This window comes from Pocillopora verrucosa, chromosome 10 (assembly GCF_036669915.1).
Source record: "Pocillopora verrucosa isolate sample1 chromosome 10, ASM3666991v2, whole genome shotgun sequence".
In the NCBI taxonomy this organism is placed as follows: domain Eukaryota; kingdom Metazoa; phylum Cnidaria; class Anthozoa; order Scleractinia; family Pocilloporidae; genus Pocillopora; species Pocillopora verrucosa.
The window spans coordinates 1,182,277-1,302,167 of record NC_089321.1 but is presented as its reverse complement, the minus strand read 5'-3'; the positions used below and the strand labels follow the sequence as shown (position 1 = coordinate 1,302,167).

General features: G+C 38.4%; 8 protein-coding genes and 1 long non-coding RNA gene across 14 annotated transcripts; 7 read left to right on the top strand and 2 right to left on the bottom strand.

Moving 5' to 3' along the window:
* Window positions 1-3,180: 3,180 nt before the first annotated feature.
* Window positions 3,181-18,651, bottom strand: LOC131781070 (serine-rich adhesin for platelets). The gene is made up of 8 exons (XM_059097717.2): window positions 18,493-18,651; window positions 12,048-17,186; window positions 10,112-10,330; window positions 8,910-9,002; window positions 7,635-7,715; window positions 6,443-7,048; window positions 5,070-5,927; window positions 3,181-4,482 (listed from the first exon to the last, which is right to left on the bottom strand). The coding sequence occupies exons 2-8, from the start codon at window positions 16,786-16,788 to the stop codon at window positions 4,307-4,309; spliced, it is 6,774 nt and encodes a 2,257-aa protein (XP_058953700.2). The 5' UTR covers window positions 16,789-17,186; window positions 18,493-18,651; the 3' UTR covers window positions 3,181-4,306.
* A 4,418-nt stretch (window positions 18,652-23,069) lies between these two features.
* LOC131781067 (uncharacterized) lies at window positions 23,070-40,853 on the top strand. 4 transcript variants are annotated; one of them, XM_059097713.2, is made up of 11 exons: window positions 23,070-23,121; window positions 26,069-26,176; window positions 35,019-35,150; window positions 36,004-36,100; window positions 36,209-36,264; window positions 36,365-36,421; window positions 37,162-37,249; window positions 37,540-37,567; window positions 37,976-38,074; window positions 38,412-38,495; window positions 39,309-40,853. In XM_059097713.2, exons 3-11 carry the CDS (start codon window positions 35,042-35,044, stop codon window positions 40,152-40,154), a joined length of 1,464 nt encoding a protein of 487 aa, XP_058953696.2. In that variant the 5' UTR covers window positions 23,070-23,121; window positions 26,069-26,176; window positions 35,019-35,041; the 3' UTR covers window positions 40,155-40,853. The 4 variants fall into 4 exon arrangements, with proteins under 4 accessions (XP_058953696.2, XP_066029272.1, XP_058953697.2 ...); XM_066173175.1 differs by lacking the exon at window positions 26,069-26,176 and having other exon boundaries at window positions 23,084-23,121; XM_059097714.2 differs by lacking the exons at window positions 23,070-23,121; window positions 26,069-26,176 and adding an exon at window positions 31,572-31,626.
* Window positions 40,854-41,000: 147 nt separating this feature from the next.
* Window positions 41,001-50,649, bottom strand: LOC131781068 (sorcin-like). Of its 2 annotated transcripts, none has more exons than XM_059097715.2 (10): window positions 50,522-50,649; window positions 47,916-48,002; window positions 47,406-47,475; window positions 46,805-46,826; window positions 45,722-45,743; window positions 44,844-44,912; window positions 43,455-43,533; window positions 43,052-43,165; window positions 42,294-42,352; window positions 41,001-41,470 (listed from the first exon to the last, which is right to left on the bottom strand). In XM_059097715.2, exons 1-10 carry the CDS (start codon window positions 50,612-50,614, stop codon window positions 41,444-41,446), a joined length of 642 nt encoding a protein of 213 aa, XP_058953698.1. In that variant the 5' UTR covers window positions 50,615-50,649; the 3' UTR covers window positions 41,001-41,443. The 2 variants fall into 2 exon arrangements, with proteins under 2 accessions (XP_058953698.1, XP_058953699.1); XM_059097716.2 differs by having other exon boundaries at window positions 50,472-50,592.
* A 236-nt stretch (window positions 50,650-50,885) lies between these two features.
* Window positions 50,886-59,654, top strand: LOC131781074 (methyltransferase-like protein 27). Its single transcript, XM_059097725.2, has 4 exons — window positions 50,886-51,002; window positions 56,516-56,641; window positions 57,573-57,945; window positions 58,773-59,654. The coding sequence occupies exons 2-4, from the start codon at window positions 56,525-56,527 to the stop codon at window positions 58,967-58,969; spliced, it is 687 nt and encodes a 228-aa protein (XP_058953708.1). The 5' UTR covers window positions 50,886-51,002; window positions 56,516-56,524; the 3' UTR covers window positions 58,970-59,654.
* A 1,881-nt stretch (window positions 59,655-61,535) lies between these two features.
* LOC131781082 (uncharacterized skeletal organic matrix protein 2) lies at window positions 61,536-66,643 on the top strand. Of its 2 annotated transcripts, none has more exons than XM_059097738.2 (3): window positions 61,536-61,703; window positions 64,709-64,888; window positions 65,732-66,643. In XM_059097738.2, the coding sequence occupies exons 1-3, from the start codon at window positions 61,601-61,603 to the stop codon at window positions 65,977-65,979; spliced, it is 531 nt and encodes a 176-aa protein (XP_058953721.2). In that variant the 5' UTR covers window positions 61,536-61,600; the 3' UTR covers window positions 65,980-66,643. The 2 variants fall into 2 exon arrangements, with proteins under 2 accessions (XP_058953721.2, XP_058953720.2); XM_059097737.2 differs by having other exon boundaries at window positions 64,706-64,888.
* A 6,075-nt stretch (window positions 66,644-72,718) lies between these two features.
* On the top strand, window positions 72,719-75,720 carry LOC131781055 (uncharacterized). The gene is made up of 3 exons (XM_066173459.1): window positions 72,719-72,834; window positions 74,152-74,514; window positions 74,826-75,720. Exons 1-3 carry the CDS (start codon window positions 72,817-72,819, stop codon window positions 75,189-75,191), a joined length of 747 nt encoding a protein of 248 aa, XP_066029556.1. The 5' UTR covers window positions 72,719-72,816; the 3' UTR covers window positions 75,192-75,720.
* A 5,218-nt stretch (window positions 75,721-80,938) lies between these two features.
* On the top strand, window positions 80,939-84,739 carry LOC131781056 (uncharacterized). The gene is made up of 3 exons (XM_059097699.2): window positions 80,939-80,993; window positions 83,712-84,069; window positions 84,376-84,739. Exons 1-3 carry the CDS (start codon window positions 80,939-80,941, stop codon window positions 84,737-84,739), a joined length of 777 nt encoding a protein of 258 aa, XP_058953682.2.
* An 11,252-nt stretch (window positions 84,740-95,991) lies between these two features.
* LOC131781058 (uncharacterized) lies at window positions 95,992-101,765 on the top strand. Its single transcript, XM_059097700.2, has 4 exons — window positions 95,992-96,081; window positions 96,390-96,752; window positions 100,711-101,073; window positions 101,385-101,765. The coding sequence occupies exons 1-4, from the start codon at window positions 95,992-95,994 to the stop codon at window positions 101,748-101,750; spliced, it is 1,182 nt and encodes a 393-aa protein (XP_058953683.1). The 3' UTR covers window positions 101,751-101,765.
* Window positions 101,766-107,091: 5,326 nt separating this feature from the next.
* Window positions 107,092-110,100, top strand: LOC131781069 (uncharacterized). Its single transcript, XR_009339923.2, has 3 exons — window positions 107,092-107,205; window positions 107,566-107,646; window positions 109,103-110,100. It is a non-coding gene; the product is annotated as an uncharacterized lncRNA (long non-coding RNA).
* The last annotated feature ends 9,791 nt before the right edge of the window (window positions 110,101-119,891 follow it).

Sequence of the window (119,891 nt, the reverse complement as noted above, 5' to 3'; positions counted from 1 at the left end):
ATAAAAGCTACCTGAATGTCATATTTTTAATGGACAATTTCCCAACGAATCACATAAACTTTCCCTTAATTAATAGAAAATATCAATATTTACATTGTTATATGGAAGAACTTTCGAGGGATGAAGGATTTCCTAACAAGAACGAGGATGACGTACAAAAATGAATGGTCAAATACTTGCAATTTAAATGCACGCTGTAGGCATGTCTGGAGTGGTATTGTGTGTGTAGGCAAACTCGTCATACAAACGACGAACTTTTTTCCCCATGTACTTGGCAAGTGTTCAGTTTAATATATAGAACGTGCAAAGAGTGTGGGTGCAAATAATTCACGTGTAAATAATGCAAGTGCAAATAAGGAAATCCATTTGCGATGGATCCTGAGGCCAGTGCACTGACAGACGCTAATGAGATTTTGTCTTGAACGCTTAATCTCTGTCTAGCAGCAAACGATTTCTACTCTGATTCTATGTGACGAACTTCAGGAGTTTTTTTTTTTTAGCAAAAGCCTCGCGCAGCCTTAAAGAAAGGAACTTACCTCGACTCGACGTGCAGTTTTAGCCGAAACTTTAACTTCAAATCTGGTTTTTTTTTCTCCTGTAGGCATTTCTATTTGGACTCCCCAGTTTCAGATTGTAAGAATTGGAGCTGCAGTGAAACCCCGCCTCCCGAAACCTCGGTAGTATACGATCGTCTCGCTATTACGGCTACCTTTTTTTCGGCCCGGCAAAACGGCTATGAGTTTTCTTATAAAAACTCTCGTAAATGCGGTCACCCGTTAATATGACCACTCGCGCTAAATATAGAAAACCAGTACACTTAAAATCATGATTTGTGCCGGTTGAATAGCCGATTGTAAAAGCGCTCTATTATTGAGCGAGTTTTCAAGTGTTTTCTCTTTCACAATTACACATACGGGTTGCTTATTAAAGCGAACAGTTGTTCAGGAAGTGCGAATGTGATACATTTTTCATGACAGGTATAAGGCATGGAATTTGACCCTACCCCGTTATTTCGGCCAGTTTGTTTTGGTAATCGTACTCTAACGGGGTTCCACTGTATCGATTTATCATTAAATAAGGAATAATTTTTCTTTGTCAACTTGATAGGTTAATCGGCAATTAAAAGCTGGTATGCGATGGAACCACTATTATTAATTCATAAATCTTAAGAAATATTTTGATAATAAAGATTGGACAATGAAACACGTATACTCAAGACCAAGAAGTTTTATTTTTTAGGTCCATATTAACAACCACATCTATGGGCCGTTCACTCTAACTACTCAACCCCTTACAATCTAACATCAGTATGCATATTCTCCATACTGTTCTCTATAAATTTCTTAGGGTGCTAACAAAGAGAACTTGCTTAAAGAATGAAAAGTCTCTTTAGTTGATGATCATCCCCTTTATTCTCATTACCTTAACGTTTGATTCAGTGGTGATACTGTAAGTAGAAATTAGATACTAGTCACTCTGAATGGTTAACAAAAGAAATATCTTTCACTCTCAAGGACATTAAAAATTTCAAAAAGAATCCTTTCGACTCTTTGAGGAGGCAAAAGTCGAGAGTTTTGGGAAAACACACAACTGAACATTGCGAGTTCTTTTTTCTTCTGTCATAAAATGTCTTTACTAGGATTTTTACAATACTTCGTGAAAGTTTGGCTCGCGTAGTCGCGCATAAAAGGCATTCTGATAACAAGCAATGCCTCAGGTGTAGTGGATGATCTGTCAGTTTCAGTCAAGGGTTTTCAAGTATAAAAATTCGACGTATACAACCCGTAGCAATCTCCTTCATTCTCTCCTTTCATAAAATCTAGGATAGTTTTGTTCAACAATTATAACTGAAACATTGTCGAGTAATTTTTTTTTAGAGCAATTTTCAGTGTCAAAAGTTATCTAGGATAGCTTTGCTTTATTTCGCTCCGTGTTTGGTCCAGAAAACTCACGCCACTTTCTAGACAAATCGAAATAAAAACTAACCATTCGCGATTTGGTCACTTAGATTTTCCCGCACTTCAGGCAGTTTCCTTGTTTTGAATTAGAGCTCCTCGCGATTAATATCTTTTTTTTTTTTTTTTCGATTGGCTGTTGCAATTGGGGTGGTTTTGGTTTTACAGACTCAATCAGACTAAGCTCTAAACCGCGGCCGGAATAAATCCTTTGGGTGGAAAGTTGACAGCAGGAGATGCACGATTTTACTACTTGTTGAAACCAGCTGAGAAAGTTTCATACCGTTACTTGTTCCCCGTTGATGAATGGTATCACCAGATGTTTGCGGAGAGTTTACCGTGATTTCAAGACTAAATAGAAACCATCGAATATTTCAGCTCGCACACGATTGCTCGCGTCTCTCATCTAACATACTGATGTTAGGGTGGAAAGAGTTAATTGGAGAATTGACCGCCTCGGTCCAGTAAAATGGACGCTCAAAATCCAAACTAGAAATGGCAGACTCAAAAAAAAAAAAAAAAAGTACAAGCCAAACACAACCACAAGACAATCAAATCCTTTGGTAATCTTCAAAACGGAAGCCAATCATCTTCAATAAACCTCACATTTAGTTTTCTCTCTTCCTTTGCAAAAAAAAAAAACAAAAGTTACGTTTACCAGGGTAATATTCTTGTACTCAACTCTCAACTATTCCAACGGAACACCGGGAGATTTGTTTCGTATCCAAGAGGAGGAGCATATTTCCCCCCACCCACCCACTCACATCCCCGAGTACGTGAAATTCGAATGGCTTTCGTTGATCATGAAAATTCCGAAAGCTTCGCAATCATAGTACAACACACGAAAATTAGAGTACGGTGAGTCGAACACCCCACTAAGAGCATCTAAACGTCAAACGATGCAAGAAGGTTTAACTATTATAACACGATGGAAGAGGACTGAGATGATGTATTGCTTAAAACTAACATTCTCCTAATTGAGATAGCACTTGCTAAAGAGCACAGATACTCCTTCACCCCAAAAAAGTAGCGGCTCATTCTTACACTTTTTCATGCTGCATACTCAAGTTTCTTTGGAGGGGCTTTGTTCGTGTACTCTCTTTCACGTTCGAGCTGATTCAAGTGAAGTATCTTATAAGGGCAAATAATTTCAATGCTACTATGAAAAAAAACCGAATGAAAAATAAACAAGAACACAAAATTTGGTATATTGTGGGGTTAAAAGCGAGGGTAGGATCTGCAAATACAACATTGCTAATGGGAACAATTTTCAATTGGGTATCGAAAGTAATCAAGTAAACTTTTTCTGATTGCCTTGGCTATTTTTTTGTTTTAACTGTTTCGGTTAATGGTCTGGGAAACTCGCACCCCCCTCTCCACCAATCTGATGCCACCCTAAAACCAGTCATTGGCGCTTTCCCGCGCTTCAGGTACAATCCTCAAATAACATGTCAACATTCTAGCGACGTGATTTCAAATATATTTCAACAACAGTAAACATATAAAACGACTCCTCTAATCATAATGTACCACAGTTCACAAACAACAAATCCATCATCAAAACCTCTAAAGCGATCCAGTCGTCCAATATCGTCCTAGGAAAGCGAAAAGTAAAGTATTCCTGGAGAAGCAAAGTGTGTGATGGTTTTCTTTGTATCCAATTATCAACGAACGTTATGCAAGGAAAAAATTACGTCAACATGACGTCATTACTTTCTACATGATGTTGCCTAGCAACAAATCTCTTCCATCTCTCTGACCTCTAGCTCGGTTGTTCGAAGTTCGGTTAGCGCTAACCCAGAGTCAAATGTTAAGCCGGGTTCCTTCATTCATTTTAAAAAAAACCCATTTTCAGATATTTCCCTTTATTCTCATTAGGGTATCCAGTCACCAAATTGTAGACAAAAGGGAAAGTACTAAATTTTCTTTCACAGCTTTCAGATCTGAAAGCAGATTTCACATTAACCCTGGGTTACCTTCAGCCAGCTTTGAACAACCCGGCCCTGCAGGAGAGTAAGGGGTTCAGTTCATAGCAGCGAGGCTCCTGATGGAGGCACAGCAAGGAATTTAGCTACAGACCGCCACCAAGGTAACAACAAACAGTACAGCACAGAGCCACGGTTAAGTTTGAGTTTCAATAGATATTCACACGCCGCGGTTTTACTTTTGATCTGAAAGCTACAACCACTCGATACTTATCAAACGAATATACTGCAGCTTGCTAATGTAGAGGTGCACGATAAAAGGCACACTATACAGCATAATAAACAAAAAAAAATGCATATATTAGAGCATCGATGCTCTCAAGTCGCACTCGCAGAGCCCAGCATGACCAAGTATTCCCTTTCGTTTCAATGTTTTTTCCCTTTGGATTTAGCTGGAGAAGTGTGAGATACTTTCGCGGGGATTCCACGGTCAGACACAAATGTTACTTGAAGTGACGATCTCGTATTTGTTCGTGTAGGAACCCTTCGGCGCTTTCTTAAGGGACTCGCTTCATCTGCGTCTGAATCGTCTTTGGAGGCACCTTAATAGAAAATTAAAAAAAAATGTTCAAGCGAGAACTACGATAACAACACGCAAAGTAGATGAGTAACTCGACCATGACGTACGACACATAAATCCCTTAACACTCGTATTCCAATATGGAAACACCTCCCTAGGACGGACAAAACAAATTATTTTTCGTTTTCTGTTGCAGCTTGCGTTGTTTCCGCCCCATTGCAAGTTCACTCCTTACAAGTTCGTTTCCTGGTCGTGATTGGATGAACTGATTAGCGTTGAGTTACAATGTGGCGAAACCTCCTGACAACTGATGTTAAAAAAATATATATTACAGGTACCACCACCAATAGTTCGACCCACTAAACACGTGTTAGAATTTTCTGCAATAACGGCTTACATGAGACATAAAAGCCTAAGGCTGTTAGACAGAGAACACAGCCAATTATGTATCATAGCGAGCGTGACGATATCCTGACAGAGAAGACAGTCTTATTACAAGATGTACAAGAACTTTTGCCGTTCGCGTAGAGGTGGTTCTACAGCTCTCTAATTGGCTGCACCCGCTTTTTATCACACGACACCTTGTTACTATAAGCACAGTAAACAAACCTGATGAAAACGGTGACGAGGTTTTTCTCAAGCTGTAGTCATGACTAGAACCCTCGCTGGTTTCACCCTCGCCATCTGTATCTGATACATCCCTTGATGAGCTTCCCGAAGCTGACTTTGTAGGCGCGGTAGTTCTCCTTGGAGACTGCCGCCGGGTAGTTGAATAGCTGAGGTCGTCGTCCTGAAGATGCGGCTTCCCCTGAAGAAAGCTTGGTACCTGACTGTCTGCAGATCGACCCACGGCACTTGTGGTAGTGGTGTCCCCGAGTGACGCACCAACTGGCGTGTTACCACCAGATTGTGCTGGCATGTCTCCGAAGCTGCTGATAATTTCCGACAGGTCAAGAGATGGCATTTCATTTGCATCACTACCAGTTCCATCTCGGTTCATGTCTTTCAAAAAGTCATCTAGTGTTGTATCACTGGGAAGCATACTCGACCCTAACGGATCGAAATCTGTACTACAGGCGAGCCGGCGATTTCCATCTACGTCATTCTCGGTCAAGGGTATTGCCGATGCCGCACCTTGAGAAGAGGAATCCTTATTCCCAGCGCTCTTTTTGTTGCCGCGGAATTTTTCGGCGGAAGAATCTCGGACCGCGTCTCTTCCTGAGCTAGACTTACACAAAAGTTTAGCTTGGGAGGTTGATTCGTTTGACCCTGACACACTGGTGAACAAACGTTCTTTCGCAGGCGAATTAAGAGCTGACGTGTTATTAACAACCGAGGTTAAATCTTCCACTGACTTACTGGCATCAGAGCTTGCTGCTGATGTCGTGTTACTTTTCCCTTCTTGTGTGCTCATAATTGGTCCTTTTACTGAGCGGATGGCAGAAGTAGGAAAACTTGACTGATCACCTAATGGCATAAACAAACAAAATATTCAATATAAATGGAGAATAGTAAACAGAATAGAGAATAGACGCTGAGATCTTGTAAATTAAATGGTTAAGACACAAACACACACAAAAAAAAACATACAGACTGACAGTGCTCATATGGAGAATTTTGATGCAGAATAAATTTTTCATACTACCTTACCACTTAAAGGAATTTGAACTGCAAACAGAGGTTATATTTAGACTTGAATATCTACGTGTTTCTTTTCTGTTGCATGATATTTTCTTTTTACACAATCAATGCAATAAGAAGCACAAGGGTAATGGAAATATGCAAAGTTATCAACTAAAGGGCGTTGTATCCTGGTTAAAAACATAAGAGATATATTATATCAAATTCTCTCATAATTTACCAGAAAATGAACAGGGGCTTAAAGGGAGAATTGAAAATCATCACTCAGGAGTAGAGAGGATTCACGGTTGTAACTTTAGAGAATATACAATTTGACAGCTAAAAAACTAAAAAGGAGATACCTGTTGAACTTGCGGCTGTTGATGCTGATGTTGATGGAGACTTCGCACCACTTGACTGTGCTACCATGGTAATCACCATTTTCCGGCGCACAGTCTGTGATTGGTTGGCAATTGTCTTTGGCACTCTGTCTGCAGGAAGAAGCAGTAGTGGCTTCTTGCCTCCAGTACTCTCCAACTGCTCAGATGAAGTCAATGCCTGGATTGTTGGACTGCTGTTTGGGATGGATGATGGAACCAAGACAAGGACTTGTGACCCTTGTTGTTTTTGTTTACTTGTTTGTTTGGTTTGTTTTCCTTTTTTCTTGTCACTGCTGCGGGTTTTAACACCTCCTCTGTTCGCTTCTTGAATGAACTTCTCTATCAGTTTAGGGGAGATTTTCTCAATTGGAACTAAGAACAATGGAGAGCCTTTTGTGACAGGGAAGGGCACTGATGGTTCTCCTTTCTTTCCAGTGGGGTTAGTGTAGATGGTTGCTTTTGGAGGGATAAGAGATGAAGGACTTGTTGTGGTAGAAGGTGCTGGTTGGTCTGTAAAGTTTGAAGCAGTAGGGGTTGACTGTGCAGCACTGAAGCGACTGGAAAGTTTCTCAACAGCCCCAGAACTCCCTAAAGTGAACCAAATCACATTTTTGTTAAAGCGCATCTGTGATTTCACCAAAAATCCTTATTGCTCGAAATATCTTGAAGATTTCATAAGAGCATCATAGCCATCAAAATCTGTATAATTTTTTTTTTCACAGAAATTTTACAAACAAAATTGGTTAACACAAGTAAGGTGGCAACAGAAATGAATTCATCATAAACCAAACAATATTCTAAATCAATATTTAAGAAATTTTTTCAAGAAAATATTAAGTAATATTTCTAACAATAATTTGATAGAGAAATTGTTTCTGCTTTATGATACAGGTATTAATTTGTCATTTAATTGATATTTGATTCTTTCCTTCAACACTTAAACTTCCAAGATCTGATTGTTAATTTTCCCACCTAAATCTACATGTAGCTGCTACATGTTTCCTTGTATATGAGTTATGAGAATTTGGTGTTAGATCATGATAACAACCTCCACTGATAATTTGAGTATTACCTGTTTTTTGGATGATGTATGTATAATATAGGGAGAAGTTTCATGTAAATCACTTCTAAAAGTTCAAAGGTTAACAGTTTTACAAACTGTGTACATAGGTACCTGTTGCCTGTGGATCTTTGGATTTATCATCTTGCTTTTGTTCTTGATCAACACTCATAGGTTCAGCACCTTTTGTATCAGCTTCAATGATTGGGAAAAAAAATTAGCAGAAGGAAATAGAAAACTTTATCATAAAGTCCTGACTGATTGTCCAGGGTAAGAAGATTCTCCTGACAGGAACAAAACAAAACAAAAAACAAAACTTTTCTTGCCCTGATCAAACCACACTTGGGCCTAATTTCTGAGTGTGAATTGGCAAGCATGTGAGCTTGTATTTCATTGCTTTCAAGTGAGATTTGATTTTTCATTCTGAATACAGTTCCTAACTGAAATTTTCTAGTACAAGTACATACACACCAAAGCTAAATCTTTGCATGATTATGTGCTGGCCTTTTACTTAATTGCTATAAACAGTAGATATTTTTTCCATTGGGTATTTTAACCCTTTGTACCCTAACATTAGTGTGTAAATTCTCTGTACTGTTCTTCATAGAATACAAACTTGGGTAAGGGTGCATGTTTCATTTTCCACTTGATAGAACTTTCAAGACAGGACTCTGAGGTTGTGCAGGACTTTGAAGATGGGGAGGGGGTATTGATAACTCTGACATTATAAATCATACCTTTTCTTAAAGGAATTAAAAAAAAACAAACAAGACAGCCTTTGGTGAGATATATGACATGACTGTGTGCCGATTAGAAAACAAATGTCCTATAATCCCCCTGCCACAATATGATGCATATTACCCATGCTTATAATAATTCACAGATTAATAACAGACTGAGTTATTCTTTTAACCCTTTATCTCCCATGAGTGACCAAGACAGATTTTCTCCTTACAATATCAATACAACATCAACCAGATAAATGATGAGAATAAAGAAAACTATCAATGTGGGGATAATTGGTTGAGCCAATGCTAAATTCTCTGAATTAAAATTACAAATTTGATCTGGGAATTAAAGGGTTAAGAGGAAAATGAGATGGTTCTGAATTGTAATTCCCTTCCAACCCCTCCTGGCAAGCAGAGTAAGGGGCTTCGACAAAATAAAGATATAAGTAGTCCCATGGTACATGTATGTTTGTGAGAAACAAACAAAAATAACTCCAGATAATAGACTTAAACTACTTATGAAATCAAGACTCTGATGATACAATGAAACTTTATCAGTAATTACACTGTATATTCATAATCTTCTGAAGCTGTGCTCCTGAAAAATGTCTGGTGAGGTGCTAATTGGGATCATAGATAAGAAAAATACAGTACTCATTACCTTTCTTGTTGTCTTCAGATTCTTGCGAGGCTGAAGTTTCTTTTCCTAATGCACTTGATGAACTTGTGGAGCCTGCATTCTCTATGTCATATTCTACAGGCATGGATGAGGAAGTGCATGTGGAAAGAAGTGTTAAACCTTCAAACCCTTATGAGTGACTAGCATCTAATTTCTCATTACTATATCACCCCTGATTCACAACTTGAGGTCACAGGAATTAGGGAAATGATCACCAACTAAAGAGGCTCTTGATTGTCAAAGAAATTCTCCTTGTCATTACCTTAGGAAATGTATAGAGATCAGTCTGGAGAAATTACAAACTGATGTTGTGGTGTAAAGGGTTCAGCAAAGAGCAAACATGCTTAATAAAATGACCAAAAATAGATGAACAAATAAATGAAATTAGCATATCCACATCTGCTCAATAATCATTACCAAGGAATACAATAAGTGACATGACATCCTAATAGAACCAAAGAGGTACCTCAATAATTTGTATTTAACAAATTTTAAAACTTAAATTCTGTTCACTGTCTTAAAATTTTCTCACCATTTATTTCTCTGACTACAGTTTAGCCCCCACCCCTTCTGCCCCCCCCCCCCAATAAATAATCCCACTCCTAGGAATGTTCAATGAGCCATTTCTGCTTACAATTTAAATTGTTTCTCCAGCAATAATTAGATTTCTCATATCTATTTACATTTGGTTGGAAAATTATTGTTCAATTAAAAATACCCAAAGAGGTACATTGTATCTGAAAATCTACTGCAAACATTGTGAAAAAATGTTTAAAACCATTTGCGGAAAAAAGTCTATGTTATAGGACCTCAGACACAATGACTTGTAAACCAACCAAACTTCTAGGATTTTCAATGTACTGGGGATAGTTTTAGATAAATGCATAAGACACCAAATTCTCCCTAGCTATACAAATTCTCTGAACCCCTAGGAGTGACAAGCATCTAATTTCTCTCTGCAATATCACCCCTGAATCAAACATTACGGTCATGACAATAAAGGAAATGATCACCAACTAAAGAAGCTCTCGATTGTTAAAAAAATTCTCCTTGTCAGTACATTAGAAAATGCATAAAAAAGTATGGAGAATATACATACTGATGTTGGAGTGTTAAGGGTTAAGAGAAATTTGAAACCCATCACAGACAATTTACAAAATCACTAGCTATGAAACGTGGCTTACCTGGTGTTGCTGAATTATCTAATGCTTGTTTTTGTTTTTCCTTGGCTTTATTTTTCTGCATATTACCACCTTGCTTGACAGGCTTGGAACTGTCTTTTTCAACTGGTGTCATCATCCCTTCATTCAATTGCCTTGCTTCTTTTTGTACAGTCATTTCTGAGCTTGCCAGTGTTGGTTTTTTGTTACCCTTTTCACTTTGAGCTGCATCTGTTTTGGCATCTGAAGGACACAAACATGTATGTCATGATGAGTGCTAGAACCTTCAACCATGATCATGGTCACAGCCTGTAATTAACTCTTTAACTCCTTGAGTGACCAAGACAGAATTTCTCTTTGCAATATTAATACAATAACAGGTAAGCAAGGGATGAGAATAAAGAAAAATATCTATTAACCCTTTACCTCCTGTGAGTGACCAAGAGAGGATTTCTTCTTACAATATCAATACAATATCAAGCATGGAAGTGATGAGAATAAAGAAAATTATCAATTAGGGGATTATTGGTTGATCCAATACCAAAATTATTTCTCCAAATTGACATCATAAGAAAATTAATATAGGGCAGACAGTAAAGAGAATTACTAATGAGATCTTGGGAGTTTAAGGGATAAAGGATTGATAGTTGATCAAGACAAGTAATTATTTCAAGGCAGACATTAAGGAGAATTACTAATGAGATCTTGGGAATAAAAGAGTTAGCCTTTTAATCTCTAAAAGTGACCAGCATTAAATTTCTCCCCACAATATTATACCTGAATAACACATTAAGGTCAAGAGAGTAAAGAAAATGATCTCTCACTAAAGGAGCTCTTGATTGTTAAACAAATTCTTCTTGTCAGCACCTTTGGAAATGTTTAGAGCACAGTTTGGAGAATATGCATACTGATGTTAGGACGTACAGTGTTAAGCATAAAACTTTGAGATTTTCCTTTTGGTATTAAAATCAAAAGAAAAACAAATCAAATCAAATCAAATGAATTGAGCTCGTCAGATTTACTAAGTGTATTTGCTGACCACTTGTAAAAGTGAACAACTACATGTTTGCAGTGAAAAGCTGTCCAGAATAATTCTTCACAAACCAGTACATTTCTACCTTTTACACCTTGTTTTCCAAGCTTAATATCTCCACAAGTTAAAAATAAGGCCAAAACCCAGATAATCACAACACAGACACATGCACCATAGAAAGTTGTACACTGATATTTGTAAATACAACCTCAAACAACACATACTCCTATACACTCTGGCTAAAATCTCCTCTTAACCCTAGCATCAGTATCCATATTCTTCAAACTCTTCTCTGTAAATTTCCCTTGATACTGACCAGGAGAATTAGCTTAAGGATCACAGCTTCTTAGGTTTGCGAACATTTCCTTTATTCTCATAATTTTGGTGAATAATTCAGCAATATTACCATAAGGAGAAATTAGATGCAAGTCATTCTCATGTGATGTTAGTTTGGAGAATTTGGAATTGGATCAACCAATAGTTTATAATCTTCTTTATTCTCATAACTTGTCTGCTTGATAATGTACTGATAGTGTAAGGAGAAATTCTGTCTTGATCACAAGGGGGACTTAAAGGGTTAAGATTTACAAGGTTAAGATTTAGAAAGATAAGTAGAAACTTTTCAAAACAGTTTGATTTTCATTTCCTTTTTTTAACAAATTATGATAATGATTAAGACAAAGAAAAGGAAAAGCAACCTCTGAATGAAAAATTAAGATCATGAGGACAAAGGAGATGATCATCAACAATAGAAACTCTTGATTGTTGAACAAATTCTCCTTGTCACAACCCTAAGAAATGTTTAGGGAGTCACAAGGTGAATATTCAAACTGATGTTAAGCAGTAAAGGGTTAGGGGGGCTCTCTTTAATGCGACCCATAACTTAGTCATGTTTAGATTAATCACCTTTAGAAAAGTTAAAGTTACCTGAATTTTCCAGCCTTTGCCTCTTATTTCCATCAAGTAGGGTAGTGTTTGCTGATGATGCTCTCTTGAGGGACTCTTCTACCCTGTTAGCATGACTTTGTACAAATCCATGTAGCTCTTGCACTGATGATCCAAGTGTCTTTGCTCGAGATTCTATTCCTTCTGCATCATCAGGAACTTCATGCTCATCTTCTGGCCCTATAGTGAATACTGTCGTTGCCGAAGGCCCATTTGTGGTCCATGCTGGCCTCTTAACAATGGCCCAGGTGTCTTGTATCCTTTTGTATGTAGGGAAGATGTTTATTCCAAGTATTTTTGCCAGTTGTGGACCAATGTTATTTCTAAGAACTTGCACATACTTCTGCTGTGAGAGGTATAGTCGACTCAAAAGTTTTTTACCAAACACACCAAAGTCATCAATGTGTTTGTCCAACAGTGCTGGCATGACATAGGCTCGGAAGAAGCTTGGATGCGCATGGCAACACGCAATTATGACAGCATTTGCTGCTTCCTTAGGCTTGTGAAAAATGAAATGTTTCATGTCTTGATCAGAGTAATTCTCCTTTCTGGCAATCTTCTTGGCCTCATTTTCTTTGACTTTTTTAATTACTCTACCCCACTTAACTGCTAGTGGTAGATTGAAATTCATTAAGTTGCCTTCATCCAACTCATCTAAATCTTCCAAAATAAGGTCTTCTAATGTCTCTTTCAAAGTTTTTTCTTTTCTAATAGCAACAACCTTTTGGTCACTTCCAACTTCAATTTCTGAGGGAGAAGCCTCAGCTGCATTAGCATCACCAGAAGTAGTTTCCTGGGACTCCTTCTCAGTGCTGGCATCTGCTTTTGTATCAGCACTTTTCTCACTTGTCACCTCCACCACTTGCTTGTCACCTTTTTTTTCAAGTGGAATTTTAGCACTAGTTGTTGTTCCATCTTCAGAGACCTGGTCAACAACTGTGTTACATATATTTCCACCCTCATGCAATGTTTTCTTGCTACTGCCGGGGGTAACTATTTCCTTGTCTCCATCAAGACTCTCTATAGCTTTATACTGTACAGTTTGTTGCAGCTTGACATCTTCAGAGGCCACATTTGGTTTAACACCATCCATACCACTTTTTGCTGTTTCTTCTTGGCTAGTTTTTGGCTTTGGAGTATTTTCATTGGTTACACCATTGGTTTTATCCTCATTGTGAATCATAATTTGTTCTTCTGTAGATTGAGCCTTGGATGTGTTTCCTAATATTTCAGTGTTCACGGGAACAGTCTCCTTTGCTCCATCAGAATGTTCTGCAGTCATTTTGTCCCTTTGCGTACAACTGTTGTCTGTAAAATTACTAACCTGTGCCTCAAAAGTGTCAGAATCCATTCCTTTCATTACTCCAAGAGCTCTTTCAGTCTGCTCATTGTTGCTTTGCTCAGTATTCTGGCTCACTCCTCCTGAAGAAACAGGTGCTTTGCCACCCTCTCCCCTTGCAACATCAATTTTTTCAACAGTGTCTCTCTGAGATTCGTTTTTCTGCTCTTCTTTACTTGAATTTGTTGCATCATCTTGGGTGGTGTGATTAGTTTCTTCCTGATCTGCCATCAATACATCAGTGGACTCAATTTCTGAAGATATCCTACCCTCCCCAGTTACATGCTGTGGCAGGCACTCATCAGTCTCCATGGGAGAAGATGTGGAATTTTTCAAAGTTGACTTCTCAGTGTTGTCTCCAGCATCTTCTTGAGTTGGCTGCAAAGATTCAGGCCTCTGATGATCACTTAAACCTTGGTTTGCTACAGCCGACTGGGGAATTGAGTATGGCTTGTCCTCTTTTCTTCCATCTTCTCCACTTGGTATAACATCTTCCTGTTTTGTAGTCATTCCAGGTTGGGAGAACTTTTCAACATCACCAAAATCTTTGCCAGAATGTTCAGTGTTATTCTCTGCAGAAGAAGTATTTTTGTCTTCAGGTGCACCAGTGCCACTTGCAACAGAATTGAGCACTTCTTTTGTATTTAAGTCAGTTTTTTCAGCACCAGAGCTAACCACCTCCACTGGCTCAGATAGGGAGCTAGTCTTGGCTGCTTCATCTGCAGTTTTCTTTTCTGAGACATCTGGGAGTGAAGACATCTTATCTGCTGACTTCTTACCACTTGTAACAGCAGTAGGTACTTCCTCTTTATTTTCATCTCTTTCATTGCCAAGAGAGCAATTAAACTCTGGTGATTCAGGCTGTGATGCAGCTTTGGGAGCTTCAGTTGTGGTCTTCCCAGCTGAGGATTCAACTTCTAGGTCCATAGTTTTCTTTGTAGTTTGTGATGTAACTCCTCCTGAATTACCATCTGCAAGAAATTCTAAGGATGCACTTGTAGCTGATGATGACCTGTCTTTAGATACATCTTGCCCTGATGCACTTGCAGCAGTCTGACTTCCTTGTGCAAAACTAGTATCAGCTGTTTTTCTCTTTGCTGTTTTGTCAATGTTCAAACCACTGTCTTGTTTGCCAGTCCTACCACAAGATTTGCCTTGGGGCTGCAAAATCAAGTCTAGCAAACTTGCCTCCACTTCCTTTCTAAAGCGTTCAAACTCTGTAAACATTTTGAAAGCAGAGATACTGCCCAGACTAACACGAAGGGACTTTTGCTCCAGTAACTGGAAAAGTGAGACAATTTTGGCCAGACGAGGCAAGAGCAATTCCTTCAATTCATCATCATCAATGCGCTTGAATAATTCCCGTATTCTTGCTTTACGGTGCAAATCGTTAAGCTCCAAGGGTAAGAAGTTCTCGCATGCAACTGATGCCTTCTCTATGGGGATCCGAAGAGCATGATTGGGATTGAAATAGTAGTGTTTTCTAAGAGCTTGTTTGGAAGGAAATGTCTTCTGGCATGAAGGAAGCCCACAGGTATTATCATTTTCAAGACAGGTGCGACAGAATTGACAGCATCCACCTCCACAACCACCTTTCACAGCTTTCCTTGGTTGTGTTGTGTTCTTACTGTTGCTAGGTGTAAAAGGTGCTTTCTTGGTGCTTGGAGAATTTCCAGTAGATGTTACCACTTGAGCTTGTGAAATTGTATCTTGGGGAGATGGATTTGTATGAGTAGTAGAGATAGTAGGAGAAGGAACTGATGCTGGTGTGGATGCCACAGGTTTTGTCTTGCTGGTAGTGTTCAGAGGCCCAGAAGAAGCAACCATAGTAGGCTCTTGTAACATGGGTACCTCTGGCGAAGGTGGGGAGGACTCTGAACATGGCTCATCAATGAAAACAGGTTCTGGAACTGATGGTGAAATGTCAGATGTGAATTTTGATGTTGTAGAGGACAAAGACTGAGGACTGTTTAAAATCCTCTTTTCTTGTAGTGCTTTAACAAGGGCATCTCTAGCAGAATTCAAAGATGTTGATGATGAAGTATCAACACCAGAAGTTAGAGCGCCAGTTTGTGTGATGGGACCAACATTCTTAGATGTGACAGTTAGGGGTGAATAAGTGGGATTTATTCCACTCATAGCTGTACCTGAAGAGGTTTTTAACTGTTTAACACTACCTGTTGAAGTGTATGTATTTGGTGGCTTGGGTGCAACGACTTGCTGCCTTGACACTCTTGTGGGTGAAGCTGAAAGTGCGACCAATTTTGCCAAAGAATCCTGTATTGCTCCCTTCAGCTCCATAACACTAAATGGCTGAGGAGACTTAGCTACAGTTACTAGTGCTTCTTGGATTGCTTGTTGCAACAGACTGGCATCAACCCCTTTGGATTGGCTGACCACAGCAGCAAGAGCAGCCTGCAGAATTTGCTGAAATTCAGTTGTGTTGAATGGGGCAGTAGCAGGTAAAACAAATCTGATATTTAGAGGCTTCGAGGCTGCAGTAGCTGGTTTTGCACTTGGAACCTGAACTCCCTGAGTCAGCAGCTTAGTTAAGGGCACATTACGCATACTTTGTGCAGGAGAACCAGCACTGAATGGCCTTGTCACCATGGCACCTTGTGAGGGATAAGCACCACTAAGAGCCCTACTGCTTAACTGGACTGATTGAGGGGTAACTGGTTTTGAAGTTGACAAATTTAAAGTAGTTTTGGCAGCTGTTCCAGTTGATACAGTATGAGGACTGGTAGCTAGGGAACGTACATCAATAATCTGTGGTACAGAAGCACCTTGAGCTCCAGAACTGAGTGAGTTGTGTGGAGCAGGTGCTACAGAAAGTATATGAGTGGGCAGTGATATAGGGACCACAGGATTCTGAAAGCTAGGTGCCCTGTTTGTTGAAGACCTGGGTTTATTTACACTTGTATCTCGTGCAGATTTTAGTGAACTGATGACATTTTCTAAGGATTGCCTTGGTCGTACCGAATTAGGACGAACTGGTTCCACTGATTTCGACTGCGCGAGTGCAAGAGAAGTCGGTGATTTCAGCGCTCTGGCCTTCCTACGCGGCGCTTGTTCGAAATCACACTCGTCTAGAAGAGAACTCAGAGAATAAGAAACCTCACAATCCTCTTCCTCCTCTGGCTCTTTCTTTACCCTGATAATTCCCATGTTTCGAACCCGAAGATTGACGGTCTCTACTTTGCTCTTGCCTTTCGCTTTTGTATTTGCCGCGGGTAGATTCGCGCCGCGTTGATTCGCTCGATGAATGTTCCTAGCGTTTCTGCCCGAGTACGTCGACAACATTTCTCTTCGATGGGAAAATCGTCGACATTTATCGCGTATTCCAACAACATCGATCTCGGGAGAGCTGCAACGGTCATCCATTTGGTCACGAAATAAAAGTAACCTTTGTTTACAGCACCCTCGCGATCGAATTTCCCCAGTTCTCCAATCGTTTGTTTGCGTCGCAAGTCTTCACTACCTGCCAATGTCAGAGCAGATCGTTCAACATAATACGCGCTCGGTGACCAGAATAACTTTTAAGAACACAAAGTTGGAGCTTTTAAGCTTCTACAACGGGCAAAAACGTTCCATAAATCGGTCCTCAATGTATATTCACACCCTCGCCATCTTGTCGCTTTTTTGCCTACAAAAGAATTGTGGGTCCTCAGCGCGTGTTCCTACGTCACGAACGCTTTTTAGTGGGGGCTGCGCGTAGCGAGGTGTTTACATCGCAACGTTTAATAGTCTTTTTTCGACCAATGAACATCCAGTAATCTTATCTGTAATGGAGATAAATTGTATTGTAGACGAACGGTTGCATAGATGACATATTTACACAAACATGCGGAACGTTTATTGTTCGTATAGGGATAGATTTCAAATGGCATCAATCATGATTAAAATTATGGGAAGACTATTGTGATAATTTTATAGTCTATGATTATTACGGTTACTTTTAAACTCTTTATCGTGGCCAATTTACGTTATCAAATCAGTTGATAAAACTAAGCACCGCAGTTTCTTTAAAAACATACCCCCTTTATTCAATCGCTCTGACGAAGGGCTAACGCTTAAAACGTCAGCTTCTAAACTCTTTACGGTGGCCAAATTTACACTATCAGCTCAGCTGATATTACTTAATTACCCTATCGTGATTATCGTTTCAAAAACCCATCCTTTGAGAGGTTTCGTAGTTTGCAGATCGATTTGGAAAGCAAAATTGCATTCGATGGAACGTTTGCAGATCGATTTGGAAAGCAAAATTTTTATTTGCATTCGATGGAACGGAAGCATCTACAAATATATTTATAAAACGAGGCTTAAGACGAGAACCCCAACCGCCTTTAACCACCTAAATATACCAAGGGAAGCAAATCGAGCGAAGCAAAGTGACAAAGGCTCTCTACTGATCGACGCCACGTGCCGTTTACACAACGTGACTAACGCATGACTTAGAGCACGAAAATTCTACTTAATTGTCAAAAGTTATTGCATTTATTTCGTTATAAACCGCGTTGAAATTGTTCGTAAAATTTATGAACATCGAAAATCCTTTTGTCAGTCATAGCTTCGTTCAAATTCTACTCATCCCACGACTTGGCTGACCGAAACTTGAGCTAAGGAACCACGCCACATCTTATATCGTCACAAGTAAACAAATCATTCGCCTTGTCGATGAATTTTACTCATGTGATCACATTCCGTTTATCTGCTTTGGCGATTTACCTTTGAAGCGTAGCTGATTTTTTGCCCGTTCATTACACTGAAATGTTTTTTTTCAGATAGAATGGATCCTTCAGTGCATTTACGATGTAAACAGAGCATATTTGACCGCCTCGCTCGATCGCTCGCTCGCTCGCTGCGATCAGCTGATATATATGTGGGTCGTTGATAAACATTTTCGATCTTAGATCAGTGACAGCACGCTGGTCTGTCTCTTAATCAATCGATCGCAAGTTGCCAACAAAAGATCAAATTTTCGTTTGATCGCACACAGCACAGTCGGCAGGTAGAGGCTTACGGATATTTTCTATGACTTCAAGGCAGTTTTAAGTCACAATGTCTCAAAAGACGGTAAATACTTACTTCTTCGGTCGCACAAATAGTCGGTTGATAGGCTTTCTATTGACGAAATCACCTCCAAACGAGGCTTTCAAAAATTTTCGTGATTTTTTTTAACACTTCTTAGACTATCTTGGTCGAATACCACCTGTACTTCAACGAGAATGCCTTTACCAGCTTTTAGATTGAACAGATAGGATAGTTCCCTGATAAACAGATGCTTCAAAGCGAGGCTACTTGATAATTTTCCCAAAAGGCCGCTTTGTCCGCGTTAGTTTACAATCCTTAATCGTCTCTCAGAACACCCCCAGGAAACTTTCTAGTCTCTACACTAATCGAATCGAATATAGCAATATATTTTCCCGAGGGGCGAACCTGTAAATTTCTGAAGCTTATTTGGAGAAATTCCAAAAACTCAGGCTACTTTTCGCAACTCTTCGACCGGAAATCTTCAGAAATCGATCGTTACTTTCGGAAACTTTCCAAAACATTCAGAAGGAGTTCCAAAGTCTTCTGAATAAACCAAAGTTTTGACATGCAAGATTTGAAAGTTAAGCACCTTCCAGTTTGTTAAACAAACTTACCGTAAAAAATGAGGGAGGCAGATGAGGAGATAACAAACCATATCTAAGAGACTATAAAATACGTGAAAATTATATACGCGAACTGCGGATAAAGAAATGAATGTATAAACGATCTTCGGCATTATTTTCACTATTGCATAAGTAGTGTTCATTGCTGCGAGGATCGCTTCTAGATTCATTTTTTTATCCATAGTTCACTTATATGATTTTCATATATTTACAGTCATTTATTCACCTCCTCATGGGTTTATTGGGACCAACATAATGACCGGCTCCCAATTGGTTTGTTAGCTTAGTTGGTAAAACGCAGCACTGGTATCGCAGAGGTCATGGGTTCAAATCCCGTACAGCCTGAATGTTATTCAGGCCTTATTTTCACTACTGCTCAGATAAGTAGTGATCATAATTGCGAAGACCGCTTCTATATTCATATCTACGAGATCTAACGCTGAAGCCTGGCATAGAATTTATACATGCTTACCAGTAAAATTGTTTGTTATCCGTTTTAATGCTCTCAGAGAGTAGACAGAGCGTGGACTGAACCAACAGGTTTTGAATCCCCATTACCCCATTAACACCAAAGCTAAAACATGTCTTAAAGCTTTTTTGTTAAAAACAGTTGAAAATTGTTTTCGTAATCATGTGGAAGCTGCTTAAACCAATGTTTATCGATATAAAAGTTAGCGCATCGGAAATCAAAACTGAAGACTACTTGAAATCTATGGAAAACTCGATTTTTCAGTTCTCCGTTCAATCTGATTTTCATCCAGTTAAACCCGGTTTAGCCGCTGAACATGTTTTTCTGGTTTGAATGGAGTATAAGTCTCAATAGATATACCAGCTTTTTTCCGGTAAGTAAAATTTGTTGGTCTTTTTTTTTTTTTTTTCTATTTCAAAATTCATTAAATTCAGTGGAGTCAAACATACCAGCTTGTCAAACTGAGAGTTGCCTTTGAAATTAGATAAGCTGGTTCGTCATTGCTTTCGTAATTGTTACTGCACCTTTCCACCAACGGATTGGTGCTCGCACAAGCAGTGTGGCTTTTATTACCGAAAAATGATTTAAATTGAAGTTAAGATCATTGTGCCAGCCCAAGTGATTTTGTTGCAGGGCTCCTTCTACACACAGACAGAAAATATTCAAGCCCTCAAAACAATTCACGATTAAGTATCTTCTAAAGGTAAATTGAAACCTTATGCCGGGTAGTCCTTAAATCACTGAGATCGAGCGGTGTTGGTTGTCTGTTCGCAAGGTATAGTGTTTAGAGTTATTATATTGTGTTTAAAGTTTGTTTTCGTGTAAGGATCCGCCAGTTATTCGTCCATCTATCCATCCATCCTCTCCGAGAAAGCACCTCTAAAACCGATATGGAGTTTCCTTGGACTTGGGCCGCTTTAGTAAGCTTCTAATATGCATGAAGGCTGCCATAAGAATGCATGGAGATGATACTAAAACGACTTCCACAGCTTGCAGCATCCCTGATGGAGCTGCAACATGGCATAGTAAATAGGCTCACCTTGAATGTTCTAAAGACGGAATATATGTTGATAGGATCTAGGCAAATAATTAGCGACTCTTGCAGAAGTACTTGATCTATCCACAAATGGGATCTCTTTGAAAAAAGTTGGAAATAGAAAATGTATTGTCTTGGCAAAGCAATCGATGAGTCTCCGACGTGGGACACTCATGTAAGGAGTCTTTCTAATAAAGCATCATCTGGAACAGGGGTTATTATAAGGGTGAGCCTTTCGTTACTGCTACTTAACTGATTAGTGTCTATTAGGTGATTGTTGAACTATACTTGATTATTGCAGCGTCATACGTATGGGAAATAACATCAGAGACCACTTCAATGACAAACTTCAAACGGTACTAAATCGTGCGTGTCATCACAGCTGCCGACTAACGGTTATTTACCATGTTTACGAAGGAATTATTGTGCAAACTTGGCTGGTCCAATCTCAAGGCGAGGAGAGAGAAAGAAAAAACTCTCACGATGTTTAAAAGTATGAATGATGCGACCCTAGTCTATTTAAAAGATCTCTTTTCAAGTGATATCGAGAGATCGGTTTGATCTAAGAACGTCCGGTGTGAATCTAGCTTCACCGGTTGTTAAAATAGACTACTCGAACAGCTTTGCTTACATGGGGCTGAAGTTTCTAAAATGGAACCATCACTCTGGAATGTTGTTCTGGACACAAATTCACATCATCAGAGTCTAGTGAATTGTTGTTGTCTACAGTCAAGTTGTGTAAGTTTGGTTCAAACCATTCACGACAGTTGCACAGCAAACGAACAGAACAGAACGAACCTTAACATTTGATGAGGGATCGAGAAAGAGCAATCACGACCGACAACACACAGAGCTAATTCCTTAGTTGCTTCATGCCAAGGAAACAGGCTCAAATGAGCTACGAGCAAGCCGATATACCCTCGAGTATGACTAAACTTTTTCATCGATGAACAAGAAAAAAAGTATCCATGAATGTTAGACCTTTGAGCGATTTAAAGTTTATCGCATAGTTTGGTAGAGGGCATTGACTTAAAATATAAAAGTTCAGAATACAAGCTATTCTGATATTTCAGCTAAGGTGTCTTAAGTCGACACAGAGGTGCTGAGTACATCTACACACGCTTTCTAATTCCTTATTTAGTTAATTCGCTTCATTATCCGCTAGCATTCTATTTCACCCTGCTGATATGCACCCCCCTATCACAAGGGGTCCGCAATAGGGGCACTTATAAACCGTCAACCTTACTAATTCACAATTGCAACCACTCTGCACTAGTTGGACGCTTGCAGTCAAATAACAAGGGTTTTTAAATTATAATCCAGTCCATATTACAGAAAGAAGTAAATGATTGACCGAAGAAATAAAGAGGGAGAGAGTGCTGGCCATCAGAAACAATTACAATACAAAGTTAAGAGAGCCAGATTTAGAAAATCACATATGTCGACCCTTTCACTCCCAGGATGTTAACAGTTATTCTCCTGACTGTTTGCCATACAGTTCGTACGATGCTAGTTCGGAGAATTTGGTTTTGGATCGACTGATAATCCCCTAATTGAAGAATTTCCCTTATTCGCATTACTTATCTGCTTGATATTATATTGATATTGTAAGGAGAAATTCTGTCTTCGTCACTCGTGGGAGTTACGGGTTTGACGTGAGATCAATAGAAATATATTTATAATCGTCTTCTGCTAGTTTAGATAGCTTAAAATGTCGAGCGCTTGACATTCTTGGTCTGTAGGAAAAGTTTGCTTGGACGCCGAATTTGACCGCTGCCAATAGAAACGTCTTCTTCGGCAGTTCTGATCAGGATTTTTCTTGTATTGTCTTAAAATTTGGCAGGTTTGGTTTTGAAATCCCACGATTTATTGAAATCTGCACTAGCAAAGCTTTGGCAGTCAATTCGTGGTAATAGAGTCTCATAGTTTGCCAGCCCCTTCCATTTTGCTATCTAGTATGCGGCAACGATCTTCGTCGAGTTCACATTTGTGATATGGGATCGTTCACTTCTCGGCTTTCCAGAGTTACAATTTCTTCTTGACAAGATCCTAAATTAACTATTCAGCTGCCAACTGTTAAACTACTTTACCTCTGGTCGTTGGTTTACGGATACTGAATGATATTATTTAAACCTCATCTAGATCATAAACATATCGATAAGTCAGTCCGGGTAAGTGGAATAGGTTATGTGTAGGCACTGAGCTCGCCTTGGATGAATTGTTGCATTGCCAACAGAGAAACATGTTAAACTCCAGGGAAACTCCGCAAATACCTTCCATACTAATTTCCCTTTAGAAATAATTGTTGGAGCTTTTTGTTTACCCTCGGTTTTTTTTTTGATATTTCTCAGTGTTTGTCTGTTTTTCTTTTAAAGGGGATCAGGTTAAATAGACGTAATAATTCACACACTCGGTATACCTACATCGGCTCCCTTTGTTTTCTAGTTGATTGGCAGAAAATGTCACGTGGTCTGTAAATCAATACAACGTTACGCTCTGTCTCCTTTCCCTGAAGATCGAAACATCAGTCGGCGAGGTAACCTCGATAGAAAAAGGTAAAAATCTCTTGTTCCTGGCTTCATTTACTTCTGAAATTTTGACAGACGTTAGAAAAACAAATGCTTCTTCTATCTGCGTAAAAAAATCACTAGACGATTTCTTGCACGCGCTGAAAGTTGCCTTCGAGCTTATTAAAGAGCGCGCTTGATATCGCAACTCGGTTCCAAATCAGTTGCACCCGCTTGTTTTGTAACTCGCACAAGTCTTCAATTTTTCGCGTACAGTCTGGCAAAAATTTAAATTGTCGGGCATAATTTTGCCTCTGTTTGACCAGGAAACATTTTTAATTATTTGAAATGTTTTCATGTGGTATGTTTCGTTGACGGTAAAACTGAGTTGCCTCTGACAAGTCCTCACAACTAATTCTTTATGTTCGTCTGTGATCGCGTGCCCGTGGTCTGTAGCATTTGAGCTATTTAGCCTCAGCTGAATACCATAAGTAAAGTTCTTTAATTTCTTATTTGCTAAGACCTTATTTCCAGATATGATCCTATCTTGGCAATTCGGGTTTTACTCAGGAAACGTATCTAAGACAAGTCAGATCGGAACTTCAGGATTGCATTTTATTTTCTTTGAACGAAGATACAATGCTGCCGGACTCATAGAGACGGATACATGACGTTTTTGACTCAGTTCACTCACGATCTCTGAGAGAAGCCACTTTAAAGCAACGCAAACATTTAAATGGATTTGATACGTTCACAATGTCACGGAAATAAATATCTACATATGTGGCGAGTTCCTATTTCCGTCATCGAAATCTTCTAAACCGATAGTCACAGTTGACCATACGGAAACAGGTTTCTTACTCTTGAACCGGTGCATACGTAAGGAAAAGCTGAAGATGCAGAAAATGAAGATTTCTAACCACGAGAAGCTAGGGAAATATATTGATAATTATTCCAACGGCTCGAATTAATTGTTTCTTCGTTCACTGCGTCAACTTTGTGTAATTTAGGTTTCGCTCTCATAAATGTTTATGTTGTATCGAAATCGTTTGTAACCTTAGGCTTTACATGCGGCCTATGTCGTCAATTCTGATTACACCAGCTACTCATTGTTACAAGGTTTTCAAACTACCTTGCACGAGGCTCGTTCAAACGTCGAACATTTCACTCAAATTTGGAGGGAGCAAATTCAACATAAGTAGACACTTTTTTGAATCAGACCTTTGTATTTGGTTCGCCGTTCCGGGATTTTAAAAGGTTTAAGAATAGTATTTTCATCATACTTTATGCTTCAGGTCGGGATAATTAATAGTACGATGTACGTCTGAATAAAACCGTGTAAGAAGTTACTGACAAAGCCGCTGCAAAGTCGATTTCACGACCCAAGCTGGCAAGAAGAACAACCGATCTGTTCTAAATAGAAATAGCAGTTCTAAATTGATTTAGAAGTCGAACATTCCATGCAATGTTTGGTAGGTAATAGGTTGGAGAAATCAAAACTTTGGTTTCGGAGCTAGACTTGAATAGAAATTTAACTGAATGCTCTGGTCAGCAAGCACTTGTCTGCTAAGATTTACGAGTACCGTATCGCGGATGTACGTTTATTTTACATGATCCGCTCACAATTCGGTACTTTGCATACTATGGAAAGACTATTTCGTCCATGTAGGAAGTTACCTTAAAGGCTTTTGACCTGTGTGACTTATTAAGGAACACAGGAAATTTTGAAAAGGATGCAGTTTATTGAAGAGGAAAGCCAGATGAGGGGCAGTGAACAACGTTCTACAGTCTTTACAGTCAACCGAGAAAATTCCTGGGTTACGGTGACATTCAGCAGAATGGAAAGTATTGCAGCTGGGCACGTCTTACTTTTGCTCAGCTAAAGACAAAAGGCATTGTACGTTAAAATGAAATTGTCTTGTCTGATTTGCTCACTAGAAGGCCGTCAAAAACTGTTTAACTAAAAACGATCTGTTGCATAACTGCGTGGACCTCGCTATACTGTGAGAGAATTGCAATTAAATACGCAGTGCCGTACTTTTCGGGGCATTATATGTCATCAAGTCGTTACCTAGTGGAAATTTGCTTAATTATTTGTACTTTGATAACTTCAGTAGAGGGAAGGTGTTCCTCGTCCGCTCGTTCTCTATCAATAGTTCGGCCACCTGAACGCCACATCACTGCATGCATTGTTGTGATTAGAATCGTTTGAGTACATGTGATTTTGTCATGATTTTATTTCAAATTCCGGCTGCCGTCGCCATATTACTTACACTAATGGCTTAAAGAAGCATGCTTGAAAGAGTTGGAGAGTGACGCACAAAAGCCAATGTCTGTAGTCATAAGCATATAACTGACGTAGGTTATATGCATCTGGTGTCGAAAAATACCTCGGACTATATCACATAGACAAATTAATTACTGGATCAAAAGGTGGAATGAATAGCTGGTTATTTAACTCAAGAGGTAACCAAAGTTCTGCCGAACTACTATAGGAAGAGGACTGGTTACCTTTACTTGTTCAAAGTGTTCAAATGTGTTCACAATCTTCTTTTTTTTTATTCCACAAAGGCCAGAAAGTACGATTCAGTTAGGTTTTCGAGTGTAAAATATTTTTTAATGCAGGGGTTGAGGATAACGGTTTTTTTTTTTTTACCAGAGGTCTGATTTAATTTGGCTCACGGAGTCAGACTTAAAATAACGCATCAATCGCAAACGAATCTGTAGAACAAATTTGCCTTATCCATAAACAGTAATAAAATGGATGTATCAAGGCAACTCAGAGCTTTGAGTGGTATTAGATCAGAGCCTTTTGAGAAGAACTTAGAAAATCCCGCAAATGGAGAAAATGAGCACTACAGGACCATCTTTTTTGTGCCACAACTGAAAGGACTCATTTTTTTGTTACGAACGCGAAAGATACAGGTGAGTGCAATAATTCATACACTTCTTTATTCTATTTTCGTCAAGTAATTGGTTCCCTTTGTTCCAAAAGCGTTGACTGACACAACAGATCACGTGGTTTGTAAATCAACACAAAGCTACGCTCTGTCCTTTACAAGTACAAACTCATCAATCGGCCAAGATACTGCCATAGAAGAAGGTAAATTTGTCTGGTAATTGACTGCTTTTACTCCTTTGATTTAAACATACGTTAGACTAACGTATTTTCCGACTATGTGAGTTAAAATGGTAACAAAATAACGGCTTGCACGCGTTGAAAGTTGCGTTTGAATTTGTGTAAGGTCGTGTGGTTGATTTCGCAACTTGAGTTCAATCGATCACTAATCGAGTACCTGCCTGGTTTGCGACTCTCATGAATCATCTCGTATTTGCTAGCTGTCTTCTGAAAATTTCAATCATCAAGGTTAATTCGACGATCCTAAAGAAGAACATTTTTTGTAAACTGCGGGCTTTTCTCTTAACAGTAAAATGTGGTTTTGTGTCGTAAAGGATTTAGTCAAATGCTCAAATTCTCTGTCAAATGACAGAATATTTGCAAACTACACTCTTCTATTCGATTTACTGACACTTAAATTCACACAGTCTCCCTATTTTTTCCAGTAAACTAGATTACTTTGAATCATTTTGTGGTATTCAAAACAAGTTGGCTGCATTTTCACTGATTTAGTTGAGTTGATCGTCACCAATGTTGAATGTTCCATGCATACACGCTTTTGACACATGCTTGAAACAATTAGTTACTCGCGGCCACCAGCGGAAGCCAGTCAGAAGCAAAACGTACGTTTGAACGAGTTTGATAGGTACATGAGGTGAATTGAACTCGAAATACATATTTAGTTCTCATCTTCTTGAAAACAGCGCCTGAACTTAGAACATAAGTTTTTTTTTTTTTTTTTTTAATTTTTAATTTTTTTTACCAACATACCATGAACAACCTCGTAGGACAAGATGAAATAGTTTAGAAGCAAAAATGGATAGTTTAGATGACTGATTTCCTTTTTCCATAGAAAATTAAAGTAAAAGTTGACGAATTGAAGGACAATTGCAAATCAGTTGCTAAACGGAAGCGAGTTCGTGTCACCCCCTCAGTACAGTTTAGCCGACCGTAGTTATTCAGTATCCTCCGAATTTGTCTACCATGACAAGATTTCTTGCCGTTTCGATTTTAATCAAGACCTCAGCATTGATTGAGGAACATATTTTCCTTTACAGCTGGATAATTTGAAAGACCTAATTTACACTCTGCACTTGACATAGACTGTTTTGCATAACTTAATCTTCCTCGGTAAAGATGCGTTTCACCGTGAAAAATTCACAGCTTCTTTTCTCTCAAGTAATAAAATACATGGCGTGTCTGAAATGAAACGGTCCTGGTGTTTTTTCAATGAGTTCATCGAAGGTTCTGCCTGGAAAACTGTCAACCGATCTACTGCGATCTACTGCGTGACTAAAAACCCATTTAAAAAAATTGCAATAGATGAAGCGTTAAACTTTTCAAAAAATTACCTGTACTTTTAGGCAATTGCTATGATTGATAATGTCGCTTTAGAAATAGCAATTTTGTGATAACTTGACCCAAGAAAAATCTTACCCATGCCTTCTATAGTACTACGTTATCGTTTAGTCACCCGAAGCACACACCTTACAGGCATGTTGACGATCGATTAGACTCTTGTGTTCATGTGATGCAGTCATGATTTCTCTGTTCCGCAGTCCTATTTGACACAGCGCTGACACTCCTTTCGGTTACACGAGGCCTAATTGACCGAATTTGGAACAATTTCAACGCGCACAAAATTCTCCCGTGAATTTTAAAATACCGATATATAGTAATGAACCTTTAAAACTCTAGAAGTCTTAAATATATGTTCTTCATGTTAAGTTTTAAAGAAGGCGCAACCAAGCTATTACTGTACTTACCGAAAGATTTTTAAGTCTACCAAATTTAAGTGCGTTTTAATCTTAAATTAATGCGACAGTTTTCTTCATACAGGTTTGTGTCACAAAACTGATGAAAAAACTCTTCAGATTCTCCCAAACTTAGCATCAATACGACAGGAATTTCAATTGACATTTTAGCACTTAGCACAAGATTTTACATCAGATATGTAACCTGAAAACTGTCCTAGAATATTAGAGCAGTGACGATGAATGTGCTTTGACCGGAGTTAAACCGAAATCTCTCCCGTGGACAAACTCTGTTTGTTTCCCTGAGTACGTGCATTTCATTAAGTCATCAGTTACTGTCTGAGACTAAAATAACCCGGCTCTGAGATCTATTTTCGGATCAACTTAGTAGGGAACAGACCGGGAAACAGAGTGTTATCAATAGTTTATACTGCAAGATACAGGTCTTTTTTAACAAAAAATAGAAGGTTGAGTGTAAAAACGATCTTGTCGAATTTTAATTAGCTGTCGAGTGTTGATGACCCCTTTTAGATGAATTCAAATGAGTCTATCGTTCTGTTTTGCATAACCTTTGTGTCTAAAAATTATGTTTTTTTCGCGTAAAAAAAGAAAAGAAAAGCAACGAACAGCGAACAGTAGTGCCCATGTCAAAAGTTCTTTTACTGAAATTTTTTCACTTTTTAAATTAAGACCAAACGTATTCACTTGCGAGGGTCGTCAGATTTCCCGAGATCTGACGGCTGCGTGACAAATTCCCGGGCTGCAAAACGATCGTGTAATAATAGAAATTTTCGACAGTAAGCGCCAGCTCTTTACTTTGGTCTGGAAGAAATTAAACCAGCACGGATTCGAAATTTCGACTCATTGTTTGCCAGGTGCAAACTAAACTTGCTGCAACGTGATTGAGCTAAAGAACGTTAGATTAAGAAAGGAGGCAAAGAACCAGAGGAAATAACACTGGCTAGGAATGGAGAGGATAAAAGTGAATCGTAGATAACGAACACGAAAGGTTTTTTACGAACATTTTTGTGATTCTCAAACTTTGATGTTCCTGCTGTAAAACTATTAGTGTGGGAGAGAGGAATGCATTGCAGATTGGTTGGAAATTGACTTTTCTACATCAAAGAAAAATCATAGTTGGTGATCGATGAAAATTTTGCTGTTGACCCTCACAGTATTTATCGTCACCAACCACTGACATTGCAAACACAATTTGATTAGGTAACGCACTTGTAAATGTGTTAAGAGTATTAATATCTTGTGTTGAGTCGTCTTTAGAGCTATTGTGATGTTTTAGTCCCTTTCAGAACGAATCTCATAGATTACTGTCGACAAATTTCTCGATATGTCTTTTCAACGGCACAAATAGTCATGGATAAGACAAAAAGTGCTGTTACATTGCCCATTTAATTGTTCTAGAGCGTCGATGACTTCGAAATAATAGATTGTGAAGTCTGTCTTTTTGACTGACTCCAGAGATTGTTTTGATTTCTGTTGCTTGAAGTAACTGAAGTATTGCAAAAAAAGCCGGCTACCGGTAGTCTACCGCCTCTCATAAGGGCTCCTACTGGCATCTATTGAGCCTTCGAACAGGCTGTCGTGTTTGGGTTTCGCCGTAAGACCCCTTTTCGGGTACAGCCGCCTATTACATCATCAGCAGCCCCTTTTGGAAAATGTTATTGAGACCTTGCTCTTTCTAGAAAGGGGTCTAGTCCATTATATATTTGCCTCAGCTTTTCCTTATACTACCGGTATTTTTACTTTTTGTACTCTGGGGTCGAGAGAGACTCTGGTAAAGTTTGTTGGCAATATCTAGTCTCCAGCCTTCTTGCAAATAACTCTGCAAATTGGGTACTCTGCCACTAGTTTGAAGAGACTCTCTTGCCGTCTATCAAGCCCTATGGTGCAGCGCATGAAAACACCCAGTGTTCTGCTAACAAAACTTTGAAATGGTTCAAGCAAAGACCTTGTGTAAGTTTAAACTAAGAAGGTTAAATGTTGAACTCAGTTTAAACACGTAATTGTCATCGATATTTACACGAGTGAATAAACACGAATCAGTGTTACTGAGCTGTTTTAACAGATTACAAAGAGAAATATCGTGTCTCAATTTTCTTAGCTGCAGTCTGTTTCTAAATGAATCAATTTCGGACATATTTCTTATTGCCTCAGATTTAAAGCCTTTCATATGGCTTCTGTTGTGTACCCCGGTATTTTTAACAGATCATTAACGTCCTACTCATGACAAATATAAGTTCGGCTTTGTTTAAAAACTCGCTCTCAAATAGACTAATGGCCCTGCAGGAAGACTGAATATTCACCGAATTCCCATAGAATGCCTCATGCATATAAAAACTTAATTAAAGTGTTTGAGGTTTGTTTACTGAGGGATGTCATCCGATTCCAAAATTGTTTTGGTTTTTAAAAGGCAGAATTTTCTGAGGTTGTGTATTTTATAAAATTCCTAAGTCAGAAATGTTTCCTAGTGTCGCAAACCTGGCGATTATATGCTATACACAAGCTCAGAAAATTTGTCCTCTAAAAGACCAAAGATAGTTTTGGAATCGCTTGACATTTCGCAACAAATGTCTGATATTCATAGGAAGTTTGAAAGAAACTTTCAGCGGAAATTCTGCGAACATTTCAGACTGCCGGGCAGTTAAACATTGCGTTACGTTCAGTAATATTTCAAATTCATGACTTACAGTTAAAAACTCCCTCCTTCTTAGTAACCTAATCTTCAGTTCTGTTCCGAATACTGCTAACTTTCAAAGAGTTACAACTGCCAGGGAAGAGAGTTACGAGTAGCATAACTTTTAATGTGTTTAGTGTTAGAACATCAGAAACAATACTGTTTTAGGTTCAACTCCTGGTGAAAACTTGCGCTTGGAACTTGGGCTTTTTCTGTGGATTATGGCTGGGTGATGAACTGAACAACACTCGGTGACCTATCATGGACTGAGTCCGCCGAACATCTGCATCTCAGGCATTTGCATGGACGAATATCTGCCATCAAAACGTCGAGTAAATAAAACTCAAGGTGCAACCATCATTCTTGCGATGATTGAAAAGTAAGCCCTCTCACAATTTCACCATGTCCTTCCATTCTTGCAAGCCTCTGTTGTTTTACTTCGCTGGATGACAATAAGTAATCAAATATTCAAGAGTAAGCTGCATTTCATCTTTCAAGCGTATGATCCTCTACACTCGCTCGCAGCTTAGCTCTGAAGTTAATTTCAATTCTTTCGTGTTCTTTTGGCACTACTTGTGCGAAACGGTCATTGATAAGTGCACTTTATTACGAATGATCTTACCACAGAGCAACTTTAGTTGTTCAAACAATGAAATCTAGAAGAGAGCCTCGTTGTTGAAAAGTCCATAGATTCAGAGCAATGGCTTGCCGATAATAACGCTTCATAAATTTTACGAACAAAGTCTGTCTCAGTTTCTTTTCTTAAACTTCTGCGCGAATGACCCTTTTCTGCTCCAAACGCAAGCTACCTTATTCAAAACAAAAATTTTCACACGTCTTTAGTCTGCTTTCTTCAAGTAATCGGCTCCCTTTGTTCGGCGTTGACTGACACAACAGATCACGTGGTCTGTAAATCAATACAACGCTACGCTCTGTGTCCTTTACAGGAACGAATTCATCAATCGGCGAAGACACGGTCACAGAAAAAGGTAAATTTCTCTTGTAGTTGACCGCTTTTACTCCTTTACGTTATAGGTACGTTAGAAAAACATATTCTTCGACTATTTGTGTGAAAACGTTATCAGATAATTGTTTGATCGCGCTGAAAGTAGCGTTTGAGCTTGTGGTTGATCTCGCAACTTAAGTTCAATCGATCATCTAGTACCCGCTTGGTTTGCGACTCGCCTGAATCTTCACTTTTTCGCTTGTGATTTATCCAACATAACAATCATTGAGCCAAAGTTTGTTCCTTGTAGACAAAGTGTATTTCATATCTTTAAAATACGGGTTCCTGTCTTGACGGTAGAAATGTGGTTTTGTGTTTTAAGTGACTTGGTCGAACGCCCGACCATATATCAGGACTGTCAGTGTGGACATACAATTTTAATACTAGCTAGACTCTTCTGTTCAGTCTTCTGATACTTTCTTTATGTACCGGCCTTAATTTGCTATCTCGCTATATGACTTAGTAACAGGTTGGTGGTATGTGGGACAAGTTACCTTCGTTTTAACTGATTGAGTTCAGGTGAACGTACCCTCTGTTGACTGTTTTCATGCATACACGCTTTTTACACATGACTAAGACTTCAGTTTACTGGGGGAACTTATGGAAGCCAGTCAAAAGCGAAACAAACATTTGACTGGGTTTTGATATGCTTATGAAGTGAAATGAGCTCGAGGTATGTATCAAGTTCGAATTTCCGTGCAAGCTATGTCCAAAATACTTCACACGGAAGAAATCCTCAGCTGTTGGTTTCCTTACTAGCAGACCACGCTTATCAGCTGCGGGAATGAAAGTTTATTGAAAATGAAGTAACATGAGACTGTATAGATCGATTGGTCAGAAGTCAAAGCTGATAATAAAGGCGAATCGCTTTTTTTTCCTTGAGAAATAAAATATCTCGCCATTGATATATAGAGAGGTACTCTACAAATACAATTCATTCTATGAATTGCTGTTCTTCCCCGTACACGAGTGTAGTTGTTCAGTGGTCTCTCCTATCGCTAAGTGTTACTTTTTGCATTTGTTTGCCTTTCCTAATTTTATTTGAAACTTCAACATTCAGTGAAGCTCATATCCTCCTAACCAGCTTCATAAAAATTAAAAGGGACACATTTACGTGTGAGCATAAAATATATTGAGCAGTAATAGTTCTCCTTCAAAGGTGTCATCAGTCGCATTTCACGGCGCCTTGTCAAGCTTTGCAGCGTGAGAACGGTTTCCTCAGTGTTACGCAGACTGTCCACAGTCACCTTAGAAGTTTAGATCCCGTTTGAAAAGGATTCGTTTTGTCGAACATTTAGCCTTGTTATTTCAATAAAAGTACGATGACCTGTTTAATTCTGGAAGAGCGGACTGAAAAGGCCTTTTTCTGAAATATCGAAATATCAATTTGAGGTTACGAAACAGCTACACTAAACGGACTCCTGAAATCGCAGTAATAGCCTTGTTGGTGTGCGGAACAGAGAAGCATACCTGCAAGAAGACCTTAAGCTCATCAAATACGTTTATACAAAATTTACCCAAAGTTTATACAAAGCTCTATCATCTCACAACTTCTCAAGGACAGCTTTCACCGATCGACCGTGGCAAGGTAGTGCGTGACGTTCGCGATAATTACAAGAATATTGTCGTAGTGTTAAAACTTTCGCCCAGTATATTTCGCATTTTTTTTGCTGGTTTATTTGATTTAAAAAGAACAGCACACGGTTACTGTGCTACTTGTATTTTGATAGAGTCAGTCGAAGAAGAATGGTTCCGTGCCTGCTATGGTCCTTGTTATTTCAGTGCTCGGATACCCGAGCACTGAACGCAACTTGAATTCATAAAGATGATCACAAGTTTCTATCGCGTGCGTGTGTTTCAGTCATCTTCTATTTTTCTTTTTATTTTGTCGCTTCCTAGTTCGAAACACATAGCTAACCAGCCTTTTCAAGATTCTTTGAGTCCGAGGAGGCTCATCTGACCGCTTATTGGTGGTATTCCGTAATATTTCTGTGTGAGTTAGCAGACTCCATAATATATGATAATCAACCAATATACATGTACCGGTCGTCACTACATGTAAATGTGTTTTTAGTTACCATGGAAGAGAAAGACGAAATTAATTTTCGCCTGCCGATGAACACGTGAAGATGTTTTCCAATCGAATTTAAGGAATGTGCCGCATGATCTTTAGTTAGTTTTTAGTCTTATTTTGGACAAGAAAGCCAGCTTACTTCGAGTTCAATCGTCTAAAGTGTCTTCCCGAAATGTAGGTATGCTGGCATGACTTTGTAATGACATTTAACAATTGCGCACACTATTGTTGAAGCTACAATTGCTTCAAACTCTCTACAAATAACAGAGAAACATATTAAGACTGAGAAGAACTTAGGTATTTATACTATCAGGAAATCAATCTCCCCGTGGCGATGTATTTTTACTCAATTTGCATGCATCCTGCGACAAATTTAGGGCCAATTCGTTCTATATTTAGCATCAGCACGCAGGAATTAAAGTGCTTGTACATTTCTGTTGAAATTGACCACTTGGGGTTTAAGTGCTTGTAATGGTACGCTTGAGGCTAGGGAGGGTGAAGAAAGAAAAGGATTCCAACGTGCTTAGTATTTAAGTGTTTCATGATCAGGGTCTCATCTTACGGTTAACAGAACTACTTTGATTTCAAAGATCTAGCCGCCTCAACACTCTTTCCGTTTTGAATTTTTTTTTTTCGTTGATGAGGTCAAATGTTGATAAGATACAAAGCTGAATGAACGATGAAGCTTTTCTGTTCTCGTCTGAAAGAAAACAAAGATTTTAATCGGTTATCAAGGCCAAGAGAGTAAAAGAAAGATGACCAACTAAAGAAGTTCTTGATTTTTAAACAAATTCCCCTTGTCAGTACCTCAGTACCACAGGAGATGACTAGGGAAAAGTATGGGGAATGTGCACTGATATTAGGATGAGAAGGCTTAAAAAAAGAAGGCTGATTTTATTATACACGAGTGCGAGACGAGCGAGCTAATGACCTTGCAAGAATACTTTTGAGAGTAAACTACTGAACATACAGTTCAAGGAGAATCACTGGCAACCCGAGAAACTGTCTCGTTACGCTTTGACTCCGAAGACCGGACTAGTAATTCTCCCTTTTAGCGGCGTTGTATTTCGTTGTTTGTCACGTAGGAGAATTTAGAGTTAAATCAGCACAATACTCTATGGCTGATAACTTTGCCCACTCTTATTTCTCTCTCAGTATTAATATGAGAACTAAAAAGTTGATCACCCTTTGGGAGTGATAGGGTTCATTAAGGCCGGGAATTTACACCGACATTCTTAGAAGTGCCTCGTATATTTACAAATTTAACCAAAGTTGGTTGTTTTTTATTCTTCTTTCTCCAGCTTGTTCTTACGACTGAATCAAGATGTCTCTTCGTACGATGCAGCTTCAGGACTTAAACCCTCACATTATGTGCGTGTTATGCGGTGGATACTTAGTGGATGCTACAACCATTGTCGAGTGTCTGCATTCGTGTAAGTAGTGAGACGTTTTTACAACTTCTATTTTTAATGGATGTTACTGCTGAATGTGAGCGAGAGACTTTAGAAGAGCCAGCAGGCTTGTTCTGCTTCCTCGTTTGTGAAGGTTTTGGTTGTTTTGGTTTTCCTGATTTCCCCCCCATTGGCAGTCAATTTTCTCAGTATAGCCCTCTTCATACTCTGCGGTTGGCGACGACTGATTCCCCCTCAGTTCCCCCTGAAAACCATATGATCCCACAAAATCCTACCCTCTTCCCCTCCCAGGCAGTAAAAAATGACCTGTTCCTTCTATTTACTGAGAAAATGTGACCATCTAACACTTCGTTATTCGGACCAAAACAGTTGATCTGGGCAAGAATAATTAACCCTTAAATCCCCAGGAGTGACAAAGGGAGAACTTTTTCTTACAATATTAATTAGAAAAGTGATGAGAATAAAGCAGAATATAACTTGGGGGACTTAAAGTTGATCCGATACTAAATTCTCCCAAGTAATATCAAGTGATTTTATGGGAGACAGTAAGAAGAAATACGAATCAGATCTTGGGAGTTAAAGGGTTAAGTCACTTAGCTACAGCTTTGAATATCAAAACACTAAACAAACATTAAGAAAAGAAAAAACAGAGCAAAACGAAGAGAAATAAAAGATGAACAAAAAACAACAACAAAAAAACCAACCAAACAAATAAGTACACTCACAAACAAGACGATCCGAAGATTCATTGGAAAGAAAATGAAAAAAAAAACTTGAAATTGAAAATAATGTTATTAAGACATGTTCTTGACTTTTGAACTGTTATCAACTTAGTTGGATCGCTTAAGTTTTTTTTTTCTGTTTTTATCTCTAGTTTGTCGCAGCTGTATCGTTAAATATCTCCAGACATCATATCACTGTCCTGTTTGTGATGTTGAAGTCCACAAAACTAAACCGCTTCTTCATATTCGGTGAGCATAATGTAATTGCAGCCAGTCCTTTACAAAGCATGAGGCTAGTATCAAGGTACGTTGCCCTGACGCCTGGTAAATTAAGACATATCTGTGTTTTATTTTTAGACCTGATAGAACTTTACAAGACATCGTTTACAAGATCGTACCTGGTATTTATCATGGTAAGGAAAAAAAATACTCTTCTGCAGACGGTGTTTTATTTGTGATGTTTGGTTTTCCTCATGAACTTGAAACTTATTCATGAAATCGTTGTCTTTTCAGAGGAGGTTAATAGGCGTAAAGAGTTTGAAGCGAGTCAAACAGACAAGAATGAATCAGGTTTGTATTTTACAGTTCAGCCTTATGTTACTCTAGTAGGTTATCTGTGAATAGACAGTGCAGTGAGCACTAACCGTTGAAGGAAAACTTTTGTAAATGATAAAGTTTAAAAAAAGGTCCTTTTATGTGAACTTTATCGTGAATGTATCCAATTGTATTTCCGAGAAAAATGAAGCCAACTCACACACTATCCCTGCATTTACTTTGATATTATCGTAAATTTATTCTGTAGCGTTCCCCAAAATAACGTAGTAAGCTCACAGCCCTTCTATTCAGTTTTATGGAGAAGTTATTTTATTCCAATTAGATATTTGTTGTGCTTATTTCATGATTATTTCACCTTTCCCACTTTTTGGCCTTACCATATTCCCCAGAGCACCCAACGCCTTCACTCCCTATTATGACGTCTTTCTTCGCCTACCTCAAGTTGTTGGGCATTGTTTATTGCTCTATAACACCTCATTACCCATCCCTCTTTATGCGGCCGCATTACAGAAACTTTTCTGTCCCTGATGATGCTGTGGATCGGCGGAAGCTTAGAAGCCTATTGCTTATTGTTAGGATAGTGGTTAAGACCTCATTTGAAACCATCATACAACTTCTTAGAATAGTTTACACGTCTTGTACGGCCGTTTTCACGATCGTATAATTAGAATTACGAGCTGTTTTCGTGAACGATTAAGTACGATTTTGCTTAGGGTGTATCAGTAGTTGGAGATGTTGTTTTCTGTTTCTCACAGCTACTGACGAGACAGCAACGTCAAATGACCAAGAAAAAGAAAGTCTTCCTTTCGAAGATCCTGTCTGTATAACTCTTGAATATTTCAGGTACAAACCCAATTTGACTTCTTTTTGATCTGATGGAGAAGGGAGGGGTGATACCGCGGGGGTTTGTACTTGCATTCTCCCAGCATATTTTTCGAATCCAGAGACTTGCAAATCTCTACTTTTGTGCTTAAAATGGTTAGTGGAAGGGTGCTAGAGAGAGTTTCGTTGAAGGAAACCGATAAAGATTGAGAGCTAGCTCGTGTCGTTCCACTGCGTTACATATCTTACAAGGTGTTTGAAACGCAAGCTAAAATATTTTGTTTGATTCGATTTGATTTTATCTTTTCTAGGAAAACAAGGAACCGGATGGAAAAGGAGGTAAAGAAATGTTCTTTATTTTCTACTTCACGTTTTGAAGAATCATACGATGGCTTTCCGTCACCCAATATGATATAAGAAATCGATCGTCTCAATATACTTTGCATTTCCGTTATGATGACTTCCGCTCACGTAGTGGAAACGATAGTGAATTTAAACGACGAAAATGGTTTTCAGGACTATCTTCACCTTGACGATCAGACTATACGATCGGATTAATTCGCTACGCATACAATGTATGGTAACCTCGTTCTGTACGAACCCCCTTTTGAACATGTTCCTATTGAAAGAATTTGCCGTTCACTGGCTCCTCTTCATTTTGGAATTTCCTATATTTGGGTTATCGTAATTCATTTTTAAAACTGAGTGAGCTAGGGTGAAGAAAAATGTTTACATTTTGCTTCGCAGGTCTTCCCTACGCGTTATCTGCGTTGTTCTTCGGAAGTGACTGTAAAAGTTCTGAAGAAATTTCTGGTCATGAAGTTTGCTATTCCTGAAACACACATAGTAAGTAAAAGTGATGTTGACTTGATAATTGGCCTGTTAAAATCGTGACAACACCTTATTAGAAGTGTTGCGGCGTGACAGCACCGTAGTCACGAAACTGTAAAATGAACGATGAAAAAGCCATAACTAAAAATGTAGTCATCTTTTGACCATTTAAACATTGCCTTTTCCTTGAAGACTTGCTATGATAGGTGATGGTTTCTTGTCTTTTTTTTTTTGCTCAGATGATATTTTCACGATTTTTGACGTTTTCAACCAAAATCTTAGTCATTTTAGAGACCCTCACTAAAAATAATTTCACTTAATTCAGCATCTTCTTTACGGCTCCTTTTTTCAGACTGAGATCATTCGTTCCGATGAAATCTTAGATGGTCACCTGACAATGAAAGAAGTGTGCAGGATATATGGCCTGTATTCCAAGGTAAATAAAACCGGAAACGCACGTCGCCTAGAGGAAATATATGTAGAGAGTTAAGGCTCTGCGGGAAAAAAACCAAAGCTTCAAGCTACAAATAAGAAAAAAAGAAAACCAAACGTAGCGTAACATGTTTACATTGTGGGGGGGGGGGGGAGGGAGGGAGGAGGACCTTCCCCTTCCCTCCCCCCACTGTAAGGAAGCCTGTTCTCTTAAAATGGCTGTATTCTTCCGTCAGGCGTTACCTTTCCAAAAATATCTGTGTATCAACTCTTACACCCTAACATCAGTATGCATATTCTCCTTACTGTTCTTCATAAATTTTCTAAGATGCTCTCAAGGAGAATTTGTTTAACAATCAAAAACTTCTTCATTTGGTGTTTTTTTTCCTTTTATTCTCGTGACCGTAAGTTTTAGTGTGATTCAGACAGGGTGATTTTGTAAGGGGAAATTAGATGTTAGTCACTCTTAGGGGGTCAAGGTGTTAATAATATTGTTAAAATATCATGGCCTATCCCTCTCTGGGCCGGGTTGTTCAAAAATTGGTTAAGTTAACCCAGGATTAGTGTGAAATCTGAGGGCTTGTACAAAAAAATTTAGTATACTTCGCTTTATGTAGAATTTGATTATTTGATGCTCTAAATAAAGGAAGAGAGAAAATTATCTCGAAAAGGCTTTTCTACAAAGGAATAAAGAAATCCGGATTAAGATCCCACCTTGGGTTAGCGCTAACCGACCTTCGGAAGTCTTTTTAACGTTTGTAAAAAGAGAAAAGACGTTCTTTTTTATTTTAATTTTTTTTCTATTTTTCCTTTGTAGCCGTTTGTAGATCTACAGTTTGTTTTCCTCGAGAAAAATGATTCAGGGGCTGTGTCTGAGGAAAAGCCAAAGATTTTGGAAGTAAAACGAAAGAAAATTAAAAAACGGAAGGGAAACAAAGCTCTCCTGAAGAAATGCTTGGACTCCAACTCACCTGGCCAATTCAAAAAGAAATTCGGAAAGAAGAAAAAATCTTCTTCATATCAACCATGTGAGGTTGGAGGAAAAGTCAACATGGAGCCCAGTGAACCTCAGTCATTTGAAAACGAAAAGAAAGAGAACCTGGGACCCTCTTCCAATCTGCTGTGCTCAAATGTCAATAAAGGAGGATTGGAGTCTCCTCAAGGACTTGCTTGTGATGACGTTGAAAATCTTCGTGATCCTAATGTTAAGGAGTCTAGCCTTTGTTTTCAACCTCAAACCAACGGAAGTAGCGTTAGCGAAAGTAAGCTGATTGTTTACTCTCAAGGAAGCGGGAACTTTAATCAGAACGAAACATCTGCTGCAGACCAAAGTACTGTTAATAGACTTGAACATGATGTAACAGACACGTCGGTAAGTTCCGATATGAAAATCGCTGATAGTTCGTCGATTTTATCATCAAACTCTCAGTCAAGTGGAGAGCTTTTCCTGCCAACGACGAACACGGGTTCTGTGGATGAGCCTTCAGTCACTTTGGATGCGAATGATTTGGCGTTTGCGCAATTGGATGGAAACTTGAAAGGAAAAGAAGTGGAATCCTCTGTATTGAACCAAACTAATGACGATTTCATGAATCACCGTTCTACTGAGTTGGAGTCTCCTAACATGCTTCGTGGGCTTGGGTTAATGTTGGAAACCCTGTAGCATAAACTCGTGAAATTCCTTTTCATAAAGGAAGAAGAGTGGTTGTGTGGTACGACGTGGCAAGTGTGAAGTTGAATAAAACTGGATATTTCTCCTGAGATCATTACTGTGAAGTCAATACTTCTTGCAAAACGGGGCACTATTTCCAGCATTTCCTGCGATTTTTTGTTTTCACGTTCTGATTTTTGTTTTTCAAGAAATACCTATACGAGGATCGCAACTTCGAATTTTATTCCTTTGGATCCAGTTGTTTCAGGGGTGGAAGAAGTCTCCTTTGCAGCCGTTGTTTAGTATCGTCATGCAACGCGCTCTCTCCCGTTGAAGGGACGAGAGAGCGCGTTGCGTGACGAGAGCACGTTGTGTGACGAGATCAAACAACGGCTGCGAAGGAGACAAGCACGAGGCTCTGCACTAGATAACTGGGTAGCACTGGTTAGCCTTTCCCAGCCTTAGAATGACTTTTCTCTGAAAGACTAGTACCTCAAAATTTTAGTTTGCTTGCAGTTACGTTTCAAATTCGGTCTCATTTTCGAATGCGAACTCCGTGCAGAAGACCACTGTTAAGTAAACCCTCTTGTAACAGTCCTCTTGCTAACTTAAATTATCCAAAGTGGGTTATACGCGTTTGCTTACAGTTTCTCGTGTTTTCTGGTTATAGATAGATTTCGAACGCAATTCATTGTATTCGGCGGATACAGGAAAAATTTCATCGCGGAAAGAAGTGCACTAAAATAGCTAATTCTAACCATCACTACGCCACCTAACAATCTAGACAGTGACTCACAATGGAATCATGAATTTCCCATCATGGCAATTTCCTCGACCTTGTACGAGCGACTTTGTAGGTATCTTCGATTTAAAATTTATTGCAAGCCTACATTAGTGGTACATACCTAAAACATGTTCTAATACCTAATTATTATGGAGATTGCACAATTTCGTAGGTGCTAGAAAGTGCCCTGTAAAACGTTTACTGTAATTCTGGTTGAATTACTAATCTCGGTTACTATTTAAGAGAACAAACGCAGATCCTATGAACATGCAGGCACGAATGTACGCGCGCAATACACATGTCCAACAAAAGAACCTATCCTCTCCTTTGAAGATTTCTGGCCGATAATCGTAACTGTAGAACCTACACTTCTTTTGAGAAGAAGTATCTTCTGTTGTATCTTTTTCAAGTTTGACTGTTAATTCATAGAAAAAAAAGGGGCCTAACAAATTATTACATTATGCATTTAAAAAAAAAAATAACGGTAGAAGAGCTTGCAGGAACTTGTACATCGTCTTCAACAATACATGGATACTTGGATGAACTGAAAAGGAGGAACAGTATTTCAATCGAAATATGCCCTTACATAAACAAAAAAGCCCGTGCTCGGGCCACATGTTCCATCCTCAGGGCTTATCCCGATTTCTATAACATGAAGCGACTAAGAGTAGTAACCCCCCCCCCCCTGGATAGGTTATTACTCCATCGCAAGGTTACCCTCCAGCATTTGATCAGGCTTCCCTGACAATTCACCGGTACCTATTTATACTCTTGGGTGGAGAGACAATGAGAGTAAAGTGTTTTGCCCAAGAACACAACACAATGACCCAACCAGGGGCCCATTTCTCGAAGGTCCCGGTAACAAAAAGGGACCCGTGAAGCTGTTCCGGTTTCATTCAAGATGGGGGTTTCTAAAGTTTTAAAAATTATACAATAAAAATCATCTCAAAAACCAAAAACAAAATGGACTGGTTAGGATGACAGAGCCTGCCAATTAATCATAAAAATTACAATTTCACAGAAAAGAAGAATAAAGAATTTGAATGGTGATTTAAACTAAGGTTGTGATTGTTTGATTTAGACTACAACTTTGAATGTGATTGGTTGATTTAAACTACAACTTTGAATGTGATTGGCTTATTGCACTGTCCGATAACAAACTGTCCCATAACAACTAGGCAAGTGAATTAGTGGAAAAGTTTCTTTATACCAATCATAATCGAGGAAATTGTAATTTTTATCATCGGTCAGAAAAATGTGGTGTTATGTTCCGAGGGAAATAGTTATGGATATGATAGGGAGAAGTTATCTGTCGATCACTTTTGGGAGTTTGAGGGTTAGCGTTTCAAAACAAAAGAGCGACTCACGTCATCGTATTGAAAAGTTGCCATCCCGTTCTGAGCTGTATCGCGCCTTCTAAATTGATCTGCAGAACAAAAATGAAGAAAGTAACAACTGATTTCCAATCTTGAAAAGTCAAGCACTTTTAAGTAATTTCTACAACCCGCTGGTCATAGAAATAACAAATGAGGCCACCCCTCCAAGAGGCTTCTTGGAGCGTTCAAGATTAACGAAGAAACTTTAAGGGCCAATGGAGAAAATGGAGGATAAAACTAGGAAAAAAATTAGTACGGGTAATTGCATTCGAGGCAAGACATTGCTTCGGCTTCACAAAACAAGAAGTCTCTAGCCAGTAGAATAAGGGTTAATTATTTTCCGTTTTTCTAGCAAACGGAGGCAAGCGCGAGGCGGGAGCTAAGCGCAAGTCATGCGCGAGGGGGGGGGGGGGGGCGTGAATGAAGTTGCGCCCGCCCCGTTGCCGGAAAATGCAAAAAATATATATATATATATATATATATATATATATATATATATATATATATATACCTGTTTTGCCGGCTAACTAGTCTATAAACAGCCATAAATTTTACGACACACTTTCGCGCAAAACTGGAAGCAAGATCTGATTATCATTTTAAGGGAAATATTTTAAAGTTTCTTTCAAAATGAAATCACTGTAACGCATGAACACCAGCTGTGGTCAAACAAAGGAGAATATTAAGTCTAAAACTTGTTAGTAACCTGTGCGAACAAACAGATAAATTCGTTTGTCTGAGTACTGTACCTGTCAGAGCCCTCAACCTCACGCAGCAAGCAACAAAGTCGTCAAAGGTGATTCGATTGTTGGTTGAATACCGCTTGACGATGATGTTCAGCGCATTAGGACTTAACCGATAACCTACGAATTTAGAAGGAAACGGAATTTTTTATCAAGACAAATCAACACGAAGGGTTACAAGAAAGAAGGCTGGTAGGGTGGATTAGGGCAGAGTTAGATGACTCCCCATTACTAAATCAAACTAATGTCAGTGAATTTGACATTTTCCCTTTGAGAGGTTTGGTTTCAAGCAGCTGATACAGTCTAATTATAAGTTCTGGATGTGATATTGAAAAAAAAAAATCCAAAAACAACAACAACAGCAACAAAAACAACAACAAAAATATTAATAAAAAGCTAACGAAGTTACCAAAAGAGGTGAGTGCAGCATGCAGCTCGTGGGGTTCAACTGTTCCTGACCTGTCTCTGTCATGCTGCATAAAGGTCGTCTGTTGCACAGCATAAAAAGAATTAATTTGGGGCATTTGTTGAATTCAATTCAGTTCGAAAATTAAACAATTAGACAGTACATCTCCAAGTCACCCCAAATAAAATAAAAGTTCAAAATAACAAATCAATCTTTATGTACCCTTTTTAGTCTCTTTAACTTCCCTTCAAAATATTGGTGAATTATCCAGTTATCAGGAAACAAGGGCAAAAAATTGCACTGAGAGGAGGGTGCCCTTTTGAAATAGAACCAAAATATATTTACATGTTATGAACAAGTGGAGAGCAATGAAAAGGAAGCACTGGTGTTACTTATCACAAACAGGGGGTTTGGGGACCAGTTTGTATCCACATGGGACTAAATTCTGTGTCTAAGACAAAGAAAACTACATTGTACCTATAACCCCTGAGAGTGATTAGAATCTAATTTCTCCTTAACAAATCACCCCTGAATTGAACATCCAGGTCACAGGAATAAAGCAAATAATCACCAACTTAAGAAACTCTTGATTTTTATACAAATTCTACTTGTCAACACCTTAGGAAATTTATAGAGAACAGTATGGAGAATATGCATACTGATGTTGGGGTGTAAAGTGTTAGGCACCACTGTGTAGCACAGCTGTGCCCAAGTCGGTGAAGTACTTAGGGATCTGTTCTGCTTATACTTGGGGACCAAACATATTAAATGCAATACTGGGACTGAATTAAAATATGGCTCCAAATAGCAGAGTCTTTGTTACATCGATGTATCAGTGCATTGGCAGGCATGCAGAAACATGTGGACAAGTTTTCTCTGCTAGCTTAAGTTTCTTCATGTTACCTACTAGAGGAGCCACTAGCTACATTTTCCACTACCTTTTGTGTAAGGTGTCAGTTCCATATGCCTAGGCAGTCACCTTTTCCCATTTCTGTCCATGGAGGTCACATATATATATAATGATATTGGTGAACAGCTAACACCTACATCCCATGTCTAGAAGATATATACAGTTCAAAGAATGCCCCCTTTCCCCCCCCCCCACCCCTCCCTTCACTACACTTTTTTTTTTTTTAACTCTTTAACTCCCAGAGGAGATTAACATGTAACTTCTCCCTATCATATCCATACATTATCCAGCAAACAGGTTTGGAGAATACTCAAACTTATCAGTTGCTATTTTGATTTTACTCACAAATTCTTGTAACCAATTTACAAGGAAATGTGTAGCAGCTAGTGGGGAGAATTGACAAACAGATCTTGGGAGTTAAGGGGTTAAAAAAATAAGACTACATGTATGCTCACAGTTAAGATTGAACTTCTTTAACATACCTTCCACTGATGCAACACACCGCATAATTCCTTAAATTCACTGAAACCCATTTTGCCACTATAGTCACGCTACAGAGGAGTTAAGGTATATCAAAGAAAATTTTTATTTCATAATCAAACTGTAGGCAGGGCATAAAATTGCGCCTAATACAGGTACCAATGTGACTAAATTTTTCACTTAGGTGACCAAATCCCGAAAATTAGTCGCCAAATTGGTGACTAGAATGCTTCATCATAACCTTATAAAGATAAAGCTGCTGCAAACCTCCTTGTTAAGTTTGTTTCCAGTACGCAGCACATGCATCTAAATCAATGACTAGATGCCATCTTGGATTTAGGTGAGCTTGAACGTTGTATATCATCCATCCTTGAATTCAATTTGTAGCACATTAAAGATCTTTCTCTGAACTTAATTTTGGAAGGTCTATCTGAAACGCTGACAGCTAAAAAAAGGTTTTGTTTGTCTTTGAAAATGGTGACCAACTTTTTTTGAATTGGCTACCACTTTGAAGAATTTAGGAACCAAGTGGCTATCAGAAAAAAAAATTAATTTCACATCCTGGTAGGTTTGAATCATTGGTGCAAAAATGAATGAATGCAACAGCAATTAAGGTAGCCATACGGGCTTAAAGAAGGGGAACAAAATAAATTTCAACAACACACTATGACTCTCTGACTCACAGTCAAGCGAGCCAACAATTACACTGCTGTGTCTCTCCATAAATATCTTCAGAAATTCTAAAATTATTTTAACTTGCCTGAGGCCTAATTGCAGCCTCAAACATTTAGAATATAACAATGTTGGTACAAAGTTGGTTAAAGGTTTATTTGCTACATGAGTTGTACAGTATTTTAATCATCACAACGTTTAAGGATACATCCAACATGGTGATCATAATCCTAAAGAATAAAAAAATCAAAGTGTATCACTTATCAAGTATGAACTCTTCATAAGTTTATTAGTGCATAAATTAAACTTCTTGAAAGCAAGTTATAGCATGGGCTTGTTAAAGGAATCCAAAAGTACAATGGTGTGCACAAATTTACACCAAGTTTTTACATCTTCTTTTTGTGACTCCACTAACACTACCACTTAACCCTTTCACTCCCATGAGTGATCAAGACAGAATTTCTCCTTACAGTATCAATACAATATTTAGCAGACTAGTGACAAGGATAAAGGAAAATACCAGTTAGGAGATTGTTGATTGATCTAAGACTAAATTCCCTGAACTAACATCACGAGAAGGGTATATGGCAGGCAGTGAGGAGAATTACTCATGAGATCTTGGGAGTGAAGGGTTAAAACAAGTTGACTGCTTTTACAGGTTGACCTGCAAATGACTTGCATGATGTTTGTGGGTATTTTTTGTCCTAACTAACCAAAGAAGAAAGATAATCTGCAATGCATTGAGAGCATTGCAGAACACTGATGCCAGGAGATAAAAATGGAATAAATGTTACTTGAGAATTATTTAAAATCACGTTTGAGGGGTTCTGCTTTAACCCTTTAAATCCCAGAAGTGATTAACATAAAACTTCTCCCTATATCCATACATTATCCAGCAAAAGGGCAAATGAGAATACCCAAACTTGTCAGGTAGAAGTTGTTATCTTGATCCAATACCAAATTCTTCTAACTAATTTCCCAGGAATTGAGAAAAAGCTGGAGGGGAGAGTTAACAATCAAATCTTGGGAGTTGAAGGGTTAAGTGATCATTCAATACAGGTGGAAGACAACACAAACAGGTTGTTGTGACTTAGTCGAGGATGACCATGACCGCTTAATAGAAGTAGAAATTAAAGTACTTTAGAGGAAAGAAATTTCAGGACTTTGATTACCAATTGCTTAATATAAGGTGACCATTTAATACAGTGCTGCTTAATACAGGATCAACTGTAATACAAGAAGTTCAACTGCAAAACTTGAGAAGTTTAATATTCATGTACACTGTACTTACCTGCAAGTCTCCAAGCTGAAAGCTGGAAATGAAAGGGAACTAAAATGAGCTTATAATAGACTTCTAAACATCTGGTTCATTTGTCAACCAATGACTGGACAGTGTAATAAAAATTGCGAGGGTAGGTAATGCATGTATCAAGGTAAGGACATAAAATGCAACCGTGGGTATGTTCCAACACTAAATCCAATTTAGTCTCTGCAATTAGCTGAGATAATTTAATTCATAGTGATCTTAATCTAAATTATTATATTGGACAAGCTATTCCTATTTGCAGGTCAGCGATTGAAAGTAATACTGATAATCTGAAAATTGAATTTGAGTGTGTACACATGTCACTTGCTTGACTTGCTTTTTGCTTTGCCTTTTTTTCTTTACCTTTTTATAATGGTTTTATCATGATACCAAAGTAATTACCCTTTTTTTACAAGTCATCTGAACAAGGATAGAGAGCAGAGATAAAGAGCACACCAATATTCTACCCTGCTTGATTGTTTTATACCAAAGTGTGAATATGGTTTAATGAATGTAAAAAATTATGTCAATGCTCCCAAGTGCTCTTCTTGCAGAACTGAAACTTAATTCATGGAGAAATACCTACGGTGATAACTTCCAGACATTCCTGAACTTGTTAGACTGCTTTGTAGTTCTTTTGCATCAATCTGCTGATCCTTCAGAAAGACAGAATAAAATCAAATCAAAATTTAAAGAAAAAGAAGCGTTCTTCAACCCTGTACACCTAAAACCTCAGTATGCATATTCTCCATAATATTCTCTATAAATTTCCTAACATGCTGACAAGGAGAATTTGTTTAACAATCAGGCACTTTTTTAGTTGGTGATCATTTCCTTTCTTCTCAGGACCTTAATGTGTGATTCAGGGGTGATATTGTAAGGAGAAATTAGATGCTGGTCAATCTTAGGGGTTAAAGGAGTATAAAAGAGGGACGTGCTCTATCAAACACAGGTGCCACGAGTGAGTAATGCTAGTAGGTTTATCTTTTCATATCACCTTCATTATTGGATATTGAAATGATATTGCAGAGGCTACATGTTATTGAGCTCCAAGAGTCAAACCTTTAACTTTAAATTTGTCCATTTGGGTACTTACTGCCCCAGCGACGGCTGAAAAATATCCAAACAAAGGATCTTGCTGCTGCATTGCACCTGGATAGCCTCCTGGAAAGCCTGGGTAACCCTGCAAAAAGGAAAGAGAAGAATTCAAGATTTTGAGCAATAATCACCTTCTGTTACTTTTATTCACAATTAATAAAATAAGAAAATAGAATCATGTTTCCCCAATCTCTAAAGATCTAAGGTCGCTAACCAGCAGGGCAACAATTACATGTATACCACTGACATGCTATAACAGCCTTTAAATTTATATGTATGGCTGAATGTGTGCCAGAGTCCTTGTTCTCTAAATACATCCAAAGAGCTGATGACAGGTCTCGCACCCTGAGGAATGTCCAGATGCTTTAGATCTCCCTGTGCAGAAATCCCACAGGAAAAAGGAACATTTTATTTCAGAACTGTCACACTCTGGTATTCTTTAGACCTTCCACTCAAACCAAAACCCTCTTTGAAAGACTTCAAATGCTGCATAAAAAAACAATTGATTTCATCCTTTTTAGACAGCATTTAATTATACCATTAAAATGCTATAATACCCTTCATGTACATGTATGACTGAGCATGTCCCTAAGTCCCTGTTCTCTAAACACATCCAAAGAGCTAATGACAGTTATTGAACAAATAAGGAATGCCCAAATGCTTTGGACCTCCCTGTAGAGAAACCCCACAGGAAAGAGGAACATTTAATATTAGACCTGTCTAACTATGGAATTCTTCAGACCTTTTACTCAAGTCAAAACCCACTTTGAAAGAGTTCAAATGCTGCATAAAGAACCAATTGATCTCATCCTTTTTAGAAAGGATTTGATTATAACACTCACATGCTATAATGGCCTTTAACTGTACATGTACATGTGTCACTGGGCATGTGCCAGAGTCCCTGTTCTCTAAAATTAATACCTCCAAAGAGCTGACAACACTTCCTGAACAAATAAGGAATGCCCAGATGCCTTAGATCTCCCTACACAGAAGCCCCACCAGAAAAAGAACATTTTATTTTAGAGCTGTCAAACTCTGGTATTCTTTAGACCTTCCATTCATGCCAAAACCCACTTTGAAAGAGTTCAAACCCTGCATAAAGAACCAATCGATTTCATCTTTTTTAGACAGCACTTAATTGTACCATTGGCATGCTATAATGGCCTTTAAATGTGTATGTATGACTGGGTGCATGCCAGAGTCCTTGTTCTCTAAATACATCAAAGGAACTGATGACACTCAATCAAACAAATAAGGAATGCCTAGATGCTTAGATCTCCTTGTACAGAACCCCCACAGAAAAAAGAACATTTTGTTTTAGAGCTGTCAAACTCTGGTATTCTTTAGACCTTTCACTCAAGTCACTTTGAAATAGTTCCAATGTTGCATAAAGTAACAATTGATTTCATCCTATTTAGAGAGCATTTAATTTCTTATTTGACATTAAATTTTATATTTCATTTGTATGTATGTAAATTCTAATTGAAAAATGTACCTTCATTCTAAAAACCTTTTTGGAATGAATAAAGTATGTATATATTTGTATTATCTGCCAGTCAGAGTGGCTTTTAGACTGCCGTTGGGTCCTTTCAAAATTATCTGTGTATATTTTTGGGGAAGACACTTACAAAATGTAGAGTTCTCTAAATAATTTCTTGCATTTTTGGCTGAGTCTCATTGTCTTGAGATATCACTTGGGCCTATACTAAAATTTTTGTGACATCTGTTAAAAGATGAACCCCTCATTGTGGAAAAAATTAAACTTTGCACCCATGCTGTCATGAAAGTTGAACATTTCTTTCTTACCTTTTCATGTCTAATATGTATGAATGTAAAAAATTTATGTAAGCTTGTGGGAATGACATGTATTTTCTCATTAGAAGGGTATGGTGTGAAAGCTGTCTAATTGTTACATTATCTGATTACAAGCATGATACATGCACTGTCCTGTAATCGCTCGCAAAAGGGTTTTAATAACGAATTACATTTGATAATTGTGGTATAGTTTAAAAATGTCATGATTTGAAAACACAAATACATAATTTTAAGATATGCCATAATTTTTGAGGCACAATTTCCGTATAGCCACAAACTTCATTGTGTACATAGTTCGTTGATAGAGAAAACAATGACAAAAGCGACGGATTACCTTCGAGGCCGAGGCCTCGTTTAAAAATGTTATGGGGTTCAACAGAAACCGCTCCAAGATCTTTACTTAAACCTGCACTTTCCTATTAAAGTTAAATTGTAGTTTCGATTCCTCGTAATTACTCCGTAGGTAAGCTTACGTTTTCGACAACTTCATACTAATGAACCCACAGGTCACTAGTGAAAAAACTTCTGCATAAACATGTCATAAAATAAAGGTTTTTTTGAACGGTGATTTCAAGCACCAAAAATGCTCCAACGATTAGCTTAATTCCCAGTTCGAATAATTGTGTGTGATTCCAGAATGATTGACAATGGCGTCTGTAAACGGCTTTTTCTCACTGTTCGCTCATCATTGAAAATTTTTCAGAATTCCAAAGGGACAATCAACTCCCTCCTCACTTACCCCGCCATATCCACCTGGTGGTGGAGCACCATAGCCTGGATAAGCCATACCTTGTTTAAATGAATCTCTTGTGCTCTGAGGGATATCTTCGATCCAAACACTGCAAACAGCGTCAGCTGAGCAACCTGGCTTCTCGAGCCCATCCCACAAGGCAATTTTCCGTGTGGGCTGCGTTACTCGTGTCACGCACAATTAGGAAAGCAACCGGAAAAGAAGCTTGTGACAGTAGCCAGTATTTTTAAGCCTCTTTTTCTTCTCCTAAGTAATCTAATGGAAAAATTTAAAACAAAACCATCGAAAAACAGTCGCAGATCAGCCCGAAATAGTTTTCGCAAGGAATGTTACCATGACGATGTCGATCAGATAACGTGATCATATGAACCCGCTGACTATGTAAAATGAACCTGCTGACTATGTAAAATGAACCTGCTGACTATATGTTACACGTAACCTCATCGCTTTTGCACAACTAACAGCTCTTAGAACAGAGCCTGTATCCTCCAGAGGTGGAATCTTCTCCAGACACTTCAGGTTAGACCGATCATAATTTTGATAATAATCTCCTTACCTGCAGGTTTTAAAAAACCGAAACATGCATAAGATGACCGTAGAAAGCAGACGTATGCTTAAATGGCTGTGAATACATGGAAATCATATTTATGCTTGAACTGCGGATAGAGACATGAATATGAAAGCAATTTTTGCAGGAAAAAAAATATTTCAGGCCACGTTTTCACCACTGCTCATTTAGTGTTCATTACCGCAAGTAATACTGTTCACATTTACTGATTTTCATATATTCACAGTCATTTTCATTTATTCATCACTTCACGGGTTTACTTGGAACCAAAATTGTGACCAGCTCCTAGTTGGATTTTTAGCTCAGTTGGTAGAGCACAGCATCGGTATCGTAGAGGTCTTATGTTCTAATCCCGTACAGGATAGAACTGAATTTTTTTCAGTCCTTATTTTGCAGTGAAAAGAAGATCGCTTTCATATTCATGTCGTATGCTTATAACGGTTTCACAAAGATTGCACAATCTTTCACTCGAGGGTCGGTAAAATTTCCGAACAGCCCCATACTACATTGTGCATTCAGCTCTTGGATAGAGAAAACAATGACAAAAACAATACATTGCCATTGGGAAAACAGATTTGTTTTGCAATAGTATGGTGCTGTGTGGAAATTTTACCCTTGGTGTCTTCAAAAAAATAAATAAATAAAAAAATTAAAAAAATATATTTATACATATTATGAGCCTGTGTTGTTAACACAAACTATATATCAGTAATTATGACATGAAAATTAAGAAATCTAAAGATCATTTCAGGTCTTTTAGTTCTATAAGGTGGCGATGAAAATTAAGAAATCTAAGGATCATTTCAGGTCTTTTAGTTCTATAAGGTCGCAGGGAGAAAGTTCATGTATATTTCTTTGGCTTTTGTTAGTTGACTTTATCTGATAATAAACACAGTAAAAATCCACAATACATGTATTTTATTAAACGTTGTGGTGTGTAGTATTGATGTGTATTTTTACGAGCTGTGGCACATAAAATTATTTTATAAAATTTTAACAAGCTTGCAGGATGTGCTCAAGTAAAAATACTCAGATATGCATACAGAGATTTTGGCCAATAAAGTGCCAGAAATCATTAATTTTATTTTCCTTCTACAGAGTAAATAAACTTTTTTTTACAATTCATTTGCAAGTTTTGCAGTAGTAGATAGCATTACAGAAGGAATATGTAACGCATACGTAACGCAATGCACCACAAGAGAAATCAGAAGCTGCCTGTAAATTATGTACATAAAAATGTAGCTACTACTGTACAGAGTACAGCAGTCATCTATTAATTTAGTTACCTTTCGATGGAATTATAAAGTTGCAGAATGGTGAGATTCTGGGCATCTACCTGGGGCAGTTTTAGGGAACTTTGCAATAGTTAAGTTGACTAATAATACCCAGAATAAGCAGAAATCAAAATTTTTCTTTAGTGATTGTTATATGAAACATTGTGAGTTTATTTGCCTCTGATTCAAGTTAATAGGCTTTTCTACTTCAGTGAAATTAGATAAGAAGTGAGATAAGAAACAAGATGTTGATTATGTAACTGACATGAAACAACTTCATTGCCTCTCAAAGTTGTTAGGAAGCAATTATTTATTTTTTCACAGCAGTAGTAATCTGGTTTTATGAATCACTTTAAAAAAATTGTTGCAAATCTTTGACCACTGTCAGTAATACATGTGAATTTGCACCTGTTTTAAAAGCAAAATTTCCCATCATCAATTGGTGTACAGGAGATTGACATCAGCATGGAGACCATTGCAACTGTCATGTTGTTTTGTGTTGCAACATTATCTTGTTGCCCAACACTTAATGATGCATTAAAAATATGATACAGTCAACTTAATTGCAAAACCTGTTTAAACTTCTAAAAAATTGTTGAAATGCATTTTAATGCTGTCAGATTGGTCAATGAGTTTTAAGTGCCACCTTAAAACAATGCAGGAACAAGTGCTAATTTAATTCTATGTTAAAGATTTATGCTTTAGCTCAATGATAAAATCATAATGTCATACTTTGCAATTCCCTTTAACCCTTTACACCCTTACATCTGTATGCAGATTCTCCATACTGTTTTTTGTACATCTCCTGAGATGCTATCAAGGAGAATTCGTTTGACCATCAAGAGTGTCTTTAGTAGGTGATCAGTTCCCTTTATGCTTGTGACTTAAGTGTTTGATCCAGGAATGATGTTTTAAGGAGAAAGTAGATGTCGGTTATTCTGAGGGGTTAAAAGTTTAATAGGGGAATTATGATTGTGCAGTGGTGAGAGTCTCCAGCTTTCAATCTTGTAATGCATGTTACATTCCGTCTGCTGAGTTCTTGTGAGGGTCTTTGAATTTCTTGTATTTTTGGGTATCCTCCCTCATAGACAAACAACTCTCCAAATTTCGTTTCAACCTTCAAGTTGTGAACAAGAAGAGCCGCTTTATGAGAGTCCACTGCTTTTTAATCTCAGTAATTTGTATGATTATTCATTGTTTTTTATTAATGATTGATTTGCTTTATGTTGTTTAAAATATCTTTGTTTACTTCGGTTCCTTTGAATGGAACCAGAAATAATAAAACAAGAGACAGAAGGAGCTATGAGATATTTTTATGCAAGATTTTTACATTAATTGATTCAAAGAAATTTAGCTCAACATGAACAAAGTACCGTAATTTCCGTCCATTTACCCACACGGCAGATTACCTGCATTGGTCAATTTTAGCAATAAAGAGAAAAAAATTTCAACAGATTACCTGCACTGGCAGATAACCCGCACCCAAAAACAAAAGAAAATCGTCGACTCGCACAAAGTTCCTTCATTGTTTTTGTTGACATGGTATCCTTTAGCATACAATTAAACACAAGGAAAGGGCTTTTCTTATGTACGTTGAAAACCTCGAAATGAGCAACTCGCTAAAATGGGCTCTTTTCATCAAAGTAAGCGGTCAGATAACAAGCGATACACTGTGGAAGTAAGGTGAGGTATTTTTTTTAGAATTTGACGTATTTTTTTATTCCTTAGAGCGGTCGTAAATATGCCCATACAAACTCTTATAATTCCGCCCTGACTGTTATTGCGCAAGATGATCATCTCACAGCTGGAGCTTGGGCTGCCTGTGATATCTCGAGATCTATTAGTCGAAGAAATCTCTTGAAACGGGAAATTACTCTTTAACTCGAGGCAATGCCAGCTAAGAAATTTCACTAATGCGTCGAAAATTCTGTGGCGTCATTAATTATGCGGCGCCACGAAATGAACATGTCAGCACATTTTCCGTGTGAATTGCTCTGAAGCCAGCTTTTTCACAATTAAATTCTTTTATTTTCAAGTTCACTTCCCGTGTAAGTGAAAATTGTTTTTTGAAATTAAAAAGAAACAAGCTGTGAAATTGACAAGGCACGAAAGTAAGAGTACAAACAAGATAAAAGTTTTGTTATCGAGTTTTCCATGTTTTCGATTTGCATCGGCTTTCATCGAGAGCATTTAAGTCTCTTATTGTAACGAGCAATCTCCGCGAAATAAATGAGTTATTACAGAGTTTTTTTAAATAGTATCTGTAGTGGATCTTATCATCTCTGGTTTTTTCCTGCTAATAGTTTTAAAACTATACGGAAGCTTTAAAAATGATCGTATTACCCGCACCTTCCTATAACCCGCACTAACAACTGTTTGTGGAAAAATTAACAGATTACCCGTGGGTAATCGGCTGGAAATTACGGTACTTATCAAATTCTGTTCTTAAATCAGGTGGATTTTTTTCCTTTAAATTCATGTGATTACTGGTGGTATTTCCACTTATAACGTCATTCAAGTCAATTTTCATGTGGCTCCTATTTTATTTCTGATTTTCAATTAACCCTTTAACTCCCAGGTCAAATGTTTCATTCTCCTTACTGTCAACCATACAATTCTTATAATACTAGTTAAGAGAATTAAGTATTGGATCAAGTGATTATCCCCAAATTGATATTTTTCTTTATTCTCATCGCTTATCTGGTTGATATTGTATTGATATTGTGAGGAGAAATTATATCTCGGTCACTCATGGGAGTGAAAGGTTAACCCTGTAACTCCTGTGAGTGACCAGAAAATAAATTATTGTACAGTCTCAAGCAGACAAGTGTTGAGAATAAAGAAAAATGTCAATGAGGTTATTATTCGTTGATCTAATACTAATTCTCAGAGCTAACATCATAAGCATGGTATAACAGACGGTTGGGAGAATTACTAATGGGATCTGGGAGTAATGATAATAAGCATCTTTGTTTCCATTTTAACTCACAAATTATCCTAGTAATCCATGTTTTTCTTTATTTATCTTTTGTCCCAATTTTGTTTTTGTTTTGTGGTATTAATTGTTGTTACAAAAAAACCTAAGTGATACAGAGCTCTTTTTTTAAGCGGTTTCCACAGGCCCTCACCCATTTCATGTGGAACAGATTGTTTACATCTTATGGAGTAGTTCGTGTACACATATGTAGGGCAAAGTTTATTTTGCTATATAGTTCATGGTAAAATATCTCATCCCCTCAATTAATTACACCCTCTGGATGACCAAAAGTGTATCTGAAACAACGCCAGGTTTCTCAGCCAATCAGTTTTCATAATTTACCCCAAACGTGAGAAAGTCTAATTTCTTCTTTAACTTTGTTCAGCGTTGTTACCCATTTTTTTTGTAGTTCCTTGACTTCTTTTTCTCTAACTCACTAAAGACCACAAACGGTCCCTATTTTTCGGCGCAATTGAAAATAAAATCAGAAAAAAAAGTTGATGTGAGTGCGCGGCGCAGAGTTATGAGAGTGCCACGCGGTGCGCCAATATGGAGTTCACCATGAAGGAGGGGCTTGTCATAGCCTTAACTTAGTATTGTGCTTCAGTTCAGTTCTATCGGCATGGACAATCTTCACTGTTTATTCTTTTGTTTCTTCAAAAGGGTGCTCTTTGTTAGGTACCACTTCCTTCTTCCCTCTGAGTGCTCTCATGACTGTGGAGACATAATGTGTGTGGTAACTGGGGGCGGATCTTTTTAGAAAAGAACGCCTGCAATCGCTAAATGGCTCCGCGCTTAGTTCAAGATCCCATGGTCTTTATTTTGAGAAAAGGACTGAATTTCATTTGTCACTATTTATTGTTCAAAGCTACCTGAAGGGCGATGCTGGAAAACAATTTGATCGATAAAGAACAATTTCCAAATGAGTGTCGATAACACTAGCGCCACTTTCTCGACCAATCAGATTCAAAATTAAAACCGTTCGTGACTTGGTTGCTTGCACTTTCCCGCGCTTCAGGGAGTTGTGCTTGTTTTAGCTTTGAGATCTCAATGGCTATCCGTAATATTTCCCCTTGTTCTGATTGGCTGTTGCGATTGTTTTGGTTTCGCTCTTACGAAACACAATCGATAAGCTCATATAGCCTGATAAATATTTCAAAATGGAAGAAAGTACTCGTTCCTAACGATTTTTCTCCCGATTTTTCTGTAACAGTGTTCAATCATGGCCAAGGCAGAAGAAAATCATTTCTACTCAGAAAGACTTCTTACTTTGAATCCCAGATCTACTGATGAGTATGTCAAAACCATTTATGATGATTGGGCAGAGACTTATGACAAGGTACTGTGTCGCTTTCACGATTTGTTACCAACACAGCGGTCAAACGTGTGCGCCTGCGCAATTGTTGTAATGAGCAGGTAGCGTGCTCCCAGGCTGTAAGAATCAAGTAGCCTTACACGAGTTACAAACAACTACGCAAGCTTGAAAGTTACGGTTTTTTAAAGCGTATAACCTCGTGTAATGCTCAAAACAGAATTGTAAATCAACAGGACTGACCCATTCTTGGATAAGCTTTGTGTTCGAAGAGTCTTCAGTTTTCCTTTTCCCTCCTCATGTTTCCTTTTACAGATTTAAATGAACGAGTCAATTTTCTTTCGCTTATTTTGCGAGACAGCGGATGTTCATTATGTTTTCCTTTGAAATTTTGCGCTGGAAATTGGTGCGCGGCCGGCCAGAATTGACCCCCTTTGCGAATGACCGACGTTTGAACGCTGTGTTTGTGCAACTCCGTATAATTCGCGCCTTTGACCCTGCAACTGTACTATGCGAAAATGAAATTTGTGGCCACGGAATGAACAACTCCACGTCGTGTAGAAACAAAACAATTGACTTTAACTCCTCAACGGTGAAGTGGCGTAGGTTGAAACTAAAACAACAAACAATTGCAAAAGTTATACAATACATGATTTTAAAAAATAACAAACAACACGACGGATGGAGGACTATAAGACACCTAAATTGTTACGGCCACAGAAGAGAGCAATATTGCTGTTATGTATATATTGATAAATTATACGAGGTGGTGGCAATAAGTAGCAACGTTGGCTAGTTACCGGTTGAAAAGAATTAAATAATTAACTATGAACACGGGAAAAATCCAACATGAAAGAATGTCGCACTTAGAACTTACAGACCTGCTGGCTCAAGTTAAAACGGTCGCATCTCGTCTTCGTGTTGATTGCAGTCTATTTATAAATTCTATTGTGTTCAGGTCACAGGAGAAGCAGGATATATAGCCTACAAGACTTGCCCCCCTATCTTTGACCAATTCGTGCGTGAAAACCTTTGCAACGACCCATCAAAGCTTCGAATTCTCGATGCTGGTGCTGGCACTGGGATTGTGGGTAAGGTCCTTCAGAGTCTGGGATACACGAATATCGACGCCTTGGACATCTCGCAGAAGATGCTGGACGAAGCAAAGAAGTTGAACATCTATAAAGAGTTCATCTGTGCTCCACTGAGCGCCGAACCAATAGCGGAAATAGCAACGAACCAATACGATGCACTAATCTGTGTTGGTACACTTACTGTCGGTCATGTGAAACCCGTTGCTCTGGACGAGATTCTGCGAATTGTCAAATCAGGTGATGGAAATTAGATGTACTCTGATAACTGACAACTATTCACCGAAATGGAGGTGGTTAGTGGTTGATATTTACCCTGCTGCAAGTATATACTAAAACAGTGAGATAATGTAACACAGAAAGATGATTTTAACTCATTTATTCCTGCAACGATTACACAATTTTCGGGCGCAAATTCCGTGCGAGTTTCTAAGAGGTAAATAGCAAAGGATATTCAGAATTTGATTATTCAATCGGAGCGCGCATTCAAGGCCATCCACTGTTCTATTATGTACTAACAAAAAAGATTAGTATGTAATTAGTATAAGTATGATTAGTATGAGATTAGTTTTAGTAATTAGTATAACTTCTTAGCTAAAGTCACTTTGTGTGTTATCTCAAGGGAGAAATGGTTTAATGATTACCACAAATCCAGTCTGAAAGTATACTCTAGAGACCAATTAGGTTTTATGGTCATTTGAAAAAGTATATTTATTAAATTTATAAGTGATCTCTTTTGGAGGTTTTACATATTCTCCATATTGTCCTTAAAACATTTCCTAAGGTGCTGACAAGGAGTATTTGTTTAACAATCAAGAGCTTCTTAAGTTGGTGACTATTTAGTTTTTCTCGTGACCTTAAGTTATTGTGTGATTCAAGTGTGGTATTGTAAAAGAGAAATTAGATGCTAGTCACTCTTAGGGGAAAAGGGGTTTAGTTGCCTTTTGGGGTAAAGGCTGCTTCTAGGAATCAGGACATGAAAGGCCCGCTTTGGGGTTACTCCTTCCATTTACCAGGTGGCTAAAGATCGGTCTTACATTCATGATTATTATTCTTTGTTGTTTTAGGTGGGATTATTGGATTTACTCTTCGAAGAGATATTTACGAAGAAACCGGCCCCGAAAAGTGCGGTTATCATAAAAAAATGAGTGAGATGGAGACAAGCCAGAAATGGAAACTCCTTAAATGCGAGTTGATAGATTATCATCTGAACGTGGATGAACTGCGAGCTAAATGTTACTCTATAATGTATCAAGTTTTATGAGAAAAGTAACGATGAGTTATTACAGATAATTACGGGCAAATGGTCATTGTTTCGTGATTCAGGAAACGACATCGGGGACCTAAAGCAGTCAGGATGAAAACGCCGCGGAAGACGTCGATAAAAAAACGAATTTATCAGAAATATTTATCAGAAGTATTTTAGTCAGAATTTTGCAAATGATTTGATATGTTTAGCATCTCTTACGGTGCCACACCTCAACGTGAGCACAGAGATTGCGGGCAACGTTGAGTTCGAAATTGATACGCAAATAATTGCCGTCGGGGTTCCCGTTCTCAGACCACACAAATTTTAGTGATTTTAGTGATTTTTAGTAACTTTTGTCCCTTCCACGTTGCCGTCGCTGTTGAGGTTTGCTTAAGGTCCCTCCTGTGAATGTCACTGGGAAAGAAATGACTAAGCATATTAATAAAAAATGATTCTGGGAATGGAATGTGCTCTAACTTTCGGAGACTTTCGGAACTTTGGACCTCGCCCCCAGGGTCTCTCGTGGAAGAAAAGGAACATAGGGTAAATTATGGACTGGAACATTGAACCTTTGGACTATTTTTTGGACCAATTTTTGAACGATTTTTTTTGGACCATTTTTGGGACCATTTCTTTTTTTGACCATTTTTTCGGGAGAAGGCAGACCATAAGTACTTAAGGAGGGGTGGGATGTAGTCTATCAGTACTCAGGGAGGGCTGGTAGACAGACTGTTGTAACTGAGGGAGGGGTGGAGGACGAACTAATAGTACACAAGGAGGGGTGAGAGATTGATGTATTGATAACAGCTACTGATTAATGGAGTGTTCATTGAATCATACAAATTATTTTGGTGGTTTTTCGACTGACTATTTTATGTCAAAATGTTTGCGTTGGGCCGTAGCGTTTCTTTATTTTTTGTCATGCGTATGCCTGTTAAGTCGACTCGTGCCAGTGCTAAATGATACTCACGGGTAAGCATGAATCATCCAACAGTTGCCTCACGTTTCTCTATGTGTATACAGTAGATCATTCAATTTATCTACCTTCCTTTGGTCAATGATCTTTTCAGACGACAAAGATCATGGAATTTCCGGTCCTTAGCATAGTATTCACAGGCGTTATCGCAGTTTTCACATTTACACCTTTACTATAAAAACATTGTCGGTACAATCGTACAAAGCAATCGTTTTTCTTCTCAGATACACAGTTTTCCACTCTTAGATACAGTCAACTCGCGCCTAAAGTTGAATGTGATGTCGCGCATTTCACTTCGTGAATTGACGATTGAAACAGCACAGCTTCAGTGCTGAATCATTTTTTTAAATAACAAGTTTGCATTTCAGGGCTTAACATTTGGCGCAATTTTCCTTCCACATAGCCAATGCATTGATTCATTAAATCCACACAAGTGCAAAATACAGAATTACCTTCCTCGAAAATTACGGATTTCTAATTCACTAATTACAAATTTCCTTTTCGCAAATTGCCGATTTGAGTTAATCTCACAAATTACATTTTTTCATTCCGTTTGGTGTCATAAATTACAGTAAGCCCCTCAGAGACAATAACAAAGCGACTTCTATGTTTCGAAATGACTTGAAAAAACATGAAATCTCTTTCCAATTTCTGCAACAGTCAGAGTTAATTAGGGTCTGCTAACTGCAGACCAAATCAAAGAATTATGCAGAAAAAGGAAAACACCGAGCTGTACAAAAAATTAAAGAAACGCTACGACCCAACGCAAAAGTTTTGACATACAAATAGTCGGTCGAAAAACTGCTCAAAATAATTTGTATGATCCAGTAAAAACTCCACTAATCAGTAGCCGTTACTAATACATCAACCTCCCATCCTGCATCCCTCCTTGCGTACTGATAGTTCGTCCTCGACCCCTCCCTCGTTAACAACAGTCTGCCTATCAGCCTTCCCTGAGTTCTGATAGACTGCATCCCACCCTCCCCAAGTTCTAATGGTCAGCCTCCCCCCGATGAAATGGTCCCAAAAAATGGTCCCAAAAAATGGTCCAAAAATTGGTCCAAAAAAAGGTCCAAAAAATAGTCCAAAATATAGTCCAATGGTCCTGTCTATATTTTACCCTATGCGAAGAAAAAGAGAGGCCTTAGAAAGAGGTTTTAGTCAAAGTAATAAGTCGTAATGTCCATCATTATAAGGGCGTCATGAACTGAGGGGATGGGTATCGTATGAAATAACCAGTTGTAACAGGAGTATTTTTTTACGATAAAGGTGAAAGATGACGACTAAAGATGAAGCGAGAAAAATAAATGAAAGGATGAAGTTTTTCAGCGTGCTTTTTTATTTTTTTGTGCTCTTTTCTAACAAACTATTTCCCTCTCAAGCTGCATCTGACAATGTATTTTTCTTCATATCGAATATCATTGACAGTCACTGTCTAATTAGAGTCTTGGCTCTGATCTATGAAGACGCTTGATCAAAACCAACAGCGTCTAGTTCTCATGCACTAGCAAGCGTGGCCATTTTGCCGACGATTGGTCGATAATCCTGTCGCTGTTGACACTGTTCTTATCTCAAATCGGATAAAACTAAAAAATCCGGCGGTCAGCAAATGCCTGGCCACAGCCTTTTGAGTCACGCTAGCTCGCAGCAGTGATGAAGCAACGATACAGATGATCCACAACCTTCGCGGAGCGCCTCTAAACACGATTTATACAATGAAATCGGTATTCCTTATCGCTTCCCTTCTTCTGATCAATGCTTCTGTTTTGTCAGGTAAGCGATACCAACGCGGAAAGTGATTCTATAAACAAAAGTTGACTTGAAGGAAATCCCTTTATTGCAGATTGCGGTCTGCGAACTCTTATTTATATCGTGGAAGCCATTAAGGCCTTCACCCATTTTCAACACGATAATTTTCTAAGGTTCACATCTCCGTGTTAATCTTCTCACCACCTTTTCCTAGAATGTGTTCAAAACCCCAGCATAGTAAGGTCTTAAATGGGGCGTAAAATAGTTCTTATTTTTCTCTGTAATTAGATTTGCGCTTTGTAAGCGTGAGAGAAGACAATATTCCCTGTTAAATAACATTTGCGATTATCTGTGAAAAAGAAAACGTTTATCTTTTCAATTAGCGCATAGACCTCATTTAACCTTCAGTGCGCACATTTCAGTTAACTGATGCGTCATGCTGATCGCTAAAAGCTTTTTGACAAAAGAATATTTTACCTTTGTTTCTGCCACTGATATTTCAGAGAAAGCCGACGTCTGTGAGGTTATGCCTGACATTTAAGTGGCAGCTGTGTCTCTTTTGTCTACCTTTTACTTGATATGGCTCTTTACATTTCAGCATTTCTTGTTTTAATTTCTCAACATATATGCTCTTTTCTGATAATTAGTACGTCGCCGAAAAATTTTCGTTCATAGTTGGAATTTTTTTAAGGCTTTTTGCCGCCAAGATTCTTATTTATTTTGTATTAGCGAAAAGCACTTTACTGTAATTACATTTTCGGCAAATCAGCATTGAATCCGTCAGGCAAGAGTTCAAATATTTTTACAATACCTAGATTAACGTTTATTAGCGGCTTATAATTTTCATACTTCCGGTGTCTTGCGCGAGGCTGAGGTTAAATAATATGGAATGAAAAATAAATATCACTTCCCGGCTTTTTTTCGGCGAGTTTTTCACTAAGCATTCTGTCTGTGGCAAATTGACGAAATTACATGCGTGACACACGTTTGAATTATGACAGCTGCAAATGATAGTTTTAAAAACATTTTGTTGAAAAGCGAGGGTAAAATCGACTTACACTTAAGAAGGAAAAAGGAAAAGATAATGGGAGAGAACCGGCGACCTTTTGGTCTAAATCCATGATCCAATTAAACTCCGCAAAAACCATAACCTCTCTTAATGTATCAAGATCTGTACGCCGGTGTTGCGAAGGAATTTATCTAAGAGGAAACTAAAAATATGCTTTGATGCGATCCTATACTCACTAAACCTTTTCGGCACGTCATATGATATTCAAATTATCTTCTCTGGAGACTCGAAAAAATTCCATCTGCTGCATGATAACAAATCAACCACATACTTCAAGAGGCATCTCATTTATTTATTTTGTCGGGGTCCGTCATCCATGTGGTATAAGAAATCGCGACCCCTCATCGCACATTTCTACCGTTTTCCTCATTCAAGTTCTGTCTAGTATTTGTTTCAGTTCACAGTTAGAATCTCTTTTGATAAGTCCATCTTTCATGGTTCGGACAAATTTCCTACTCCACCTATTATCCTGAAAAAGATCTGGATCAGATGACCTAGTTGAATTTTCACAAGTGAGTGCCGAGTGTACATTTAACCTTCTCCTCTCGCGCGCAATTAATTACCACGTAATCAAATCCTGTCAAAGTAAACCAAAAAATGCCTTGATATTGGTTGGGATGCACTTAATCAAATTCTCTTTTCTGTATGTCTCTGAAAAAAATTTAAAATAGATTAAAATGGAAAAAAAAATCTCGGAGAGTTTCTTATACCCCATTCACACTAACAAAACATGTTTAGATAAACCAGATTAAACTATCCAAAAATCAACAACAACAACCCGGCTGAAAAATTGTATTGATTTTCCAGAGACTTTAAGTAATCTCAAACTTGCATTTTCAAAGAGCTAAATTGGAAGTTGTAAACATTATTTTAAACAGCCTCTAAAAAGACAAAAGTTTTCAACCGTGTTTTTTAAAAAAAAAGCTCTGACATGTCCAAAACATGTTTAAGCTTTGTTGTGAATGGAGTATTTTTTAAAAAACTCTTTGATGATCCCTAAACTGAACGAATTTTGAACGAATGTTTCGTTTGTACGTGTCGAAGTCATCTCGTCATCAAGGACCATAAGAGGCCTATTTATTGTCATAAAACCAACAATGTCTTTTACTTAGCAGATATGGCTTCCTCAAATTGGTTAAATCAATCATAAAAACTTGAATGCATGGTGGCCATTGTATACTTAGGGAGAAGTTTGCTCCGAAGGCCATGAAAATTTCATATTCCTCTCTCGAAAGTACGTATGCTATAAGGACACTGACTAAGTTTTTTCATTCCAAAGAGTAACTGAATCTATCGAAAATTTTCTAAAAAATGGAAAAAATTCCAAAAAAAATAACTTACGGAAGCCGCCATTTTGAATCATCCGTAGAAGCCCGGCTTCTTACCTGTGACGTAACAAAATTTCAAGCGTGCGGCCATGTCATGTTAGTTGTTTTTCGAAATGGCGGCTTTTATCGTCGAACCCCAAGATAATTTTAAAACAGTTTTCGAATGTGTAGGTTATACTTTGAAGTCAAATTCGAAATTAATTTTCAGGGCAATACAAACAGGACTAGGCACTACCTCAGACTCTCAAGATCTGCTGATCGTTAATTCTCCACTATACGAGCTCTTTGGTTTCAGAGAGTTAACATAATTAGGTGCTATATCAAGATTTTTGAAAATGATGCTATCTTTTGTCTATTCTCAACATCTATTTTCTGCATTGTTAAGGTAACGAGAAGTTATATGCTGCCGATAATCTACGGGGGCTAAATTGTCGATCATTCAACTGAATAACAATTAAAAACGTTACCATTTCTATTCTTATCTTTGTACTTGCTTCATCAAACCATTCTTTAATTGGATGCAATTGTCAAAATACAGCCAATGCCGATAAACTCTCAAAAAGGAGGTCCATACATGTAAAATTCCACAATTCCGTGGTTGATTTAATTATTTTTTGTTTCTCTTTTAGTAGCAGTTAACAAATGTTTCAACTGCGTCGAAAGCAACTGGAATAAGTGCGAAAAGAGTCAAACTAGAACACAGTGTACGACGTCTTTGTTGGGGAATACTCACTGTTACTCTGCTAATGGAAAATATGACAATGGCACAGCAGTTATGGATGTGGTGGCGAGGGGCTGTATCGACTGCTCAGGTAAATCATGTTAAGAAATGAGCCCACATCACTCCCTGAGAGGAGCGGGGATTTCTAAGGAAAAGTTTACTAAGGAAGTATCGTTATTTTCAACCTAATCTTACGATGGACAACGGTATCAGACTTTTTCATTTGCTTCACTGAAGAATTTTTTCAGGAGCCATCAGTATGTGGTAATTTCCCCGTTGTTAATTATTATCATAATTATCATTATTATTACGATAATTATAATTATCATTATCGTTGTCATCATCGTTATTATAATCATTGCTATTACTGTCATCATAATTTTTTTCATTAACAAATCAGCATATCAAGAACTATATCGATGATAATTTAACGTACCGTATTGGCTAGTGTCACCATTGGCAATTAGGGCGTGGTTAGCTAGGGTTTTGTTGCACCTCAATAGGAAACCTCATTTTCCTTTCAATCGCACATACTACCAAATATCACGGCCTTTTGTCACTGTTGTTTACTTTCTGTACCTTCTGAGGACTGAAACCTATGATGATTTGCACCGATGTATCGCGGAGAATTATGGAAAATATATGGAAAGGTCAAATCTGCGGATGAGACTGATTCACACAGCAGCCAGAGCTTATCAGCTAATTGCTCCCGCTCATGGACGGGATTTTAGTTTATATTTGGTTTCCCTGAAAATTCTCTGCACCTTAATCATGCCCCCTCCTGTAAAGATGCTTTGAGGGTAACAAGATGACAGTATCCAAGGTAACCTAGGAGAGGCTAGAACCCACACCTCTCGATGCGAAGTCGAGCTCGCTGACCTTTCCGTGCGTACGTGACCCTATATTGTATTTATTTGTCCTTTTTGTCCCGTAGACTCAAAAAAGGCTTGCGAGAAGTTAGAAATGATGATGAAATTTACCAGTTACAAGTTGCTGAGTTGTAATATTGTTTGCTGTTCAGAAGAAAAGTGTAACACGATGATGCCAGAACCTACAACTACCGCGGCGTTTGAAAGAGAAAGTCACTTGTCTCCTGTACCACTGTTTTCCGCAGCTTCCATGATGATTGAGAACGTTTTTCCTTTTGTCAAACTTGCTTTCTTAATACACATTCTGATCTAATAACCGGGAATTTCTTATCCGCTGTGGAGAGTCAAACTTTTTCACATTTTAGCAAGATGCTAAAGATGGAAGTGTATTCCCGAACACACTTGAGGACACGAGATACGTATAGTGTCTTGGCAAAAATATTTTATGAAATTTGTTTGCTATTGCTGTTTGGCGGAGGCAAAACAATAGCAACAAAAACAACATCAGCAATCTTTATTTGTAATATTCTTGCCTAAAAATTAGAGTTCTGACTGTGTGGGATAACCATAAAGGTTAACAGAGTCTGGTAGCCCAAAAAGTATTCAGATTTTGAATATCGCGTCGTGTGTAAGAATTTGGGATCAATATCAGTATCTGGGCAACTGCCCACCTACCCCTCCCCTAACTCAACAACAGTCAATTGACAACAAGTAAAGGTTAATGTTGGGTTAGGGGAGGGGTAGGTGGGCAGTTGCCTAGATACTGATATTGATCCAGAATTTGTATTATATCGTTAATTATTAAGGTAGAAAGAATATCAGTGGGTTGTTCACACCACATCTTGACGTCATCTGTGACCCATTACTGAACTGACGCATGGGAAAATGGCATGTATAATTTCGTGCGTGCAAGGTAGCTATGGATTATGAACCCAGATTATGAAAAGGGCTGATTTGTGATGCCCTGATATTTTCAGTGAAAGGAAGAAATCAAATAATAAGAGATACAGTTGCTCCTTAATCCCCTGAGCATTTAGACAGATACAATTATCCTCTCTAGCTTAAAGAATATGCACCTCGCTTCCCGACAGCGGACAATCACTCACTGACATTCAACCCCGACATAAGGAGCTTGTCGGTAACAGCGACGGAGCCAGGATCTTTTAAGTGAAAAGGGTGGGGGGGGGGGGGGGGCACACTTTGTTAAACAAAGGGTTCTCACCACATTGCCATATTGACCTCCATGCTTGAAAAAATTGGCTTAAAAAAGGAAGGGGGGGGGGGTTCACAGGCACCCACCAATATGAAAAATTACGATGCGACAAACTGCTGCAATTTGGATGTTGTCTTTATGATTTCACAAAAAGTCTTCGTGAAACTTATTTCATGACAACATGCGTTACCGTGTATGCCTAACCCCAACTTTAAAATGACGACTTTGAATTATCCATTTTTCCAACCAAGCGGTACAAAATTCCATCCATCTATCTCGATTTATAGATAGTTGAAATAAGGTATGCAAAAGGTTCATTTGTAAACTGAATTTATCATCAGCGTCATTACGAACATCATCGTCATCATCTTCATCTTCAACATCATGATCATCGAGTGAAAGACAAAACCCTGCGGACAGCAGAGGGTATGCATGTTAGGTGAACAATATAAACCACACAACGAGAATATCGACGCATGTCAAACGATTTTCTAAAATGAAAACATTCTATAATCCACCCATTCATTTCTATGCGATTTTTGAGCTTACTTTATGTCAAATGGCACGAAATCACAAGACGGTTATTACGCGGTAACCCCTGTTTGCGTCGACATTTGTCCTCCGATTATTTCTGACGATAGGAAACAAGGCGAGTGGAGAAAAGCCAGCTATAGAGTTTGACATTTCAACTTTATTATTGTGCATGGAAGGAAAGAAATCATTTCTTAGAGTCCAGTGATAGTGACATAAATTGAGCTGGTCGCAAGAGCTGTTCCGGAAAGTACAAAAATGTAAAAAAAAGAAAAAAATCTTGTCAACGTCTTTAAAGGTTTGAAGAGAGTAAAGAGTGAACTTTCAGTTCCACGCAAACATAAACTGTGCCATTTTATAGAACACAGAATTAATACTCAGTGCTTACTAACTTTGAAATAAATCAACCCACTAGGGGTAACTTAAGCATGGAGGAAAAAGAAAAAAAATAAATTATATACTTGAAAGCATGGACCAAGCAGAACTGACGACCATTTTGAAACCTCACAAATGAACAATGAACAACAAAATACTTGATGCTGTTGTTTCATAATGAGTACGATATTGTCTCGTCTGCCTGCGATGGATAGTAGCGGAAAATTTGTCTAATAAATGGTAAAGAGATAACCGTCTATTGACCTTTGTTGGGGCATTTTTGCATCATAACTGTGTCATTGATCCTAGGTCTTTGTTTGATATTGAGCCTTCGAGGTTATCTCAGACCTTTGAAAGTAAACTTAAAATAAAGCAAACAAGCGAAAAAGGGGTCACTTAAAGAATGAAAAAGGTTCGAGAAATCTGGAACCAACCGTAATTCATGACGTGACTGACGAAAACAGTTGCGGTTTCGCGGATCTTGGGACAGGTGTCAAGACCTCAAGTGATAAATAAATATAGATCATCTATTGCAACATCAACTCTTGCGATTTAGTTCCTTATCTTGAATTGTAGCTCCGATCTCGCTTTTAAAGTCAACATCTCACAGTGTGGATGGAGATCTCGCGTGAAAACTTGAGATAATAGGGTTGAACTCGAGAAGGTTGCTGGTTAGGAAAATCGTGCAACTTTCTAAACAGAGACTAACGAAGTAATTGATATATAGTGGAAGAGAAAGTGGCTCCTTGTAAAGTTCTTTTATTCTTCATGACAACAATTTTTTATCTAGTAGTCGTCCCTTCTGGAAACAGCTTGCATGCAGTTTCTTAACTTTTCAAGATATGAGCATGAGTCATTTTCATGATGATTATGTAACCCCATAACCTGACCTTATTTCAAATTGCTAACAATGAAAACACGCGAGGGTACATGTGAGTTGGAAAAAATGAAAAACAGAACCATGAAGCCACATTATTCAATCGTAGTTATCCCAATTCGTGGTCGGTAACACAGTCCAAACATCACTTTTGATTTATTTGATAGCTTCAATGTACAGCAATCAGTGTTTCTAGGCTTCAGCAAGCTATACCCTCTGTGGGGCAACCTTGGACAAACCTGTTTTGAATCGACATTTATTATAGTTACCTTAATCAGCAGCTACGAAGGAAACTTGAACTAGTATGGATCGAGTTATATTTATTTACAATGAAAGCTTTGATGTCACTCCCAATGCTGTCCTAGCTGTTATGAATATCATTATCACTTTCAAACGGAGGCTATCATAGCATGAGTAACATGGTTCTAGAGACTGAATAGAACTTTAATCTTATTAAAGCAGGCCGGGAGACTACATTTATAAATAGTTTTTGTAGCGAGATCGTAAAAAGTCGAAATATATGAAGCATTCACCGATGATTTACTCTAAAAATCTGTAAACGCTTTGACGTATAACAGAGTCAGAATCCGCCGGATAAAACTAACTCAACCGCAATGCATCCATCACCTACCTACCTAGAAGTCGCTTTCAAATCGAACACTTCGAATTTATACTGGAAAATACAGATTCAGTTTAAAGTGTTGAGGTTTGCGGCTCGTAAGGTCCATTTTGTTTGGCACACTGTATATGCAATGCAACAAAAGATCGAGGATATTAAATGCAGTCCTAGGGTCATGTCATGGTCGATGGAGACAGTCAAATAACAAATTTTGTTATTGACTTTTTTGTACGAGAACGATATTCTTGAAGATCAACGTCAATGTTCCCTTAGTCCGTTGTTACATTATCTGAAATTCTAGAGGATTTAGAAGATAAACCAGAAAAGAATATGAAAGCGACTGCTTTGTTAGATGCTCTGTTCATTTGTTCAGCTCCCTTTGAAATTCAAAATCCTTGACAGTGCATACCAGCCGATCTGGGGGATGTCAGCGTATCTGAAAGTTGTTTGTTTGGAATTACTATAATTGTTACTATAGGAACCTTTTCCATGGGTGACTATGCTATTTTTGTCGGGCAAGGTCAAGTTTAAAACATTTTTCTTGAGCTGTGCATTAGCCAACTCTCTGTTTCAATTAAGCTCCATGTAGAGAAATTTTATGTGATTCTTGTTAATCAAATGCTTCGTGTTCATGAGTGCTCGCTATTGAAAGTTTTTACTCATTGACAGTGCATACCAGAAGATTGACCTAGGTGGTGTTTGCCTATTTGAAAATTTTTTATTATGTAACCTTCGTCACAACTTCTTTTGTTAGATTAAAAGAGAAAAATTAGCTTTGCCTTGGAGTAAAGCCACCTCTACGGCACTGATTGGTCGCACAATTTCGAGTAAAAGTTAGTTTTTGCAGCTGTCCTCGAGCTAAATCTGTGGTTCACTTCAGCTCCACTTCAGGCCTTGTTGAGAAGCCGCCAAACTCATCCGTTACTCCGGAAATGTTGCACCGATTCAGACTCTAGAACATGTATGATACATCAATCATGATGCCAAATCTCTGTACTGATGACAACTGATGCAATATCCGATAGACAAATAAGCAGTGACCCTTTGACTTAATAACAATATTGGCGGATATCATGAAATAGCCAGCTGTGGTCAGTGATGTGAACTATAATGCCAAGTTGTCAAACTACAATTGAAGAACCTTCTTTGGTCTTCCAATATTGCTCAATGTTATCCATGGTCAATGATGCAAAGTTATATCACCAAGTTGTCCAACTGACAAGTAAGAAGAGAAACATAACACGTCAGCAAAAAGAAAATTAACTGTACTTAATCAAATTTAACTAAAGTTACGCTTGGGTGAAGACTTTCAACTATTTGGTTTTTTCAGTATACAAGTGAGCATGGAATTGGTGAATATGTTGTTCGTGACTTCTTGTATTGTTTTGAAAAGTAATTTCAGTCGTTCTGACCTTTGATGGTCTGACATATGCAACACCAGTATTCTGGGATACCTAAGACTTTCAAAACAACTTCACGGGATCCGGAGTCTTAAAAAAGACTGAAATTAGCGGGTTTACATGAATGAAAGATATTGCTTTTGGAACATGTCGTTGAATGACTCACCAACAAAGCGAAAGTCATAAAAACTTAATCAAACTTGAGTCAAGGAGTAGGCAATCGTCATCATGTGTTCAAAACAGGCCTGCGACGTGACGTAACTTGACACATTCGCAAGGGTGACAAGCATATACTTTTAACACACAAATAACACAAGGTAAGCTTCTAAACGACAAAAAATGTCATAGTTGTGGTTCAGCTTTTCTGGATAGTGTGAAACCGCTGACTGATATCTTTTCATTATCTTTTGATATCTTTTTGTTATCTTTCCACGTGAAAATGTATTGATTGTAAAGGAAAATTCCTGTTTAATCATTCCTGGGTTGAATCAACCTTCATCAAAACGAACAAATCCTATATCAGATGGAGCCACTAAGGTAAATCATCATCAAGTTTTCATAACAGGCTTGAGACGTTACGTAACCCGACACATTTGCCGCTAGGGTAACAAGAATATACGCTTAACACAAAAATAACACAAGGTGTTTCCTGCTGACATAATCTAGCTTTTGTTTTTGCCTGGTCTCACTTCATGCATCACCAGTCAGATTTCCTGTCGTCAATTGCAGAAGCTGTTCAAAAGTTGATCCGTAGCTTGTCGTGTTGGTCATGTTCAAGCCACGTGCAACATCTTCTCCGGGATGCATCATTACACGTGTTTCGTGGTGAGCAGTACTTACCTAAGGGAGTTTATATTGAAGTGATTGCGCCAAAAAGGACAAAAAAAAAAAAAAAAAGAAGACCTAAGGTAATTGAGATATTTGACTCTGTGGGACTGAGTAGGCAAAGAATTTGAATTTGTGACCACATGACCGCCGATGCTTGTCTACGAATAGCTACAGTTTTGAACCTTTCACAAAAATTAAACGTCCACTGAGAGCTTTATTAGCATTATATCAATTATTGATGTTCAATTTCGTGGTTTCTAACATTAACATTATCGCGGGACAATTGTGCACTGTTTCTTTGATTTCTAAATACCACATATAGAAACACCCTTTGAGATACTTTGTCTCTTACGCGGTTATGTAATTATCTTCGAATTTAAAATCTTCGCGACTAACAAATTTCGCGCATTTCGCGATTACGGAAAAAAAAAATGATGCGAAAATCAGGAATGCGAGATCAAGTGATGCGGAAAAGGCAGATTCTTTCCCGTGCAGTTCAAAGGTGTATCAAAATGTCTTACCCAAACTTACATTAAGTCCTAGCTCTTAACGGCAAAGCTGAATCCAGTTTTAGGTAACACAGGACGAAATCACATGTTTCCGTATTTCTGAAACGTGGCGGAAACATGCAACTCCATGTTTCCGTTATGTTTAACATGCACAAAAAGTGGTCCGGTTCCGTTGTATACGCAGCAACGGAAACGCGAGAAAACGTCACGAAACCGGTAACGGAAACCCAGGTTATCCGTCGTGTTTCCAGAACGGTTTAACATGTTTCTGCCACGTTTCCGTTTACGGATTCTTGCAATTTCGTCCTGTGTAATGATTGGATTTGAACACTTGTTAAAACTGGTGCGGGTACAGCGAAAAGTTCTCATTGAATTGGGTCGATGGGCTGGTGGTGCCTTATATGATGGTCAAATATATATCGATTCTTGTGACAAGTCAATCTTTTAATTTGTCAAAAAAAGAGTTTTAAATAATCAAGATTTGGACGGTCCTCCTATTGATACGAATAATCAGAAATTTAGATGACAAAATTGCAGGCGTTATAAAAACATTGGTAAGGCATTATCACGTTTTTTTAACTGAATGATGCATTGTGCCTTGTGTGGGAAAACCTGTTTGATCGAGAATAACCTGTTTTTATGCGTCAATCATCCATTGTTATTTGCCTTGCTTTTGCTTTTGAATTGATGCACCCAGCCCCAGCATAATCAGTTGAGCTAGTCAGTAACAGTGTGAACTACTACAGCTTACGAGTCTTTGAATTCTTTTTTACAAGAAAGTCTTCCTACGAGCTCTACATGGCTTCATCTAAGCTAGTAAGTGAATCAGTCCTGAGGTCAACCAAGGGGTTTGATTAAATAGTGTCTCAGATTTATTTTTGTTGAGGAGCTAGAGCTGTTTGTAGTATTGATGTTCAATCTGTGTGACACTCCCTAAATACTGTCTTTTCTACTTAGAATATTGCATTTTTTTAAACCCTTTTATCCTGAGGAAATATTATCAGTCGCTTCTGATGCTAAGTATCCTAAAAGAGAGTAACGAATCACGATGTTATTATTACTATTGTCGTCCATTGCATCGTTCTTGTAGGGTAGAAAAAAAAGCAGTAACTGATCACAATGAGAATGAGCTCCTTGGACGACTAACAAAGCAAAAAAAAAGCTAAGTTTATGAAAGCAATGTTTTCTCCTCGTTAATGAATCAAATTTTATCTCAACTGATGGAGTGCAAAATGAAGAAAACCTAAACATGCCGTTCCCTCGCAGGGCCTCAAGAAACAGTAGATTGAAATGTCGTGCTTGCTCTTGACTGTATTAAAAGTATTAGAAGTAGAATGTAAGATATGCCCCAGGTTAAGATGATGATAAAGTCATTCAACTTCTAGTCGTAGAACGTTGCAAGCCCACAGTTCTATCTGGCAAGACGTTGTCTTTATAACAATAAACTGTATCTTGATGTGTCGCCAGTTTCGTCTTTCGTCTTGCTCAGTCATCCGCCAAAAACTAATCATTGTTATGTAATCGATCGCTCTTACATAATACAGACACAACGTATTTATAAGATGAAATTACTATAGTTGATCGTTTTAGTTTTTCATTTTAATGAATAAACTGACTGTTGAAAAAACTGAGCCTAATCAGTTAAACTCAGAACTTTCTATTTCGAGCGATTAAAGTAGTATTTGAGCAACACAGCCCGCGTTAAAATTTTAGCTGTAGCGGTAGGCTGATCGATATGTCAAAGCAAAATCTGTACAGCCTTGTGGAAATGAATATACTTGAGCGAATTTGGAAAAAAGAAAAAACACCCGTTTACCTATGCAGTGACTTAAAAGTGAGATACCAAAGAAATGATGAAATCGTTGAGGACTCAGGAAATAAATGAGACGATGCACGCAACCACAAAACTCTCTCTTTCTGGCCACAAACGCAGTTCTCGGTCGCTTTGTAAGCATGATTTTGTAAGAGCTTTGGGTCAATCGTTTTCTCGCTAACCTCACAACTATATTGGTCTAACAGCTGCGACCTGCTAAATGTATGGCGGAAAATGGTAAATGTTTTGGATTCCGGCCGTCACAAATAAGGAATCGCCTCGTTGAGCCTCAGATTTCCGTTTTTGTTTAAACCTTTTAGAAGTCAGACGTCACCGTGGATTACATATCGAAGCACTGCCCAGCATTTTTCGGTGGTGGCTGCCCATATGCCAAGCTTGCCCAAGAAAAGAAAGGCGTCTGTGCCAAATGTCCTCCTTTCAACAATGGCTGCCCCTTCAAACAATGCAAGACCGTGGGTGAGCTTCAAGACATGATGGGTCAGATGCGTGATCAGTCCAAAGGTGAAGCTCAATGGATCGAGTTTTTGAAGGATGTCCACTTTCTTACTAAGGAAAAACACGTAGAGTATGGAACTGTCTCCCCTCAAAGCTCCTTCAAGGGTGGCTGCCCCTTTGCCAAAGATGCTGCAGGAAGGGAGATTTTGAAACCTGCATACACTGTGGTAAGTAATTTCGGTTTCGGAATGAAAATATAAAATGGAAACCATCGATAAAAAAGAGCTTTCTAACGTACAACTAAGGTGCGGGAATTTCTTTTCGTTCCCTAGTTTTTTCAAATAATGTCAAACAATTGTCACTGTCTAGTGTTTTTCCCACTTTCAGAACAAATCTCGAAACATGAATCATTCTAAAGAATCTATTACCTGAAGTGAAGAAAAAAGTGATAGCTCACGGCTGATTTATTTGAGCTGTTGTGTACCGGTTCCTTGTGAATATTCTCGTTTCTAGTTTAACTTTACACTTGAACCCGCAGTGTCCATATTCTTTGACGGTTGAGGAGATCCTTAAGAAGTGCCCAGTTTTTGGCAAAGGCGTGTGCCCTTATAAAGCTCTTGCTGATGAAATGAAAGGAATCGCCGGAAACTGCCCTGGTTTCAAAGACGGATGTCCATTCAAGAACCTGAAAACTATGGGTGAGTACGTGGGCAAATTGGCCGAAATGCGAGATAAGACAGCCACTCCTAAGGGTCGAGCTGCATTCGAGAAGCTGATGAAGAGGGTTCATGAGATCTCCAAGGAGGCTGAGAAGAAGGCTGGACCTTGGCCATTCCCTCCAGATACCTGCCCAATCTTTGCCCGTGATGCCCATGGAAAGTGCATCATGCCAAAATACAATTAGGCTTCCTCAGAGTGGAAGGAGAAGGATCTGACTGAGTCAACTAGCGTATATGTAGTTTTTTTGCAGAAATGACTTTAAGTTCCATTTTAGTGTCTTGTTTAAGAGTAGGTTTTTAAGTCAGTCAGTTTCCTCTCGATATTTTAACTTTTTTATATGTTGGGATCTTTATTGGTTGGGCAAGAAGCCTCGGTATATGATGAGATGATGAGATAGGTATGAAATTATCTATGGAGAGCTTCCGCTCATTCAGCCGGGCTGTAATGACCCTATTCCTTAGAGTAGTGGGTGTAGAACTGCCTGAGCAAGTGATGCTACTTTGTAGTATTTTGCTATATGTGCTCCTTGCTACTGATGTTTCGGTGTTGGGCTTTTTCCGGAGATTTTCTGGCCATAAATAACTCCCCTCCCTATTTTCAAAGTGTTTATCCTATGACGAGATTAACGTAGGGACTTTCAGGTCATTCTTTGGTCATAATTGCATCCGATCATGTGCTCAAGCGCAGCTTCAACGCTGTAACATTATTCAACCTTTTCGTAAAAAATAAAAATAAAGCTCTTATCTTCGGGGTTTCACGTTTAGTTTGCTGTGATTTAAAAGCGACAGCTTATTTCTGCATAGGGTTCTTAAAGGATAAGTAACGTGAAATTATATCAGTATGTTTTTGTGTGAGGACGGCCACTCGCCATCTAAATTGCAATGAAGTTCGCATATGTTATTGAATCATGTCCTTTATCTAAAGGTTACTGTCAACAAAATAGGGTGCCTTCCGGAAAAATCGTCCTATGTGCGTCACTTTTAAAGAAACCATTAAACCAACACCGCCAAGTTCAATTGATCAATTTTTATTCACACAAACATTAACTTGTACTTTGCAATATTATCTGCAGACTTTCAAATTGTGATTCAAACATTCACATAAGCCTTTTGAAATCCAATTAAAACATTTAATTACGCGCTCCAAACATAAAAATAGTCGGTTAAAACTTTCAGTTAAGCAGGTTAAACATTTTATTATAAACATCAAACCCTTGCAGTGACATTTAAATGGTAACTTGAAATTAGCGTTTTTAATTCAACCCTCACGTCCTTTAACGAAACTTCCATCTTGGTATTCAAATATATTAATCACACTTTCATGTCGGACGCTCATTATTCGATTCAAACATTCAATTCCGATATTCAATGTAAACATTCAACTCGAACATTCAAAGCAAACATGCAAGTCGAACATTTATAGTGAATTAACATTCAGTTCGAACATTCACTGCAAACATTCCATGCAAACATGAAATTCAGCAATATTCAGTTCAAATCATCATTCCAAATTGCCGGTTTCCTTTGCTTTTGGAGTGCTTAGGACGTGTGGCATTAATTATTCTGCGATTTTTACAGCACTTCAAAGATAAGTTTGAGAATGTTTATTGCTTCTTTTTTGTATTTTCAAGGGTTAGAATTTGTGCCTTAGAGTTTATAAATTTCTTTTTATCTATATGCCAGAGGGCTCGAGAACATGGCACAGAGTAAATTCGGCCGCGGCGGATCGAGTTAAGCCATCTTTGAAGAACCCCAGTGGGATCTAGTCTGAGTAAAGACTGCCCTGTCCATTCTCTTTTAAAAGTGAGACCTTGACTTTTATGATAATCTTTAAGTATTCTTAAGCCCAAACTGTATCACTGCAACGATATCGCCGAGGTCATGGGTTCAAATCCCGTGAAGGCCTAAATTTTTTCAGGCCTCATTTTCACTGCTTAAGTAGTGTACATTACTGCGAAGATCGCTTTCATATTCGTGTATTAATTTATTGCCGAACAAACCTATACTTAATGACCATTGCCAGTCTCCTTGCAATTATAAACCTCTTGCATTTTTAGAATATCACTGCAATTAACCCACGAAAGGCGACAGTTTAATAAACCGAACAGAAACTGGTCAGTGGTTAAGTAACAGAAAGCTTATCAGTCAGTTACATTACGTGGGTGTTTAGATAACTGCCGGATAGTCTCAATCCTGAAGTATTGCGATACGTTTTACACCCAATATCAAAATCTAAATTATCCGCTTTGCAATACATAGCTTTTAGTTCCAGCTCTGAGATTTGGGCATCAGAACACCTTGACACCATGGTCGTCAAAGACATTGAGTCTCACACTCACTTAGGCTTAACTTTGCAGAGTAATATGTCGTGGAGAAATCGTATAGTTAAGATGTATAAGAAAGCTTCTAAACGATTAAATATACTGAAATGTGTCAAAAACAATGTTGATAGATCCACGTTAACATTTTTGTACAAAAGGCTGATTAGACCAATCATGGGATACGGGGATGTTATCTGGAACAACTGTCATAATTGCGATTCAGCTTCCTGGATAATGCGACGTTGATCATTCAAATAACTCTGGCTAGAAAAAGCGCTCTTCATTTTGATAAGTACAGGTGGATTTCGTTCATGAGAAGTAGCTTCGAAGTTCATTATAAAGCACTATTTTTTAATAAGTGATTGCGGGCGAGGAGCTGGAGGGTCATTTAACAAAGACCATTTATCTAAAATCCACTTTACTTAAGTAATGAGATAACTAACCATTAACCGCCAGGAGTAAAAGCCAGAAGTATATCAATAGGGATCTAAGATAGAGCAAACTCAGAGTCTAATTCATTAAAATTCTCAAAATAAATCACATCAATAGCAGCACGTTTACGGAAATAAATCACTATGTACTGCTCAAATATACATGTTCTCTCTTTTGTTAAGCGTCAATACATTCACCGTTATAAGAGTGAGTATGCCAGTTGAAGTCTCTGATTTTCTGTTTACGTAGAAGACAAAAAAAAACAAAAAAAAAACATACAGATGCAACAACATGAGAGCCATTCGTTTCGGCCTGGACCAATTTGTATTCGGACCCTCTCAAAGAATGCCGTTTTCCACTTTCTAGAATAAAGTATTCCAATCGACAACGAAGCTCTAGATGCATCGATCGCTGATGCAAAGATCTTGCACGACAAGATTGATTTCTACTTTAAGTTCAAGCGTCCAATTTCCAGCGAGGACTTTTAAGCTCTCTATGCAACCACTAAACTCGGTGTGGATATACTTCAGAAAGTCTTGTGAATACTGCATGGAGTTTACTCCCTTCTCTAATTCGGGAAGAGGGGCGGTGCGATGAATGCGGGCGACCTTCATCTTAAACGACAACTAGCGGGCTGAATCTACGTCTGCTAGCGCTTAAGCAAGAGAGCGACAAACAATGATCCAGGTGGAATCAGCGACGATAAAGGCGAGAGTTAATCTGTGGTAATGGCATGGCCTGGAAACCCGCGTTTTTCGGTGGGTTTGCCTTGAGATGCACTTGGTGAAAAAAGAGCCACCATGCGATTCCCTTTGGCAGAAAAAAGAAAAACTACAATGTGAGCTCTTTCTCTTCACCAGATGAGGTCTGGTTTTTGTAAATACGCCCATAGGGAAACACAAGCTTTGCGGAGAGTCTCCTGACGATCATAGGCAAAAAGCTGGCCTTGCACATGCATACACTCACACCCCATTGCTTTCGAACTACATCGTTTAATGTTCTAAAAGCTGCAGGCTTAGAAAACTACCGAGCGAAGAGTGTAACAGGCCAAGCGAGGTAAAAATCTGTGAGTTGTACTAAAGGGGAAAACTAGCCGGAGAGCGCGCCACGCTTAGCGAAAGGCAATAAGGACTCTTAGCATGTTCTTCTGATCTCCACTTGAATCCATCTAATACAATTACACTCGCACCAAATTCATTTCACTCTCCTCCTTTTCCACTCCAACTCTAAATCATCTAGATCAGAGTCTTATCGAACACTCTCTCTGTGATTCTATCCGACTGCTTACTCTAAAGAACACATCTTTTTTCCGATAGGCATGAGAAGGCATGCTGGCTAACTGACCTTTAAAGATTAAAAATTGTTATTAGAGCACTAACCCAAACACTTTTACAAGAATCTCACAAATGAACAATGAACCAAAACAGACTTAATGCTGTTGTTTCATAATGAGTACGATATTCAGAGTTCCCCAATGTCTTGTCTGCCTGTGTTGGATAGTAGCTCCAACGAAAAATTTATCCAATAAATAGCAAGGAGATAACCGTCTATTGACCTCTGTTGAGACATTTTTGCATTATAACTGTGTCATTGATCATCGGTCTTTGTTTTACATTGAGCCCTCGAGGTGATCTCAAACTTTAAAACTTTTTATAAACTTAAAGTAAAGCAAACAAGTGAAAAAGGAGTCACTTGAAGAATGCAAAAGGTTCGAAAAATCTAAAACCGACGGTCATTCATAACGTGACTGACGAAATCAGTTGCGGTTTCGTGGATGTTGAGACGGATGTCAAGATTTCAAGTGATAGATGAATATAGATCATCTATTGCAACACCAACTGTTGCGTTTTAATTTCTAATTTTGAATTATAGCTCGGAATCTCGCGTTATAGCTCGGATCTCGCTTTAAAAGTCAATATCTCACAGCGTAAATGGAGATCTCGAGTAAAAACTCGAGAGAATAAGGTTGAACTCGAGAAGGTTTCTAGTTAGGAAAATCATGCAACTTTCTATGCAGAGACTAAAGAAGTAATTGATAAATAATGGAAGAGAGTGGCTCCTGATAAAGTTCTCTCATTCTTCATGATAACCATTTTTCATTTCAGTAGTCGTCCGTTCTGGAGGCAGCTTGCATGCAGTTTCTTAGCTTTTCAAGTTATGAGCACGAGGCATTTTCATGATGATTATGTAACCTTATGACCTGACCCTATTTCAAAATGCTAACAATGCAAACACGCGAGGGTACATGTGAGTTGACAAGAAATGAAAAACAGAACCATACAGGAAATTTTTCAATCGTAGTTACCTCAATTCGTGGTCAGTTACACAGTCGAAACATCACTTTTGATTTATTTGATAGCTTCAATGTACAGCACTCGGTTTTTCCAGGCTTCAGCAAGCTACACCCTATGTGGGGCAACATTGGACAAATCAGTTGCTACAATAGAACCTTGCACCAGTAAGGATCGAGTTGCTTATTTAAGATGAAAGCTTTTGCCACACCCAGAACGCTGTCATAGCTCTTAAATATCACATCATCACTTTCAAACCGAGGCTATCACGGCATGAGTTACATGGTTCTAGAGACTCGATAGAGCTATAATCTTATTAAAGCCGGCAGTCACATGACAAATTTTGTCAAGCGTTTTTTTTGTCTGAGAAAAAAATTCTTGAAGATCGATGTCGAAGTTACCTTAGTCCGTTGTGCATTATCTGAAATTCTCGAGGGTTAAGAAAATAAACCAAAAAAAATGGGCGATGTCGGCGCATCCGTGAAAGTTCTTTACTTTCATCTATTATCATAAAAACCCTTTTTGCAACTTCTAAGGTTTAATCAATCAAATTTCAACTATGCCATGTTTGTCGAGCAAGGTCAAGTTCAACACATTTTTTTTTGTTAAATTAAAACAGGGAAATTAGCTTCGCCTTGGATAGAGCCATCTCTACGACGCTGAGGTATTTTGGTTGTGCAATGACGAGTAAAACTTATTTTTTGCAGCTGTCCGTGAACCAGATCTGTGGTTCACTTCAGCTGCACTTCAGGCCCTGTGACCCTTTGATTTAATAACAATATTGGCGAATATCACGAAATAGCCAGCTGTGGTCAGTGATGTGAACTATAATGCCAAGTGGTCAAACTGCAATTATAGAAACCTTGTTTGGTCTTTCAATATTGTGCAATGTTATCCAATGCCAATGATGCAAAGTTATATCACCAAGTTGTCCGACCGAAAAGTAAGAAGAGAAACGGAACACTTCAGCAAAAAGAAAACTTAACTGAAGTTACGCTTTGAGTGAAGACTTTCAATTATTTGGTTCTCTAAGTATACAAGTGAGCGTGGAATTGATGAATATGTTGTTCGTGACTTCTTGTGTTGTTTTGAAAAGTAATTTTCATTCGTTCTGACCTTTGATGGTCTGAGATAGTCAAGACCTGTTGTATTCTGGGATACAAAGAGTTTTAAAAGAGCTTTCGGGATCTGGAGTCTTAAAGACTGAAATCAGAGGGTTTACGAAAAGCAAAGATATCAGTTTTGGAACATGTCGTTGACTGACTCACCAACAAAGTGAAAGTCGTAAAAACTTAATCAAACTTGAGTCAGGGAGTAGGCAATCATCATCATGTTTTCAAAAACAGACAGGTGTGCGACCTTACGTAACTTGACACATGTGCAAGGGTGACAAGAATATACTTTTAACACACAAATAACTCAAGGTACTCTTCTAAACCCCTGAAATATGCGATTAAACGATTAAAAAGTATCATAATTGTTGTTCAGCTTTTCTGGATAGTGTGAAACCGCTGTTTGATATCTTTTCATTATCTTTTGATATCTTTTCATTATCTTTTTATATCTTTTCATTATCCTTCCACTTGAAAATGTATGGATTGTAATCAGGAATGCGAGATCAGGTGATGCGGAAAAGGCAGATTCTTTCCCGTGCAGTTCAAAGGTGTATCAGAATGTATTACCCAAACTTACTTTAAGCCCTAGCTCGTAACGGCAAAGCTAAATACAGTTCTAGGTAAAGACTGATTTGAACACTTATTAAAACTGGTGCGGGGGCATTGAAAAGTTCAATTCTGTCTGAATTAGATCGATGAGCTGGTGGTGCCTTTTATGATGGTCGACAAATATATATATCTATTTTTATGTTGAGTCAATCATCTTGGTTTGCCAAAAAAGAGTTTTAAGTGAGCAAGATTTGGACGGTCCTCCTATTGATACGAATAATCAGAAACTTTAAAACAAATTTATAGGCGTTGTAAAAACATTGGTTAGGCTTATCACGTTTTTTTAAATGCATGATACATTGCGACGTGTGTGGGAAAACCTGTTTGATCGAGAATAACCTGTTTTGATGCGTCAATCATCCAACGTTATTTACCTCGATTTTACTTTTGAATTGTTACACCCAACCCCAGCATAATCAGTTGAGCCAGTCAGTAACAGTGTGAACTACTACAGCTTACGAGTCTCTGAAGTATTTTTGGGAGAAAGTCTTTCTGCAAGAAATTTTAGAGCTATACATGGCTTCATCTAAGCTAGTAAGTGACTCAGTCATGAGGTTAGACAAGGGTTTCAATTAAGTGCTGTCTCAAATTTTTCATTGAGGAGCTAAAGCTACAGAATTTGATTTTCAATCTGTGTGACTCTCCCTAATTACTGTCTTTTCTAATTATAATATTGAACTCTTTTATCCTGAGGAAATATTACCAGTGCTTGTCGCTTCTGGTGCTAAGTATCCTAAAAGAGAGTGACGAATGATGTTGTTATTATTATTGTCGTCCATTGCATGATCTTTGAAGGATAGGAAAAAAGTAGTAATCACATTGAGAGTGAGCTCTTTGGACGATTAACAAAGCGAAAAAAAGCTAAGTTCATGAAAGCAATGTTTTCTTCCCATGAATGAATCAAATTTTATCTCAATGGATAGAGTGCAAAATGGGGAAAACCTAAACTATTACGTTCTCTCGTGAGATCTCAAGAAACAGTACAAATGTCGAGCTTGTTTTTTTTGTATTAGAAGTAAAATGAAGAAAAAAATTATAGTTATTGGTATTGTAGTGGCTCGACAGTTCACTTTTTGTTTTCGTCTTCTCAAATTAAAGCCGTTGACGCTATGGTTGGTCTTTGCAACCTGTTTCAGTGGTATCTCAGCCCAGAAAACCTTTAAAAAATTGAATACGAACTTTCTTTTGCAAATCTTTGACTTTCAAGAACACATAAAAGGGGAACTAGCTAGGAGACAAAGGCACAGGCTTTATAGGAACCCATTGATAATCGAGAAGTTTCCTGGTACATTTCAACATGTCCGCTATTAAACCATAAAACTAAACAAACAGAAGATATGCCCCGGGTTAAGAAGATGATAAAGTCGTTCAAATTGTAGCCACAGAACATTGTAAGCCCATAGCTTCTGTTTGGCAAGACGTTGTCTTTATAACAATAAGCAATATCTTGATGTGTCGCCACTTTCGTCTTTCGTCTTGCTCAATTATCCGCACAAAGGGAATCATTTTTATGAAATTATGTAGTGCAGACACAACGTATTTATGAGATGAAATTACTGTAGTTAATCGTTTCAGTTTTTCATTTTTCTGAGTTAAACTTAGAACTTTCTATTTCGAGCGATCAAAGTAGTATTTGAGCAGCACACTCCGCGTTAAAATTTGGAAGTGGAAGCTGATCTAAAAGTCGGAGCAAATTTTGTTCTCTGCAGTCAACAAGATATCAACCCAGACAGCTTTTTGAGAATGAATGTACTTGACCGAATTTGGAAAGTACAAAAATACACCCATTTACCTATGCAGTGATTTCATGGGAGACACCACAGAAATGATGAAATCGTTGAGGACTCAGGAAATAAATGACTCTCAAAACTCTCTCTGTCTGACCACAAACACAGTTCTCGGTCGCTTTGTAAGCATGATTTTGTAAGTGCTTTAAGTAAATCGTTTTCTTGCTAACCTCACAACTATATTGGCATTTTTCGGTGGTGGCTGCCCATATACCAAGCTTGCTCAAGAAAAGAAAGGCGTCTGTGCCACATGCCCTCCTTTCAACAATGGCTGCCCCTTCAAACAATGCAAGACTGTGGGTGAGCTTCAAGACATGATGGGTCAGATGCGTGACCAGTCCAAAAGTGAAGCTCAATGGATCGAGTTTTTGAAGGATGTCCACTTTTTTACAAAGGAAAAACACGTAGAATATGGAACTGTCTCCCCTCAAAGCTCCTTCAAGGGTGGCTGCCCCTTTGCTAAAGACATTGCAGGAAAGGAGATTTTGAAACCTGCATACACTGTGGTAAGTAATTTCGGTTTCAGAGTGAAACTATAAAATGAAAACCATCGATAAAGAGCGTTCTAACGTATAGCTCAGGTGCGGGAATTTGTTTTCTTTCCCCAGTTTTTTAATTAATGCCAAACGATTGTCACTGTCTGGTGTTTTTCCCACTTTCAGAGCAAATCTCGAAACATGAATCATTCTAAAGAATCTATTACCTGAAGTGAAGAAAATGTGATTAGCTCACGACTGATTTATTTGAGCTGTTGTGTACAGTTCCCGGTAAATATTTTCGTTTCTAGTTTAACTTTACACTTAAACCTGCGGTGTCCATATTCTTTGACGGTTGAGGAGATCGTCAAGAAATGCCCAACTTTTGGCAAAGATGTGTGCCCATATAAATCTCTTGTTGATGAAACGAAAGGAATTACCGGAAACTGCCCTGGTTTCAAAGACGGATGTCCATTCAAGAACCTGAAAACTATGGGTGAGTACGTGGGCAAATTGGCCGAAATGCGAGATAAGACAGCCACTCCTAAGGGTCGAGCTGCATTCGAGAAGCTGATGAAGAGGGTTCATGAAATCTCCAGGGAGGCTGAGAAGAAGGCTGGACCTTGGCCATTCCCTCCAGATACCTGCCCAATCTTTGCTCGTGATGCACATGGAAAGTGCATCATGCCAAAATGCAATTAGGCTTCCTCAGAAAGGAAGAAGGATCTGACTGGGCCAACTGGCGTTTAAGTAGTTTATTCAGAAATGACTTTTAATTCCATTTTGGTGTGTTGTTTAAGGGTACGTTTTTATTCAGCCAGTTTCCTCCTAAAATTTTAACTTTTATATACAGATTGTGGTGTTGGGATATTGGGTATTTTGCAATATTAACTGTAAACTTTCAAATTGTGATTTAAACATTCATATAAGCCTTTAGAAATCCATTAGAACACTTAATCATGCGCTCCAAACGCACAAATAGTCAGTTAAAACTTTCAATGAATCAGGTTTAACATTTAATTATAAACATCAAACCCTCTAGTAACATTTGAATATTAACTTCAAATAAGCGGGTTTTTAATTCAACCTTCACATCCTTTAACGAAACTTTCATCTTGGGTATTCAAATATATTAATAACACTTTCATTTTGGACATTCTTATTCGATTCAAACATTCAATTCCGATATTCAATGTAAACATTCAATCCGAACATTTCATAAAAACATGCAATTCCAACATTCAATTCAAACATTCAATGTAAACATGCAAGTCGATCATTAGATATAAACAAAATTCAATTCGAACATTCAGTGCAAGCGTTCAATTGTAACATTAATTCAATCCTGATATTTAATGCGAACATTTTATTCGAACATTCACTGCAAACATTCAATTCGAACAGCTCGTGTTAACATGCAATTCAGCAATATTCAGTGCAAATATCATTCCATCTCTGTTCGCTCCGTGGCATTGGGCCAACATCCTGGGACTTCAGAAACCCGAAAGGAGTGGGAAACCAAATTGCGTTTCCTTTGCTTTTGGAGTGCTTTGTACGTGTGGCATTAATTATTCTGCAATTTTTACAACAATTCAAAGGTTAGTTTGAGAATGTTTATTGCTGTATGTTTTTTGCATTTTCAAGGTTTCGTACTTGTGCCTTAGAGTTTTTAAAATTTCTTTTCATCTATAAGCCAGTGAGCTTGAGGACATGGCACAGAGTAAATTCGGCGGCAGATCGAGTTAAGCCATCTTTGAAGAACCCCAGTAGGATCTACTCTGAGTAAAGACTGCCTCGTCCTTTCTCTTTGCAAAGTGAGACCTTGACTTTAAGGATGACCTTTGAGCATTCTTATACCCACACCAGGATATTGTCCTTGAATTTTAAGGACAACCTCATCCGGGGAATTATCATGGATATCTCTGTATTTAACTTCGAATAAGGTCAATAAGTTAAACACTTTAATCATCATTTCAGCCTCATAGCCTTGGGATATCGTGTACTTGCTGAACAATACCACAGTTGTACCATTGCCTATCTGTATTAATTTTTGACTTGTTGGCTTCTCAGCTAAGTGCACTCTCAGCACAGCACTGATATCGCAGAGGTCATGAGTTCAAATCCTGTACAGGCCTAAATGTTTTTTCAGGCCTCATTTTCACTACTGCTTAAGTAGTGTTCATTACTGCGAAGATCGCTATCATATTCATGTTTTAATTTTTTGCTGAACAAAAAAACTACTAAATGACCCTTGTCGGTCTCCTTGCCACTATTAACCTCTTGCATATTTAGGATATCACCGCAATTTATCCATGGAAGGCGACAGTTTAATAAACCGAACAGAAACTGGTTATTGGTTAAGTAACAGAAAGTTTATCTGTAAGCTAAATTCCGTGGGTGTTTTGATAAAATTATTTAATAAGCTAATAATATAAGTTGGCGGTGGATGCCTCACCTTTCTGTCAAAATAAAAATTCCCGATAAAGAGCAGTCATCTGACATTAATTAGTGTGAATTCAATTTTTCGTCCCCTCTTGGGGAGTGTATACCTGAGGGTTACTTTTAATCTCTTCTATACCCTCTTGGGTAGTGTATACCTGAGGGTTATTTTTATTGTCTTCTATACCCTCTGGGGCAGTGTATACCTCAGGGTTACTTTTAATCTCTTCTATGCCCTCTTGTGTAGTGTATATCTGAGGGTTATTTTTTTATCTCTTCTATATGCTCCTGGGCAGTGTACACCCAAGGGTTATTTTTTATCTCTTCTATACCCTCTTGGGCAGTGTATACTTGAGGGCTACTTTTAATCTCTTCTTTCCCCTCTTGGGTAGTGTATACCTGAGGGTTACTTTTAATCTCTTCTTTCCCCTCTTGGGTAGTGTAAACCTAAGAGTTATATTTAATCTCTTTAATACCCTGTTGTGCAGTGTATACCTGAGGGCTCCTTTTAGTCTTTTCTATACCCTCTTAGGTAGTGTATACCTAGGGGTTATTTTTAATCTCTTGTATCTCTAATTTTGAATCTCCTCTATACCCTCTTGGGCAGTGTATACCTGAGGGATACTTTTAATCTATTCCATACTCTCTTGGGTAGTGTATACATAGGAGTTCTCTTTTATCCCTTCTATACCCTCCTGGGCAGTGTATACCTGAGGGCTCCTTTTAGTCTTTTCTATACCCTCTTAGGTAGTGTATACCTAGGGGTTATTTTTAATCTCTTGTATACCCTCTTGGGTAGTGTATAGCTATGGGTTATTTTTAGTCTCTCCTATACCCCCTATAATTAAGGGTTATTTGTAATCTCTTCTGTACCTTCTTTTGCAGTGTATACCAGAGGGTTACTTTAATCTTTCCTATACCCTCTTGGGAAGTATAAACCGAAGGGTTATTTTTAAACCCTTCTATACCCTCTTGGGCAGTGTATAGCTGAGGGTTATTTTTAATCTCCTTTATATCCTCTTGGGTAGTGTATTCCTGAGGGCTATTTTAAATCCCTTCTGTACACTCTTCAGCAGTGTATAGCTGAGGGTTATTTTAATTTGTTCTCTTCTATACCCTCTTGGGCATTTTATACCTAAGGGTTATTTTGAATCTTTTGTATACCCTCTCAGGCAGTGTGTACCAGGGGGTTACTTTTAATCTCTTCTTTACTCTCTTGGGTAGTGTATACCTGAGGGTTATTTGTAATCTCTTCTATATTCTCTCGGTTAGTGTATACCTGAGGGTTATTTGTAATCTCTTGTATACCCTCTTGGGCAGTGTATAGCTGAGGGTTACTTTTAATCTGTTTTACACCCTCTTGGGTAGTGTAAACCTAAGGATTATTTTTAATCTCTTCTATATCCCCCTGCGCAGTTATTTTGAATCTCTTAATTTTAGTCTCTTCTATACCCTCTTGGGTAGTGTAAACCAAAGGGTTATTTTTCATCTCTTTTATATCCCCTTAGCCGAGTATACCTGATTGTTATTTTTAATCCATTCCATACCCTATTGGACAGTGTATACCAGAGGGTTACTTTTAATCTCTTGTACCCTCTTGGGCAGTTTATAGTTGAGGGTTATTTTCAATCTCTTCAATACCCCCTTCGGCAGTGTATACCTGAGGGTTACTTTTTATCCCTCCTATGCCCTCTTCGGTAGTGTAAACCTAAGGGTTTATAATTTTCTTCTGTACTCTCTTGGGCAGTGTATACCTGAGGTTATTTTTAATGTCCTATATATTCTTGATTAGTATATATCTGAGGGCGCTTTTGAACTCTTCTATCCTTTCTTGGGTAGTGTATACCGAAGGGTTATTTTAAATCTCTCGTATACCTTCTTGGGCAGTGTATAGCTGAGAGTTATTTTTAATCTCTTGTATACTCTCTCAGGTGGTTTATACCTGAGGATTACTTTTCATCTCTTCTATACCCTCTTGGGCAGTGTATACTTGAGGGTAACTTTTAATCTCGTCTAAACTCTCTTGGGCATTGTATAGCTGAGGGTTATTTTTAATGTACACTATATCTTCTTAGGTGGTGCATACCTGAGAGCTACTTTTAATCTCTTGTTTACCCTCCTAGCTAGTGTATACCTGGGGTTTTTTTTTTAATCTCTTCTATACCCTCTTGAGTAGTATATACCTAAGGGTTATTTTTAATCTCCTGTATACCCTCTCTAGCAGTGTAGAGCTGAGGGTTATATTTAATCTCTTCTATACTCCCTCAAGCAGTTCTTTACCTGAGGGTTACTTTTAATCTCTTCTATACCCTCTCGGGCAGTGTATAGCTGAGGGTTATTTTTAATCTCTTGAATACTCTCTCAGGCAGTTTTAACCTGAGGGTTACTTTTAATCTCTTCTATACCCTCTTGGGCAGTGTATACCCAAGGGGTATTTTTAATCTCATCTTTACCCTCTTGGGCAGTGTATACCTGAGGGTTTATTTTTCATGTCCTTTATACCTTTTTGGGCAGTGTATACCTGAGGGCTACTTTTAATCTCTTCCTACCCTCTTGGGTAGTGTAAGGGTTACCTTACTTAAGGGTTTTTTTTAATATCTTGTATACCTACTTGGGTAGTGTATACCTTAGGGTTATTTTTAATCTCTTCTATACCCTCTTAGGTAATGTATACCTTGTATACCTAATGGTATATTTTGCTGTGACCTTTGGCCAGGACTATTTGAGGACCTTGTGTTCACGATTAACTGCTGTCTTCTTTAAGACATGCATTGTTTTTACCAAGAAAAAAATCACTTAGCGTACCGTCCCTTAGGTTATTTGCATTTCAACTCGTTAAGTTTCTTTGAGGCATTTCTCTGGACTCTTGTTTGATGAATGATTAGAAATGCAGTTATTGGAAGTGGCGGTTTTTTCCATTTCAGTCGAGGGAAACTTTGTTATCTTTTTTCTGGCGATTATCGGATGTCCTGGAGTGTTCGGCGAACACCTCACGCCACCAAGAGGCGTCTAACTTTGGCTTGAATTACTTATGCAAATTAGCTTTGTGCAGCCAGCTAGTTTGCATAATAATTTTTCCAGCGCAAAGCCCGTCAACAATACCAATTTGTCAGAATTGCAATTGCAATTGCAGAACCTTCTTTGGTCTTCATTATTGCTCAATGTTATCTAATGTCAAGATGCAAAACCGAAAAGTAAGAAGAAAAAAGAAAATTCAACTTTGTCGGAGCACCCTTGCCTAACTTACCATACAATTGGGTGGGTCTCTTTAGTGTCTAAATACTACATACAGAAAGAGCCTTGTAGGTGTTTAGTTTCTTACGCGGTTATGTAATTACCTTCGAATTCAAAATCTTCGCGACTGGTAAACTTCGCGCATTTCGGGAAAAAAATATGATGCGAAAATCAGGAATGCAAGATAATGTGATTTGGGAAAGGTGTCGCGAGCTCGGGCACTACTAGTGGCAGGGCAGATTTCTTTCCTGTCCGGTTCAAAGGTGTTCTAGATGGTGGGACAAGACGAAATAGTGTGGATAATCGAGAATATAAATATTAATGAGGAAAAAAAACTGATTAAATTAAGAAAGCGACCTTTAATCATGAAGCAAAACATTAACAAATCGTTTTGAAAAAAAATATGGCCTACATCTTCACTGTCCGTTATGAATGTTTTTACATTAGCCTAAATTGTTGAAGTAAGTCAGTTTGTCGTAGAAAAGAACATCGAACATCGAAGTTCCATCATTCTTCGAAGCTGCACAATCTGGATAGCTTTAACATTGCTATGTCTTCCCATCCATAATAAACACTTTTCGAAATATTCAACAGCTTTAGAGTTCGAAACAACTCTCTGATCTTGGCTCTCATCTTCCCCGTCGCCGCTACTTTCATCTTCGAAAGAAGACTGTCCAATAACGCGTTTTTTAAAACATCGTGGCTTCGCAAAAAGGATGGTTAAGCAATCTTCTGATTTCTTGAAGCCAGGGGTAGATTTTTCACGGCGTGACACCAAGGTTCTGTCAGGCAAACATCTCCACAGCGGTGTAGATTTGCTCAGCGGTTAAACCCCGTCCTTCCTTGGATGCTTAGATTTCAAATTCCATGACGATTTTTGAATTTCTCAAGCAATCCTGTCGAAGCTCTAAAGTCGCCACCTGTGGGATCTGTGTGTAGCTGGCTGTAAAATTTTTGCTTTCTCTTGAAGAATGGGACCAGAAACTGGAGTGCTAGATGAACCAGGCATACAGGGCTTTATAGAGCTGTTCATCATGTGCAACTTTCAGCGATTTACGCTTCAATCTTCAATAGACACTGAGAAACAGGTTAAAGTGCGAGGCCGTAGGCCGTATACTTTTACTATTACGAGGTGTCTGGAAACCCCGCTCAAACACGACGCTCGAGTTTTTAACCTGGCTTCCAAAAATTTTCGCACTTCTGCAGTAATTAGGGTGTATTGTTTCAGTGCTCTAATTTCCCATGAGATTATGTACTTAAGAAATAATCTTGTTGTTGTCCGTCGTAAGTCATGTGGGAGTGAAGATGGCGGAGTCTTCTGCAGCGAATACCGTAAGCCGTTTTTGTTCTTCAAAAACTGGGTAAGAAAAATCAAAATTGATTTAAGGGAGTATCCCTAAGTCAAATGCCTACCAAACCAAATGGGCGATTACCATTTCTCACGAATGGTGGGTGAATAGGAAAGTTGAAGTTCCTGTACTTGATGCTGGTGGCGCTTTTAAAGATTATGGAGATTTGTACAAAGTCAAGTCGTTGAGTAGAGATTTGGCAAATATGGATGCCAACACTTTAAACTATTGGCTGGGTAAATTTGTCTAGGAGGTTGCGAATAGTGAAGGAAAGGTGCATCCAGCAAGGACCCTTAATAGAATTATCTGTGACATCCAAAGGCATTTAGAAGAAACTGTGGGAAGCAAAACATTAAATCGTTTAGTTGCTTAGGTCACTAGCTTGATCGATGTTCAATACGGTTTTATCAATTGTTGATTAGATTGGCTGAAACCCTTTTCATAAGGAATGAAGTGTACTATTTCAGGCAAGAGTCGAGAATGGTGTTTTTGAGAATAATCCCGTAGAGATCAACACCTAGAATTCTATTTTGCCGAATTTGTGCAAGGCTGCGGGAAGCAAGCGAAAAACGGCCCATTGTTTGCGCGTCACTCGTGTTTCTTAACTCTTTAATGGTGGTGTAGAAGAGAAATTAATTAAAGAGAGAACCGGGCACAGTTGTAATGCATTATTTGCTTCTGAGAAAACATGTGAGAAGAAAGTTTCTCATGATATTAGCTTTATTTAGGAGCAGAAACGGAGACAGAAAAAAAGGAAGAAGAATTAAATTGTGACAGATGACAGGTTTTTCATTTTTGAATGCTTCTTCGTTCACGAATTGTGATGTAAACATTTTTGTTAACCAAAAAAAAAATTAACAAGAAGCCGATTAATAATAATGATTAATTAAACTGAAGTATTGTTTTTGTGTTCAATTTGTTTCTGTCTGACCATGAATATTGATTTTCAGTGAGAAGACAGATAAAAACCAGATGTGGTTTTGATATGTGATCAAACACACGTGGTTTTCATGTGTTTTCAAGCGATATCAAAACTCTTGTAAGTGATGAATTTAGCCAGTTTTTTAATTGGCTGTCAAACTTATGAATTATTGATAAGTTTAAGAAGATCCCTTTTTTGTTCTTGCGAATATCAGATATCTGCTCCGTACTAACCCCATATTCAGCTGACAAATTGGTTCCTTTTTCTTCTTTCTCTGATCGCAAATTTATAGACTGCTTATCTTTTATAGTAGGAACGGATCGCATACGCTTTTAGGACATGAAGATCGTGAATAAACATTCGTGACGCTGTGTGGCTTGTTTATCTTGCATATCACACCGAACAAGCCAATAGAGCGTGAAATAAGCAACTTTAAACAATCAGATCTTATTCGAATGTTCTTTATTAGTTACGACGCGTGTGAACGCTGCTTTTACTTTGTGAAAACCTCGCAAACGCCTTTACTTCACTTTTCAACGCTGTAGTTTTGAAAAGAATATGGCTACGGATCTTAATCATGTCTAATAAAAGTTCATGCCAAATTGACACCAAAGAAAAGTCCGGCTAATCGAGAAATCCAAATAATCGAGGTCCGGATCATTGAGGTTCGACTCGATGTATCGTTTTTTGAACTGAATGATGCATTGCGCCTTGTATAGAAAAACCTGTTTGAAAGAGAACAACCTGTTCTGATGCGTCAATCATCCATTGTTACGATTTTACTTTTGAATTGATACACGCAACCCCAGCATAGACAGTTAAGCTGGTCAGCAACAGTGTGGGCTACTGAAGCTTACGAGTCTTTGAAGTCTTTTTGCAAGAAGGTCTTCCTGCAAGAAATTTTAGTGCTCTACATGGCTTCAACTAAGCTAGTAAGTGACTCAGTCCCGAGGTTGACCGGGGGGTTCGATTAAATACTGTCTCAAATTTTTGTTGAGGTGCAAAAGCTATCGCATTTACTGTTCATCTGTGTGACGCTCCCTAAATACTGTCTTTTCTAATAAGAATATTGCACTTTTAAAACTCTTTTATCCTAAGGAGATATTACAAGTGCTAATTTGTATCCTAACAGAGATTGACGAATGATGATTTTATTATTATTGTCGTCCATTGCACTGTTTTTGTCTGGGTAGAAAAAAAGCAGCAATCATATCGAGAATGAGCCTTTTGGACGACTTACAAAAGCAAAAAAAGAGCTAAGTTCACGAAAGCAATATTTTCTCCCCGTTAATGAATCAAATTTTATTTTCGAGTTGTCGTATGGAAAACCAAGTTAGACCGTTGTAGCCAAGCTTACAAACAATCTATTTTTATCTTAACTGATGGAGTGTAAAATGAAAAAAACCTAGATTGCAATGTAGTTTTTTCGATGAGAACCTGTTCCGTTCTCCCGCAAGCTTCAGGAAGCAGTAGGTTGAAATGTCGTGCTTCTTCTTGCTTGTATTCGATGTAGAAATCTAGTTAGTAGTATCGTAATGGCTTGACAATTCACTTTTTGTTTTCGTCTCTTAAAATCAAAGCTACCTACGCCATGGTTGGTCTTTGCAACCAGTTTCAGTGGTATCTCGGCCCAAACAACCTTAAAAAATTTAATAAGAACTTTCCTTTGCATACCTTTGACTATCAAGAACACTTAAACACGGCACTTAAACACGGGGACTAGCAGACAAAGGCACAGGCTTAGTAGGAACCCATTGATAATCAAGTGGTTTCCTAGTACATGTTAATTTAATTCAACTCAAAATGTCCGCCATTAAACCATAGAACTAAACAAACAGAAAATATGCGACAGGTTAGGAAGATGATAAAGTCGTTAAAATTGTAGCCATAGAACGTTGCAAGCCCCTAGTTTCTATCTGGCAAGACGTTATCTTTATAACAATAAACGAAATCTTGATGCGTCGCCAGTTTCGTCTTTCGTCTTGCTCAGTCATCCGCAAAAGGAATAATTTTTATGTAATCTGTCGCTCTTAAGCCCTAAATAAAAGGTTTTTTCTGAAAAGGTTTTCGAAAAACTTCAAAGTGCCTGCGACACGAATTTTTATTTAGCATTGTCTGTTTGATAGCTGTATTCAAAACTTGAAATAACCGACCTTAGCGCTTAGCGAGTTATCCTTAACCATTTTTTTGCGCATTGAAAGTACGATTTGACGGCCAAAAAGTGTCCCATTAGGCGTGCGGCTAAAACGATTGGAGGGTGCGTTCCTTTGGGAGGATCCAGATTAGTATTTGTGATCCAAAATCACACAGTTGCATCAAAGGAACGCAGCTGATCCGATGAACAGTCACCGTGACAGCAGGCGCGAAGTTGAAGAGTGCGTCAACGGAATCGCGCGCTAAATTTAAAAACAAAAACAAGATGGCCGTCGCGTATAGAGCAGCTGTTGTTTCGTTCATAGAGGAACTTGCCGATGATTCAATACCACAAGAAGCAAGAAATTGTGGAGATGAAGAATTTCTATTGTTTCATTTGATAACCAATAGGGAGGGGCAGAGCCATGTCCGCATTGAGAATTATTTCGAACGAATCATACGACTCTACAGTGTTTCAGACTTGTAGCTGTATGGCCAAAATGGACGCGTTTCGATCGTCGACACAAGGAATAAAATGTTATGGCAACTGAAACGAACACAGCCACCAATTCTTAACATAGATTTCGTCATAAAAAAACAAAACACAAACGCAACAAACTTGACATTCAGGCTTGACCTGAACACCGCGGACGATGTAACACAACTCTCGGTAGAGCTTGCTTAGGGTAGGTAGATAACGCTATCGGAAATTATTTCAAGAGTATTTCAATGCTGACTGATACAAAATTACAAGAGATGTGGCAAAATTGTAAGTGTCTCTAAAAGTTTTCACAGTTTTCTACGTCATCACCCGCTAATTCGTTATTAGTCCACGGGATACTTTTAAGACAAAGTACGAGCACTTTAGAGCCCAAAAGAACCGAGTTTTCAGTGTTTTGAAATTTTTATTCTATAGGAATTGGTTTGTACATACGACTTATGTACAAACCAGCCTATGATAAGCTAAATATTTGCGTGAAAAAAAATTTCCGTGTCATGGGCACTTTAACGGTTGTGGCTATTCAAACTTCTCAATGGGTTCCCTAACACCTAGAAAGTAAGGAATAACAGCAAAACCAGTCGCTGGCTCCTTCTCATTAGGGGAATTTTAAATAGCCACAGCGTTAAAGTTGCTCAAAAACCTTTTCAGACTTGAGGGCATATTTTTGCCAAACCTAAGGATCCTGTCACGAAAGAACAACGAACCGACACTATTTATTCTATTTCGTGCAATGACTGTGATCACCAGTCTATCGGACAGACCAAACGTCAGTTTCGTACACGTTTGAAAAAGCATCAAAAGGCGGTCTTCTTTTGCAAAAAAGAAAATTCAGCTTTGCCGGAGCACATATGCCTAACTGACCATACAACTAGCTGGGATAGGTCTAAAATTTTCATTTTACACCTATCTTTTAGAATTTTAACATTCTCGACATCAACACCAGCGCCTTTGTTCGGAAGCCTGGCATCTCAACTCCGCCTACGCATCTTTTAATTTTGATGATGGCGGCTTACTACCTGACGCCTATTCACTAATTAGTGAACAAATAAAAAGGACCTCTTGTTGCAGAGATTAGATCACCCCTGATGAAGGCACTTGCATGACAGGGGTGTCGAAACGTTGGGTCTATGAATTTTAACTTCTCGGTTACATTCATTAAACTTCAACCCAGAGTAGCATCAAAGCATGTGTGATTGTCCACTTGATTACCTCGTGAACTTTAATATATCAGAACTTTCTATTTCGAGCGATTAAATTAGTATTTGAGCTACACACTCCGCGTTAAAATTTTAGCTGTAGTGGAAGCTGATCTAAAAGTCAAAGCAAAATCTGTACTCTACAATCACAAGATGTCAACCCTATCAGCCATGTGGAAATGAATGTACTTGAGCGAATTTGGAAGATACAAAAAGAACACCTTGAGGCTGTGAGGTGCATGGTTCAAAATAGAGCATCGTTTGCCTATGTGAGTCACCACAGAAATAATGAAATCGTTGAGGACTCAGGAAATAAATCAGAAGTACCTAAAGAGATGTGCACAACCTCAAAACTCTCTCTTTCTGGCCACGCACAGTTCTCGGTCGCTTTGTAAGCATGATTTTGTAAGTGCTTTGGGTCAATCGTTTTCTCGCTAACCTCACAACTATATTGCCCTAATCGCTATGACCTGCTAAATGTACGGCGGTAAATGATAAATGTTTTAGATTCCAGCCATCATATATAAGGGATCGCCTCGTTAAGCCTTAGTTTTCCGTTTTTCTTTCAACCTTTCAGACTTCAGACGTCACCGTAGATTACATATCGAAGCACTGCCCAGAATTTTTCGATGGTGGCTGCCCATATGCCAAGCTTGCCCAAGAAAAAGAAGGCGTCTGTGGCAAATGTCCTCCTTTCAACAATGGCTGCCCTTTCAAACAATGCAAGACCGTGGGTGAGCTTCAAGACATAATGGGTTTGATGCGTGACCAGTCCAAAGGTGAAGCTCAATGGATTGAATTTTTGAAGGACGTCGTCTCTCTTAGTAAGGAAAAACAAGTAGGGTACGGAACTGACGCCCCTCCAAGCTTCTTCAAGGGTGGCTGCCCCTTTGTCAAAGACACTGCAGGAAAGGAGATTTTGAAACCTGCATACGCTGTGGTAAGTTATTTCGGTTTCATGATAAAAATATTAAATGGAAACCGTCGGTAAAAAGCTTTAATTTCTAACGAATATCTAAAGTGTGGCAATTTCTTTTCGTTTCCTTTCTTTTAAACCATTGCCGAACAATTGTCACTGTGTAGTGTTTTTCCCACTTTCAGAGCAAATCTCGAAACATGAATCATCGAGTTTCGATTCGATGTATCACCTTTTTTTGAACTGAATGATTCATTGCACCCTGTATAGAAAAACCTGTTTGATCGAAAACAACCTGTTTTGATCCGTCAATCATCCATTGTTATTTGCCTCGATTTTACTTTTAAATTGATACACGAAACCCCAGCATAGTCAGTTGAGCTAGTCAGTAACAGTGTGAACTACTAAAGCTTACGAGTCTTTGAAGTCTTTTTGCAAGAAAGTCTTTCTGCAAGAAATTTTAGAGCTCTTCATGGCTTCAACTAAGCTAGTAAGTGAATCAGTCGTGAGGTTGACTAAGGGGTTCGATTTAATATTGTCTCAAATTTTTATTAAGGAGCAAATGCTATAGCATTTGATGTTCAATCTGTGTGACACTCCCTAATTACTGTCTTTTATAATGCCGTCCATTACATGGTTTTTGTAGGATAGAAAAAAGCAGCAATTACATAGAGAATGAGCTCTTTGAACGACTAACAAAAGCGAAAAAAAAAGCGAAGTTCATGAAAGTAATGTTTTCTCATGAATGAATCAAATTTTATTTTCGAATTGTCGTGTGGAACTGACCAAGTAAGACCGTTGCTGCCAGGCTTACCAACAGTCGTTTTATGTCAACTGATAGAGTTTAAAATGAGGAAAACCTAAACGATGAGAACCTGTTCCGTTCTCTCGCAAGGCTTCAAGAAACAGTATATTGAAATGTCGCGCTTTCGAACTTTCCTTTGCATACCTTTGACTTTCCAGAATACAGGGGAATTAGCTAGAAGACAAAGGCACAGGCTTTTTATGAACCCATTGATAATCGAGAAGTTTCTTAGTCCATTTTACGTTAATTCAATTCAACATGTCCGCTATTAAGTCATTAAAGCAAACAAACAGAAGATATGCCCCTGGTTAGGTAGATGATAAAGTCGTTCAAATTGTAGCCATAGAACGTTGAAAGCCAACACTTTCTAACCGGCAAGACGAAATTCTTTATAACAATAAACAATATCTTGATGTCCCGCCAGTTTCGTCTTTCGTCTTGCTCGGTCATCCGCAAAAGGAATCATTGTCATATAATCCATCGCTCATAAAACTTAAGTCTGAAAAGGTTTTTGAGCAACTTTAAAGTACCTATGGCACGAAATTTTATTTCGCATTTTCTGGTTGATAGCTGTATTTGAAATTAGAAATAACCGACCTTAGTGCCTAGCGAGTTATCCTTGACCATTTTTTTGCGCATTGAAAGTACGATTTGGCGGCCAAAAAGTGTCCCCAATAAGCGCGCGGCCAAAGCGCGATCATGTTACATAGCTGTGACGTAGAAAACTGTGAAGACACGTCGGCAAATATGATGGAGAAAAGAGAAATCTAGAAAAAAAGACGAACGTACTGCGTGGCTGGAGCGCCAAATGATGTTAGCTTCAAGAATAATACACATATACCGGTAATAACAGCACTGTAACGAGGTAAATTTTAAAAGAAAACTATTTTATTGAATTACATGGTAGCGAATCCAAACGCCGTGTGAAAGTCGATGTGTACGAAATAATCGTTTACAACACTGATGTCAGTTATTTGCCATTGAGCGAAATGGGTCATATGGCAATGCTGCACTTAAACTAAGAAAGTTTTTCTCTATTAAAATCCCTAATTGAGATTAACTTGAAACAGATGACTATAAACTCACTCGTTTTCCGTTTGACCGGGTCGACGACGATAGCCTCTGCCTTTGCATTCTCCGAGGAAAGGAGCAACTTGCAGTGAAACTGCCAGATGACTTCTCGGCGAAAAAATCACCGTGCCTCGTGATACAGCTGATTCTTTCGTGAAAATTTAGCTTTTGGTTTGCGAAGAGAATTACTCTACAGTAACGAAACTCGAGATCACTGACCTGGGGGAACTTTCGCGGCACTTAATGCGAAGGAATAAAATATTATGGCAACAGAACCGAACACAGTGACCCATTCTGAACATAGATTTCGCCTTAGGAAACAACATACGAACGCATCAAACTAAACATTTAGTAAGGGGAGTTTTTTTTGTTCTAATCTTAACCTGAACACCGCGGACGAGAAACCATCTTCGTCACTCTTCGTCGAAATCTTCGTTTGATGCACGCGCCTCTCTTTTTCGCAGGGCTGAACCGTACCTTTAACTTCTATTTCCTCTTTACTACTTGAGTGCGATGTATCACAACTCTTAGTAGAGCTTGCTGAGGGTAGGTAGATATCACTATCGGACATTATTTCAAGAGTATTTCAACGCTGACTGATACAAAATTACAAGAAATGTGACAGATTTCTTAGTGTCAACTGAGAGTTTTCACTGTTTTCTACGTCATCACTCACTCATTCGTTACCAGTCCACGGGACCCTTCTAAGACAAAGTACGAGCACTTTAGGGCCCTAAAAACCGATTTTTAAGTGTTTTGACATTTTTCTTCTATCGGAATTGGTTTGTGCACACAATAAGCAAAATGTTTACGTGAAAAGAAATTTTCCGTGTCAAAAGCACTTAAATGTTGTGGCTATTCAAAATTCTCTCGATGTGTTCCGTAACACCTTGAAAATAAGGAATAACAGCCAAACCAGTCGCTAGTTACTTCTTATAAGGAATAATTTTAAATAGCCACAATGTCAAAGTTGCTCAAAAACCTTTTCAGACTTTAGGGCATATTTTTGCTAAGGTAAAGAATCCTGTTACGAAAGAACAACGAACTGACGCTATTTATCCTATTCCGAGCAATGACTGTGATCACGAGTATATCGGACAGACCAAACTTCGGTTTGGTACACGTTTGAAAAAGCATCAAAAAGCGGTCCTCTTTTGCGAAAAAGAAAATTCAGCTTTGTAGGAGCACACATGCCTAACTAACCATGCAATAGAGTGAAATAAGTCTAAAATTATCATCACTAATCGACGTTACCATCAGCACCTTTGTTTGGAAGCCTGGCATATCAGCTCCGCCCACGCTTCTTTAAATCGATGATGGTGGCTTCCTACCTGACGCCTATTAACACCTCGTCAGAAAAAAGGGCAGGTAAAAAGTAAGCATATAAAATGACCTCTTGTTGCAGCGATTAGATCATCCCTGATGAAGGCACTTAACAAGAGTGTCGAAACGTTGGGTCTGAGACTTCTAACTTCTCGGTTGCATTTATTAAATCTTTATACCAGAGTAGCATGTCTGATTGTCCACTTGGTTGCCTTGTCCACTTGGTTGCCTTGTGAACTTCAATATATCAAAACTTTCTATTTTCAGCGATTAAAGTAGTATTTGAGCAACACACTCTGCGTTAAAATTTTAGCTGTAGTAGAAGCTGATCGAAAAGTCAAAGCAAGAGTTTGTACTCTACATTCAAAAGATGTCAACCTAGTCAGCTTTGTGGAGATGAATATATTTGAGCGAATTTGGAAGATACAAAAAGAACACCTTGAGGCTGTGAGGTGCATGGTTCATATGTGAGGTTGACGAAATAGAACCTTGTTTACCTATGCAGTGACTTAAATGTGAGACACCACAGAAATAATAACATCGTTGAGGACTCAAGAAATAAATTAGAAGTACCTAAAGAGATGTGCACAACCTCAAAACTCTCTCTTTCTGGCCACAAACACAGTTCTCGGTCGCTTTTTAAGCACGATTTTGAGAGTCTAACAGCTGTGACCTGCTATATGTGTAGCGGCAAATAGTAAATGTTTTTAATTCCGGCCATCATAAATTAGGAATCGCCTCGTTAAGCCCTAATAAATTTTCCGTTTTCTTTCAACCTTTCAGACTTCAGACGTCACCATAAATTATATATCAAAGCACTGCCCAGCATTTTTCGGTGGTGGCTGCCCATATGCCAAGCTTGCCCAAGAGAAAAAAGGCATCTGTGCCAAATGTCCTCTTTTCAACAATGGCTGCCCTTTCAAACAATGCAAGACCGTGGGTGAGCTTCAAGACATGATGGGTCAGATGCGTGACCAGTCCAAAGGCGAAGCTCAATGGATCGAGTTTTTGAAGGACGTCGTCTTTCTTAGTAAGGAAAAACACGTAGAGCACGGAACTGTCTCCCCTCCAAGCTTCTTCAAGGGTGGCTGTCCCTTTGCAAAAGACAATGCAGGAAAGGAGATTTTGAAACCTGCATACACTGTGGTAAGTAATTTCGTTTCAGAATGAAATTGTTAAGTGGAAACCATCGATAAAGAGCTTTCTAGCGTGTAGCAAAGGTGCGGGTATTTCTTTCCATTCCTTAGTTTTTAAAGCAATGCCACACAATTGTCACTGTCTAGAGTTTTTCCCACTTTTAAAGCAAAGCTCGAAACATAAATCATTCTACAGAATCTATTACCTGAAGTAAAGAAAAATGTGATTAGCTCACGGCTGATTTATTTGAGCTGTTGTGTACTGGTTCCTGGTGAATATTCTCTTTTCTAGTTGAACTTTATTTTCACTTGAACCTGCAGTATCCATATTCTTTGACTGTTGAAGAGATCGTCAAGAACTGCCCAGTTTTTGGCAAAGGTGTGTGCCCATATAAAGCTCTTATTGATGAAATGAAAGGAATCACCGGAAACTGCCCTAGTTTCAAAGAGGGATGTCCATTCAAGAATCTGACAACCATGGGTGAGTACGTAGGCAAACTGGCCGAAATGCGAGATAAGACAGCTACTCCTAAGGTTCGAGCCGCATTCGAGAAGTTGATGAAGAGGGTTCATGAGATCTCCAAGGAAGCTGAAAAGAAAGCAGGACCCTGGCCATTCCCTCTAGATACCTGCCCAATCTTTGCCCGTGATGCGCACGGAAAGCGTATCATGCCAAAATACAATTAGGTTTCCTCAGAGTGGAAGAAGGAGGATCTGACTGAGCTAACTGGTGTTTGAGTGGTTTTTTCACAAGTGACTTTTAATTCCATTTTGGTGTCTTGTTTGAGGGTACGTTTTTAAGTCAGTCAGTTTCCTCCCGATATTTTAACTTTTATATACAGGTTGTGGTGTTGGGATCTTTATGGGTTGGGTGAGAAGCCTCGGTACATGATGAGATGATGAGATAGGTATCAAATTATCTATGAAAAGCTCCCGCTCATTCAGCCGGGCTGAACGACCCCGTTCCTTAGTGTATTGTGTATTGAACTGCCTAAAAGGTAAAAGTAAGTGATGCTACTTTGTAGTATTTGTTATATGTGTTCCTTGCTACGAGATGTCTCGGTGTTGGGCTTTTTTTGAAGAGCTTTTTTTTTTACTTATTTGGCAATAAACAACTCCCCTCCCTGTTTTCAAAGTGTTTATCCTTTAACGAGACTAACGTAGGGATTTCCAGGTCATTCTTTGGTCATAATTGCATCTGATCTTGTCGTCAAGCGCAGCTTCAACACTGTAACAGTATTCAACCTTTTATCTAGGAATATAATAACAATAAAGCTCTTCTCTTTGGGGTTTTAAAATGATTGTCACTTTTAGTTTGTTGTGATTTAACCTCGACAACTTATTTCTGCATGGGTTTTTAAGGGAAAATTAACATGAAATTATATCCATATGTTTTTATGTGAGGGAAGCCACTCACTATCTCAGTTGCAATTAGGTTCGCATATATTATTGAATTGTGTCCTTTATCTAAAGATTACTGTCAACGAAATAGGGTCCCTTTCGGAAAAATCTTCCCACGTGCGCTACTTTTAAAGAAACCTTTAAAAGAGCTATGGCTCTCCAACACCGCCAAAGTTCAATTGATCAATTTCTATTCAAGCATACAAACATTAACTTATACCTTGCAATATTAATTGTAAACTTTCAACTTGTGATTCAAACATTTATATAAGCCTTTTGAAATCCAATTAGAACATTTAACCATGTGCTCGAAACACACAAATAGTCTGCTAAAACTTTCAATTAATCAGGTTTAACCACAGGTAGCCCAAGTTCTAGCTTTGAGATGATCATCTTACGAAATAGCAGTCATGGCGAAATTATAAGAGTTTCTATGGGAATATTTACGATCGCTCTAAGGAATTAAAAAATACGTCAAATTCTCACAAAAAATACTTCAGCTTACTTCCATAGTACGTTGCTTGTTATATGACCGCTTTCTACGTTGAAGGGAACTCATTTTAGCGAATTATCTATTTCGAGGTTCCCTACGTACATTAGGGACCTTTAGCAGTTAGGACGGCAACGCCCAGGAAGTCGTCGATTTAAAAATGACTATATATTTATAGTCGGAATTTCTCGAATGACAGGATGTGTTCACCATTTCTTACGGCGCCGCGAGTTAAACTCAGCATAACGTATGAGAGCGGCGTTGAGTCCCAAACAGAAACTTAAAGGATTTGCCGTCGGGGTTTCCTTTCGCGGATCACACAAATTTTGATGATTTCACGTTGTTATTTTGCAGAGGACGGCTAGGAAATGTACACAGTTTTAAAACGCTCGTGCTGAGCTATTGTTCTACTCATGAACTCTTTTGTTTTCTCACGTCTTCGTTGCCGTCGCCGTCGTGCTTTGCTTAAAGTCCCTATTATGTACGTGAAAAACCTCGAACAGAATAAAAAAAGGCGGGTCGACTTAAGCCATCTTTGAAGAGCCGCAGTAGGATCTAGTCTGAGTAAAGACTGCCTACTCCTTTCTCTTTGCAAAGTGAGACCTTGACCTTGAGACCTTTAAGCATTGTTATGCCCACACCAGGATATTGTCCTTGAATTTTACGGACAACCTCATCAGGGGAATCATCACGGATATCACTGTATGTACTTGCGAATAAGCCACGTGTGCCCAAATGGGTGTATTCTAATTCGTTCTTTGCCATTCAATACACGCAAATGCGTGTACTCATTCACACGAATGCGATCGCTCGGGGAATTTGCATTTCACTCGAATTAATGGTTTTATATGCGTTCCTGCGATGAAAGTGGTGCAAAGTTGATCATTCAAATAATTCTAGCTAGAAAAAGCGCTCTTCGTTTTAATTAGTACAGGTGGATTTCGTTCATGCAACATGTCTGAAAACTTAAGAATTAGCTTTGAAGTTCATTATGAAACACTATTTTTTAATAAAGAATTCCGTGCAAGGAGTCGGAGGGCCATTTGACAAAGACCGTTCTTCTAAAATCCACTTTTCTTGAGTAATGAGATGAATAAACCATTAACCGACTGGAGAAAAAGCCAGAAGTAATAGATAAAGCAAACTCATAGTATAAGTCATTAAAATTCTCAAAATAAATCACATCAATAGCATCACGTTTACGGGAAGAAACCACTAGGTACTGCTTCAATAGATATGTTCTCTCTTTTCGTAAGCGTCAATGCAGTTAGTATTATGAGAGTGAGTCTGCCAGTTGAGGTCTCTGATATTCTGTTTTCATAGAGACGCCGCGGGTATGTATAGGATGTTTTTCTTCCCTAAGCCGAAACTGCCGAGGAGGTATTATATAGAATTTCCTGCGTTTAGGACTGCAAGTATGAATTCGGTGTATTGGGGGAAAAATCTCGATTTGATCAAAGTAGGCGCGCAATCTGGAACCAGTTCATTTTCTCAATAGGCGCGCAAGATGTTGCTGGGTAATCTTGGCGACACAAGGTCATTTTCACTTGTTCACAACCTGGAACAATACCTGGAGCACAAACGCTTCGGATACTTAGAGCTCGTTGCTTTATTCCAAGGTGAGTTTTTTGCGTCGTATTGAATATATTGTACCACATTGATTTTTCTTATTGTTTTAATTCAAAAGTTATTCGGCTGTATTGGATTGTTTCCAAGAAAGCGGTACAAAACTCTATCCATCTATCTCTATTTATATCATTTGCAAACTGAATTTATCATCAGCGTCGTTATGATCATCATCTTCATCATCCTCATTTTCAACATCGTCATCGAGTGAAAGACAAAACCATAGTGCGGATCATGCGGACAATGCGAGCTCTTTCTCTTCAACAGTTGAGGTCTGGTTTTTATGAACACACCCATGGGGAAACACAAGCTCAGTGGAGAGTCTCCTGACGATTATAGAAAACTACAAAGTGAAGAGCGTCATAGGCCATGCAAGGCGTAAATCTGTTGAGTGCGCCACGCTTAGCGAAATGCAACAAGGACTCTCGACATGTTCTTCTGATCTCCCCTTTTATCTATCTATTACAATCACCCTTACACAAAATTAATTTCGCTCTTCTCTTTTACCACTCCGACTCTAAATCATTTAGATCAAAGTCTAATCTAACACTCTCTTTGATTCTCTCCGACTACTTACCCTCAAGGACACACTTTTTTCTTCCATAGGCAATAGTAGGCATGCTGGCCAACTGACCTTTAAAGATTAAAAAATTGTTATCAGAACACTTACCCATGGCCAAGCACTATTACAAGAATCTCACAAATGAACAACATACTTTATAGTACTGTTGTTTCATGATGAGTACGATATCAAGGATTCCCCTATGTATTGTCTGCCTGTGGTAGATAGTAGCGGAAAATTTTTCCAAGAAATAGCAGGGAGATAACCGTCTATTGACCTCTTTTGAGACATTTTTGCATCATAACTATTAACTAAACGGAAGTTGCGTGATAGGACACTAACGCATTCACGTTTAGGTTAAAAGTGAAATAAGAGACGCGATGGTGAATGTCGACGATAAACAATAAAACAACTATTTGACGACTGAGAGAAGAGTGCACCCCATAAGCTCGGTAAATTTGTGGTGCCGTGACCAGGATCAGGGTTATTGTGGAGACAACAACGTAGGAATTTAGAAGATTTGAACTGACCGCGCGGCCGTAGCGGTGGAAAACAATATTTAGCGATCATGGAAGAGGGAGAACAAGTAGCAGATGCTATGGAGCGTTCACAGAGAAACATTGACAAAAAGATCACAAAGCTGGAATACTACACGGAGCCAGTTGACGAGCTAATTGAAAGTAACGACTATTTGGAGATGGAAATTGCCGTAAAACCAGGGAAGCAGATCGGCGATAAAATTACGGTCTTGTTCCACAGTTGGAAGGCATTAAGTTGGACTCTGGAGTTTCGCCTCGAGAAGTTCGGTAATGGAAGAAGGACAAGAAGAACATCTTCGCTCGTTTTATACAGGAAAGGGACAGAATTTCCGAAGTGCTTTCGGCGAAACAAAGACAAAAGAAGGACGAAATCGAGAGGAAGAATGGAAGGCTCACCGGGGGTGGGAGGAGCGCGTGACACGAGAAAGACAACAATAAGAGAAGGCATTCTGGGAGGAGGAGTTTCAAACTGAGTTGCGCGTAGCGGAACAGAAGTTGGAGATTGAAGTGGCAGCAAAAGGCGCGCAGGCAAAAACTCCCTAAGTTAAAGACTACGCCTTTTGAGGGAAATCATCAGACTCGGTTCAATTCGAGAATTTGTTCGTCACGCAAGTTCACACTCGACCGATCTCAGACGAAGAGGAATTTGGCTGTTTGTTAGAGATGTTCGTTCCGAAGGTAAGAGAACAAATCTCCAACCTTAAGCCCGGGGTCCTGTGGGGTATAAGACAGCATGGGAAAGATTGCAAGGAGAACACCCATATGGACGAAATAGTAAATTTGACTCCAATGAAAGGGAACAGTTACGTAAAAGTGTGAGAATTCTATGAACAGTTAAGCAAAAAGTTTGACGCTTTGCATACCTTGGAAGAGGCTGACATGTTAAAAGGATTCGTAATGACGATGTTGAAGAAACTACCTCAAGTCAAACCCGACCTTGTGAGAGTTGACGATAAATGGTAGGAATAGGGCATGAAAGAATTGATTGAAAGTCAAAAGCAAAAATGGCTCAAAAGAAACAAGACGGACGACGCTCCTCCCGCTGACAGGGGGAACACACGGACAAGAGAAAGGCACTGGTATTCAAAAGGAAAGAGGGAGAACGTGCGTGAACCTAGAGCTCCTTCTTGTCTTTTCTGTCGAGGCGGGCACTGCGGGGAATCCTGCAATGTTTACAACACCTCAGAGAAAAGGTGCGGGCATGAGGGTCATGGGGCAAACCACTGTCGAAGTCGCCCATGTTTCAAGTGCAAGTTGGGATACCACACAAGCCTTTAGGACAAACCATCAGTAAATGGACCGACACAGGTTAATTAAGCCCTGGGTCAAAAATGATTTTCGCCTCCAGTGCCCCCCAGCAAGGTTCGCGGAATTCGCGTGGACTGCGCGAGTAACCATAGTTACTTGGAATCAAGATCGCGTAGTTCGTGAACGGAATCCGCCATTTTGAAGTGTCGGCTTTGCATTGGTTTTTCCCATCTTCGCTGGTGAATTCGACAATCTAGAGGAAGACATCAAAAGAAGGTAATAACATTTTCTTTGCTATCTTCATTTCCTCAAAAAATGGCATGATATCGGTATCTTAAAGCCAAAGAGAACCCTTTTGAACCTACGAAGACTTCTAAACACCGCTCTCAACATGTTCATTGACTTCACTGCAAATACAATGCAACATAAATTTATAATATAGCGCTCATTTCTAGAGCTCAATAGCGTTTTACAATGTTTGTAACTTTTGCATAGAAAAAAGTACTATGTTTTGTAACAAATACATAGAAAAAAGTTTCATTGTGGATATACGATTCAATTTTGAAATTAAATTTAGCTTGATAAATCCTCTATCACATCATGATGTGTAAACTTATGGTGTTTATCAAACTTTAGGCTTTTGAATGCTTTGGAAACAATTTCTCCAAGAAGTAGATGAATTTACGGACAAACGTAATCCCCCAAAGCAGTTGTTAGGTAAGTTTAATTGCTGACATGTAAGATGCAGATTGTCTTGTCATAAATTGTCCCTTGAAAAATAAGAGGAAAAAAGCTGTACTAATGTGTGTTAGTTTATTCCGAGGTCCATTACTGAATTGCTATAAATATATAATAATAATAATTTTAATTAATCACACAGAAAACCAGCCAGCCCTTGCAGATTCCAAAGGGAATCTACTTGATTAAAACCAGTTTTATTTACTGTTATCCCTATTTGTTTTCTTGAAGAGGTCCTTCCAGTTATTCCACACAACTAATTTATTACAAGCATGTTAATGGTGTTATTTATGAGGCATTTTTTTGGTTTTTAAATCATGTTATATCAGTTTTAATTATAGTCAACAGTTTGGTTTTTAAGTTTTGACCGGTAATAATTGCAACAATCATTGTCAATGATGGACTTGTAATTGATATATGTGTCTATTTGAATGTAAATATTCTACCCACTACACCAGTGGAGTATCTTTTAATTCAAATGCATCACAAAAGTTCTGATACATGCATATGATTCTGACCATAGCCTTCTCTCTTTGTTGATAAGACATGATTAATTACCAGTGCTTACTGTTGCCCCAAGTGGGGCACTGTTTTTTTTTTGTGATAAGAGCAAACACAAACTGGTATAAGATGTGTCATCTTCTCAGCCCTACTCATAAAAGATGTGCCATCTTAAGAGCAGGATAGGTTGCCCTTGTTACAAAGTCAGAAAGGAAAACTTTAAAATTGTATTTCTTGCTTTTTTTGTTGCTCTTCCAAGTCAATATTCTTGTTAGAAGGCTATGGTGGCCTAACTGGTTAAAACTCTGGTTTATAATTTTAAGTTTGATCTGCCAGTTGCTTGCCTAAATTCAATTTCATAGATCAATAATTGGCAGGAATTGGGAAATAAATCGGTACATGTATGTTATCTAGCAGCGATGTAAAATTATAGACATGAGTATGACCTATGAAGTAATTTGTACCTGATGGACCCTAGAGCACCTTATCTGTGCATTATTAAAAATGTCCCTCTAACATTCATTCACAATTCGTAAAGCAGAAGTACAAAATTAGTTTAGACCAAGAGCACACATAAACTTGCTAAAGACATGCACATACATAATTTGTAATTTTAACCTTGCAAAGCCCAATAAAAAGACTCCTGCCATGACATGGCTAGGGTCACTTTACCTGATTAGAGTGTTAATTATTACTTTCTTAAGCAGAGGTTTCATTAAGATTTTGAGGTGATGGGAAATGTACAAGGAAGCAGGCAAAATATGTTTTGATTCTGATTTATGTCAGTCACAACATGCAGGAAAAATTATGTTCCCAGCCAGTCAATTTGCCCAGTGTCAGGCCCGTGAAACCCCTGCTTAAGCTTATAGCATTCAGTGAGATATTATGAAAGCCAGTGTTGCCATAATGCCTGTTGTTGTTGGTCTTCTTACAGGGCTGGCATCCAAACATTCTTGAGCCATGGAAACCAAAAGTGGAATGTTTTGCTTAACACCTACTTTGAACAGAATTTTACCAAGGGAAAAAATATCACTGGCTTCATTAATTCTTTGCAGGAGGAAAGGAGCTGTCACATGCTTTTCCAAAATCGATGATGTAGCCATGTTTGTTACTCACAAGAAAGTTATTAGCCTTCAAATCACAGTGAAGAAAGCCTTGTGTGTGAATATGTGAAAGGGCTTCTGTCAAATCATGTGAAATAATTAACCAGTCATTTGTTATGAGTGAGCTTTGCACATTCTGTATTGTTGCACTGTTTTTCTGACAAGACAATAGTTTGCTTATTGTTACAGATGTATTGTCTTCCCCTTTAAACTCCATTATTAAGGAAATGGGCTGCTTTTGAAGCTGCACACCTATTATGGTTGGGATATTTTTATGTGCGAGTGCCTGCATAATGTGAGCCTCCTTCATTATCTCTGTGGTGTCCTGCATCAGAGACTGTTTTTCCACAATCTTTATATCAAATCGTGTGTACTGTCTCAGAAGGCATCGACCATAGGATCCTTCTCCCAGTATTATATTCTCTCCATTGGTTGGAAGAAGTTCAGTATGATTAATTAAGTTTACAGTGGATTATTTGGTACTTGCATTCCTTTTAAAAAACTGGAAAATGAAGGCAAATATATTATAGAGAGTGTGCTTAAATAAATGCTAGATTGCAACACAAGTAAAGGTGAAGATTGTTGATCTCATTGTTTGGCATGCAAATTACTGCAAAGTAGAAACATTACTCCTCCTCCAGATGGACTAGACATTAGCATTGGATTTTATTTTTTACTTGGTGTGCTCTCCCTCGACGCTGCCGTTTTTTCTCAATTACGTCTTTCTTTTTTTGGAGCTGAAGTTCCTTCACTTTTGTTTGAGCTTCAGCAAAGCTTATTTTAAATATTTTCTCAAAGTGGCCATTCACTTTTGAATAAATGTGTTTTACAGCAGTTTTAATGACTTTTTGCCTTGGTTTCACTTTACTTTGTGTCTTCACCCCACTTTCAATAAGGGCCTCTTTTAAAAGTTTTCGGGTTTTGAAAGTTTCTCCACTAGGGAAAAAAATAAGGGATGGCATAATAGTGCACTTGACAACCTCCACAATTTGACAGTGTGTGCTGTTTCTTCTGCGCTGTATTAAGAGCTTTCCAGTTTATCATTGAAAACGTGTCTTGGTACTGGGCCCAGGCTTTTGAGTTCATCTTTCGGAAAGAGCTGTAAATTGCTTTGGATTTCTTGACGTAGGTGGAACGTTCGACCGCAAAGACTTCCTGACTGTCACCCTCGAACGCTGCAAGATGGTTCTTCCACTTTTCACTAAGGTTAGTTTCAACCGAAGCACTTCCAACCTTACGAAAGCTCTCCTTTACAGCAACTCTTGCAAATCCACAATTAAAAATGACAGACATTTTCGTTTCACACGAATACACTTAGCTCGTTATCGAGTAGAAGAGTTGAAGAGTTTCAAGGAATCAGTGCGATAACTTTCAAGTTTTGCGCCAAAATTAATTCAGTCTCGTTGTATGATACTAATTGGGATAAAATTACAAACGTTCTTTATTCTTACCGCCCAAATTTGCAATTGTGTTTTATTAGAACTGTCAAAGGCGATCTAACCCTGGATTTACAGAGATGCAATCGACCTCAGAAAACGAGAAAAAGAAATAAATATCATCAAAAGTGTACAAAGTTTGCCTGTATTACTTCTGAGATTGCTCCAATTAGTATTTGGTAGTCTATCAGCCGTTAAATTATTGCTTCTGAACACTCGCGTGACTCGCGTGTCAAAATGGCGGACACTAAGTTGAATTACGTGACTGCGAGTTTTCAAAATTCCCACCTCTTAAACAGTTTTAATTTGTCTTTTTTCCAAATAAATAGGAACCTGTGGGATTACTTTCGTTGATAGCGGTTGGAACCAGGTAAAGGCTAAGATGTTTTCGGGCGAAAACCATGATAGAGGAAGCAGCTTCGCAGAGACAAAACTTGATTTAATCTGCCTAGCACATCTCTCTTTTTTTTGGCAGCCATTCCAAGTGGGAAAACAATGAGAAACGTCTCAGATATTCATAGCGATAACTGCATTTTGATTTGCCTTGTGTTTAGTGGTGGGAAGAAGAAGAAGAAAGCAACCGACGAATTTGGCGCCTAAATTAACTGTTTTTGGCTGTTGAGAGTATCATATTACGCTGCCACAATTCAGTCCGAGAGAGATGGCAGTGATACACATTTCTGCCAAGTATGAGAAAAATCTCTCGCAAAATAGCTAAGTTATTCTAAATTTTGTGAAAATATGGGTTAAAGACAGGGTGACCCAGGCCTTAATTAACCTGAGGAGTTACAGCATGGTGTTCTCCTCATACACCCCTGACTCTGAAGAAAAATCCTTGCCTGCCATCATTCTGCTGAGGGTTCAAGACGTAACATTATGGGCATATCTGGACATAGGCTCTGATAGGAGTTTTTATATCCAAAGACGCAATTAAGAAGTTGACTCTGAAGCCTTCACGCCATGAAACGCGCCAAATCGTTGCCTTAAACGACGTTCGAAAACATTTCATGCCCATATTCAAAGTTAGACTTCATTCCCTGGACGACACGACAAGTGAGAAGATAGAAATCACTGCGAGTGAGCTGGCGGATTTCACAACCGTAAGGAGGCCGATTATTGGGGAGTTGAAATCAAGGTACGAACACGCCCGAGACAAGCTATTCAAACGAAGAATTAAGAGTACTCAATACACGTGATACTGGGTGATCACAACTACTGCAAGATATGAACCATGCAAACATTCAAGGGACGCTCGGAAGATCCCATCGTGGAAGGAACGACTTTCGGATGGGTAGTACATGGTGGAGCAGAGTACGCTGACAAAAAGTGTATGTTTATCAGTATATACCGACTGCAAGAAATTACGCCGTTAGTTACTGGCGTAAAATCTTACATATATTCATCACCGACTGCAAGAAATTACGCCGTAAGTTACTATCTTTAAAAATGACTCCGTCTTCAACACTTTTGTCGTTAATGTACGTATGAAGTTTTAAGCCTAGTAAAGGCGTAAATCGCTATCCCTTGTCAGCTTTTGTGCGGCCAATTTTCCGGATTAAATCTTTTGGTCACCCGAAGTATTTGTTCTACACTAGAGGAGGGGTACAGGGGGGCGAGCGCCCGGAAAAACAGGGGACTGGAGACAGCAGAAAGCTTATTCTCGTGGCGGCACTAAGAAATGAGTTCTGTTCTTTTGTTTAATAAAGACGGTTTCTTAGCTCTAACTAAATAAAGTTTTTCTGTGAGGCACAAGTGGCACCGTTTGCTTTTGTTGCTGTAGTGCCGCCACGAGAATAAGTTTTACTCAGCAAATTTCACAAGCCGCCAACAATAGCTCTATAGAATCTTTATTTCACACGTAGATCAGATCATCACACTAGTAAATTAATTAGCTACTCATCTAATTTGTATATAAGGAGGTATGTTCTTCATTGAATAAAGTTCTGTCTGACGAGCGCTTAGGCGTGAAACTTAGAGTAACAGAGAATCAATGCGTCCTCTTTGATTCTTTCACTTATATATATATATATATATATATATATATATATATATGCATGCTCACTAGTTTTTCTAGTTTGAGCACTCTGACATGGCTTAGATGATCTCACATGTGTGAGATCACTTGGGGTGGCTGTAAAACGGAAAAATCAAAACACAGACTTCCTATATATATATATATATATATATATATATAAACAGTTATTTTTTTTGTACACAGCAGAAACTGATGGTGAAGAACAGTTTTGAGTGTATTTAATTTTCTTTTGCCTGAAAGGATTTAACATATTACATTAATAAATCAGTTGCCACAGTCAAGGAAAAATCAGAAAAAAAACATATTTCTTCAAGGTCAGAGATGACTGTGTCAACGAATTGCATGTCATGTCATAGAAATTCAAGATTCTATTAGGAAGTCTATTAAAAGTCGAGACATTTTACTCTTTCTTAAGCCATCAAGTTTCTGAAAATGTTTAATTAAATAAATACTGTTTAATTAAATAAATACTGTTTAATTAAATAAATACTGTTTAATTAAATAAATACTGTTTAATTAAATAAATACTGTTTAATTAAATAAATACTGTTTAATTAAATAAATACTGTTTAATTAAATAAATACTGTTTAATTAAATAAATACTGTTTAATTAAATAAATACTGTTTAATTAAATAAATACTGTTTAATTAAATAAATACTGTTTAATTAAATAAATACTGTTTAATTAAATAAATACTGTTTCAAAGATAGGATAGTCAGATATCTTAGCTTCTATTATTTGCCATGAAAAAAATTGCAAAACCAAACATTGCTCAAAGTTTAATATTATTTCACTTTCACTGTATATGCAGGCCCAGGGAGGAAGCTAAAAAAAAACAAAGAGAGGTACAAAAGGTAAGTAAAGTGGAATAAACAAAGCTTAGGTAAAGTTCAAGTCAGTGTGATTATTATTAACACTATGCATATACACATCATCCTGGCTAATTTGAAACTCATCTATCTAGCCTTAGAGTTACAAAGAATGAACCCACATGTCATTGACTGCTATGTTAAGCTGAGTCAAATCTTCATAGAACTTGCCTATGATCTGCATTCAAAAATTTGTATGATATAAATTCCAGGTCTCAAACAAGGGAAACTGTCAGTCAACAAGCAACAGCAGTTGCAGATAGTTGCTGCACAGTGTGAACAAGTGAGGGCACTTGTAGTTGATGAGGAAGAAGACCTCCCTCCCATACCAGAACCTAGTGTAGCTGTTATTGACACTGAATCCAGCATGAAAAGTGACACTATCCATGGAGGCTATCACAGCATGTGTGAAGGGAAAGGCAAAGACTAAGGGATGAAGTAGGGTCCCTCAAGAAAAAAATAAGCAGAATATGTTGGTTAGTTGAGCTAACAACTATATATACATATACATATATATATATATATATATATATATATATATATATATGTATGTATATACAGCATACAACAAAACCTTGCTTATAAGCCTTTCATGTATACAAGTCTGTGACAGGTTTTGACTATGCTTAACAACAGGAGAACTTATATCGAGGGTTTACAAGCATCAAAAAAGAGTGTTCAGAAAGAGCAGTTGTGAAGACTTGCATTAACACTATCCAAGTATATCTTTATCTATTGACGTGTTTGGACATTGATGCATCAAAATAAATCAAGAGTTATATTAATTAACCTTTACACCCTAACATTATCATGCATATTCTCCATACTAATCGTAATACATTTCCTAAGGTGCTGACAAGGAGAATTTGTTTGCCAATCTAAAGGTTCCTTCCCTGGTGTATGACCATTTCCTTTATTCTCATGACCTTAATGTGTGATTCAGGAACGATATTGTAGGGAGAAATTAGATACTATTCATTCTTAGGATTTAAAGGGTTAATTGACATATATTATTTGCTGTTAAGATGACCCTGATTCTAAGAATATTAATGATATTAATTACCAAATAGAAAAGCCTTGACTGTGCTCTGTTCTGTTGTAAAGCACGCAGGAAGCGGCTAGAGCACGAAAGAAATGTAGGGGGAAACACGAGACGTAGTCGAGTGTTTCTCCCCACTTCTTGAGTGCTCTAGCCGCTTCCTGCGTGCTTTACAACAGAACAGAGCACAGTCAAGGCTTCTCTATTTGTTTTATAATAAAGAATCCATTAAATTCCCCGAGCATTACTTTCAATTTTCAAAACAAACTTTATTTCCAAAGCGAACAACAGTGTCGTCAGCATGCTCTATACTCTCATAAAGCACGCTAAAATAAGCCAATCAGAATCCCTGTTAGAGTGATTCAAATAATCTGATTGGTTGTACAAGACTAAAGCTGTCAAAAGTGTCAAACCATCAAAGTTAAAAAACCATCAAAGTTCACCTTCTGCGATAGTTTACAAACTAAAATAGTTCGGTAGGTCGAATTTAACACTTTTGCCTGAAGTTTTTAAGTCTCTAATACAGAATCTTGAAGTGAAATGTTCAGTGAACTTCAGCCGAATTATGGCTCATAAAAACACGCGAGTTTTTTCATATGACAAGGTAGAAAACAAACTGTTCAAGGCGAGTGTTTTTTGAATGAACGACAGCTGAATTCACCGGAACATGAAGATCGCTCGGGATGACAGCGTCGCAAAACTCGGCTGCGATGAAAGATGTGACTTTCCACTCAACGCATCGGAAAGGATATCAGAGCAAGCTCTTATTTTTTCACTCGAAGGGCGGCCGATGTAGTTTCTGAGGCTTGCTGTGATGACCGGAGATCGCCATGATGAGCGAGCCGCGATGGACTTCAGCATGATCATATTCGCTCAGACACCGTCATGATTAGAATGAATTTTAACAGTTATGCCAGTTTGGTTATATTTTTCATCATTTCTGTTTTGTTCTGTTTTGTTTTCGAACACTGAACTTTATATACTATATGAGTGTTAGCTGTGTTTGATTTTTATTTCCGTACGTAAGCTTGCAATCTAACTGAGCGTGAATCAATCTTTAAAACCTCGAATGTCTATTTTGTTTTTCCTTTGAGGATTTTCGTATCTGCTCACGTTTTAATAACGTAAATTACGGCGCCTGGTATGTTTACAAACCTTTGTTTGATTCTTCTGTTGCTACTTGTCGGCTCGCTTCAGTTCCGAAATTTCACTTTCAATTATCGGAAAAAAGCTAAAAAGAAGTCCCGGTGCATCTGTGATGTTTGCCATCAAATTTTCTATCCATCATTTGCATCATGTAGTCATGTTAACCCTTTAACTCCCAAGATCTGATTGTTAATTCTCCTCTCTATAGGGCGTGAAATCAATTTTTTTCTGATAGCCATTTGGCTCCTAAATTTTTCAAAGACAAACAGAACTTTTTTTACGCTGTCAGCATTTAGATAGACCCTCCAAAATTAAGTTCACCAAAATCCAAGATGGTGTCTAGTCATCGATCGAGATGCATGTACTGCGTTTTGGAAACAAACTTAACGAGGAAGTTTGCCGCGGATTTATCTTTGCAAATCTTTTTAATTTACTATGTCTCTAGGTAAGGTCATAATGAAGTATTCTAGTTGCCAGTTTGGTGACTAATTTTCAGGATTTGGTCGCCAAAGTGAAAAATTTAGTCACATTGGCGTCTGTATTAGGCGCAATTTCACGCCCTGCAGTCTAGCTGCTACACATTTTCTTTACTCTAAAAATTCTGTAAAAGCTTTGAAGTATAACAGAGTCAGAATCCGCCGGATAAAACTGACTCAACCGCAATGCATCCATCACCTTCTAATGACTACCTAGAACTCGCTTTGAAATCGAACACTTCGAATTTATACTGGAAAATACAGATTCAGTTTAATGTCTTGAGGTTTGCTGCTCGTAAGGTCCATTTTGTTTGGCACACTGTATATGCAAGGCTTACTACTCGCTGAATATCATAATAAAGGCGACAAAAGATCGAAGATATTTAATGCAGTTCTAAGGTCATCTCATGGTCGATGGAGACAATCACATAACAAATTTTATTGGTTTTTCAAAACGTCCGTTGTTGCGTTATCTGAAATTCTAGAGGATTTAGAAAATAAACCAGAAAAGAGTATGATGCAAATGCTTTGTTAAATACTCTGTTCATTTGTTCAGCTCCCTTTTGAGATTCAAAACTCCTTGACAGTGCCTACCGGCCGAATTGGGGGACGTCGGCGTATCTGAAAGTTGTTTACTTTGTATCCTTATAAAACCTTTGTTGAAACTTCCGAGGTTTAACCAAATCAAATGTCAATGGCCGACTATGCTATTTTTGTCAAACAAGGTCAAGTTAAACACATTTTTTAAAATTTTTAATGGGAAAATTAACTTCGCCTTGTAATAGAGCCATCTCTACGGCACTAAGGTATTTTGGTCGTTCATTGTCGAGTAAAATTTATTTTTTGCAGCTATCCGTGAGCCAGATCTGTGCTTCAGTGCAGCTCCTCTTCAGGCCCTGTTGAGAAGCCCGCCAAAATCGACAACCCATCCGTTACTCCGTAGATGGGCAAGGAATTGTTACACCGATTCAGACTCTACAACACGCGTGATTTCAACATCCGATACGCAATTGAGCAGTGATCCTTTGACTTAATAACAATATTGGCAGGTATCACGTAACAGCCAAGCTGCGGTCAGTGATGAGAACTATAATGTCAAGTTGTCAAACCTTCTTTAGTTTTCCAATATTTCTCAGTGTTATCTAATGTCAATGGTACAAAGTTATATTACCAAGTTGTCAAACCCAAAAGCATCAAGTTAGCAAAAAGAAAACTTAACTGAACTTTAAGTGCCAATGGCACAAAAGTTTTTGCATTTTCCAGTCGATAGCTGTATTTGAAATTAAAAATAGTCGCCCTTTGCGCCTAACGAGTTCTCTTCGACCATTTTTTTGTGCATTGAAAGTACGATTTGGCGGCTTAAAAGTGTCTCAATTAAGCGCGCGCCCAATACGATCATGTTACATAGCTGTGACTTAGAAAACTGTCGGCAATTATGGTGGTGAAAGGAGAAATCTACCAGAAGAAGGGACGAACGTGTTGCGTGGCCGAAGCGCCAAATGATGTTAGCTACAAGAGTAATACACATAAACCGGGTATTTCTATACCTTACTTTCGAAAGGATGAAGCTGCATAACCAAAATGGACGCGTTTCGATCGTCGACATCGAGGAGATTTTATTCTTCAATGTCGTTAGCCTTGTTCTCCGCACCGGCTTCGAAGACGTCTGTTACGAACACATACTACTAGTCAAATCAAGGGAAGATAACCAATGAATTCAGCTAAAAAAAGATGCTGATTGAGGGGCCTGTTCCCACACCGTGCACGATTGTTCAACATTCTTTTCGGCTGACATTCCGCAAGGGAAGAATGGTGAGCTCCTTATTGTTGTCTATTTCACGCGCTTAAAGTGTACTTATACCTCTTGTCTTTCCACATGACTACATTTGCGCTTTTCTTATCGTATCGTTTGAAAATCCTACCAATTGTAGTTTCCATCGTATTTTAACAACAGTCTTACATCATTTGTAATGAATTTCAAGCCCTTTCCTGGGCTGACCGATATCCTGTTGAGTGAACAGTGCGAAACCTCATGCGGATACTGGCATAAGCACAAGTTCGAAGGGGTCGTGTATTCTCCTAACCTAGGTTTCCGGAACTCCATTCCACGAGCCATCAATTCCCCCCCTACCATCAAGAAACTAAAAGTAGCAACAGTAGCAATGTCATTATGATAACAGCATTGCAACGAGATAATTGAGGAGGAATTTTATTAAATTAGATGGAAGCGAATCCGAGTGCCGTGCGAAATTCGATGCTTACGAAATATTCATTTTAATACTGATGTCAGTTATTTCCTTTGAGCGGAATGGATAATATAGTGATGCTGCACTTAAACTTAAGAATTTTTTCTCTTTTAAAATCCCTATTTGAGATTAAGTTGAATCAGATGGCTATAAACTCACTCGTTTTCCTTTCGGTTTGACCGGCTCGACGATCGTGACGATAGCCTCTGCCTTTGCAATCTTTGAGGAAAGGGGCAACTTGCAGTGAAACTGCTTGATGACTTCTCGGTAAAAATTCATCGTGCCTCGTGATAAAGCTGATTCTTTCGTCAAAAGTTAGCTGTTGGTTTACCGAGGGAATTTCTCTACAGCAACCAATCTCTAGAGCACTGACCGAGAGGAACCTTCGTCGCACATAGTGCGAAGGAATAAAATGATATGGCAACAGAACCGAACACAGCTACGCATTCTCCGTATAGAATTCACCATAGAAAACAAAACACAAACGCAGAAAAATAAACATTCAGTAACGGGAAGTTTGATTGAAAAATTTCCGGTTTAGACGTTTCTAACTTCCCGCGTACACATTCACCCTCGTCGTGTGTCAAGGTGAATATGTACGCGGGCAGCTAGAAAAGTCTAAGCTGGAAAATTTTTAAGCAAATTGCGGCGTAGCGTCCGTTTCACGGTGAAGATTGAGTTTGTAGTGAATTGAAATGAAACTAAAGTATATGTGCTTGGATTTTTCGTTGGATTTGTGGCCGCCCAGTCATCAGTTTTGAGCTTAGATTTTTTGCTTCTCGTTCGGAAATGGAGTGTGCAGCCTTGAGCCTCCTATGTGCGTAGTAAACCCAGAAATGAATAACCAAAGTGGGTTCTTTTCAACATAGTAAGCGATCAGATAACAACTAATGTACTGTGGAAGTAAGGTAAGGTATTTTTATTGAAAATTTGACCTCATTTTTTTATTCCTAAGAGCGGTTGTAAATATTCCTATACAAACTCATACAATTTCGCCATGACTCTTATTTCACAAGATGATCATCTCACGGCTGGAGCTTGGGCCTATTTTGCTTTAAGTATACAGATGAGCGTGGAATTGGTGGATATGTTGTTCGTGACTTCTTGTGTTGTTTTGAAGAGTAATTTTTATTCGTTCTGACCTTTGATGGTCTTAAAAGACTGAAATTAGCGGGTTTACAGGAAGCAAAGATACCGCAAGGTCAACTTCAACACTTTTCGCTTTAAATTAAAATGAGAAAATCAGCTTCGCCTTGGAATAGAGCCATCTCTACGGCACTGAAGTATTTTGGCCGCACAATGGACCACGCATGATTGCCAAATCTCTATGACATCTGATAGGCCAATGAGCAGTGACCCTTTAAATAAAA

Coding starts and splice junctions, on each gene's coding strand:
- LOC131781070 (XM_059097717.2), bottom strand. CDS start 16,788: ATGGATGACCGTTGCAGCTCTCCCGAGATCGATGTTGTTGGAATACGC. Junction 9,003..10,111: donor AGATAATTCAGCAACACCAG/GTAAGCCACGTT, acceptor CCATGCCTGTAG/AATATGACATAGAGAATGCA. Junction 7,049..7,634: donor CAAAGATCCACAGGCAACAG/GTACCTATGTAC, acceptor GGTTCACTTTAG/GGAGTTCTGGGGCTGTTGAG.
- LOC131781067 (XM_059097713.2), top strand. CDS start 35,042: ATGTCTCTTCGTACGATGCAGCTTCAGGACTTAAACCCTCACATTATG. Junction 36,265..36,364: donor CGTACCTGGTATTTATCATG/GTAAGGAAAAAA, acceptor TTGTCTTTTCAG/AGGAGGTTAATAGGCGTAAA. Junction 38,496..39,308: donor TATATGGCCTGTATTCCAAG/GTAAATAAAACC, acceptor TTTCCTTTGTAG/CCGTTTGTAGATCTACAGTT.
- LOC131781068 (XM_059097715.2), bottom strand. CDS start 50,614: ATGGGCTCGAGAAGCCAGGTTGCTCAGCTGACGCTGTTTGCAGTGTTT. Junction 46,827..47,405: donor AATGTCTGGAAGTTATCACC/GTAGGTATTTCT, acceptor TTTCATTTCCAG/CTTTCAGCTTGGAGACTTGC. Junction 42,353..43,051: donor GAGGTTGAGGGCTCTGACAG/GTACAGTACTCA, acceptor TTTGTTCTGCAG/ATCAATTTAGAAGGCGCGAT.
- LOC131781074 (XM_059097725.2), top strand. CDS start 56,525: ATGGCCAAGGCAGAAGAAAATCATTTCTACTCAGAAAGACTTCTTACT. Junction 56,642..57,572: donor GGGCAGAGACTTATGACAAG/GTACTGTGTCGC, acceptor TATTGTGTTCAG/GTCACAGGAGAAGCAGGATA. Junction 57,946..58,772: donor TCTGCGAATTGTCAAATCAG/GTGATGGAAATT, acceptor TTGTTGTTTTAG/GTGGGATTATTGGATTTACT.
- LOC131781082 (XM_059097737.2), top strand. CDS start 61,601: ATGATCCACAACCTTCGCGGAGCGCCTCTAAACACGATTTATACAATG. Junction 61,704..64,705: donor CAATGCTTCTGTTTTGTCAG/GTAAGCGATACC, acceptor TTTCTCTTTTAG/TAGCAGTTAACAAATGTTTC. Junction 64,889..65,731: donor GGGCTGTATCGACTGCTCAG/GTAAATCATGTT, acceptor TTTGTCCCGTAG/ACTCAAAAAAGGCTTGCGAG.
- LOC131781055 (XM_066173459.1), top strand. Junction 74,515..74,825: donor TGAAACCTGCATACACTGTG/GTAAGTAATTTC, acceptor TTGAACCCGCAG/TGTCCATATTCTTTGACGGT.
- LOC131781056 (XM_059097699.2), top strand. CDS start 80,939: ATGTTATCCAATGCCAATGATGCAAAGTTATATCACCAAGTTGTCCGA. Junction 80,994..83,711: donor CCAAGTTGTCCGACCGAAAA/GTAAGAAGAGAA, acceptor AAGTGCTTTAAG/TAAATCGTTTTCTTGCTAAC. Junction 84,070..84,375: donor AAACCTGCATACACTGTGGT/AAGTAATTTCGG, acceptor AAACCTGCGGTG/TCCATATTCTTTGACGGTTG.
- LOC131781058 (XM_059097700.2), top strand. CDS start 95,992: ATGAATGTACTTGAGCGAATTTGGAAGATACAAAAAGAACACCTTGAG. Junction 96,082..96,389: donor ATAGAGCATCGTTTGCCTAT/GTGAGTCACCAC, acceptor TCAACCTTTCAG/ACTTCAGACGTCACCGTAGA. Junction 101,074..101,384: donor TGAAACCTGCATACACTGTG/GTAAGTAATTTC, acceptor TTGAACCTGCAG/TATCCATATTCTTTGACTGT.